The 144,179-nt window shown below is 46.8% G+C and overlaps 2 protein-coding genes across 2 annotated transcripts in view; one reads left to right on the top strand and one right to left on the bottom strand.

Moving 5' to 3' along the window:
• Positions 1-27,665, top strand: part of ATF1 (activating transcription factor 1) — a 57,791-nt gene extending 30,126 nt beyond the window's left edge. The window contains exons 2-8 of the mRNA XM_075337141.1: positions 13,277-13,378; positions 14,254-14,382; positions 14,986-15,086; positions 23,573-23,688; positions 24,233-24,412; positions 24,502-24,661; positions 26,660-27,665. Of these exons, the coding sequence (XP_075193256.1) occupies positions 13,283-13,378; positions 14,254-14,382; positions 14,986-15,086; positions 23,573-23,688; positions 24,233-24,412; positions 24,502-24,661; positions 26,660-26,804 (927 nt within the window). The 5' untranslated portion in view covers positions 13,277-13,282 and the 3' untranslated portion in view covers positions 26,805-27,665. The remainder of the gene's footprint in view (positions 1-13,276; positions 13,379-14,253; positions 14,383-14,985; positions 15,087-23,572; positions 23,689-24,232; positions 24,413-24,501; positions 24,662-26,659) is intronic.
• A 20,381-nt stretch (positions 27,666-48,046) lies between these two features.
• Positions 48,047-138,434, bottom strand: TMPRSS12 (transmembrane serine protease 12). The gene is made up of 5 exons (XM_075334507.1): positions 138,188-138,434; positions 123,813-124,014; positions 102,752-103,017; positions 67,695-67,837; positions 48,047-48,365 (listed from the first exon to the last, which is right to left on the bottom strand). Exons 1-5 carry the CDS (start codon positions 138,255-138,257, stop codon positions 48,102-48,104), a joined length of 945 nt encoding a protein of 314 aa, XP_075190622.1. The 5' UTR covers positions 138,258-138,434; the 3' UTR covers positions 48,047-48,101.
• Between the last annotated feature and the right edge of the window lie 5,745 nt (positions 138,435-144,179).

Here is a 144,179-nt window from a genome sequence, read left to right as displayed (position 1 = left end):
ATGAGAACTTTGCCCAGGACCTGATAATGGGTGGCTTCTTCTTGTAAGATCTCAAAGCTGTCTGGATTGAAGTAGGGGGACTCTGGCGGTGGTATATAGGTGGTGCAGAGGTAGACATCGGACTGAGAGGTGAGGATGGAGCTGCTGATTCTGATCCATATGTGGCTGCCTCCTCTCTTCACTGGTGTGATGTACTGGTGGAGCTCTTCTTTATACCAGATCAATATTCCTCCTGAGCAGCGGCCCTGTTTGATGTTTTTATTTTTAAGGGCAGGGACAGAGATTTCTCTGTATCCGATTGGCACCAGAGATTCGTTTTCAGCTCTGGTCCATGTTTCCAGGAGGATCTGAATGTCTATATTCTTCAGTCTTTGAATAAAGTCGGGGTCATTTGTTTTACATCCAAAGGCCGAGGTGCTCAGGCCTTGGATGTTCCAGCTGCTGATTGTGAATGAGGTCATTTTTTTTTTCTATATATACCTCATGTGTATATACCTTGTAATGAGTGCGGCTGTGTAAGACACTCTGGATTTACGACTGGTTTATAGGTATGTTAGATCCAGTCACATTAGTTTCCTGCACAATGTGCTGAGCAGGGTTCTAATCTCTTCCATATCTCTGCCCTGCATGTCTCTGTGTGGGGTTGATGGTCCCCTCCATGGTGGTCTCCTCCTCTGATGGCCCGATGTTGGGTGAAGGGCTTTGTTTCTGGCCTCCTGTGATGAAATTGGGGTTTCCCGTCTTTTTATTGTTGGGGGTCTTTCCATGGGATTTTGGTTGTTGTTGAGTCCAGGCATGGGGTCTCTGTTTAGTATAATGTCCTTCAGCTCTTTGGCCAGTAGGCTGACCCCTTGTTTGTTTAGGTGCTTGTCGTCGTAGAGGTGTTGGTGTTTTATGGAGGGGTGTTGTGCCAGGATCACGTCGGGCACAGCCTTGATTCTTGTGGTCAGGTCCGTGTTGATGTTCTGGGTAGTTTGGCTGGATACATCATTTCTTGGGAGCAGAGATGATAGAATTATTTTGCTGTCTGGGAATTTTAGTTTTGCCGTCTTTGCTAGTTGGGTCAGTTGTCCTGCGATCTGCTGGTGTTGGGCTGGCAGATTGTTTGTTCCTGTGTGTATAAAAATATGATTTGGGCTTGTGAACCGTGGGTTATTGATGACTGCCATCACCTGCTCAATAGTTGCACAGTGGATTTTTTTGACCCTTTTTCCTGGAAATAGTCGCCATGTTTTCAGGTATTTCCCATTTGAGTCCATTATTAGGATGGTATCAAAACTTTGTGAGGTCACGGGTGGGGTACGTGGGTGAAGCTGGGGGTCTGTGCTGGAGATTTTGCTGGTGGCTAGTTCTCTTCTCTTTTCTGTTTCTCTGGCTTGTGGTTCACTTATGTTATTTTCAGGAGCATTCATATTGTTGGAGTTATTTGGTATCTCAGTGTCCTGGCCAGTGGAGGCCATTGTGTCTGTTCTGGTGTTAGTTACCATAGCTCCCTCCTGGCCAGTGGGGGCCATGTTGTCTTCACTCCTCTGTGTTTCTATGGCGTCCTCCTGTTTCAGGTGTCCCGGAGTCTTCAGCTCTGTTATCTCCAGTCTCAGTCGGGCATTTTCTTGCTGCAGTTCACACATTTTGCTTCTTATTTCCTGCAGATGCATATTCACTGCTGCATATTCACATCTCAGTGTGCTTATCTCATTCGTTACTTGGTCATTTGCATTTCTGTCACCAAGGTTTCTTTGAAGTTCTTCTTTAAATTGTACAAAGTCTCTTTCTAGTTGAGATAAACAGTCTCTGAGGGTCTCGGGTGAGGGGTGTGAAGTGTTGGGGGCTGCAGTTCTGTCTCTGGAGGTCTCTGTAGAGGTGATGGTGGCTGCTGGGGTTTGTTGTTCTTTGCAGTTTTGTGCCTGGAGTTTAATTTGAGAAAAGCTGTCTTCAAATTTCTGTAAGTTTTCCTCAGCCCCTTGTACCATGATTATGCCGTTATTGTACACGTTTATGGTCAGTGAGTTGGTCTCGTCTTCTTTTTGGTTTCTAATTCTGATCTGCTGGCCCTTAGTATTGCCGTTCTTGGATATATACTTATATTGATTGCACAGAGCGGTGTGCCAGGCTAAGGGCTGGTCTGTGAAAAATAAATAATTGGTTTTCCTTTTATCTTCCTCTTTAGAGGTAAAATCAGGAAAGAGGGTCTCTGGCTCTTCTCTAATCTTTGCATGTTTAATGGCTTTTTGTGCATGAATGCTTTTCTGCCCTTTAGAGTATGTGATTTCCAGGGTGGCTGACCTCCTGGTGTCCCGTGTCTGCAGCTCTGCTCTCTGCCCAGTTACTTGTTCTACATTTATATTTTCCATTTTTATAATAATCCTTATTTATCAGAGATGTAATTACAGCACTGTTTGTAGGTTGTGGTATGGATGGAGGATGGTCCTACCTTTGGATGTGCAGATCTCTGGGTGTCAGATGTCAGTTTGGAGTTTGGAGTCCTCCTGTTGTATGTGATCTGTCCTTCAACAGGTTTTTTCTTATGTCCTTTAAATCCTCTATTTCCTCTTTTTTCATAAAAATCTTTAGTCCAGCTCAGTCCAGCTCGCTTTCCTGTTCCACAGAGTCGAATTTTTCAAGGTTTTGTCTTACTGTTCGCTCATTACAAGGTATAAATGATGAAAAACTCAGGAGCTCATCTTCAATGCTGCTTACTCCTAGGAATGTATATATATATATATGTGTATATATGTATGTATATATATATATATATATATATATATATATATACTTGTATGCTATACATGTATGGTCGCACTGTTGAATTTTGGCTACTCCAGGAGAAGCCTTACAGTCCTCCCGGGCACTGTTCAATCATTACCGCCCCCGGACCTGCCAGTCAGGGGGAAGGGCGGGACAGTCGGGCTGACGCCGACAGTGAGGGCTGGAGCACACTTCGCTGTCCTCCGCCCCCCTCACTATTCACGCTACGGCACTGATCCCCGCAAGGTACTCAGTGTCCCCTTGGGGACGGTGCAGAGAGCACCTTCGCATCAGACTTGGCGACTACCGCGCCTGCTTGCCGGCCGCGGTCTGTAACTTTAGCTCCCGGCTTTTGCGGCCTAGCGCCTTAAACTCCCGCCCCTGGCCCTGCCAGTCAGGGGGAAGGGCGGGACGGTCAGTCGGAGGCTAGCAGTGACGGCTGGAGCACACTTGGCTGTCCTCCGCCTCCCTCACGTTTCACTCAGGGCACCAGATTCCCGCACTTTTGGGGTTACGCCCACGGCTCCCCCATCCACTGTACGCCGACAGCCATGTTTTCAGCAGCACATACTGCTTCAGGGTCGGTACACCAGGGGGCTTCTTCTCGATGCTGGGCCCCCTAGAGTGATGAACTGTATATGTGATGCACTGTATATATGGATATATAATGTTTGTATGCAGTTTCACAGTTCGGCGGTACATATGTATCCTCAGTGATCACTGTGAACATTGCTCGGGCCATGTGGCTCTCGCTCAGCCGGTGTCGGGGGCACTGTTGAGCTTCGCCGGTGTTCCCTGTCCAGGCGGCAGGGACAGAGTTACAGCTTGCTGAGAAACTCTCTGGGTCATTTTCACTATCCATGTCTCAGGCTATGGACAAATGGTCGGCTAAGAGACTAGGAGTTTGCAGTCCAGCCCGGCCCCTTACACAGGCCCCGGGCACTGCGAGATCGCCCCAGGCCTCTATCGGTCTGCGACGAAGCGTGTTCCTGGGGTGGCCTCTAGTTATTACGTGGTGAACTCCAGCACGAACCGCAGTCCCAGTCCGGCTAAGCAGCCTTGCTTGGAATCTTCCCCGACTTCTTCAAGGGTCTCAGCTTGAGGACCCTCTAGAGGATGGGGCGGAGGTCGCAACCCAGGACTCTGTCCGGACGTGGCTCTCAAGGCTTCACAGATACTGTCCAGAAGCACAGAACTCCTTATAACACACGTTGTCCCTTCTCCTCTGACGTTGTTCAGGTTTGGGCTCAGTGTCATAAAGTGCCCTCCAGTCTCTTGACCGGCGGCTAGATCTGTAGTAGCAGTGGCTGGCGGGCCCACGCTCAAGAATGCCACGGACAGACAGATAGAACTCCTAATGAGATCCATCTATGAAGCCATAGGCGCGTCTGTTGCCCCAGCCTTTGCAGGGGTGGCCACTCCAGGCTATTTCAGCTGCTCTGCTCAGATCAATGCGGTCATCCTGTGCTTCGCAATTAGCGTCTTTGACGTCTCAGGCGGTGGTATTTTCATCCTCCGCCGTGCACAAGGCGGTGAGCACTCCGAAGGCAGGAGGAGTTGCGATCCTCGTTCCCATTCAAGAACGTAGTCGCGGCTTTTTACTCCAGCTTGTTCGTGGTACCAGATAGGACGGATCACTCCGTCCTGTTCTGGACTTCACACTGCTCAACGGACAGAGAACCTGACGGTTCCGGATGGAATCTCTCCGCTTGCCATCACCTTTGTTGGCCCAAGGAGGCTTCCTAGCATCAATCGACATCAGGGATGTTTATCCCCACGTGCCGATTGTACCAGAATATCAGCGCTTCCTGCGCTTCGCCATAGGGAACGAACACTTTCAGTTCGTGGCACTAACTGCCGGCCTGGTGACAGCCCTACGGGCCTTCACCAAGGTCATGACAACGGTGGTAGCGGTCCTACTCTCTCAGGCAATCTGCTGGTCAAGGCCCCCTCTCGGGTGGCATGCCAACACAGCCTGAACATTGCCCTAGAGACTCTCCAGAGATTCGGGTGGTTCATCAATTTTTCCTAAAGTCAAAATTGACACCGGCCCAATCACTGACATATCTTGGCATGGAGTTTCATACTCTCTCAGCGATAGTGAAGCTTCCGCTGGACAAACAGCGTTCACTACAGACAGGGGTGCAATCATTCCTTCGAGCCCAGTCACACCCTTTGAGGCGCCTCATGCACTTCCTAGAGAAGTTGGTGGCAGCAATGGAGGCAGCTCCGTTTGCGCAGATTCATCTGCGCCCACTTTATTGGGACTTTCTCCGCAAATGGGACAGCAAATCGACGTCCCTCGACAAGAACGTTGCTCCTTCTCGGGCAGCCATGGCCTCCCTTCAGTGGTGGCTTCTTCCCACTCTTGTCGAAGGAAAAATCCTTCCTGCCCACATCCTGGGCTGTGGTCACGGCGGACGCGAGTCTGTCAGGGAGTCTTCCTCCGCCACAGGGCTCAGGGTACATGGACTCAGCAGAGTCCTCCCTCCAGATCAATGTTCTGGAAGTAAGGGCAGTGTTCTAGCCCTAAAAGCGTTCCAGCCATGGCTGTAAGGCAGGCAGATCCGAATTCAGTCGGACAACGCCACGGCGGTGGCATACATCAACCACCAAGGCGGCACAAGCAGTCGGCAAGCCTTCCAGCAAGTCCGGCGGATTCTGCTGTGGGTGGAAGCCACAGCCTCCACCATCTCCGCAGTTCACATCCCGGGCGTAGAAAACTGGGAAGCAGACTTTCTCAGTCGCCAGGGCATGGACGCAGGGGAATGGTCTCTTCGACCGGACGTGTTTCAAGAGATTTGTTGCCGCTGGGGGAAGCCGGACGTAGACCTATTGGCGTCCCGGCACAACAACAAGGTCCCGGCATTCTTGGCACGTTCTCAATCTCACGGTAGGCCAACCGTGGACACTACCAGACCGGCCAGCCTTGCTGTCTCAAGGGCTGTTTTTCCATCTGAATGCTGCGGCCCTCAACCTGCGTAGCCATTGAGTCCTGGATCCTAGCGTCTTCAGGGTTATCTCAAGAGGTCATTGCCACTATGAGACAAGCCAGGAAACCAACGTCCGCCAAGATCTACCACAGGACGTGGAAGATCTTCTTATCCTGGTGCTCTGATCAGAGTTTTACTCTCTGGCCATTCGCCTTGCCCACTTTCTGTCCTTCCTTCAATCCGGAATGGAAAAGGGGTTGTCTCTCGGTTCCCTCAAGGGACAAGTTTCGGCGCTTTCTGTGTTGTTTTCAAAAGCGTCTAGCCAAACTCCATCAGGTACGCACGTTCCTGCAGGGGGTTTGCCACATAGTCCCTCCTTACAAGCGTCGGCTAGAACCCTGGGATCGGAACAGGGTGATACCGGCTCTTCCGAAACCACCCTTCGAGCCAATCATTGATATTCTTTTCCACGACTTTCGCAGAAGGTGGTCTTCCTAGTGGCAGTCACGTCACTCCGCAGAGTGTCTGACATAGCAGCGCTGTCATGCAAAGCCCCCCTTCCTGGTGTTTCACCAGGACAAGGTGGTTCTGCGTCCGGTTCCGGAATTTCTCCCGAAGGTGGTATCCTCTGTTCATCTCAATCAGGATATCTTCTTACCTTCTTTTTGTTCTCATCCGGTTCACCAATGTGAAAAGGATTTGCACTTGTTAGGTCTGGTGAGAGCACTCAGACTCTACATTTCTCGTACGGCGCCCCTGCGCCGCTCGGATGCGCTCTTTGTCCTTGTCGCTGGCCAGCGTAAAGGGTCGCAAGCTCCCAAGTCAACTTGGCTCGGTGGATCAAGGAACCAATTCTTGAAGCCTACCGTTCTGCTGAGCTTCCGGTTCCTTCAAGGCTGAAGGCCCATTCTGCCAGAGCCGTGGGTGCGTCCTGGGCGTTACTGCACCAGGCTACGGCTCAGCAGGTGTGTCAGGTAACTACCTGGTTGAGTCTGCACGCCTTCACGGAGCACTATCTAGTGCATACCTACGCTCGGCAGATGCCAGCTTAGGTAGGCGAGTCCTTCAGGTGGCGGTTGTCCACCTGTAGGAAGGAGCCGTTTTACGGCTCTTTTACCGAGGTATTCTTTTACCCACCCAGGGACTGCTTTTGGACGTCCCAATTGTCTGGGTCTCCCAATGGAGCGACAAAGAAGAAGGGAATTTTGTTTACTTACCGTAAATTCCTTTTCTTCTAGCTCCAATTGGGAGACCCAGCACCCGCCCCTGTTCCCTTCGGGCTATTATTTCTTGTGTACACATGTTGTTCAGATTGAATTGTTCTTGGTCATGGTTTCAGTTCTCCGAACATCCTTCGGATTGAATTTACCTTAGACCAATTTATAAGTTTCCTCCTTCCTGCTTTTGCACCAAAACTGAGGAGCCCGTGATGCACGGGAGGGTGTATAGCAGAGGGGAGGGGTTTACACTTTTAAGTGTAATACTTTGTGTGGCCTCCGGAGGCAGTAGCTATACACCCAATTGTCTGGGTCTCCCAATTGGAGCTAGAAGAAAAGGAATTTACGGTAAGTAAACAAAATTCCCTTCATTTTAATTTAGTTAGCCATTAAAAGGTATCCCAACTACAAAATTATAATTTTGTTTCTCTCACTGAGAGCAATGAATTATTATATATAATGTTAACAGAGAAGCAGATCAACCATCCTTATCTTGTGATGTTAGACTAGTCCCACCAGTGAAAGCAGTATGTGGTGGCAGACCTGTCACTACAGCATAGTGATCCCCTTTTTGTATGTTGGGCAAGTCATACAGATACGATCTGTCAAACTAGGAAAATATTTCTGTGGAGAAGTTATGCCAAGTTTGTCAGAGCCAAGGCAACATTGTAGAATCCTTCAGCTTTCACTCGGCTACTGTACATGTTGATTCATGTCTTGTCCTTTACTAGTCTCGGGGTCTCCATCTTTGCAGGCAGAGGTCTTAGGTTCCCAAACATCTTGGCATGACAATCCATATGGTGGAACTTCTGTCATCCAGACCTTTTGATGACGTAAAACCGCATGACCTATGTCACACAGCTTTATAAATCGTGCACCATCAAGACACCTTTTTAAACTCTGCATGTTTCTGTTGCCCGTATCTGTAGAAGGTACACCGCATCGAGGCATAAATTGCACATGACACCGTTGACGTTTCAACAAATAATCCTTAAGGCTATGTGCGCACTAGAGAAGTGATTTTTCTCAAGAAAATTTCTTGAGAAAGTTCTGGGAGTTGAAGATTTCCGCACCTGCGGAGAAATCCGCGGGAAAAACGCATGCGGATTTGCCGCGGATTTACCGCAGGTTGGTCCCGGCGGTTTTGCAATAAATAATATAGATAATCGATAGATAGATAATGGATAGAGGGAAAGATGGATAGATGAATAGATAGATGAGAAAGACCTATATAATGTCCCACCTCCCTGCATTTTCTAAGCTGGCACCCTTTAGTGACTTTCATGTAGCACTAAAGGGTGCTTAGCCTTGTATTTAGCCATGAAATAAATAAATAATTTAAAAAAAAAACAACGTGAGGTCCCCCCCATCTTTTGGAGCCAGCTAGGGTAAAGCAGATGGCTGCAGCCTGCAAACCACAGCTGGCAGCTTCACCTTGGCTGGTAATCCAAAACAGAGGGCACCCCACGCTGTTATTTTACATTAAATAATTTAAAACAAAAAACGTGGGGTCCCCCCCAAATTGCATCACCAGCCGAGGTAAAGCGGACAGCTGTGGTCTGGTATTCTCAGACTAGGGAGGTCCACTGTTATTCGACACTCCCCAGCCTAAAAATAGCAGGCCGCAGCCGCCCCAGAAGTGGCGCATCCATTAGACGTGCCAATCCTGGCGCTTCGCCCCAACTCATCCCATTGCCCTGGTGCGTTGGCAAACGAGGTAATATATGGGGTTGATGCCAGATGTGTAATGTCACCTGGCATCAAGCCCTGGGGTTGGTGAGGTCAGGCGTCTATCAGATACCCGACATCACCAACCCAGTCAGTAAGAAATAAAACATAGACAACAAAAAAAGTTTTATTTGAAAAAACACTACCCAAAACATTCCCTCTTTCACCAATTTATTGAAAAGCACAATCAATTCCACGTCCGGCGTAATCCAATAAGGGGGGGTGGGTCCCACGGCGATCCATACCATAGTCGCTGTCCCAGTCAATGAAGAACAGAATGTTCCCCATTGGCTGGGAGAGCAATGCAGTGACCTGAGCTAACATCAATAGCCCAGGTCACTGCATGGGATGCCGAGCGCTGCTGCCAGGAGGATAGATGAGATCATTACCTGCTGTGATCATCTCCTGTACTGCTGACGTCAGCGGTGTCACTGCCTTGTATGCCCGCCGTGTTGTCAGAAGTATCACGAGAGCCCGTGACGTTACCGCTAGTGACAGTCTCGGGCCGCTCGAGAGACTGGCATAGACAGCAGTGACCGCGGTGACGTCAGGAGGCAGGTGATCGTCACAGCAGGTAATGATCTCACCTCCTGACAGCAGCGATCGTCATCCCCGCGGCTGCCAGCACTGCAGGGTGTCAGTGTCTGCCTGCGCTGCCGCGTGACAGGCTGCTGACACTGCGGGCAGACACTGACACCCTGCAGTGCAGTGTCAGTGTCTGCCTGTGTCAGTGTCTGCCTGCGCTGCAGCGTGACAAGCTGCCGATACTGCGGGCACACACTGACACTGCAGGGTGACAAGCTGCTGACACTGCGGGCAGACACTGACACCCTGCAGTGCAGTGTCAGTGTCTGCCTGTGTCAGTGTCTGCCTGCGCTGCAGCGTGACAAGCTGCTGACACTGCGGGCAGACACCGATACCCTGCAGTGCAGGCAGCCGCGAGGCTGGAGCAGGACACAGACTGCACGGGTACCTGGACGTCACACGGAAGTGCTTCTGTGCGGCGTCCAGGGAGTGTGACGTGTGTGTTTACTCTGCTCCGCTTCCTCTTCCTGGCATAATGACATCGCTTCCTGCAAAACCGCAGGCAGCGATGAGCATTACCGCAGGTAAATCGCGGCTATACCGAGGGTATACCGCACATCATTTGCTACCTGCGGTGTACCCCCGGAATTTCGCGATTACATTACAGTGAATGGAGTGAAATTCCGGGGGTATTCCGCAGGTACCTGCGGAAAATAATGGACATGCTCATTTTCTCAAGAAATTCTTCTCAAGGAAATTTCTTGAGAAAAATCCACAGTGTGTGCACAGCTATTTTTTTTTCACATAGGATTTGCTGGGAAATGTCTGCACAAAGATTGCAGACATTTCTCAAGAAATTTCCGCGGCAAATCCGCAGGTAAATCCGCGGGTAAAACGCACTAGTGCGCACAGGGCCTAAATGTTAATTTTTGTTGCATAAAAGAAATTCTCATATATCTTCACTCTCTTGGACAATGCAACCTTCAGCAGGTCTCTCCAAGGCATCTAACTGAAGTCTCCTATGAACATGCCTGGAAAACTTTGCAGCTCCCAGATAAATGAATACACAAAGCCAGGCAACCTCTGCGGACAGTATCTAGCAATCTGAACATCCCCTTTAAGATAAACTGCATTAGGATAAATAAGCTATCTGAAGCCTCCTTCACCCACACATTTTTTTATGAATTAGTGGAAAGGAATATGGTGTTACCGGCACCTTCGGCAGCGATGTTTCTACTTTGGGAAGAAAGGATCAGTCATGTTGGATTGCCTGATGACCTAAGGAAGGCTTCTCCACCTGAGGATGGTTTAGTCATGTATGGAAAGGGGTTTGTCCACTACTTGGCATCTGGAGGAAGTGTTAGAGAATGTTTTACCATCTGTATTTTTAGCCCTAGTAGAGGGGCACCAGAAATCCCCAGTGTAAGTTGTATGTGACCCTTGCCCTGCAGGGAGGTTTGTATGGTGCCAGCCATCCTGGAATGTAGGTACAGTTTGTGATGTTTATGTGCTTGTAATCCAGATGTAATAGAGCTGTTCTGTAGAATAATACCTGCTTTAAAGAACTATACAAGACCTTTTGTTGTTTGAACAACTTTCCAGATTGTAGATTCCAGTCTCCTAAACCTACAGATTTAGTGTAGAAGGTCAAGCTTGTAGTTTTCTACTTTGTGCCTCAGTATAGTTTCATTTAATTACCAGTTATGGACTTTGGTAATTGTATGTGTCAGTGTGACATCAGTGTTTATTGCTGTTCTAGTTTGGTGCCATAATTATAATGCAGCTTAAACCTATCAGACGTGTATCTTATGTATAGTAGAAAACATCCATCTAAGGTTTTTGACCGGCAAGTCTTTCTCACAAGACACCACCAAGTTTAAAGTGCACCAATCACCAGGATTTTCCTATATAACCTAAAGCCAGTGCTATACTGGCACTATCAGGATGATTCTATACATACCTTTAGTTGTCAGGATGTATAGGTTTTGAAACACAAGCAAGTAAAGTTTGTAAAATGAACAGCTTTTTGATTGGCAGCAGGTGCCGATCAGCTAATAGCTGGGGTGGATATTCATTATTCCCGCCCCCCCCCCACCTCCCCCGCCTGTGCGTCCTCCCAATATCTATTATTTATGCTAATTCCATTATAGAAGGTTGTGGCTAAAAGGACCTGTGCTGACGTCATACCCATATGACCAGAAGGGGCGAGGCCTCAGCCAACAGAAAATGTTGCTTCCTGGTATCAGCTCTGTTGGCTGAGGCGCTGTCCCTTCTGGTCACATGGGTATGACATCAGCACAGGTCCTTTTTTGCCACCATGATATAGCCACAACCATTAGTAAAACGCTGCTATAATGGAATTGGCATACATAATAATGGGAGGACGCACAGGCAGGGGGGCGGGAATCACTATAGAAACACACCCCAGCTATCGGCTGCTGCAGCTGCTGTCACTCAAAAAACAGTTCATTTTACAAACTTGCCTGTATTTCAAAACCTATACATCCGAGCTGACCACTAAAGGTATGTATAGGAATCAGCCTGATAGTGCCAGTATAGCCCTGCCTTTAGGTTATGTAGGAAAATCCTGGATTGGTGCGCTTTAAGGGACTTGTTGCCTCTCCTGACGCGTCTTGTTTTTGTAACTACTTTTATTCCTTATTATGTAGTAATTCTGGAGTAGAGATGAGCAATTAAGATGTGATCTACCCCGGTGTGACATACAGTCCAGTTCTTTGTCGCGCAGCAGAGCAGTTTTGACTTATGTGCCGGCAATCCTGTGTTGCTTCTTATTAGGCTCCATGATCTCATAAGGAGCACAGGACGCCGTCCGGGCTGGGGCAGTTTTGATTTGTGTCTGGCATCCTGGGCACTTTAGATTCTTATTAGGCCCCACAACATCATGACCTAGTAAAGCTAGGGTCACACGTAGCGACGCAGGAGCAATCATGACTGACAACCTACCCTATCAGGATCGCTGCTGCGTCGTTATATGGTTGCTGATAAGCTGTCAAACAGACAGATCTCACCAGTGACCAGCCAGCAGCGACGCGTGGAAGTGATGCTGCGCTTGTTAACTAAGGTAAATATCGGGTAACCAAGCAAAATGCTTCGCTGGTTACCCGATATTTACCTTGGTTACCAGCGCACACCGCTTAGCGCTGGCTCCCTGCACTCCTAGCCAGAGTACACATCGGGTTAATAAGCAAACCTTTGCTTATTTACCTGATGTGCACTCTGGCTACACGTGCAGGGAGCCGGCACTGGCAGGCTGAGAGCGGCGGACGCTGGTAACCAAGGTAAATATCGGGTAACTAGTGAAGCACTTCGCTTGGTTACCCGATGTTTACGTTGGTTACAGGGAGCAGGGAGACTGCTTCTGGCAGCCTGCGGTAAGCAGGCTGCCAGAAGCCGGCTCCCTGCTCGCTTCAGTTCGTCGCTCTCTCGCTGTCACACACAGCGATGTGTGCTTCACAGCGGGAGAGCAACGTCCAAAAAATGAAGCAGGACATTCAGCAACGACCGGCGACCTCACAGCAGGGGCCAGCTCGTTGCTGGATGTCACACACAGCGACGGGACGTTGCTGCTACGTCACAGAAAATGGTGACTTAGCAGCGACGTCGTTGTCGCCGTCGCTGTGTGTGACACCACCTTAAGTGTCAGAAGCACCCGACAAGGGTAGTTTTCTGATCTCTGTATGGATAACTAGATTACTGAGCATTATGGGTCCAAGTGGGTGTGTCTCTACAATGTCAGCATTGTCCTCACCGATTGGACAGCATCAGACTGTGCCAGGACACACCTACAAACTGATAACGCCCAGGTGTCGGTTTACTAATACATATTTTCTTGAAGGAGCAATACAACACCAAAAATATGCTCCACTATTATCTTCTAAAACGGACATGTCCGTAAAGCTGAGAGTACTGATCTCAATGAAGTGGCCAGGCTTGTCTTCTAATAGTGGTGACTGGCATGAATTGCTACAGATGGGACGTGTAACAGCACCAGACAGTAGCTGTACTTTGATACTTTTATATTAACATGTAATTATAATGGTAAATGTGATGTTGGTGCCTTTCTGATTGACTGGCATTAAAATGTCTACTTTGTCTTTTTTGTTACAGCTTATTATGGAAGAGGTTACCAAGAAAACAGACAATACAGACACTGTACAGACAATTTCTTTCCCTGCTTCAGCTTTTCAGGCATCACATCTCGCTCAACAAGTAAGGAAACCTCTTATTGCATCTCTTAAGTGGTCGCTGTCATGTTAACAAACTGAATAAATTTATAGTAGAAGAGAGTATAAACTAATATGTTATCAGAGAAATCTGTTTCTTTCTACACTTATGAGCCACTTCTTTTCATCCCCACGACCTGAACTTAGAATTCAATTAAAAACTGCTAAAATCAGCCTTAATCAAAATAATGCCAGCTCACTGATGGATCAGATTACAGCTGCCTATTGAAATCTATTGGCAGTGATTAGCCTGAGAGAAGGGTACTGACAAAGGGGCATAGACTCTTGCAAAGTTGTGCTACTCCTAGTAGATGATTTCTCTCACCCGAGAGCTGGATTCACAACTACACTGCTCAGTACAGCTTTATAATATCCTCCATTTCTGAATGAGTGAGGCAGGAGAGCCGGAATCCCTCTCTCTATCTGTACTATGCATGGGACTCTTCATAGCAGACAGTCTCCATCCAATAAATCAGAGCAGTCTGAAAATTACAGATCAAAATGCAGGACAAAGTCAAATAATGGCCCAAAATAGAGAGATTCTTCATGTACACATACAGGACATCTTATCCTGAAAAGTCCCCAGAAAAGGTGCGCTCTATTGTTTTGGGAGTACGATTTTTGGCACTGTTGTGCGCATAAATGTTGTATGGCTGCTGTACTTACAACATTGGAGGGTATGAGATGACCACCATAATTTCTATATCATCAATTTTTTTTTTTTTCCCCACTACAAAATGTCATTATGAATGGTTCTACAAAGGAAGTTAATAGTCCTCACTATGCTTTGAGTGCTGGATTTCACCTCTGTGATGTTGTTAGATGAACTCTTATCTAATAAGTCTCTATTTTCTTTTTCAGATGGCACTACGAGGTACAACTACCCCTCTGACTGTCGTACTGCCAGGGGAGCAGCACATCCAAGTACAAGGTGTTATCCAGACAGCTCAGTCGTCCGTCATACACTCTCCTCAAGTTGCTGCATCACAGGTAAATTTGGCCGACCGGACTCTTTCCTGCCGTACCTTCTCTACCTTGTTTGCTTTGACAGTTAGGCCGGAAACTAATGCGATCCTCGTATGACACTCTGCTCACGCTGGCAGCACAGCAGGAGCCGAATGTTATGCGAGTGTCCCTGCGACTGAGGTCCGATCATGCGATCGGACCTCAGCTGCGGGGTCAGGCTGGCACTGAGGAGTGGAGGGAGGGGTTTATCTCTCTCTCTCTTCTGTAGCAGGCTATTGCCATTCTCACACTACACTTGCATTACACCGGTGTACTGCAAGTGCAGTGCAATCTTTCTCTCACCCCATAGACTTGAATGGGTGCGAGAGACAGAGTCTTGCATTACAGTCTCAGCATGCTGCGATTGTTTTCTCGGTCCGATTGGGGCAGAGAAAATAATCGCTGATGGGTGCTGACACATAGGTTAACATTGGTCCAAGTGGAATGCGATGTTTTATCACACTCCACTCAGTCCGATTTTCATGCAGTGTGTCTTAGGCCTTACTGATTTGATTTGTATAACGTTGTATACGTGTCGCTACAAAACTATATTAAAGTACTTTTTATTTTTTTTTTAAAAAAAAAAAGGCATCATCGCTCTCAGACAGTGAGGATTCTCAGGACTCATCAGACAGCATTGATTCCCCCAGAAAGGCGCGGGGTATTTTAGCTCGTCGACCTTCCTATAGGTAAGTGAAAGTAGCAGGGTAAGAAATGTCTCCTGTCCTGATGCAACATTATCCTTCATTTTTTGTGAAACAATGGTGTCACACATTGAGGTGGATATGGAAAACACAAAGAAAACTACGACACCAATATAATTTTGCGTTTTCTTTTTTTTTTTAAAGTCAAAAACTCCACAGTTGACATACTAAAAATACACCAGTGGGAAAGAGTAAAATTAAATTGCAACAAATTTTGCAACTTTTTAAAAAGTCGCAATTGATGAATTTTGCGAAAACATCTGGATTTGCTAAAATGCACCCAGAAAGCATAATACCCCAAACGGGCAATATAGCATAAAATAGACTGTAAAAATGGTGCAAAAAGAATGAATTAAGTGCAAAAAAAGGCACAAAAAACAAAGGCAAATTACAAAGGCAATGATGAATTTGGGCCCATGACTTCTTGATTGCCGTCTGGTGCTCCTGAAGCCAAATATTTTGCCTTGTACGAGTACCATCATTGAGAGACGTGTCTCCCCTGTGAGATTCACTTAGACATTAACGATATATCTTCTGGAACAGGGAACAACGAGCTAACTACACCTTCATCCTCAGGATCATCGTAGTGTTTCACTTATTGTGACTTATTTTACATGAGCAAAGGCAAAAATGGAAAATCATAATTTGTATGTACCACACATTACTACATCAAGAGCCTGTGCTCAAAATATGTAGACTCTGCAGGCATGCGTTATCTGGTTTATACCTGTAAGTTGATTAAAAATATATATTGGACCCTACATTATTTCAGAAGGCACTGTGCTGTCTGATATCACCCATACAATTACTCTTGGTTTGCGGAACTTGCATCCAAATATAAATTTCTTTGTCGCTCCATTGGGAGACCCAGACAATTGGGTGTATAGCGTCTGCCTCCGGAGGCCACACAAAGTATTACACTTTAAAAAGTGTAACCCCTCCCCTCTGCCTATACATTCTCCCGTGGATCACGGGCTTCTCAGTTTTATGCTTTGTGTGGAAGGAGGCACACATCCACTCATGCATTCTCATACTTAGTTATGTCGGTTGGAAGAAAAGAGGGCCCCCACGGGGCCCCCGGCATGTTCCCTTCTCACCCCACTACGTCGGCGGTGTTGTTAAGGTTGAAGTACCCATTGCGGGTACAGAGGCTGGAGCCACATGCCGTCTCCTTCACCATCCCTTAGCGGCTCTGGGAGAAGTGGGATCCTAAGCGGTCATCCATTTACTGGGACCGTGCTCCCTCCGCAGCCCCTGTGGGAACCTGCCGGACCGGAGCCTCTTCAACCTCCGGGACCGGGCCCTGCAACTCAAAGGTACTCTGTGTCCCCATTGGGGACTGTGCAGGGAGCGCACCTTCTTCCCGGAAGCCGCGGCAGCTGCTGAATTGAGAAGGCCGGTGGACTTCCGCGTCGACCGTGCCTGCTTGTCGGGCGCGGTCTCAAATTTAGTCCCCGGCTTCATCGCGGCCTAGTTGCAAAAATCCCGCCCCCGGGCCTGCCTGTCAGGGGTAAGGGCGGGATTACCGACCTGACGTCGGATGTGAGGGCTGGAGCATCCTGCATGTTTTCCTCCCCCCTCACTGATCACTGTGGGGACCCCAGATTCCCGCACTTTCCTGGCGCTGCCCACGGCTCCACTCCTCCCCTGAGAGCTCCGGCAGCCATTTTTTGGCATTCTGCCGGTGGAGGATTCTCAGTGAACAGCTCTGCAGCTCCGGGGGATCTAAGGCATGGAATCTGGAGGACACACTCCGCTTGTTAGCGGCCGGTAAGCCACACCGGTCACCCGGTGCTGGTCCCCCTAGGGTGCCGGAATAGATACGTATATATATATATATATCTGTTCGGTCGGGCTGTATACCCCTTTCCCATATACCCTCAGTGATCACTCTCCTAGGAGACAACAGCATGTCGTCCACAAGGAGCAAAGCTGCTAAGGCACAGGGTTTTTTTGCGGCCTGTACCTCTTGTGGGGCTATGCTACCTGCGGGTTCCACCTACCCTCACTGTGAGCAATGCTCGACCCCTGTTTCGCTTGCTCAGCCGGAGCCTCGGACACTATTGGGCCCCTCGGCTCATGTAGACCCCCCTGCTCCCCCTGTCCAGGCTGCAGGGACAGAGTTCGCCTCTTTTGCTGAGAAACTCTGAGTCACTTTCTCAATCCATGGCTCAGTCTATGGACAAATGGTCTTCTAAGCTGCTAGAGGCTTTGCAGTCCAGACCGGTCCTTTCACAGGCCCCGGCCCCTGTTGGCTCGTCGCCTCCAGGCCCCTCTCGGTCCGCGCCGCAGCGCGCTCCCAGGTTGGCCCCTAGGTCTCAGGCGGAGGACTCCTGCCCGGACCACAGTCCTAGACCGGCTAAGCGGGCTCGCTGGGAATCTTCCCCGACTTCCTCACGCTGCTCTGGATCCCAGCTTGAGGACTCTCTGGAGGACGAGGCGGACGTCGCAGCTCAGGGCTCTGACCCTGACGTCGCCCTTAACCTTGATACACCTGAAGGGGACGCCTTAGTAAATGATCTTATCTCGTCCATCAACCAGGTGTTGGATCTCTCTCCCCCGCCTCCTCCTGTAGAGGAGTCGGCGTCTCAGCAGGAGAAACACCAGTTTCGGTTCCCCAAACGTACTTGCAATGCGTTTTTCGATCACTCTAACTTCAGAGACGCTGTCCAGAAGCCCAGAGCGGTCCCGGACAAGCGCTTTACTAAGCGCCTCACTGACACGCGTTACCCCTTCCCATCTGAAGTCGTTAAGGGTTGGGCTCACTGTCCCAAGGTGGATCCTCCAGTCTCAAGATTGGCGGCTAGATCCGTGGTATCGGTTGCAGATGGCTCATCGCTAAAGGAGGCCACTGACAGACAGAGCTCCTGGTGAAGTCCATCTATGAGGCCACGGGCGCGTCTTTTGCCCCGGCCTTTGCAGCCGTGTGGGCACTTCAAGCTATCTCGGCTTGTCTCACTGAGATTAATGCTGTCACACGTAATTCTGCTCCGCAAGTTGCGTCTTTGACCTCTCAGGCGTCAGCCTTTTCATCCTACGCCATGAACGCCGTCCTGGACTCTGCTAGCTGTACAGCTGTAGCATCCGCTAACTCTGTGGCAGTCCGCAGGGCCATGTGGCTGCGCGAATGGAAGGCAGACTCTGCTTCCAAGAGGTTCTTAACCGGTTTGCCGTTTTCTGGCGACCGTTTGTTTGGCGAACGATTGGATGAGATTATTAAGGAATCCAAAGGAAAGGATTCCTCCTTACCCCAGGCCAAACCTAAGGGACCTCAACAGAGAAAGGTTCAATCGAGATTTCGGTCCTTTCGTCCCTCCGCCAAGTCCCAATCCTCTTCGTCCAACAGGCCGGAGAAAGGCCAGAGGAACTCCTATGCGTGGCGATCCAAGTCTCGCCCACAAAAGGCCGCAGGAGGCACTGCCTCCAAGACGGCTTCCTCATGACTCTCGGCCTCCCCTGACCGCATCCTCGGTCGGTGGCAGGCTCTCCCACTTTGGCGACGCCTGGTGGCCACATGTTCAAGACCGATGGGTGAGAGACATTCTGTCTCATGGTTACAGGATAGAGTTCAGCTCTCGTCCTGCGGCTCGCTTCTTCAGAACCTCTCCGCCCCCCGCTCAGGCCGACGCACTTTTTCAGGCAGTAGCCGCTCTAAAGATGGAAGGAGTTGTGATCCCCGTTCCCCTTCAGGAACGTGGTCGCGGATTTTACTCCAACTTGTTCGTGGTGCCAAAAAAGGACGGGTCTGGACCTCAAGCTACTCAACAGACATGTGAGAACCAGACGGTTCCGGATGGAATCCCTCCGCTCGGTCATCGCCTCAATGTCACAAAGAGACTTCCTAGCATCGATCGACATCAAGGATGCTTATCTCCATATACCGATCGCACCCGAGCATCAACGTTTCCTGCGTTTTGCCATCGGGGACGAACACCTCCAGTTCGTGGCATTGCCTTTCGGCTTGGCGACAGCACCACGGGTTTTCACCAAAGTCATGGCATCCGTTGTGGCAGTCCTGCATTCTCAGGGCCACTCGGTGATTCCCTACTTGGACGATCTCCTACTCAGGGCCCCGTCTCGGGTGGCATGTCAACAAAGTCTATCTGGCGACTCTCCAGCGGTTCGGGTGGATCATCAACTTCCCGAAATCTAAGTTGACACCGACCCAATCACTGACGTACCTTGGGATGGAGTTTCATACCCAGCAAGCGTTAGTCAAGCTTCCGAGCGACAAACCGCTTTCTCTGCAGGCAGGGGTGCAATCCCTCCTTCGGAGTCAGTCACACCCCTTAAGGCGCCTCATGCACTTCCTGGGGAAGATGGTGGCAGCTATAGAGGCAGTCCCGTTCGCGCAATTCCATCTTCGGCCACTCCAATGGGACATTCTTCGCAAATGGGACAGGAGGTCGGCTTCCCTCGACAGGAACGTCTCTTTCCCTTGCAACCAAGACGTCACTTCAGTGGTGGCTCCTTCCCAATTCTCTATCGCAGGGAAAATCCTTCCTACCCCCAACCTGGGCTGTGGTCACCACGGACGCGACCCTGTCAGGGTGGGGAGCGGTTTTTCTCCACCACAGGGCTCAGGGAACCTGGACTCTGATAGTCATCCCTTCAGATCAATATTCTGGAGATAAGGGCAGTGTATCTAGCCCTATTGGCTTTTCATCGGTGGCTGGAGGGCAGGCAGATCCGTATCCAGTCGGACGACGCCACTGCCGTCGCATACATCAACCACCAAGGCGGCACTCGCAGTCGTCAAGCCTTCCAGGAAGTCCGACGGATTCTGCAGTGGGTGGAAGCCACAGCCTCCACCATCTCCGCAGTTCACATCCCGGGCGTAGAAAACTGGGAAGCAGATTTTCTCAGTCGTCAGGGCATGGATGCGGGGGAATGGTCTCTGCACCCAGACGTGTTTCGAGAGATCTGTCGCCGCTGGGGAACGCCGGACGTCGATCTCATGGCGTCACGGCACAACAACAAAGTCCCGGCATTCATGGCACGGTCTCAGGATCACAGAGCTCTGGCGGCGGACGCGTTAGTTCAGGATTGGTCGCAGTTTCGACTGCCTTATATGTTTCCTCCTCTGGCGATGCTGCCCAGAGTGTTACGCAAGATCAGGTCCGACTGTCGTCGCGCCATTCTCGTCGCTCCAGACTGGCCGAGGCGGTCGTGGTACCCGGATCTGTGGCATCTCACGGTGGGTCAACCATGGGCGCTTCCAGACCGCCCAGACTTGCTGTCACAAGGCCCGTTTTTCCATCTGAATTCTGTGGCTTTCAACCTGACTGTGTGGCCATTGAGTCCTGGCTCCTAGCGTCTTCAGGGTTATCTCAGGATGTCATTGCCACCATGAGACAGGCCAGGAAGCCTACGTCCGCCAAGATCTATTATAGGTCTTGGCAAATCTTCTTATCCTGGTGCGCTAATAACGGTTTTACTCCATGGCCGTTTGCCTTACCCACTTTTCTTTCATTCCTTCAATCCGGAATGGACAAGGGTTTGTCACTTGGCTCTCTCAAGGGCCAAGTATCGGCGCTCTCCGTATTTTTTCAAAAGCGCCTAGCCAGGCTTCCGCAGGTCCGCACGTTCCTGCAGGGAGTTTGCCACATAGTCCCACCTTACAAGCGTCCGCTGGAACCCTGGGATCTTAACAGGGTGCTAACAGCTCTTCAGAAACCACCTTTCGAGCCGCTGCGGGATGTCTCTCTTTCACGTCTTTCGCAGAAGGTGGCCTTTCTAGTGGCAGTCACATCACTTCGGAGAGTGTCTGAGCTAGCAGCGCTGTCATGCAAAGCCCCCTTCCTGGTGTTTCACCAGGATAAGGTGGTTCTGCGTCCGGTCCCGGACTTTCTCCCTAAGGTGGTATCCCCTTTTCATTTCAATCAGGATATCTCCTTGCCTTCATTTTGCCCTAATCCAATTCACCAGTGTGAAAAGGATTTGCACTCTTTGGATCTTGTGAGAGCACTCCGGCTCTACGTGTCTCGCACGGCGCCCCTGCGTCGTTCAGATGCGCTCTTTGTCCTTGTCGCTGGCCAGCGTAAGGGTTCGCAGGCTTCCAAGTCAACCTTGGCTCGGTGGATCAAGGAACCGATTATCGAAGCCTACCGTTCTTCTGGGCTTCCGCTTCCTTCAGGGCTGAAAGCCCATTCTACCAGAGCCGTGGGTGCGTCCTGGGCATTGCGGCACCGGGCTACGCCTCAGCAGGTGTGTCAGGCAGCTACGTGGTCTAGTCTGCACACTTTCACGAAACACTATCAAGTGCATACCTATGCTTCGGCAGACGCCAGTCTAGGTAGGCGAGTCCTTCAGGCGGCGGTTGCCCACCTGTAAGAGGGGGCCGTTTTTTCGGCTCTTTTTTATTGAGGTATTCTTTTACCCACCCAGGGACTGCTTTTGGACGTCCCAATTGTCTGGGTCTCCCAATGGAGCGACAAAGAAGGGAATTTTGTTTACTTACCGTAAATTCCTTTTCTTCTAGCTCCTATTGGGAGACCCAGCACCCGCCCCTGTACCCTTCGGGCTGGTTGTTCTTTTGTGTTCACATGTTGTTCATGTTGAATTGTTCTTTTGGTTCATGGTTTTCAGTTCTCCGAACATCCTTCGGATTGCATTTACCCTAGACCAATTTATAAGTTTTCTCCTTCCTGCTTTTGCACCAAAACTGAGGAGCCCGTGATCCACGGGAGGGTGTATAGGCAGAGGGGAGGGGTTACACTTTTTAAAGTGTAATACTTTGTGTGGCCTCCGGAGGCAGAAGCTATACACCCAATTGTCTGGGTCTCACAATAGGAGCTAGAAGAAAAGGAATTTACGGTAAGTAAACAAAATTCCCTTCTTGCTTGTAACATTAATCCCGGCCCTAACACATCAAAACACCTACATACCTTCAGATGCTTGTTACAACTACTTTTCATATTGGCAGTCTACAAAGAAAAATATTACTACTGGTGTTTGCTTCCCCCTCCCGGCAGCAGCGGCGTCCTAATAATACGGGGCACTGGAGGTGACCGGACACTGCTGCACTGTGAAGAGCCCGTTCCAGGGGGAGATCATATGTTATTAGGTTTCCTTCTAGGGGGACAAAAAGTGACAAGATTGTAATTTGGACTCATTAAAAATTTAAATGGTTTTGTTTTGGTTTTTTTGGTTTTTTTTTTCTACAAATCCTAACCGTTAGGATTCCCTGCACAACTCCTTCAAAGGGAACCTGTCATGTAACAAACTAAAAACTCTATTATCCTGCAGATATGGGGATAGTAGTATTTTAAAACTGCCCGGCTGCTGCACTGAAAGCCTGGCTACCGGGGGAAAAATGGAGTATACTCCTCCTAGCAGCCTCCTTTCAGTCATAGAGGCACAGTTGGAGCAGTGTTAGTCACCGCTCAGTACATAGTAAGCGGCAGCTGTAACCATGCGCCAGCAGTGACTGACAGCCTGCTCTATACTGGTCTTTCAGTTCAGTGGCCGGGCAGTTTTAGAACACCATTAACCTTCAGATTAATACCATATCTTAAGGTTAATAGCAGTTTTTGACATGACAGATTCCCTTTCAGCACATGGCTTTTGTGGCGCATAAGCAGCCACTTGAAGGGAATCTGTCAGCAGGATTTTGCTATGTTATCTGAGGACAGCATGAGGTAGGGGTTAAAACGCCTAATTCATCAAATTGTCACTTATCAGGCTGTGTGCTGTTGTTTACTTGCCATGAAATTATCACTATGTGATTATCACTGTTGGGACACCTTACCACAGTTGTCTAACCACGCCCCTTCTGATAAGCAGCTCATGGCCAATAGACAATGTACACAAAAAGCTGTGATGTAGGCAGGGTTAGCTTTCTGAGCTCTGCTACATCTGAAAACTACAGCATGTTTGTGTCACAACTAGTGATGAGCAAGCACTACTATATTCGGGTGCTCGGTACTCATAACAAGCTGCTGGCTGTTCAGATGGGTGCGACTCAAGTACCAGGGTATAATGGAAGTCAATGGGGAACTTGAGCATTTTTCTGGAACAGTTCTTTGAAAAATGCTCAAGTTCCCCATTAACTTCCATGATACTTAAGTTGCGCCCTTCTGAATGTCCGACCTGCTTGTCACGAGTACCGAACACCCAAGCATGGTAGTGCTCACTCATCACTAGTCACAATTGCTGCATCCAGTAAACTAAGTGATACGGTACATTGTTGCAATCAGGGTCTCTTTACCTACATTATGCTGCCTGCTTTTAGATGGGATAGCACACACCTGCTGACAGATTCCCCTTTTAAGTCTCTGTTCACATCTGCATGCAGAGCAAGGTGTTCCATTAGGACAGTGGACATCTTGGCTGGACCCAGTGGACCTTATAAGTCATTGGGGTCTGTAGGGGACATATCCAGCACAGTTTTTTAGCTCCATTTTAAACAGTAATTTTTAGTCTTGATATTTATCTGTGGTTGCTAAATTTTTATTTATTTTATTTTCAAGACAAATCTTGAAAGATCTCTCTTCTGAAGACACTGGAAAGCGAAATGAAGAGGGTGCTGGAGTATCTGCTTCTCCTACAACCACCACCATTTACCAGACCAGCAGTGGACAGTATGGTGAGTCAAAAGGATACTAGAGTCCTAAAGCCTTCAATGTAAGATATAGAAGTAGTATTTGTAATCTTTTAGCTGTGTGCTTTTTAAAGAGGTTATCCGGTCTAAATCCATAAGTCTGCAGTCAGTGTGTGTGTCATTCTAGGTGACTGCAGACTTACCATCCCTCAACATCGCATACTGTTTCAGAGCCGGTAGTGGCAGTCACGTGGCCGCGTGTATGCGATATGCAAACTTTTGGCCACATTCCGATTTAGAAGGGTGCGGCCTCGCTCAATGAAATGTATTGAGCGAGGTCGCACCCGCTAGTCGGATTCTGTCCAGGATTATGCATATCTCATACTCTGGCAATTGTGACTGCCATTACCAGCTCTGAAACCGGCAAATCCTCGCAGTGCAAAGTGCATGTTGAGGAATCGTAAGTCTGCAGTCACTTAGAGACACAGAGTGACTGCAGACTTATGGATTTAATGCTATTGATTAATCCTTCTATTCAGAAACATATGCAGAGTTATTTATGCATGCATGTTCCCTTTCTTCCCTTTAGTAACCATTGGTCCTAATGGGACCCTCCAGCTCGCTGCTGGGGCAGATGGGCTACAAGGGTTACAGACTCTAGCAATGGCCAATGCTAGTAGCAACCAGCCAGGCACAACTATATTGCAGTATGCACAGACATCGGATGGCCAGCAGATTCTTGTACCCGGCAACCAAGTCGTTGTACAGAGTAAGTACTTGGAGATTTCATCAGTTGTGATGCTGAATTATGATTTCATCATCTACATTGCATGTTTTATTATTGTCTGTGTATTTCAGCTGCTTCAGGAGACATGCAGACTTATCAGATCCGTACCACATCAACCACCACCTCGCTCCCACAGACCGTGGTTATGACTTCTCCCGTTACGCTGACTTGTCCCCCAACAAAGTCAGATGACCCACAAATGAAGCGTGAAATAAGATTAATGAAAAACAGGTAAGAGGAGGTGTGATAGTGCAACATGAGTAATAATGGGGAAAACCGCTCTCATGGCTGTCCACACTATGTCAGTTACGTTTAGCATGTAGGCCAGGAGAGCTCCACACGTGCATGGTATACGTGCCCATAAGATTAGATTAGTCAGCACAAGAATGTTCCCTGTGATCATTTCTTACGACAGTATGACCTATACATATCACATTTTTTACAATCGGATCCTTTTGTTGATGAGTGGCACATGTATAGGAGAGGATTTCCACATGGGAAACTAAAATGGGAATATAACTTTCTCCACAATTATTGTTCTAGAATACAAGAATCATTATTACCTGTATATTCGGGCTTCCCATAGACTTATATTGCGCATCGAATAGTCAAATAGCGGCGAGATATTCGGAAAATATTTGCGAAGCCGAATATTTGAGTTATTCGATCATTCCCATTTAGGACCAATAGGGTCACATTTCTGTAGCTGTATTACAGACAAAATCCCTAGTTGTATAAGTAGCACCTTTGTCATTCAGTGGGGCTAATTCACTCCTTTTGGTGTGGAACCCTTTAAAAGTTTTGTGCGTACTCAAAAAATTGCACACTTTTCCTAAAGTGAATTATTTTTCCATCAATCTTGCTATATAAAAGATTTTTTTTTTTGTGGGATGAGTTGTACTTTTAAATAATACCATAAGTTTTACCATATAGTGTACTGAAGAACGGCAAAAAAAATTAAACGTGCAGAAAAATTGTAAAAACAAGTGTGATTGTTTTTGGGATATTTTATTCACAGTGTTCAGTATATGGTAAAACTGATGTCAGTATGATTCCTTAACTCAGTACGAGTTTGTAGATACCAAACATGAATAAGTTTAATTTTATCTAAGGGGTTTAAAAAAATCAGAAGTTTGTACAAAAAAAGTGGCACACTTTTTGCGCCATTTTCCGCAACCTGTAGTGTTCTCATTTTTTGGGATCTATGGCTCAGTGACTGCTTATTGTTTGCATCTCAAGCTACTATTTTTGCACAGATGCTACGTTTCAATCGCCTGTTATTGCATTTTGCACAAAATTTGCGGCGACCAAAAAACATAATTTTGGCGTTTGGAATTTTTTTTGCCGCTACGCCATTTACCGATCAACTTGATTTTATATTTTGACCTGGCATTTCTGAATGCAACGATAGCAAATGTGTGCATATTTGTTAGTTTTTCAATGGGGCAAAAAGGGGGTGATTTGAACTTTTGGGGTTTTTATTTTTTATTTTTTTAAAACTTTTTTTTATTTTATTTTACTAGTCCCCCCTATGTGACTATAAGGATCAGCAGTCTGATCGCTCTTTCATTTCTGTTGATCACAGCTGAGATCACCAGAAATACTCTTGTCTTGTAACAGGCAGCACTCGGCTGGCTGAAACAGGAAGTGAGTCATGTGAGCTACAGGAGTCATCATATGACCCTGTTCTACCATGTCAACCATTGGCTCACAGTGATCACGCCACGGCGCTGCTGATAGAGCCGGGTAAGTGAACATTTACTGCGACGGGCATTTAAATCGCGCTGTCATATGTTGACAGCACGATTTAAGGGGATAACAGGCGCGGGTGGATTGCAGATGTCTGTTGTACAAATCAGCAGACATGTGCATGGATCACTGCCGGCTGCCCGCAGCAGCCGCAGGTGATTACACTATGATGGTTTAGGACGTACCAGTACGGCTCGCGGTTGTTAAGGGGTTAATCACTTGCATTGGAAGACCGAATGTTAGAAGAATTGATAAGGTTTCACATAATCAGCCCATCTGGGACCTGCACCCAGAAGTTATAAGATGGGGAGTTTCGCTGGCTGAGTGTAAATCCTAATGTTAATGACTGGGGTTTAGTAAAAAGTGTGTGTGTGTGTGTGTGTGTGTGTGTGTGTGTGCGCGTCTTTGTCTTTTTTTTTTTTTTTCTTTTTCTTTCTTTCCCCGCTTCTTAAACGTTTTTTTTTTTTTCTCCGCTTATAGGGAAGCTGCCAGAGAATGCCGGAGGAAGAAAAAGGAATATGTCAAATGCCTGGAAAACAGAGTGGCTGTTCTTGAAAATCAAAACAAAACGTTAATTGAAGAGTTAAAGACTTTAAAAGATTTGTACTGCCATAAAGCGGTGTAAATCCGTTTTGTTACTTGTACACACATTTTAGATGATTTTTTTTTTTTTTCCTTTTATACCAAAATTTTCTAAATTTTACAAGAGGCCACAGATGACTCCTTTTTTACCTAGTTATCACACACTATTAAACAGATAATGAGATACAACATGCCGCTATATATTAAATATGTGAACATTTGATGATTGTTACTTCTACGGAGAATATAACGGCAATGGTTCTGTAGAAAACGGTCATTAAAGATCACATTAGCTTTCAGGCGTGGCCTTCCGTGGCCATCTAATCAGTCTGCGCCAGTCGCTGGTCTGCCATGTTCAGACACCAAGTCCCAGATTGAAAGCCATGGTAATTCCAGGCCCTACTGGTAATATACCAATTCTAGTGTCATGTTCAGAACAGAGATTTTATGATGGAACATATTTTCATACCTAACATTTGTTGTTTTTTTTTTTTTGTTGTTTTTCTTCGTTTTTTGTTTTGTTTTTTTTTTAATCCAGGTATATTTTTATGTAACTTGTTTGTACATATTTTTCCTCCTTTCACTTCCAATTACAGGATAAGGCTTACTTTGCTCAGAAAAAAAGTATAATTTTTACAGTAAAATGCTTTTTTCAGTAGGTAATAGTGTAATTATGCTGTTTGTGGTGTTTACTTTTTAATATATCCATCAGGGTTTAAAGGGGAACTTCTGACTTTTTACTCCTAATTTGATAACCAGAACATGCTATGAATTGGTCCAGTTTACTGAAGGTTAGAAATAAAGTTGGCCTGGAAAATAAAAAGACAAGTCATGAAATGTGTTCTGATATTTGGCTATTAGGTGTGATTCACATTTCTATAAATAAATGATGTGTGATTATTTACTTCATGTCTACATGCTTATGTCTGCTGGTTAGGAGCCAGACATTTATTTGTGACCAATAAAAGTTACAGGGAATACCCCAATGGTGGAGGATAATCCAGCATCCATGACTTCAATAATTAAAACTTAATTTATAAGAAATAATGTAAAAATAAAAGGGATGAGAGAAAAACATTAGGAGTAAAAGACACTGGGTCTACGTGTTTTTTGAGTCCTGTAGGGACCATTGATGTAGAACCCTACATGGGTTATAACTTAAAGAGGTATTGCCATCCACAAGATTCTATCGCAATATGTAGTAGGTGTAATAATACTACAAAATACTTACATTTAAAAATGTAGTATAGTTCTCCTGATTAGCTATGTCTCTTACCTCATGTGCAGGGCATTGCAGCTTAGATATCCATGGTTATGACTAAGGATGATCGAATACCTCAAATATTCGGCAACACCCATATTCGCTGAATAAGTCGCCGCTATTCGACTATTTGCGAATATTCGATGTGCAATGTAAGTCTATGGCAAACCCGAATAGTTGCCGAATAGCAACTATTCGGGCTTCCCATAGACTTACATTGCGCATCGAATATTTTGCATAGCGGCGACCTCTTCGTCGGATATTCGTGAAGCCGAATATTGCCGAATATTTGTGATATTCAATCATCCCTACTTATGACCACTCGTATAGGGACAATTAGTTACTAGTGGTCATAACCATGGATCTTAAGCTACTGCAATGCCCTGCACAAGAGGTAAATGACATGGCTAATCAGATGAACTATACTACATTTCTAATTGGAGAAAATCCCCTTAATTCTAATAATTGTGGTTTTAATTTGTGGATGCTAGATTACCCTATACTATTTTAATTTTGCTCATGATTGCCCAGTAACAAGCCTGGAGTTCATTCATTCATTAATTGCATTCTCATTATTATGCATTTTCCCCCAATACCGGTAAGCTTATATATTTTTTTTCTTTTTGCACAGGAAATAGCTACATATAAAGGTGAGTAGTCACCCTTGAAATCACAATCCGGCTTTATTCACACAAGACTATGTGTATGTCTGAAAGCTAAAGATCTTACACAAGCTGCAAAAAATGATTCAAACATAAAATAAAACCTTGATAAAGTCAACCTGACCTCTGATACTTGATGCGCATGGATTGGGCAGCATGTATCGGGCACTGGCTATATGATTTCAGCCAGGTATGATTGACTCTGGAAAAAGCTGCGGCAAACATAACTGGCTGGGTTCATACAGCCAATACCTGATGCATGCTGCCCGTGGATTACATGGGCCATGACTTTTTGTTTCCTAGAGCAATGATTTGTTGTTCATCTTTGGGACTTATTAGGCTAATGGTTGAATTCAGTTGTTACATGGAAGAATGGTGCATCATCGCTGCAGATAAGTAAACCGTGCCCGAAGGAGAACTCTTAAGGGTATATGAAAAAGCGTTAAAACGCTCAAAAAATAAACTTATGCATTTCGAAGTTAAAAAAAACACCTCGCAGCTCATATGTTCAATCTTTGGGGTGTTTATAAAGTGCTTCAGGTTTATAATGGGTTTAAAGGGAACCTGTCACCACTTTTTTTGGTGTATAAGCTGCGGCCACCACGACCGGGCTCTTATATACAGCATGTTAGAATGCTGTATATAGAAGAGCCCAGCCCACTGTGAGAACATAAAAAACACTATAATACTTGCCTAACGGTCGTGCAGTGGGCCATAAGGGCGTCTCCGTTGTCCGGTGCCGGCGCCGCCTCTTTAGGCCATCTTCGTCCTCCATCTTCTGAAGCCACAGTGTATGACGTGTCCGACGTCATACACACTCGCCGGCATTCAGGTCCTGCGCAGGCGTACTTTGATCTGCCCTGAGCAGGGCAGATCAAAGTATTGTAGTGCGCCTGCGCAGGACTGGCGAGTGTGTATGATGTAGACGCGTCATGCACACAGGCTTCAGAAGGAGGACGAACATGGCCGAAAGAGGAGGCGCCGGCACCGTAAAATGGAGACGCCCTTATGGCCCACCGCACGATCGTTAGGTAAGTATTATAAAGTGTTTTTTATGTTCTCACAGCGGCCTGGGCTCTTATATACACATTCTAACATCCTGTATATAAGAGCCCGGTGGTGGTGGTGGTGGCGGCAGCTTATACACCAAAAAAGTGGTGACAGGTTCCCTTTAAATGAAGTGAGTTGACTCATTCTTCAGGCATTTTAGACTCTAAACACAATATTTACTTTACATCACAATTCAATGGGAAGGTTGAAAGAAACTGGGCTTTTGGGGCATTTTTTACTCTTGCTTAAAAAACTGCTAGAGGTTTCTCCAATGTTGGAGTTAAACACAAAGTCTGTGAAATGCTGGTAAAAAAGAAAATAAAAAGTTAGGTGGTCAAATATATCAAAAAGGGCACTTTAGGGAAAAAAGAAGGCTGAAGTTTCCAAGAGCGTTTTCCTCTTGAAAAAATGATTGTGTATGCCTGTCAAAAAAAAACAAACAATGTTGTGTACTCCATATATCTTATAGCAACTAGACCTATATAAAAGGTTTGTAATATTTGTTTTATTTCCTGCTGCTAAAGAATTGAAATGTTTTGTGTTTAATGGAAATGTCACTCACGCGTGTTGGGCTAATCGCTACACGATTTTGGCAATTAGTCATTGTGGATGGAGTTTTGGCAGCACGACTCCAGTTGTACCCTGTGGCCATACTGATATGAAAGCTAAACCACAAAAAGAGGAATTCAATTTTCCCCCAAAAATTCAAGAATAATTCACAGCAACAAAAGGGCAACAGTGTTTACCTCTATCTTTATTAAGGGGTTTTGCTGCATTCTGTTAGTGTGTCAGATTTTGTGGCCTGGGCAAGTAAACACTGTTGCCCTCTGCCATACCGTTAAAGAAGTACTCCACTAAATTTTCTTTAAATGTGTGTTGTTGTAATGTAGTGTGAGTGTATAATATACTCAAGTACTGCCGCTTTCACTGGTGTCCAGCACCGGTCTACTGCTCCTGTCAGTGACTTCTACAGTGTAAGTCTATAGCGCGTCACAACAAGGATCCATAGGCCTTCATTGTATTTAAGACTTCCGGATCATACATAAGAGTGTAGAATGAGCCGGCAAGTTTCAATTGCGGCGACATCACTCAGAAGACTGGCACTGTGGACACCAGGGAGAGCGGTGGTAGGTGTGTATGTTATACACTCACACTGTTTCCCTGAAAATAAGACGTACCCTCAAAATATGCCCTAGCATGATTTTACAGGTTTTTGGAGAATCCTTGAAATCCTAAAGCCTACTCCTAAAATAAGCCCTAGTTAGTCAATGCCGGCGTTAGGGGGAGTTAAACTGTGCAATTTCTCAGGGGCCCCACTCTTAGGGACTCCAGTAGTTGTATTCCAAGGTGAAGATTGTTTAAGGACACTTCATGACTTTACAGTCATGTGACCTGATGTAATCAAAGGTATCTTAATTGTAGGAGTCTAAAAGAACTGAACAGGACACAGGCTGGTATGCAGGACTGGCATTAGGGATAAGGGTGAGAATATTGGGCAATTTCAAATGGCGCCCCCCCATCCTACTAGGGGCCCCGGTGTATATATCATAAGACTGCTTAAGGACCTTTGTGACATCATGTGACTAAAGTCCTCTTAATTGCAGGAATCTAAAGCTGAAGTGGAGATAGGCGTGTGTATATTAATAATAATAATAATAATCTTTATTTCTTTATCGTTCCTATGGGAGACCCAGACATTGGGGTGTATAGCTTCTGCCTCCGGAGGACACACAAAGTACTACACTCAAAAGTGTAGCTCCTCCCTCTGAGCTTATACACCCCCTGGAGAACCAGATCTAGCCAGTTTATTGCTTTGTGTTCAGGAGGCATACATCCACACATGCATTCTCATCTGATTTTTGGAAAGAGTTTGAAGAAAAGCGGGTCCAAGCCTGGACCCCCGGCATGGCCCTTCCCACCCCACTGTGTCGGCGGTGCTGTTAAGGTTGATTCCAAGGCTGGAGCCTTACATGCCGTGCTCCTTCACCATCCCTTCTGGGCTCTGGCTTGAAGTGGGAGCCAGCACGGTTCTCCATGCTTGGCAGGAGACCGGTCTCCATCCGCAGCCCTTCAGGATTCTGCTGGACCGGAGCACTCATCCCCAGGGACTTGGAACCCTGCGTCTCAGCAAGCTAAGTACCTGAGACGTTTATATTTTGGGGTCCCTGTACTTTATTGTTGTGGGAGAGTGTGCTGAGTGAGTTTTATGACATTTCCGGCGGGTTCTCTGGCTGTCGCCTGAGAACTGCGCCGATGGTGCCTGCGCACCGGCCGCACCGCTCAAATTTAGGCCCCGGCTTCGCCGGAGGCCTACTTTCGGTTTCACTGCCCTCGCCTGTCATTCATGCAGAGGGACAGCGCGGCTCCGCCCAGCGGCCGTTCTGCACAGGGGAGGGACACTCCTCACTGGGTACATGTCTCCTCCCCTGTAAGTCTCTATGGCCCTCCAGATCCCGCTCCCAGAGTGAGTTCCGCCCCCTCTCTTCGCTCCGGCGGCCATTTTCTCAGCGTTTTTCCCTGCGATCAGCACTGGTCTGCAGCATCCCTGCTGAGGTGCTTGGGGGTCCGGGCTTCGGGATCTGGAGGGCACACAACACCGCTCCAGCGGTCTGGTAAGCCACAACCTCTGGTTGTGGACCTCTGTATATACTCTCTGGGGGTCATTCTCTGGCAGAGCCCCCACTCCAGCAGCATGTCTCACACGAGGAGCAAGGCTCCAAAGCTGTATTCAGTATGCGCTGCATGTAAGCTCCTTCTGCCTGAACCGAGCACCTATCCACATTGTGATGCCTGCTCTAACCTGACGATGCCTCAGCCTGGAATCGCACCCCCAGTGGTCTCTCCGGCTGCTCCGGCTACTGTGGCTGAACCCCCGGCTTGGGTAGAATCCTTATCTAGGTCTATCTCCCAGTCTTTTGCCGACTCCATGGGACAGCTGTCCAGGACCTTGCTGAACATGCATCAGCCCCCTTCACAGGGTGCCTCTGCTGCTAGGGTTTTCTCAGGACCGGAGCTCACAGAGGATTCATCATCTGGTCCCAGACCCCGTCCTCCTAAGAGGAGACGCAGGGCTCCCTCTCCTTCCTCGTCCCGCGTCTTTTTCAGAAGCTGACTCGCAGGACGAGGAGGATGCCTTTACAGGGGGCTCGGAGGCTGACTCGAAGTGACTCAGATGTTAGTGATTTGATTGCATCCATTAATTCAGTACTGGATTTCAATCCGCCAGTATCAGAGGAGCAACCCTCTCTGGCAGAAAAGCACCAGTTTACCTCGCCTAAGAGGACAAAAAGTGTGTTCTTTAACCACACCAGTTTTCAGGCCGCTGTGACCAAGCCTAGGGCCTGTCCTGACAAACGCTTCCCAAAGCGAGGTTCTGATGACAGTTTTCCCTTTCCACCTGAGGTGGTCAAGGAGTGGGCTCATTCACCAAAGGTAGACCCCCCGGTGTCTAGACTCTCAGCCCGGACCGTTGTATCAGTGGCTGATGGCACCTCTCTTAAGGATTCCACTGACCGCCAGGTTGACCTTCTGGCCAAATCTGTATATGAGGCGGCAGGGGCCTCGTTCTCCCCAACTTTTGCAGCAGTGTGGGCTCTCAAAGCCATCTCTGCTTCTCTAGAGGAGATGCATTACCTCGCCAGGGAATCTATGTCCGAAATGGTTACCTTAACTTCCGAAGCTTCAGCTTTTTCATCCTATGCCATGCTGAAGGCTTCTCACCGCACGGCGGTGGCTTCGGCTAATTCCCTCGCTATCCGCAGGATCTTGTGGCTTCGAGAGTGGAAGGCAGATGCTTCTTCAAAGAAGTACCTTGCTGGACTCCCTTTTGCTGGGTCCAGGCTGTTCGGTGAACAGCTGGATGAAATTATTAAGGAAGCTACTGGCGGTAAGAGTACTTCCATGCCACAAACCAAAACCAGGAAACCTGTCCAGGGTAGGAATCAGTCGAGGTTTCGTTCCTTTCGTTCCTCCAACTGGTCGTCCTCTAAGCCCTCGGCCTCGTCCACTAACTCAGCCAAGGAACAAAAATCCAACTGGCGCACAAAAGCGCGTCCACAGAAGACCGCAGGAGCTGCTGCCACTAAGGCAGCCTCCTCTTGACTATCTGTCCGCGCCAGCAACGTCCTTAGTCGGTGGCAGGCTCTCCCGCTTTGGCGACGCGTGGTTTCAACACGTCTCCGATAAGTGGGTGCGGGATATCATCTCCCACGGCTACAGGATAGAATTCTCTTCCAACCCGCCAGACAGATTTTTTTCTGTCAACTCCCCCCTGCTCCAAGGCCGCCGCCTTCTCTCAGGCCGTGGCATCCTTGCAGGCCAACGGAGTAATTGTACCGGTTCCCGCCCGGGAGCGGTTCAGAGGTTTCTACTGAAATCTCTTCCTAGTCCCCAAAAAGGACTGTTCCTTCCGGCCCATCCTGGATCTCAAGCTTCTCAACAAGCATGTTCAGGTGCAGCATTTTCGCATGGAGTCTCTGCGGTCGGTCATTGCCTCAATGACCCAAGGGGATTTCCTGGCATCCATCGACATCAGAGATGCCTATCTGCATGTGCCAATTGCAGTTTCACACCAGCGTTGGCTACGTTTTGCAATCGGAGAGGAACATTTCCAATTCGTGGCTCTTCCCTTCGGGTTAGCCACGGCCCCTCGGTTATTCACCAAGGTCATGGCAGCAGTGGTTGCGGTTCTGCACCTCCAGGGGTTGGCAGTGATTCCTTACCTGGACGACCTTCTAGTCAAGGCTTCATCCAGCGCATACTGTCAGCGGAGTGTCTCGCTCACTCTCGCCACTCTAGCCCAATTCGGGTGGCTTGTCAATCTGCCCAAATCCACTCTGACTCCGACCCAGAGGCTCACGTACCTAGGGATGCAGTTCGAGACTCTGCCGGCACTTGTGAAGTTGCCCTTAATCAAACAGCAGTCCCTCCAACTGGCGGTGCGCTCTCTGCTGAGGCCCCGCCGTTATTCCATCAGGCATCTGATGCAGGTGCTGGGTCAGATGGTGGCGTCAATGGACGCTGTTCCCTTTGCCCAGTTCCATCTGCGTCCCCTGCAGCTGGACATTCTCCGCTGTTGGGACAAGCGGCCTTCCTCCTTGCACAGGTTAGTGGCTCTGTCGCCACAGACCAGGAGCTCTCTTCAGTGGTGGCTTCAGCCCCTCTCTCTGTCTCAGGGACGCTCCTTCCTGGCCCCGTCCTGGGTGATCCTCACCACGGATGCCAGTCTATCCGGCTGGGGAGCGGTATGTCTCCACCACAGAGCACAGGGCACTTGGACTCCGTCCGAGTCAGCCCTCTCGATCAATGTGCTGGAAACCAGAGCCGTGCTTCTGGCTCTCCTAGCTTTTCACCACCTATTGGCGGGCAAGCACATCCGAGTCCAGTCAGACAACGCGACAGCGGTTGCCTACATCAATCACCAAGGCGGGACACACAGCCGCCTGGCAATGTTGGAGGTGCAACGCATCCTTCAATGGACGGAGGACTCAAAGTCCACCATATCCGCAGTCCACATCCCAAGCGTGGAAAACTGGGAGGCAGATTATCTCAGCCGTCAAACCGTGGACAGTGGCGAGTGGTCCCTGCATCCGGCAGTGTTTCAGTCAATCTGCCGCAAATGGGGCACTCCGGACGTTGACCTAATGGCATCCCGTCACAACAACAAGGTTCCGGTTTACGTGGCTCGCTCCCACGATCCTCAGGCATTCGCCGCGGATGCTCTGGTTCAAGACTGGTCCCAGTTTCGTTTGTCCTACGTGTTTCCCCCTCTAGCTCTCTTGCCCAGAGTTCTGCGCAAGATCAGAATGGAGGGCCGTCGAGTCATTCTCATTGCTCCGGACTGGCCCAGGCGAGCTTGGTACCCAGACCTGCTCCATCTGTCCGTAGAGGTGCCGTGGCATCTTCCGGACCGTCCAGACCTTCTCTCACAAGGTCCGTTTTTCCGCCCGAATTCTGCGGCTCTCAGATTGACGGCGTGGCTCTTGAGTCCTGGATCTTGACGGCTTCTGGTATCCCCCCTGAGGTCATCTCCACTATGACTCGGGCCCGTAAGTCTTCCTCCGTCAAGATCTATCACAGGACTTGGAAAATTTTCCTGTCCTGGTGTCGCTCTTCCGGCCATCCTCCTTGGCCTTTTTCCTTGCCGACCCTTCTGTCCTTTCTACAGTCCGGTCTGCAGCTGGGACTGTCCCTCAACTCTCTCAAGGGACAAGTCTCGGCTCTGTCAGTGCTGTTCCAGCGGCGTATCGCCCGGCTGGCTCAGGTCCGCACCTTCATGCAGGGCGCGTCTCACATCATTCCACCTTACCGGCGGCCCTTGGACCCCTGGGACCTCAATTTGGTTCTCACGGTTTTGCACAAACCCTCCCTTTGAGCCTCTTAGGGAGGTTTCTTTGTTTCGTCTTTCACAGAAAGTGGTCTTTCTAGTGGCCATAACTTCCCTCAGGAGAGTCTCTGATTTGGCTGCGCTCTCTTCGGAGTCACCTTTTTTGGTTTTTCATCAAGACAAGGTGGTTCTCCGTCTGACTCCGGACTTTCTCCCTAAGGTGGTTTCTCCTTTCCACCTTAACCAGGACATTACCCTACCTTCCTTTTGTCTGGCTCCTGTTCATCGCTTTGAAAAAGCGTTGCATACTCTGGATCTGGTGCGTGCTTTCCGGATCTATGTGTCTCGCACCGCTGCTCTTAGGCGGTGCACCTCTCTTTTCATCATCGTTCCTTATGGGAGACCCAAACCATGGGGTGTATAGCTTCTGCCTCCGGAGGACACACAAAGTACTACACTCAAATGTGTAGCTCCTCCCTCCGGGCTATATACACCCCCTGGATGACAATCTAACCAGTTCAATGCTTTGTGTTTCAGGAGGTCACACACACACATGCATTCTCTGATTTTTTTTCATTTTTATTTTTTGATTTTAAAGATTTGGAAGAAAAGCGGGTCCAGTCTGGACTCCCGGCATGTCCCTTCTCACCCCACTGTGTCGGCGGTGCTGTTAAGGTTGACTTTACAAGGCTGGAGCCTTCACATGCCGCGCTCCTTCACATCCTCTGAGAGGCTCTGGGTTGAAGTGGGAGCCATCACGGTCCTCTCTGCTTGCAGAAGACCGGTCTCCATCCGCAGCCCTGTCTGGTTCCTGCTGGAAGGAGCGTTTAACCCCCCTCAGGGACTGGCCCTGCGTCTCAAAAGCTAAGTATTGAGACGTTTTTCAGGGGTCCCCGGTACTTTTATTAGGGGGAAAGTATGTTTTTTATGTTTACTGTAAATTCCGGCCGGTTCTGGGGGTTTCCCCTGAGAACCGCGCCGAAGGTGCCTGCTCGTCGGCCGCATGTTAAAATCTAGGCCCCGGCTTCTGTTTGGGCCTAGTTTCGGTTTCATCTTCCTCTGCATAGCAATGCATAGCGTGGCGCCGCCCACCGGCCGGCCAGCAGAGGGGAGGGCACTCCTCTCTGGGGAGATGTTCCCTCCCCTGTATCTCTTCCTGGCCCTCCGTTTTCCCGCTCTTGGGCTAATACCCGCCCCCCCCTCCTCCTTCCAGCGCCATTTTCTCAGCGTTCTTACACTGGACGGCGCTGGATGCTACAGCTGCTGCTGTTTAGGAAGGCTGACGCTTCACTGGGGCTTTGAGCTGTGGAATCCGGAGGGCACACTTAGAGCGGTCTGGTAAGTCACAACCTCTGGTTGTGGGCTTTTTATTATACACTCTCAGGGCATTCTACAGGAGTGTTTTTCTTGCTGCAGAGCTTCCACCTCAGCAGCATGTCTGTCACCCGGAGCAAGGCTGCAAACATGTACGCTATATGCACTGCATGTAAGCGCATTCTGCCAGAGCCAAGCACATACCCACATTGTGATGCCTGTGCTAACATGGTTGTGTCTCAGCCTGGAGCCTCCTCAGGGGTCCCTCCGGCTGCTCCGGCCCCGGTGGCTGAACCCCCGGCTTGGGTAGCATCCTTTTCCCAAGCTATTTCCCAGTCTTTTGCCGACTCCATGGGGCAGCCGTCCCGGACACTGCTGACCATGCATCAGCCCTCTTCTCAGGGTGCCTCTGCTGCTCCGAGTTCTGCAGAGCTCTCAGAGCATGTCCTAGGACCCCGTCCCCCTAAACGGAGACGCAGGGACCCTTCTCCTTCCTCGTCCCACGACTCTGATTCACGAGCCGAGGTGCAGGGCGAGGAGGATTCGTTTACTGTGGGCTCAGACGCTGCCTCTATGTACCCCATTGACGTGTCTGAGGGTGATGCGGATGTTAGTGACTTGATTGCATCCATTAACTCCGTACTGAACCTCAATCCACCAGAGTCAGAGGAACAAGCCTCTCTGGTAGAGATACACCAGTTTACCTCACCTAAGAGAGCTAAGAGTATGTTTTTTAACCACTCCAGTTTTCGGACCACTGTTACCAAGCCCAGGGCCTGTCCTGACAAACGTTTTCCGAAGCGTACTTCTGATGACCGTTTTCCTTTTCCACCAGAGGTGGTTAAGGAATGGGCCCAGTCTCCAAAGGTAGACCCTCCAGTGTCCAGAATCTCAGCCCGCACAGTCGTAGCTGTGGCTGATGGCACTTCTCTTAAGGATCCCACTGACCGCCAGGTTGACCTTCTGGCCAAGTCTGTATATGAGGCGACAGGAGCCTCGTTCTCCCCGTCTTTTGTGGCAGTGTGGGCTCTTAAGGCAGTCTCTGCCTCTCTGGCAGAGATACATTCCCTCACCAGGGAATCTATGCCTGAGATGGATGCCTTAACTTCTCAAGCTTCGGCTTTTTCATCCTACGCCATGTCTGCCATTCTGGAGGCTTCTCACCGCACGGCGGTGGCCTCCGCTAACTCCCTCGCGATCCGCAGGATCTTGTGGCTTCGAGAGTGGAAAGCAGACGCTTCCTCTAAGAAGTACCTTGCGAGTCTTCCTTTTGCTGGATCCCGGCTGTTTGGTGAACAACTGGATGAAATAATTAAGGAAGCTACTGGCGGGTAGAGTACTTCCTTGCCACAAACTAAAACCAGAAAACCTGTCCAGGGCAGGAACCAATCGAGGTTTCGTTCCTTTCGTTCCTCTAACTGGTCATCCTCTAAGCCCTCGACCTCGTCCACTACCGCAGCCAAGGATCGTAAACCCAACTGGCGCGCGAAGCCGCGTCCTCAAAAGACCGGAGGAGCCGCTGCCACTAAGGCAGCCTCCTCTTGACTATCTGGCTGCGCCAGCAACGTCCTTGGTCGGTGGCAGGCTCTCCCACTTTGGCGACGTGTGGTTTCAACACGTCTCCGATCAGTGGGTGCGAGATATCATCTCCCACGGCTACAGGATAGAATTTTCTTCCAGCCCGCCAAACAGATTTTTTCTGTCCACCCCCCCCTGCTCCAAAGCCGCCGCCTTCTCTCAGGCCGTGGCATCCCTGCAGGCCAACGGTGTAATTGTTCCGGTTCCCGCCCGGGAACGGTTCAGCGGTTTCTACTCAAACCTCTTTCTAGTCCCCAAGAAGGACGGTTCCTTCCGGCCCATCCTGGATCTCAAGCTTCTCAACAAGCATGTTCAGGTGCGGCACTTTCGCATGGAATCTCTGAAATCGGTCATTGCCTCAATGACCCAAGGAGATTTTCTGGCATCCATCGACATCAGAGATGCCTATCTGCATGTGCCTATTGCGGTTTCACACCAGCGTTGGCTACGCTTTGCAATTGGAGAGGAACATTTCCAATTCGTGGCTCTCCCCTTCGGCTTAGCCACGGCCCCTCGAGTATTCACCAAGGTCATGGCAGCAGTGGTTGCGGTTCTGCACCTCCAGGGGTTGGCAGTGATTCCTTACCTGGACGACCTTCTAGTCAAGGCCTCATCCAGTGCAGACTGCCAGCGGAGTGTCTCACTCACTCTCGCCACGCTCGTTCAGTTCGGGTGGCTTGTCAACCTGCCCAAGTCCACTCTGACCCCGACCCAGGTGCTTCTTTACCTAGGGATGCAATTCGAGACTCTGCCGGCACTTGTCAAGTTCCCCTTAGTCAAACAGCAGTCCCTTCGTCTGGCGGTGCGCTCTCTGCTGAGGCACCGCCGTCATTCCATCAGACACCTCATGCAGGTGCTAGGTCAGATGGTGGCATCAATGGAAGCGGTTCCCTTTGCCCAGTTCCATCTGCGTCCCCTGCAGCTGGACATTCTCCGCTGTTGGGACAAGCGGATCTCTTCCTTGCACAGGCTGGTGGCTCTGTCGTCACAGACCAGGAGCTCCCTTCAGTGGTGGCTTCGGCCCCTCTCTCTGTCTCAGGGACGCTCCTTCCTGACTCCGTCCTGGGTGATCCTCACCACGGATGCCAGCCTCTCCGGTTGGGGAGCAGTATTTCTCCATCACCGAGCACAGGGCACTTGGACTCCGTTCGAATCAGCCCTCTCGATCAATGTGCTGGAGATCAGAGCTGTGTTTCTAGCTCTCCTAGCCTTTCACCACCTGTTGGCGGGCAGGCACATTCGAGTTCAGTCGGACAACGCGACAGCGGTTGCCTACATCAATCACCAGGGCGGGACTCACAGCCGTCTGGCGATGTTGGAGGTTCAACGAATCCTCCAGTGGACGGAGGACTCCAAGTCCACCATATCTGCAGTCCACATCCCAGGCGTGGAAAACTGGGAGGCCGATTATCTCAGCCGTCAAACCGTGGACAGCGGCGAGTGGGCTCTGCATCCGTCAGTGTTCAGATCAATCTGCCGCAAGTGGGGCACTCCGGAAGTGGATCTAATGGCATCCCGGCACAACAACAAGGCTCCGGTTTACATGGCTCGCTCCCACGATCCTCAGGCCTTCGCAGCGGACGCACTGGTTCAAGATTGGTCTCAGTTCCGTCTGGCCTATGTGTTTCCCCCTCTAGCTCTCTTGCCCAGGGTTCTGCGCAAGATCGGAATGGAGGGCCGTCGAGTCATAATCATTGCTCCGGACTGGCCCAGGCGAGCTTGGTACCCAGACCTGCTCCGTCTGTCCGTAGGGGTGCCGTGGCACCTCCCGGACCGCCCAGACCTTCTCTCTCAAGGTCCGTTCTTCCGCCAGAATTCTGCGGCTCTCAGATTGACGGCGTGGCTCTTGAGTCCTGGATCCTGACGGCTTCAGGCATTCCCTCTGAGGTCATCTCCACTATGACTCAGGCTCGGAAGTCTTCCTCGGCCAAGATTTACCACAGGACTTGGAGGATTTTCCTGTCCTGGTGTCGCTCTTCCGACCATGCTCCTTGGCCGTTCTCCTTGCCGACCATCCTGTCTTTTCTACAGTCCGGTCTACAGCTAGGACTGTCCCTCAATTCCCTCAAGGGACAGGTGTCGGCTCTGTCGGTATTGTTCCAGCGGCGTATCGCCCGACTGGCTCAGGTGCGCACCTTCATGCAGGGCGCATCTCACATCATTCCTCCTTACCGGCGGCCCTTGGATCCCTGGGACCTTAATCTGGTCCTCACGGCCTTACAGAAACCCCCCTTTGAGCCTCTCAGGGAGGTTCCCTTGTTTAGACTTTCACAGAAAGTTGTTTTTCTAGTAGCCATAACTTCTCTCAGGAGAGTTTCTGATTTGGCTGCGCTCTCTTCGGAATCCCCCTTTTTGGTGTTTCTCCAAGACAAGGTGGTTCTTCGTCCGACTCCGGATTTTCTCCCTAAGGTGGTGTCTCCTTTCCACCTTAACCAGGACATTTCATTGCCTTCTCTGTGTCCGGCCCCTGTGCATCGCTTTGAGAAGGCGTTGCATTCCTTAGATTTGGTGCGGGCGCTCCGAATCTATGTGTCACGCACCGCCGTTTTTAGGCGGTGCACCTCACTTTTTGTGCTAACCACTGGTCAGCGCAAGGGTCTTGCTGCTTCTAAACCGACCCTAGCTCGTTGGATCAGGTCGGCTATCACCGATGCCTACCAGTGTTCTCAGGTGCCTCCTCCGCCAGGGATTAAGGCGCACTCAACCAGAGCTGTCGGTGCCTCCTCGGCTTTCAGGCACCAGGCTACGGCTCAGCAGGTTTGTCAGGCTGCCACGTGGTCCAGTCTGCACACTTTTTCGAAGCACTACCAAGTGCATGCTCATGCTTCGGCAGATGCGAGCTTGGGCAGATGCATTCTTCAGGCGGCTGTCGCCCATTTGTGAAGTTAGGTTTTGCCTACTTCTCAGTTTGGTTTATTTCCCACCCATGGACTGCTTTGGAACGTCCCATGGTTTGGGTCTCCCATAAGGAACGATGAAGAAAAAGAGAATTTTGTTTACTTACCGTAAATTCTTTTTCTTATAGTTCCGACATGGGAGACCCAGCACCCTCCCTGTTGCCTGTTGGCAGTTTTTTGTTCCGTGTGTTTCACCGGCTGTTGTTAGTAGACAGAGTTCCGGTCTTTCCGAGTTTTACTCTATCTCTACTTATGGGTGGATGTCCTCCTTCAGCTTTTGCACTGAACTGGTTAGATTGTCATCCAGGGGGTGTATATAGCCCGGAGGGAGGAGCTACACGTTTGAGTGTAGTACTTTGTGTGTCCTCCGGAGGCAGAAGCTATACACCCCATGGTTTGGGTCTCCCATGTCGGAACTATAAGAAAAAGAATTTACGGTAAGTAAACAAAATTCTCTTTTTTTTGTGCTAACCACAGGTCGGCGTAAGGGCCTCTCTGCTTCTAAGCCGACCTTAGCCCGTTGGATTAGGTTGACCATTTCGGATGCCTACCAGTGTTCTCAGGTGCCTCCCCCGCCGGGGATCAAGGCACACTCGACCAGAGCTGTCGGTGCCTCTTGGGCTTTCAGGCACCAGGCTACAGCTCAGCAAGTCTGTCAGGCTGCCACTTGCACTAGCCTGCATACCTTTTCGAAGCACTACCAAGTGCATGCTCATGCTTCGGCAGATGCGAGCTTGGGCAGACGCATCCTTCAGGCGGCTGTCGCCCATTTGTGAAGTTAGGCTCCGCCTACTTCTTAGTTTTTCTGTTTATTCCCACCCATGGACTGCTTTGAGACGTCCCAATGTCTGGGTCTCCCATAGGAACGATAAAGAAAAAGAGAATTTTGTTTACTCACCGTAAATTCTTTTTCTTATAGTTCTGTATTGGGAGACCCAGCACCCTGCCTGTTGGCAGTTTCTTGTTCCGCGTGTTATCACCGGCTGTTGTCGTGGACAGAGTCTCCGGTTGTTCCGGTTCTTACTCGGTTCTACTTGTGAGTGGCTATTCTCCTTCAGCTTTTGCACTAAACTGGCTAGATCTGGTTCTCCAAGGGGTGTATAAGCTCAGAGGGAGGAGCTACACTTTTGAGTGTAGTACTTTGTGTGTCCTCCGGAGGCAGAAGCTATACACCCCAATGTCTGGGTCTCCCAATACGGAACTATAAGAAAAAGAATTTACGGTAAGTAAACAAAATTCACTTTTTCTATAGCGCCAACATATTCCGCAGCGCTTTACAATTCAGGAGGATCATATACAAACAAGTAACAGTTATAGAAATACAATATTTAGAGGAAAAAAAAAAAGAAAAAACACAACCCTGCTCATGAGAGCTTACGATCTACAATGAGATGGGGGGGGGGAAAGAGGCAAGGCAAGGTTCAAGTGTTAATTTACAATGACAATCCAGCCATCTCACGGAAATGGGGGACAGATAATGGTTTCCTGGGCCAGAGCCTTGAGATGCCTTTGGGTGCCATGGAGTTTGATGTGGAGTTATGTTGTGAGAAGTTGTAGAGGGACTATGTGAATCGAATCTGACTAGGGAGTGTGATAGGCCACTCTAAAAAGATGCGTCTTTAGGGTGCGTCTGAAGCTGAGTAAGTTGGGATTTGTCCTAACTTCTTGGGGTAGAGTGTTCCAGAGGGTTGGTGCAGCTCGGAAGAAGTCTTGGATCCGGGAGTGGGAGGTTCGAATTAGTGTGGATGTTAGTCGAAAGTCGCTTGCAGAGCGTAGAGAACGGGTGGGGTGATAGACAGAGAGGAGGGTGGAGATGTAGGGGGGTGCCGCACTGTGGAGAGCTTTGTGGGTGAGAACAAGCAGTTTGAATTGGATCCTGTGATATATGGGCAGCCAGTGCAATGACTGGCACAGAGCAGAGGCATCCGAATAGCGGTTAGCCAGATAGGTGACCCTGGCTGCTGCATTAAGGATGGACTGTAGAGGAGAGAGTCTAGTTAGGGGGAGAGCAATTAATAGAGAGTTACAGTAGTGAAGGCGAGAGTGGATCAGGGCCACGGTGAGGGTTTTTGTCGTTTCCATAGTGAGAAAGGGGCGGATTCTAGAGATGTTCTTGAGGTGCAAGCGGCAGGAGCGGGCAAGAGATTGTATGTGGGAGGTGAAGGAGAGATCAGTGTCAAGTATAACACCCAGACAGCGGGCCTGCTGCCTAGGACTTATCGTGCCATACACAGAGAGGGAGATGTCAGGTTTAGGGAGGGTTGGAGGATAGAGGAAAAAGAAGTTCAGTTTTGGAAAGGTTAAGTTTCAGATAGAGAGCAGACATGATGTTGCAAACTGCAGTCAGGCAGTCACTTGTGTTCTGTAGTACAGCGGGGGTGAGCTCAGGGGATGAGGTGTATAGCTGTGTGTCATCAGCATAAAGATGGTACTGACAGCCAAATCTGCTGATTGTCTGTCCAATTGGGGCAGTGTAGAGGGAGAAAAGAAAAGGGCCAAGGACTGAACCTTGAGGGACCCCAACAGTGAGAGGGAGAGGAGAAGATGTGGAGCCAGCAAATGATACACTGAATGAACGGCCAGAAAGATAGGAAGAGAACCAGGAGAGCACAGTGTCCTTTAGGCCGATAGAATTGAGTATAGAGAGAAGGAGACTGTGGTCAACAGTGTCGAAGGCGGCAGAAAGGTCAAGAAGAATAAGCAAAGAGTGGTCACCGTTACGTTTTGCTGTTAATAGGTTATTGGTCACTTTGACAAGGGCAGTTTCTGTTGAGTGTAAAGGGTGGAAGCCAGACTGTAAAGGATCTAGAAGAGAGTGAGTGGAAAGGTAGCGGGTGAGGCGAGAGTAGACCAGGCGCTCCAAGAGTTTAGAGATGAAGGGGAGATTGGAGACTGGTCTGTAGTTGCTTGTGTGTATGTGTATATATTATATATGTACATATGTGTGTATGTACGTGTGTGTGTGAGATTATATATATATATATATATATATATATATATATATATATATATATATATATATATATATATATATATATATATATAATTACAGTACAGACCAAAAGTTTGGACACACCTAATCTCTAGAACAACTGTTAAGAGTAGACTTTGTGCAGCAGGCCTTCATGGTAAAATAGCTGCTAGGAAACCACTGCTAAGGACAGGCAACAAGCAGAAGAGACTTGTTTGGGCTAAAGAACACAAGGAATGGACATTAGACCAGTAGAAATCTGTGCTTTGGTCTGAGTCCAAATTTGAGATCTTTGGATCCAACCACCGCGTCTTTGTAGAAAAGGTGAACTTATGGACATGGCTGGTTCCCACCGTGAAGCATGGAGGAGGAGGTGTGATGGTGTGGGGGTGCTTTGCTGGTAACACTATTGGGGATTTATTCAAAATTGAAGTCATACAGAACCAGCATGCCTACCACAGCATTTTGCAGAGGCATGCTATTCCATCCGGTTTGCGTTTACTTGGACCATCATTTATTTTTCAACAGGACAATGACCCCAAACACATCTCCCGGCTGTGTAAAAGCTATTTGACTAAGAAGGAGAGTGATGGGGTGCTACGCCAATTGACCTGGCCTCCACAGTCACCAGACCTGAACCCACTCGAGATGGTTTGGGGTGAGCTGGACCGCAGAGTGAAGGCAAAAGGGCCAACAAGTGCTAAGCTACTCTGGGACTCCTTCAAGACTGTTAGAAAACCATTTCTGGTGACTACCTCTTGAAGCTCATCAAGAGAATGTCTAGAGTGTGCAAAGCAGTAATCAAAGCAAAAGGTTTGCTTTGATACTTTTGCTACTTTGAAGAACCTAGAATATAAGACATATTTTCAGTTGTTTCAGACTTCTTTAGGATTTCATTCCACATGTTTTAATTCATAGTTTTGATGCCTTCAATGTGAATATATATTAGAGACACGCGTATTACACAGGGTTTGGAGAGTTATGTTTATGTTTCAGAATGTGAAAAAATTAGACCTCCCCTGAAAATAAGCCCTAGCACATTTTTTTTTGGAGTAAAAAAAAAATAAATCTAAGATCCTGTTTAATTTTGGGGAAACACGGTATATGCATATACACAGACATTTAATCAATAAAAAAAGTTTTAAGAAGAGTCACCTTAAACGTGGAAATAGTCTTTAATTGCTGAAAACGTGTCACCCCAAAGTCTTAAATTTTGTGGGGTTTTTTGTTTTGTTTTTTTCTTTCTTCTAATTATGTATGGGATGTAGTGCAAGTCTGTTAAAATATATGGTACTTGCCACTGTTTTACAGATTTCTAATGCTAGTCTGATGATCTTATGGCCCTAGTGACCTGAATACAGACTTAGGACAAGGTCATACTACTGTATAGCATCGGATGCAAGATACTAATAACACGCGGCTCAAACTCTGCTGTGCGCATAAGCTGAGTGTCATTCACTGTGATCTGATTCTCTTGCATGCGAGAATCGGATCACAAGTGAGAAGATGGAGAGAATTATTTCTCAATCTTCTCCGTTGCCTATCTGCATACATCAGACTGCGCTCGGGTGACATCAGTGCAGTCCGATGTTTCACACGCTCCCATAGACTTGTATGGGTGAGTGTGATTCAAGATGTGCTGCCAATCGCAGCATGCTGTGATTTTCTCTTATGGTGGTTTGGCATGAGAAAAAAAAAAATGCAGATATGCTCTGCCTCATTGAATAACATTGGTCTGAGTGCAATGCGAGATTTTCTTGCAATGCACTCGTCCGAGTCATACTTTCGTGTGAACCCAGCATAACCGGATCAGACAGGGGTTTGTGTGTAGCCAAAGTCACTCTCTCAATATGAGTCTATGGAGCCTTTTTTTTTTATTCTCATAGACTTCTATTGAAGAAAAAGCTCAACTCCACACGCTGTGAGCCAAGAGAGTAGAAGAGCGGTCATATGGGCAAGAGCGTCACTATATTACATACAAATTAGAAGGGTTTAGGGAAAAAATATTTCATTTTGACTTCTTTAAAAAGCAAGATGGATTTAAACATGGATGAGCTAGTGGTACTGTCTGTACAAAATGCTCATATGCATCAGGTCTAAGCAATAGCCAGAGGTTGTCGAGGTTATTTAAATAAGTGTCGGCACATCTTTCTGGACATGCTGTGAAAACGTCACATGGTTGCACTCTCCAAACTCTCCTTTTGGTAGCTGAATTGGTGAAGTGTATTGGAAAATTTTAATGTTTTTTTTTGTTTGTTTTTTTTATACAGGAAAGCTGATAACTTGAAACAGTTCAGATCCATTGGAAGTGCATACATCCTAAAATTAAAAAAACTTTTTTTAAAAAAAGTAACATAATATATCATTTTTATGTTTAAAGCTGAAGAAAAAAACAAAACAGATTTTGGTGAATAAGAACTAAAAAGCCTCTGCTTTGTGTACAGGTTTCAGATATGTATTAGCTTTTTAATAAAATATAACCCAGATTCTGTTTAAGCAGATTTTTCTTGCAGCAGGAAAAAAAAATAAATATACTGTACTTTTCGTTTGATAAGATGCTTTGGATTATAAGATGCACTCCAAATTTAGAGAAAAAAACGGGGTCTGTCTTACAATCCGGTGGTGTTTTACTGGCGGGAGGCGGGAGCGGTGGTGAAGTGAGGTCACAGGAGGCAGGGGTGGTGGTGGAGTAGGGTGATGCTGCGGGCGGTGCAGCAGGTGTCCCAGATGCTCACTGAGGGCACTGTGAGGCAGGAGCAGCATCCAGAAACTGTCGGCAGTGCGGGCTTCAAAGAAACGGCACTTGGCGCGTGTACAGATGAAGCTCTTAGCTCAATGACAAGCCGAGATCTCATTTACGCACTTGCCACCCCCAGGTGCCATTTTCCTTAAGTACGCTGGAGGTGGTGCGTGCACAGATGAGATCTTGAGCTGTGAGCTCCATCTGCACACGTGCCGACTCCGAGCGCCTTTATTGAAGCCTGCACCGCCAACATTTTCAAAATGGCGGCCCCTGCCTCACAGTCCGCAGCAGTGCAGGCCACAGCACAGCCCACAGTAAACCCGCAGCACAGCGCCGTTAGCTACATGCAGATTATAAGACGCGACCCTCATTTTCCTCCCAAATTTTTGGGAGGAAAATAGCGTCTTATAGTCAAAAAAATACAGTAAACCTTTTTTAGATTAAAATAACAAAACAAAGTCTGTCTTTAGGTGTAGGACCCTTGATCTTTATTGCCTGTGGTTTAGATGATTCTCTGGCTGTGACTGCTGTTGCACATTTTACAGAAATGATGTTAGAAATATTGTATTTATGATGGAAATCTTTATGGCGCTGACAAGGTGTCTTGTATCATGGTTCCCATCATCTATACGGTTTGCAGCTCTTCCCATTTGCATTGCCATCCAGTCTTCAAAATTTTCTACTCGCGTGTAGACACCTGGAAAATTGGCTTCAGCACAACCATATCCAAAGCTTGTGATGCCTAACTGGTAGAATCGTTGGATCTCTGCAATGTAACAGACAAAAGGTCCTCCGCTGTCTCCCTACAATATAACAGTGAACGTTCAACGTTAACTGCATCCCAATGACTGGATGTCCAGGTCACATACATGTAGAGCTGAATTGAGATGTCAGCACTTCATACTCCTTATACAAACTGCAATGTCTGAACTGACCACAAGTCTCCTGATCCAAAATAACAGATTCATCTATGCCTATGAAGTTCCTAGTTTAGGTCAGGAGACCTGTGGCTGGTCCATATAGGACCAAGGGCTCATTCGCACACTAGTCATTTTTCTAATACACAAAAAAATGATCAATTTTCAGTCGGTGCCAAATTTTTTTTCAGCACAACCATTTTCTCACTGGCCTTGATGAGGGGATGTGGAAGAGTCAGATGCCACTTAAGGTTTCTGGAGAGTCTGACAAGTGGTGTGCACCAAGCCAGAAATCTTACTCAGGAACTAGACCAGGTGTGACGTCACAACCTCGCTGCGCCCCTGTCCCACCCCAGCTCCGCCCATTTAGGAGGAGCTGGTGAAACAGGCATAAAAACACCAGTAACATCTTTTTGCCGCAACTCTGAGCTGCACCAACATTTTGCAACTTTTCAAAGCTTTAAAGGGAACCAATCACCAGGATTTTTGTATATAACCTAAAGCCAGTGCTATACTGGCACTATCAGGCTGATTCTCTACATACCTTTAGTGGTCAGCTTGAATGTTTAGGTTTTCAAATCCAAGAAAGTAAAGTTTATAAAATCAGCAGCTTCTTGAGTGACAGCAGCTGAGGAGCAGATAATATCTGGGGCGGTATGCATAGCTATTCCCTCCCTCTGTTAGAATTAGCATAAGTATTATACAATCGACCTAGCAGAACCTGTGGTGAGATCATACCCATGTGACCAGAAGGGGTGGGGCCTTAGCCAACAGAAAAATGTTGCTTCCTGATATCAGCTTTGTAAAAGCTTTAATTAATCTGGCCCTGAATCTGCCGAATTTCCTGGTCGTCCTAATGCGCACACAATGGGTTTAACTTCTTATCCCAAGCTGGAACAGAATATAGGTTAATTAGCAATAACACATGATCATTAGTTAAGAAGACACTACCTCATCCTCTACCATAAAGGGAGTAAGAAGACTCTACACCATATATTTTTCTTTCTTCTTGCGCAACAGAAGTTGATTCAGATTTATACAGGTACTGTATACACATGTATACAGTGTGTCCATCCATATCCTGTCCACCGCCATTAACTTGAGAACGGCGGCAGCTATAGGCATAGAAGTGGTGTCTAGGTATAGTAAAGTAGCCATGCGCTATGCAATGAAACCACCTATAGCGCCACCTGATGGAAAACAACGGAGTTAGCATTTTTATCTCGAAAACAGAATGAGATAGAGGAAAAAAGTGAATTACAAAGTTGTAGGGCATCATCAATTCAATACGAATTGACACCTTGCATACAGAAATGCTATGATTAGAACGTGTAGAACTCCCAAGGCTGCGGACGTGAAGTGATACCTCATGGAGACCTTCCTACAAGTCATTGGGTATGGTGGCTGCGTGGAGTGGCCTCCACGCTCACCTGACCTGACCCCATTGGACTTCTTTCTTTGAGGTCACATCAAACAGCAGGTGTATGCGACCCCTCCACCAACATTGCAGGACCTACGAAAACGTATCATAGATGCTTGTGGAAACGTGTCATCTACCATATTGCACAATGTGTAGCAAGATACAGTATGCTGTCCAGAGTCCAGATGTGCATTGCAGCTGACGGTGGCCACTTTGAGCATCAAAGTTAAATGAGCGCCATATGCGTGACCAGCATTCAATGGTTTTTGGGGGGGTCATGGGTTTCCTATCATTGCATTTCTGTATGCAAGGTGTCGATTCGTATTGAATTGATGATGCCCTACAATTTTTTATTTTTTTTTAACTTCGTTTTATTAACAATTTCAAACATGGTACAACTGACATTTGCCATATAAAGATAGCTCAGTATATAGATAGTAATATTTAAATATAACAATAAACAGTCATATAAAGTCCATAATATCTTTAGCAGTTAAGATAGAACAATGTATGTGAGGTAAATCCGGAGATATGACGATAAATCATGACATTCAAGTCATGTCAGGAAGCCCTCTCCTGGTGTCACTACCCCCTTCCCTTCACACAACTGGTTTAGCAACAAATCCATGGCCATGTCCTGTGATATGGAAATTAGGTGGCTTTAGGACAATGGACACAGGATGACTCCCTGCCGTCACCCTGTAGTAGGAGCTGCTAGCTAGTTAGCAAGGCTATGGAAATAGCCAGACAGAACGACTCCAGTAAAAAATGGTTCATATCTCGCAAGCCATATTTCCGATAAATATGGCAACCATAAAAATGGTGTCTCCGCATGTGGACGATGCCGGCACCCCCTTTTTATGGGAACAGGACATTGGGAAATGCCCCAGGCGTGATATCAGCCAATGGGGAACTGGCAGACAGGTCATGAGTCCCCTCGTTCTGTAGCTAAATTCATAACTGTCACAATGAGAGCATTGGCGTCTGCCTACGACGCTCCCAGGCAAAGTTATAGCCAAAATCCCCTTTGCTGGATAATTCTGATCCATGCAGGGGGAGTGGCAGTGCTTCCCTGTGAGGTCACTAAGGTAGGAGGGGACCTGGATCTGCCCAGGTTGATAACCCTACTTCGGCCATTTTCCAGCGTTCTTCTGCTCGGGGGCCTGGTTGGGAAAGACCTGTGAGGGGGTTCCTGGAAACCTGGTCTACAGCGCCCCCCTGTGGCCAGACACACAAGGTAACTGATTGAATTGCATATCTGTTTGTAAACCATGCTTTATCTGTAACTGTACTCTGACATAACTGTATATTCTGTAGATTCCCTATTGTATATATTGTAGTTTCTAGTGTGCTTTAGGCGATTAAATTATATAATTAATCTTGGGCTGTTCTGTTATCTCGATCTTGAATCCCACGTCTGTGTGTTCGGCTAATAGTTACCGTAAATCGGTTGGTGGCAGCGAGTTGTGCCAAGGATTATTGTGGGGAGGCCAGTGAGATTCGGGGAGAGTTTATATATTCCGCCCGCGGAGGTCGGGGGAATATATACCTTACTCTCACCGGGGACCCTTCCATAATCGGCATAAGTAGTATAGCGGCCTCCTTGCTTATTGTCGGGCAATTCCATAATTGGCCTGACTATAAGAGGGGCGCTAGAGAGCGCGTCACGTGCTCTGTCTGTCGGTCGGGAGGTATAAAGTAGGGGTGACCCCCACTTGTTACCCCCCGATTGTGACGTACTGGTAGCCAGCGCGGGGGATTTCTGAGTGACCCCCCCGGTGGTTCGTGACATATTGGTGGCAAGCGGTGGGATCGAGATAATAGTGTGTGTGAGTGTGAGACCCATACTCCCAGACACTAAAGACTGCCTGCAGCAGCTGTGGCTGCTGGGGTCTTCAGACTAGCTCAACACTAGAGTGTCAGAGTGCAGATACTGTAAGGTGTGTGGAGGCATCAGGTGTCAGTTCTGTGTCAGTGACCAAAAGTCTGCAAGAATGGCTGAGAGCACCAGGAGCAAAGCCAAAGGAATGGCCGATGCTAAGGCCAGAGACGATGAGGAGGTTGTCCACGAGTCCTCCAGGAGCTCGACGCCAGAAAACAGCTCTGCAGAGGACATTGCACAACCGGGCACTGCTGGACAAGATGAGGAGCAGCTCGCCCAAGGGTCCTCAACGAGCCAGACGCCAGCCCTCCGCTCTGCAATGGACAGTGAAGCACCAGGCTCCGCAGCGGGCCGCAGATCACCACGTGCCATTCCACCGAGCCTGGGAGGCTCGGATAGCCTTCTTCAAATGGCTATGGCCCTACGCCAGGCTGGAGACCGGGAGGGCTACAAGGAACTCATGGCCGAGCGTGAGCGGCAAGCAGCGCGTGAAGAGCGCCAGGCAGAGCGGGACTACCAGCTGCAGCTAGCTCAGCTCCGGCCCTCATCAGCCACATGTGACCTTCAAAACACCAAACTTCCAAAGGTCCGTGTTGAGGACTTCCCAGTGCTGGAGAAGGATGGAGACTTGGACTCTTTCCTGACTGCTTTTGAACGGACTTGCTTGCAGCACCATCTGAACAAGGACCAGTGGGCCAAATACCTGACCCCCCGTTTAAGGGGTAAGGCCCTGGATATCCTTGGGGACTTGCCTGCTGAGGCGGATCAGGGCTACGACACCATCAAGCGGGCCCTGATCCAACAGTACAACCTCACCCCGGAGTCCTACCGCAAGAAGTTCCGGACGCTGCAGAAGGGACCAAAGGACTCCTGGGCTGACCACCGGCGGGCACTTGCCCGAGCTGCCGACCACTGGACCCAAGGCCTGCAGCTTTCCACCGGACCGGAGATCCTGGACTTGTTCATCACGGAGCAACTCTTGTGGAACTGCCCTGAGGATCTCCGCCAGTTCATCCGAGACCAGAAGCCAAAGGGATCCACGGCTACAGCTGCCCTGGCAGATGACTACACCAACAATCGGGCTCCTGAAGCCAGGAGAGCAGCCACCAGCAGCACCTGGAGAGGGGGTAAGATGAACTCTGCGACTGCCCCACCTGCCCCTAGACTGCAGGGGGTGTCCCCCTCAACTCCCCTCTCCAGGCCCGTGGCAGAACCAAGACGGTGCCACCAGTGCAACCTACCGGGACACTTCAAGGCCATGTGCCCTCAGCGTCCCAAGGCCCCGGCTCCGTCCCCGTCCCAAGGGCCGCCCAAGGTGTATTGTGTGGGTGGGGGTGGTGGTAGGTCCCTGGACAGCTTCCAACCTGTCACCGTCGGCCGGTCTGTGACCATAGGACTGCGAGACAGCGCCTCGGAGGTGACTCTGGTGCGGCCTGAGATGGTGTCCCCCCAAGACTTGATCCCTGGAAAAACCCTCGCTGTCTCCGGGATTGGAGGCATTGACCCGGCGCTGCCTGTTGCTGACATTTATGTGGACTGGGGCGCAGGGCGAGGGGTGAGGGAGGTGGGGGTAACTGATCGGATCCCTGCAAACGTGCTACTTGGGACAGATTTGGGGCAGATAACCTCCCAGTTTGGCCCCGCCCCAAAGGCTGAACCTTCAGCCAGTGCTGACGTGCCTCCGGACAATGTTAATGTGTTATCTATGAATGATGTAAGGGAGGAGGGAGTGAACTCTGATATTTCTGCTTGCACAGACACCATAGACACACACGCAGCTGCAGCTGTGACAGGGGAGGGGGTCAGAGAAAGGTGTGACAATGCCTCTACAAGTAACCAGCCTGTGAGCTGGGATCTGCTGCCCTCTGCAGGGATAAGCAGAGAGCAGGGTGCTGCAGGGGGAGGACCAGTGTGTGGGGTGGGGGCTACCACAGCAAATGTGGGGTCCCCAGAGATTTCACAGCGGGGTTCTGTTGCTGCAGGAGGGGAACAGGCAGGTGAGATTGGGGCCGGTCCAGGAGCGGAAGTGCTCCCAGGTAAGATCTCGGTGCAGGGTTCCCCCACAACCGGGGTGTCAGGAAGCCAGGTAGGTCTGCCTGAACCGGCGACTTGGTCAGGAACGGAGGAGGAGCAGGCACGACCCACGGTCGCAGCGGCTGTGGCCGCTGTCACCCGCAGTGGGAGTGCTGGAAGCCAAGGGGCCTCCCGGAGGTCCGATAGCTCTTCCCCTTCTGACCAAGTGGCAGCCGAGTCAGGTGGAGGCCAGGACACAGGTCCCGGGGTACTGACTGAAGATGTGACAGTCTCGTCGATTCTGGCCACATCTAGTCAGGGGTTTCAGGCAGCGTTAGAAGCTGACGACAGCCTGAAAGCTCTAAAGGAGCAGGCGGCACAGCCTCCCTCGGACTCGGACCCGGAGCGAGTGGTCTGGGACCAAGGACGGCTGTACCGGGCCACGGTCCAGCAGGGTTCACCGGAGGCGTGGCCCAGGGACCGACAGTTGGTGGTACCCTATCCGTTCCGGATGGAGTTGTTGCGGATCGCACATGAGATTCCGATGGCCGGACACCTAGGGATCGCTAAGACCAAGGCCAGGTTAAACCAGCATTTCTACTGGCCAAAAATGGGGGCCGATGTGGCTGCCTACTGCCGTTCGTGTGAAACCTGTCAGAGAGTGGGGAAGGCGGGGCCACGCCCCAAAGCCCCACTGGTATCTCTGCCAATCATCGATGAGCCTTTCAGGAGGGTGGCTGTGGATCTGGTCGGCCCGCTGGCCATCCCCAGCAGCTCCGGGAAACGCTTCATACTGACGGTAGTGGACTATGCCACCCGGTACCCAGAAGCAGTGGCCTTGTCGTCCATTCGGGCTGACAAGGTGGCCACCGCATTGCTGGAGATTTTCTCCCGAGTGGGTTTTCCCCAGGAAATGCTCACCGACCGGGGGACCCAATTCATGTCCCAGCTGATGGAGACCCTCTGTAAGCAAGTCCAGGTGCGACATCTGGTGGCCAGCCCGTACCATCCACAGACTAATGGCCTGTGCGAGCGGTTCAATGGCACCTTAAAGCAGATGCTTAAGATGTTGGTCGACTCCCATGGGCGTGACTGGGAGCGGTATCTCCCACACCTGTTATTTGCTTACCGGGAGGTTCCACAGGCCTCAACAGGATTCTCACCGTTTGAGCTTCTGTACGGGCGACGTGTGCGGGGCCCCCTGGCTCTGGTGAAAGAGGCTTGGGAAGGGGATTTGGCCACCCCTGGAGTGTCGGTTATCGAGTATGTCATGCGCTTCCGGGACAAAATGCAGGCCTTGACGCAACTGGTACACGACAATATGGCTCAAGCCCAGGCCGATCAGAAGCGTTGGTACGACCAGAACGCTTGTGAGAGGACCTACCAAGTGGGTCAAGAGGTGTGGGTACTGGTCCCCGTACCACAGGACAAGCTTCAGGCAGCCTGGGAAGGCCCATACCTCGTGTACCAGCAGCTCAACCCTGTGACGTACCTGGTCACCCTGGACCCTGCCCGTGGAAGGCGGAAGCCCTTCCATGTGAACATGATGAAGGCACATCATGAGCGGGAGGCATGTGCGCTCCCCGTGTGCAACCTGCCCGAGGAGGGAGAAGCGGAAACCCTCTTGGATATGCTAGCCCAGGTTAGGGCAGGCGGATCCATTGAGGATGTGGAGGTTGGCCACCAGCTCTTGGAGGACCAACGGTCCCAGCTGTGGGCCACCCTACACCCCTTCCGGGGGTTGTTTACCAACCAGCCCGGAAGGACTGACTTGGCTGTCCATCACGTGGACACTGGGGATCATCCCCCGATCCGGCGTTCAGCATATCGGGTCTCCCTGGAGGTGCAGCAACACATGCGCCAGGAGATTGACGAGATGCTGAAGCTGGGGGTGATCCAGGCATCCAACAGCGCTTGGGCCTCGCCTGTAGTCCTCGTCCCTAAGAAGGACCGAACCACTCGGTTCTGCGTGGACTACAGGGGGCTCAATGCGGTCACGGTCGCCGATGCGTACCCAATGCCACGCATCGATGACCTGCTCGATCAGTTGGCCGGGGCTCAGTACCTGACCATCATGGACCTGAGCCGGGGATATTGGCAGATCCCCCTGACTCGCAAGGCCAGGGAACGCTCTGCCTTTATTACCCCATTTGGACTGTACGAGTCCACGGTGATGCCATTCGGGATGAGGAATGCCCCTGCCACTTTCCAGCGGATGGTCAACACCCTGCTCAAGGGACTTGAAGGGTACGCGGCCGCGTACCTGGATGACATTGCCGTCTTCAGTCCCACCTGGGAGGACCACCTAGAGCATCTAGCACAGGTGCTCAGGCGGATCCACCGGGCAGGTTTGACCATCAAGCCGGGAAAGTGTCAGCTGGCCATGAGCGAGGTCCAGTACCTCGGTCACCGGGTAGGTGGGGGAACGCTGAAGCCCGAGCCTGAGAAAGTGGAAGCCATCGCATCCTGGCCCACCCCCAGGACCAAGAAGCAGGTGATGTCCTTCTTGGGGACCGCTGGGTACTATAGGAGGTTTGTTCCATGCTATAGTAGCCTGGCAAAGCCCTTGACGGACCTCACCAAGAAGAAGCTGCCCTCTGCAGTCGATTGGACAATGGACTGCGAGACAGCCTTCCGGGCCCTAAAGGACGCCCTGTCCAGCCCGCCCGTACTACAGGCAGCCGACTTCACGCGGCCGTTTGTAGTACAGACCGACGCCAGTGACTTCGGCCTCGGTGCGGTGCTCAGCCAGGTGGACTCTGCGAGCCAAGAGCACCCAGTCTTGTACCTGAGCAGGAAGCTGTTACCAAGGGAAGTTGCCTATTCCACGATGGAGAAGGAGTGCCTGGCCATAGTGTGGGCCCTGCAGCGTCTGCAACCCTATCTATACGGGCGCCACTTCATCGTGGAGACGGACCACAATCCCCTCAGCTGGTTGCACACCGTCTCTGGGACGAATGGGCGATTGTTGCGATGGAGCCTTGCGCTCCAGCAATACAACTTCACCATTCGCCACAAAAGGGGCCGTGACCACGGTAACGCAGACGGGCTGTCCCGACAAGGAGAGGTCGCGGACGGGCGCACGGGGGAACACCGGAGTGTGCTGCCCCCTAGCGCCCTCAAAAGGGGGGAGGTGTGAGGTAAATCCGGAGATATGACGATAAATCATGACATTCAAGTCATGTCAGGAAGCCCTCTCCTGGTGTCACTACCCCCTTCCCTTCACACAACTGGTTTAGCAACAAATCCATGGCCATGTCCTGTGATATGGAAATTAGGTGGCTTTAGGACAATGGACACAGGATGACTCCCTGCCGTCACCCTGTAGTAGGAGCTGCTAGCTAGTTAGCAAGGCTATGGAAATAGCCAGACAGAACGACTCCAGTAAAAAATGGTTCATATCTCGCAAGCCATATTTCCGATAAATATGGCAACCATAAAAATGGTGTCTCCGCATGTGGACGATGCCGGCACCCCCTTTTTATGGGAACAGGACATTGGGAAATGCCCCAGGCGTGATATCAGCCAATGGGGAACTGGCAGACAGGTCATGAGTCCCCTCGTTCTGTAGCTAAATTCATAACTGTCACAATGAGAGCATTGGCGTCTGCCTACGACGCTCCCAGGCAAAGTTATAGCCAAAATCCCCTTTGCTGGATAATTCTGATCCATGCAGGGGGAGTGGCAGTGCTTCCCTGTGAGGTCACTAAGGTAGGAGGGGACCTGGATCTGCCCAGGTTGATAACCCTACTTCGGCCATTTTCCAGCGTTCTTCTGCTCGGGGGCCTGGTTGGGAAAGACCTGTGAGGGGGTTCCTGGAAACCTGGTCTACAGCGCCCCCCTGTGGCCAGACACACAAGGTAACTGATTGAATTGCATATCTGTTTGTAAACCATGCTTTATCTGTAACTGTACTCTGACATAACTGTATATTCTGTAGATTCCCTATTGTATATATTGTAGTTTCTAGTGTGCTTTAGGCGATTAAATTATATAATTAATCTTGGGCTGTTCTGTTATCTCGATCTTGAATCCCACGTCTGTGTGTTCGGCTAATAGTTACCGTAAATCGGTTGGTGGCAGCGAGTTGTGCCAAGGATTATTGTGGGGAGGCCAGTGAGATTCGGGGAGAGTTTATATATTCCGCCCGCGGAGGTCGGGGGAATATATACCTTACTCTCACCGGGGACCCTTCCATAATCGGCATAAGTAGTATAGCGGCCTCCTTGCTTATTGTCGGGCAATTCCATAATTGGCCTGACTATAAGAGGGGCGCTAGAGAGCGCGTCACGTGCTCTGTCTGTCGGTCGGGAGGTATAAAGTAGGGGTGACCCCCACTTGTTACCCCCCGATTGTGACGTACTGGTAGCCAGCGCGGGGGATTTCTGAGTGACCCCCCCGGTGGTTCGTGACAATGTAATTATCCATACTACTTATCATTTGCATATATATATCTAATTTTATATTGAGCATAAGAACAGCTCTAACTATTAGCATGACCATATTTTGAAAACAAGATAGAAAGAGGAATAGAAAAAGGAAGAAAGAAAGAAAGAACAACAACAGCCACATTGCATTATTATACCTCAATATACCATTGGACAGTGTTTCATATCCCAACATCTAACGGGAACCACCATTATCCGCATAATCTCCCTCAAACCTCCGCAAGTGTGTCTGGAGAAGAATTCCACAAACCCCAGATTTTGTTAAATTTTCCCGGGCACCCCCTATTATAATATACCATCCGCTCATAGACTATGGTTGCATTGACTAGTTTAACCCAGGACCGCACAGTTGGATTCGAATCTCCCATCCACCTCAGAGCTATTAATTTCCTAGCCAGAAACAATGCCTCTCTGAGGAATATTGTCATGTAATGATCCCAGGACTCTTCCTCCACCACCCCAAACAGGCATATCAAAGGGTCACACAAAACAGGAATCGACACAATCGATGTCAGCAGAGATGTCACTCCCCGCCAGTACGAAGATATATTGGGACAGCTCCAGATCATATGTATGAAATTTGCCCCTGAGAGATGACACCTCGGGCACTCCGATGTACGAGAACGGCCCATACTAAATAATCGAGTTGGAGTAAGGTATGCCTGGTGGACAATGTAGCATTGAATCAACTTATTATTAACCGAAGGGGATACCGCAGTCGGAGATTCCAATATCTCTTCCCATTCCTCTCCCTGTAGAGAGGGAATTAGAGATTTCCATCTATCCTGGGCTGGCAAGGGGTCCGACTCCACCCCCACCGACAACAGGTAAGTATATATAGCTGAGATGAGGCCTCGAGGTCCTTGTGATTTTAGAATACCTATCATAGGAAGTGATGATATCAATTTCCTCACTCCAATTTTCTGTATGTGGGATTGAATCGCTGTGCGAATCTGCAGGTATCTAAAAAACTGTGATCTTGGAACATTATATTCAATCTGGACTTGTTCAAAGGACTTGAAGGTTGTGGTTCCCGGGACAAAAAGATCACCTAATGCACTGACGCTGTGAGTGGCCCAGAATTGCGCCGAGGGGTGATCTCTCAGAGTATGGAAGTAGCTATTCTCCCATAATGGGAGTTCCGCCACCACCCCTTCGAAGTGTACCACCCTCTTGGCTTGTCGCCAGACTAATCTTGCCAACCTGAGGAGGGGTAATTACCGTGGTGTTCTCAGTCCTTCTGATTCGAGAAAACCCACTAAACAATCTGTCCCAGCCGCGTGTGCCAAGTGACTCTCAGAGTTTGGCAGCTGACATCCAGGCATCCAAGTCTCTAGTGCCCTAAGCTGTCCCGCGGCCCTACAATTTTTTAATTCACTTTTTTCTCTATCTCTTTCCGTTTTTGAGATAAAAATGCTAACTTCGTTATTTTCCACCAGGTGGCGCTATAGGTGGTTTCATTACGTAGCGCATGGCTACTTTACTATACCTAGACACTACTTCTATGGCTATAGCTGTCGCTGTTCTCAAGTTAGTGGCGGTGGACAGGATATGAGTGGACACACTGTATGTGTCCCTTGGTTTCTCCTGTGCATTCTTCCGTGTATACAAGAGGTGTCTCTTGTCCCTTGGGGTAGAAGTCCTGGATGACTGTATACAATGGAAATGACGTGTGCCCAGTGAACAGGCGTCACTCTCAATGTAAGGCCGGTGTCACACTTGCGAGTGCCTCGTGTGTATCTCATGCGAGCCTCACGGTGCATCACCCGGTACAGACTCACACTTTTTCGGTAAACCCAGTGTTGAATGAATGCCTCCAGAGTGAATGGATAAAGCCTGATAAAGACAAAGCCTGATAATGGCTTAGATCTAGAGAATAGATTTAAAAATGTTTACAAATTATACTCATCACAATCCCTAAACTGGGAACAACCTCCCAAAATTGATCTTGCTGTAGCCAGAATGGCAAAAAGATCTGTCTTTCCAACGGAGAAATCCTCTCTTCTTAAGGCGCCTATGTAAAGGAAGGCGGGTTCCCTTCAGAAGAAAAATTATGCAGCCGCCACTTCATCCACCAAGATCGCCTTGGTGTCTGTTCCTGTCGCTAGTGCACTAAGAATTTGGCTGAGCCAGTTATTGATGTGGTGCAGGGAGTCTCTCACGAAGAAAGTTTAGATAAGCTTCCTCTTCTCAATTCAATCACAGACTTGTTATATAATGCATCGCTTGAAGTTTAAAGTGCGCCTCCACATCCATGGCCACTGCAAACTAGGCTAGAAGAGCTTTGTGGATTAAACAATCATCAGGCGATGTCAAAAAAAAAACATTTTTGCAATCTGCCCTGTCAATCATCAAGTCTATTTGGTTCTCAGTTGGAGGATATACTGAGAACCCTCACTGATAATAAGGGCATATCTTTCCCACAATCTAGAAAGCCTGTAAGACATTTTCACCCTCAGAAGAGAAGGTCCCCCAAAGTCATAAACAGAATTTTGTGGAAAAGATACTACAGACTGAAGACAGAATAGGACTCTAATAAAAAGAAACCATCCTTTCGTAAGAAGGCAACCTTGTGATGCCAGTTGTTTTTTAGGAGTAGGGGGAAGATTATCCAACTTCTATCCAGCTTGGTTACAAACTTCCTCAGACGCCTGCATTATTCGTTAGAACTAAAAGAATTTCCTCCTAACCATTTTCTGCTAAATCAAAACAAAGTATATGTAGTGCCTTATCTCAGCGACTGGTTGCTGATGACTACCTCCAAAGTGCAGTTGGAGGAGCGAATTTAGAAGCTTCAGAACAATGTCTCTCCTTTGATCCACTATCCCCAAATTACCATCAGAGCAGCAATGAAGGTCCTGGGATCGTTGACTTAGTCCATAGTTGCATTTCCATGGGCCAAACATCATTTTTGTGCTCTCCATGCAGATATCCTGCGTTGGTTCAGGATTTTACATCAACAAGCATGGGGGAACCAGAATTCTCTTTTTTGCAGTGGAATGTCGCCGGATCTTTATCTGGGCAGAGAAAAATCTCCACAGCATTGCAGCGGGCCATGTTCCGGGAATCTATAATGTCAGAGCTGATTGTCTGAGCCACAAGAGCCTTCCGGGAAAGTGGAGTCTCAACAACAAAATATTCCATCAGGTCACGGCCTAGATGGGCTTTCCCGACCTTGACGCGATGGCTACGCATCAGAATGCAAAAAATTCCATTTTTTGTTTTCGTCTAAGACAGTCGTTCATTCATGTTCCCTGTATGGTCTATTTCTCCCCTGGTCAGGCATGCTGGTCTACATATTCCTCCCTCTGCCGTTAATCCTAAACGTGGTGCACAAGATCAAGGGATATCAAGCAGAAGTAATAGCTATCATTGCCTTCTGACCTAGATGAAATTGGTTTCCTCTCGTGTGGCACCTATTGAAAGGAAAATTCTGGAAGCTTCCACCAACACCAGATCTCCAGTCCCAGGTAAACAACTTTTAACCAGACCCAACCAGACTGCACCGGATGGCATGGAGATTGTTCGGGAAAATGTAGCCTCCTATGGTCTTCCAAAACAGGTAATAACCACCTTGTCCTCAGCTAGAAGACCAGCAACTCTGAAGGTTTATGCAAGGATATGGAGAAACTATAATGGATGGTATACGTCAGACAATGCAGATAACAAAATCTATAGCCTCAGTATTGCAGTTCCTTCAAGTAGGATTTGATAAGGGATTAAAGCTCAACACCGTTAAAATGCAGTTTTCAGCCATTAATGCTCATTAGGATGGCTCATTTACAAAGCACCACCTGGTTAGAAAGTTTTTAAGGCTATCAAAAATCCAAGGCCTCCCTTTATAGCTACACTTCCCTCATGGGATCAAACATTGATTCTTAAAGCCCTACAAGTTCCTCCCTTTGAACTGGTGGAGCAGGCATCTGCTAAACATCTCTCCTGGAAAGCCTTATTTTTATGGCAATTACAACGGCCTAATGCTTAGGAGACTTCCAAACATTATCACCCAGAGAACCTACGGATGACGTAACCCTGAGGCTCATGCCAGGTTTTATTCCAAAAGTCAATATCAACCAAGAGATAATTCTACCGATGCTGCGTCCTAATCCTCAAAATGATGAAGTGAAAGATTTTCACTTGCTCAATGTGAAAAGAATTTTGCTTCTCTATCCCCAAAACACTCAGCAATTTAGGAAACATGAGAATCTGTTTCTTCAGTTTGGAGGTGCAAATCACGGGTGAAAAGTTAGCAAAAGCATCTTAGCAAGGTGGATCAAGAGTCTAATCTGTGATACCTGTTGAATCATCAGGAACCACCACTTCCAGTCAGAGCCCATTCCCCTTCAGCTACCTCTGCATCTTGGGCTAAGTTAGCGCACCTACTTCTGGGTCATATCTGCAGTGCTGCAACTTGGTCATTGTTTTTCACGTTCATGAAACACTACCATCTAGACATCCCTGCTACAGATGGTTGAGTCTTTGACAAAAAAGTGCTAGAGCAAGCTGCACAGTGCTACACCCAACCCTCGGGATTCATAAGTCACCTATTGTTTGTCAATTTTAATAGTGTGCTGCCTTGGGATGACCAGGAAAGTCTAAACTTTAATTACCTCAAATTTTCATTTCCTGGAGTCCGTAGGTAGCACAAGCTTCCCACCCTATGCCTATGATAATTAAATTCACTATTTCTGCAAAAACATACATGGTGTGGAGTTTTCATACTCCCTTTTTGGTAGAGCATGAGGGAGTGTCCACTTAATTAATGATTATGTGTTATTGCAAGAGATGGGCGGACTCGCAGATAACCAGGACTGACGAGTCTAACTAGGTTAAAAAAAATCCCGCTTCCAACTTGGGATTCGTCCCGGTTATCTTGCCAAATGCCAGTCCCCATATAAGTCCATGTGGACCAGAATCCAGCAATTAAAAATGTTGGTAGAAGGATAGGGGGATAAGAGCAAGCGTCCTATATTTACTGAGGCTCCGACATGACTGTAACTGCTTCCAGGCCACTCATTCACTTCCGGGGCCACTCATAACCTTCTTTGCATATGCACTACTTTCACCGCCTACTGGGGCCTGTGATTGGTTGCAGTCAGACGCACACCCACTCTGTGTGGCAGCCGACTGGTTCCAATCACAGATTCTGTGTGCGTCTATCGTGCCATAAAAATAAATAAAATATTTGGGGTTGGGTACCCCCATATTATGATACCCAGCACAGATAAAGCCTATGGATACAGGCTGCAGCCCTCAGCCACGTATCTTGGCTGTGTATGAAAATAAGAGGAACCACATGTAGCTTTATTTTTAATTATTTATATAAATAATTTTTTTCAAAAACAGTGTGCGGTCCCCCCAATTTTGATACCCAGCCATGATAATGCTCAGCAGCTGGGGATTGGTATTCTCAGGCTGGGAATTATTATTGCCGTGGTCTGGTGGCAATCAGGGTAATAAGGGGTTAATCACAGGTCACAGCTGCCACTAAGCCCTAGATTAGTAATGAGGGGTCTACAAAACCCCCCATCACTCATCTATAAGTGAAAGTAAATAAACACATGCGAAAAAAAATCCTTTATTTGAAATAAAAGACAAAAAAAACACTTTTTTTCACTACTTTATTAACCCCCAAAACACCCTTTCAGGTCCGTCATAATCCACACGAGGTCCCACGACAATTCCAGCACTGCTACATTACTGAAGGTACAGCATCTGATCATGGTACATGACCATGCGCTGCGGACTTCAGGCAAAGACTGAGCAGCGATCAGTGGTGACATCACTCAGGTAAGTTGTGGGCACAGTTGGAGGTTTCCATGGCCCTCCACCTGTGACTGTAGGTAACCTTACCTCAGGAATCGTCGTGGGACCTCGTGTGGATTACAGCAGACCTGAAGGTTGCTATTGCAGTTCGCTTATCCCTTTCACATGATCCCCAGGCTCCATGACCTCTGATGTCCGGTGATGTTATGTCAACTGAGGGGGCCATAGTCTTCCTGAGTAACTGGGCTGTGGGTGGCATTTCACCACTCATCACGGACATCAAAGGTCATAGAGCCCGGGGGTCACGTGAAGTGGGTGAGCGGACCACAATAGCGCTGCTCATAGGCATTATTGGAAACACAAGGTATTTGAAAAAACCTTGATTCTTAACATAATATCGCTGTGGTCAGTAATGAAACCAGGTGAACCACCCCTTTAAGTTTCAAGCTGATTTAATAAGGAATCCTCATCAATGAAGACACATCACTTTTTTTTTTCCTCAGTGATGCCTTGAAAAAAAAGTATTTCAAAAACTTGTTATATGATCGGCAATGTAGATTTTTCATTACAACAAACATGGTGTAATTGAAGAACATCTATATCAAAGATCTTAGTGTGAACACACCCTTAGGTTTCCATAACAAAATTTTGGGGGTCTTTTTGAAACCTTTTTTTTCTAAATTATAAAAACCATTGGCTTAATTCATCAAAGCTTTTATGCCAGTATTATAGCGTAAAAGGCTTTGAAAAATCACATAATTTCGGCACAACTGATGTCTGTGCTAAAAATATGCAACTTTTGGTGTTTTCGTGCCATTTTTTACTAAAGGACGCTTTACACACAACAAGATCGCTAACGAGATGTCGTTGGGGTCACGGAATTCGTGACGCACATCCGGCCTCGTTACGACGTCGTTGCGTGTGACACTTATGAGTGACCGCTAACGATCCAAAATACTCACCAAATCGTTGATCGTTGACACGTCGTTCATTTCCCAAATATCGTTGCTCATTCTGGAAGCAGGTTGTTCGTCATTCCTGAGGCAGCACACATCGCTACGTGGGACACCCCGGGAACGACGAAAAACAACGTACCTGCGTCCTCCGTCAACAAGGTGGGAGTGACGTGAATGCGGCTACTCTTTGCCCCTCCGCTTCTATTGGTGGCCCGCTGATTGACGTCGCTGTGACGCTGCACGAACTGCCCCCTTAAAAAAGAGGTTGTTCGGTGGCCACAGCGACATTGTTAGGAAGGTAAGTATGTATGACGCGTACCGGCGATATTGTTTGCCACGAGCAGCGATTTGCCCGTGACGCACAAACGACGGGAGCGGGTGCGATCGCTAGCGACATCGCTAGCGATGTCGCAGCATATAAAGCGGCCTTAACTCCAACAAAGTGGACTGACTCCAAATGCCAGTCTTGATGAAGCGCCCCATGATTTTCATGCAATTTTTTTTTTCACATATAAACACATACATTTATTTTTCCTCTCCAAATAGAAGCCTATAAAAATGCTACACCTATAGCATGCTGCATTTTGCTAATATCCCATTGACCTAAAAAGATATACTAAGCGCTTGTTCACATATAGCGTTTTTTAAGCATTTTCCATACAGAAAAAAAATGCAGTAATTTACAGTAACAGCAAAATGAGATTACTAAAATCTCATTTACACAATGCATTTTTCCCTTGAGGTTTTTTTAATCAATGGTGCAGTTTTCAATTCTTTCCACATTTTTACTAGTTTTTTTTTGCCATTGAGGTTAAAATGGCTTAGCATAAAAAAAATGTATTTACTTTACTTTATACTGTGGTTTTCTAGCCATAGCTTACTTTTTCATGTAGGAAAAAACATATCTAAATACTACGTGTGAAAATACCCTAATTCTGCATTCTCATGACGAGTATTGTCAGTTTGTGATGTTGCAGAATTTCTGCAGTATTTATCCACTTGTTATGTAAATTTAGTTACTTGCGGGTTGTTTTTCATTGTGTTTTTGTATACGTTTTTTTTTACATGCATTTTTATCATGTATTTTTGTTCCATTTCAGTTTTTGTTTCTCGTTGGTATGCCATGTTTTAAATGAAGCTAATTTGTTTCTTCCTGATATTTGGCTTTAACTAAACTTCATGTGCAGATTACATGCATTTTATCGTATTTCCGCAGCAGAAAAGCAATAAAAACGCATATGTGTCTTTTACTTGTATATTTTCCACATACAATGCAAGTCTATGGGGTAAAACCTGCAAATAAAACTCATCTTACCCACAAGATAAGGAGAAGTAGGAAATCGACGATTTGGTAGACCATGCTCCTGTGAGAGACGAGTAGTTCCACGTGTGGTAATGCTTCAGTAGCTTTTATTTACGCGTTTCAGGTTGGTACTGAACCCTCTTCTACTACATGGGAAAGGGTCCTAGAGTGTGGTCTACCAGAACATCTGTCTCCTACTTCTCCTAATCTATGTGCAGAAGATTATCTGCAGACCAGACATGACTGCGCAGCTGAATAATCTATGGTCGTTTATTGGAGTTATGACATACACAACCCAATCAGGTCAGCAACAATCTCATCTCCAAATGTCACTTCCAAAATACATTATTACCCTATGTGCGCTTATTTCCTTTTTTCTTTTCTTACCCGCAAGATAAATTGACGTGTTGCAAATTTCAAACACACAGGTCAGTTTACGGTGAGAAAAAAAGAAGCGCAGCGTGCAGGAGATTTCTATAAATTCCATCCACTCTTCTGGAACTGTAAGGCACTGCATTTTTTGCTCAGCAAACATACACAGTATTAACCCCCTTTACGACCAAGAATGTACCGGTACGTCCTTGGTCGCCTATATCCGGTTACTGCGGGCTCTGGTGGTGAGCCTGTGGTAGTCCCCCATACGTGTCTGCTGATCTGATCAGCAGAGATGTGTGGCTAAGAGGCGCAGGTGGATCGAAGATCCGCCTGCACCTGTTAGCCCTTTAGATCAAGCTGTCAAACACTGACAACGCGATTTAAATGGCTGCAGCAGGGATCACGTTGTTTCCCGCCACCATCTGCAGCCCTGTGACGTGATCACGAGGCACCAATGTGTTGTCATGGTAGCGCAGGGTCAGCTGATGACCCCTGACACTGACATGACTCATGACCGAGAGAGTGCCGGTACTCACAGGAGATCAGCATTTCTCATGATCAGAGTGATGCTGCTCTGAGCAGGAGAAAAGCACAAGCGATCAGACTGTGCAGTGATAAAGTCCCCTAGGGGGAACTAGTAAAATAAATAAAAAATGTAAAAAAAAAAGTTATGAAAAAAATAAAAAAAAAATAAAAGTTCACATCACCCCCCTTTCAAAATAATATAATAATGCAGCTTTTTCCCCTACTTCATTGTGAATATAGTCTCAATATAGACTGTTATGAGCCTGTTTTATGGGCAGCAAGCACAGAACATTTCCTAAAACTTTTGGTTTTGCCAATGTTAATAACAAATTTGCATATATATCCCACAATTAAGTATATTTTCAGCGCTCCTCTATAATATAACATGAAAATGTATTCTTCAGTTTAATCGGGGTTTATATTCTTTTACCGTTTTTACCAAATTATGTTCTCGTCACAACAACCGATCAATGAACTTTGCCATCTACTGGGGTGTTTTGTATCTGACCTCAATACATTCTACTTACCTGGCAAGTGTCGACTCCTCCTGACTCAAAACCAGCACAAATCATATTGTTGGTGAGGACCCCCCTGTACCATCCACTACTATTACAGAGGGAAACAGGAATCCTATCTATTTGTGCCTCCTGCAAAATATCTGCTGCGTTACCTGCAATGTAACACAATTCATTTACTTCGGTTATATTTACTAGTATAAGGCTTTTGTTAATAAAGGGGTTATCCAGAACTAGCTCCATCTCTCTCCATCATGGGGCAGATGTTAGGCCACATGCACACATTGAGTATTTGGAGAGGGGTTTTATTATCTCATGAGTGGAACAATTAGAGGAAAAGTATAATAGAAACACGGGCACCAATGCTGTATTTTTTAGCCACTCCTGGTTTTGGCTACAAATACGGAGGTAAAAAACTCACCAAATACTCAATGTGCACATGTCCTTAGGGCTATATAGCCATATCCATTAGAACAGACCAGCACAGCAAATGGAAAAAGCACAATTTTATCTAAGAGGGTGGCTTTATATACTGCATTTTTTCTGCTGTGTTTTTTTTTTTTTTTTTATTATTTCGATTGTAAGCTGTAAAATATGGTAATCTGTTATACACATTACACTCCCCCCACAGAATACATGGCCCTGTAGGTCTTGAAATGACATAATAAAAACCTCAAATGAATGTCTCCAATAGTTCCAGCAGTGAGAAACGTCATTCTGAACATGCTAATGAGGCTGCAAGTGAATTGTGGGTGGACCAATTCATTACTGCGTCTGGCTACCCCAAATGGACCTCCAGCTTAATTAGCATATGTGCTCAGAAAGGGATTTCTCAGCAATGCAACAGACCTTTGGGCCATACGGGTACCCAATCATTACCTTGTATTTTTAAACCTACACAATCATGTATTCTGTTGGGGGGGGGGGTAAATTTGATGACAGATTCCCTTTAATATGTGCCAGCAGTGTGGCTTTCTGTATGTGGGTTGCTACCTTTGGTAACCTTCAGTATACTGTAGATGTGGTGTTATTTTCTATCTGCGAACTGATGTTATATGTTGTAAAAAAATTATAAATTTACATTCCCACAGCTTGTGGCATGTACTTTAAACCCCAACAGGGCACATCTCCGAAGAATATAGTCCGTCACTCTTGGTGCACTGGTTGTTGTACTGGTAGGCCTTTGTTGTTATAAAGACTGGTTTATGTTCAATATTACATGTTTTTCATATCTGCTTTTTTTCTCGAAAACAGAAATGGTAAAACTGTTTTCGTCTGCATTCTTCTCCTTAGGCCCCTTTCACACGTCAGTGATTCTGGTACGTTTGTGGCATTTTTTAAACGTACCAGAATCACTGACATACACAGACCCATTATAATCAATGGGTCTGCTCACACATCAGTGATTTTTCACTGACCGTGTCTCCGTGCAGTGTACACCCGTGCCCGTGATTGCCGCACGGAGACATGTCCATTTTTTTCTGGCATCACTGATGTCCCACGGACCACCCAGTGGTGTGGTCCGTGAAACACGTGCCAGAAAAAATTCATGATGCACGACACAGCCGACCCGGAAGCAGCTGCTGCGGGGGTCAGCGCCGGCCGGATGCTGCACCGCAGGAGCGATCTAAGTGCAATCACGGGCCACGGAAAACGGAGCCCGGATTGCACTTAGACAACCCACGTGTGCCGTGAATCACGGCACACGGAGGGACATGGGCGTGTTTTACACGTCAGTGAAGAACGTCAGTGTTTTTCACTGATGTGTGAAACGGGCCTTAAAGGCAATCTGGCAGCAGGTTTTTGCTATGTAATTTGAAGGCAGCATTCTGTAAGGGTTGATACAGAAGGGTTAATGTTTGGACAATATCACATGTAGTGACAAAAGACTGGGTGGTCAGATGCAGACATGAGAAAAGGAGCCTAGATTTACAGTATGATGGCCCGTTCCAAAACCAGCTGACCACATCCACCTTTAGTGAAACGTGAGGGAAAGCCCACCTAGATACACGCCAGTCACTGCAAAAAGATTAATCCATCCAAAGGTTATTGCACCCAACTAAAACTCTGAATAAATGTTTAAATATGGACTGGGACAGAAAACTTATTTACCATCATGTTTCTCTTATTGAGGACATGGAAGGAGAAAAGCCAAAGCACTGTTGTATCTGCACACACAGTCCAATATATCCAAAGAATATGCTGTATTTAGTCATGTACCGCCCCAGCAGCGGTCGAACCGCTCGGATCCGGGTATCGCTACTCGTGGCTCGAGGGTCTCTGGACCCGGGGGCTCAGGGTCACTCTAAAACGTGATAGGGGGGGTTATTTACAGGGGAATTAGATAGTTTGTGACGCCACCCGTAGTGTTCAGTAATAGGGAGTACCGCCGCTGCCGTTGGGAGTACCTGGGGTGATGGAGTGGGGCAGCCAGATGACGTTACCCTCCACGGGTAGGGGAAGGCCCCGGGACTCTGGATGGTGGGATGGATTGCAGGGTAAGTGCAGGCTTGCTGGTAGCAGGGGCTGATCAGGTACTCACTCAGAAGGAAAGCAGACGCTGACAACGTAGTAAACCAAGTTTCTGGGTGCCGCTGCCCTCTTGGGGGAGCTTGTCCGGGTTCCGTTCCCCTGCAGCACTGCCTGATGGCCCGGAGCTTACCTCTGTGCACAGAATTTTAGTAGTGTCCAAGTGGCCCGTAAGCTTGAAGCTGTCCGGGCCCCACTCCCTACTATGGGTAGTAGAGGAGCTTGCTCTCAGTAGCTCACGTTTGGGATTTCAGTGGGCTTATTTGTTTGGAAGCCCTATCCCCCTCGTTGCACTAGTGCCCCTGATCTCTGAGCTTCGTGGGGACAGACCATAAACGCCCTATCCTCCGCAGGTTAATTGCCGGGTTGCTTGAAGCCTCTCCCCGACATAGGGACCAGTACCCCGACGTGCTTTCGGCCCTAGACCGGCTATTGGACTGCAGCTGCCGACCATCCTCCTAGACTAAACCAGGCACCCAGTCCCAATATCCCGCGACCGGGTCTCCGACTCCTCCGGGTCCAAACCACCATCTGCAACCCAATCTACTTCTCCCCTGGGAGCTCCAACTCCCAGCTTCCCCAAGCTCCTCACTGCTTGAGGGCTACCACTTGACTCACTTGTCACCTCCCACCTCCCTGCCTGACTTCCAGGTGGGCGGCCCTATTCCAGCTTAGCAGCCCACTGGTGTGCCTGACCTTTGTGGTGCGAGGTGTGATTAGGATTTTTACATGCTGATGGAGGCAGCGCTGCAAGTTGGGAACCCAGAACCATGGGGGGTTGAGTCCTGCACTGGGAGATAAAGAGCGTGCAGTACCCTGTGACGATCTGACTAGTCCAGGGGCGTCACAGTCATACTTCTGAAAATATTACTACCAGACTACATACAGAATGAAACCTGGACTTAAGGTGGCTTTACACGCTACGAGATCGCTAAAGTGATCTCGTTGGGGTCACGGAATTTGTGATGCACATCCATCCGCTTTAGCGATGTCGTTGCGTGTGACACCTATTAGCGATTTTGAATCGTTGCAAAAACGTTCAAAATCGCTAATCGGTGACATGCCCCCTTCTTCCCAAATATCGTTGCTGCTGCAGTAATGATGTTATTCCTCGTTTCTGCGGCAGCACACATCGCTATGTGTGACACCGCAGGAACGAGGAACCTCTCCTTACCTGCGTTCCGCCCGCAATGAGGAAGGAAGAAGGTAGGCGGGATGTTCGTCCCACTCATCTCCGCCCCTCCACTTTGATTGGGCAGCCGCTTAGGGACGTCGCTGTGATGCTGAACGAACCGCCCCCTTAGAAAGGAGGGATTGTTCGCCTGTCACAGTGACGTCGCAGAGCAGGTATGTGCGTGTGACGCTGCTGTAGCGATAATGTTCGTTACGGCAGCGATCACCACATATCGACCATACGATGGGGGCGGGTGCTATCACGCTCGACATCGCTAGCATCGGCTAGCGATGTCGCAGCGTGTAAAGCGGCCTTAAGTCTAGGTATTGGGAAAAAGATGTACCTCGTGACATTATAGCCGAATGGGTCACTAATGCCTTGTTCCAGTTAAATGTAATGTGGTCTAAGGAACACAGGTGGTGGTGGGAATTCGATTCAAGCAGAGGGGGTATAGTTGCCAGAATAAATACTAATGTCCCTCTTTCAGGTCCCAACCCCCATGATTGATTAGGGTTCAGTCTTCAATACACTCATATAAGTAATTGAGAAAAAGACAATTGTTTCCATATTTACAGATATGATTTAACCAAGGTTATGAGGCAGTGTACCAGAAGGGTGCTGAAGGCTGTAAGTCATCATCTACAAGTAAGGGGCACTTTGCACACTGCGACATCGCAGGCCGATGCTGCGATGCTGAGTGCGATAGTCCCCGCCCCCGTCGCAGCAGCGATATGTGGTGATAGCTGGCATAGCGAAAATTATCGCTACGCCAGCTTCACACACACACTCACCTGCCGTGCGACGTCCCTGTGGCCGGCGACCCGCCTCCTTGTTAAGGGGGCGGGTCGTGCGGCGTCACTGCAACGTCACACGGCAGGCGGCCAATCGGAGCGGAGGGGCGGAGATGAGCAGGATGTAAACATCCTGCCCACCTCCTTCCTTCCCCATATCCTACGGAAGCCGCGGTGACGCCGGTAGATGTTCCTCGCTCCTGCGGCTTCACACACAGCGATGTGTGCTGCCATAGGAGCGAGGAACAACATCGGACCGTCGCGTCAGCGTAATTATGAATTACGCCGACGCTGCACCGATGATACGATTACGACGCTTTTGCGCTCGTTAATCGTATCATCTAGGCTTTACACACTGCGATGTCGCATGCGATGCCGGATGTGCGTCACTTTCAATTTGACCCCACCGACATCGCACCTGCGATGTCGCAGTGTGCAAAGTGCCCCTAAGGTATTTAGGGGAGAGTGGGGTAAATGTATGTCTTGTATGGACAGAAAGCAAATTAATAATACGTAATGTGGCCATAAACTCATGACGGGGCTTTTGAATTTGCTCTATTGTATACAGACTCAAACCCTCTTTTGTTATCTTCCAGAAGAAGGATTCTTGGTTTGTGGACATCATGCTTACAAGTAGGTGAGCCCAGACGCCCAGACATAAGAGGGATTTGCACACTAGCCAAACTAACACCAGCCACTTTCATAGTTCCTCATAATAAAGTAGATGTAACAGCAGTCCAAATTCACACCTTGTATAAATGAGCAGCAGACAATACACCCCAAATGGTAAGCCTCATGTAGTAGAAATGGGGAAAGCAAATAAAGTACTTAATGCTATTTTCATATACTCCTTCATAATATAAATGTGGGGCTAGCTGGTTGAGGCCACTGACTACCTGGATGATCAGATTTTTCAGGTTCTTTAACCTCCAGGTCAGAACAAATATACAGAAAACAAGTCAATTTAGGAAAAAATTGTTACAAGAACACGCTGCAAACAAAGACTCGTGGTGGGGGAATACATTCTCCTTTTTGAATCCGGCCAACTGCTTTAAGCGCCTAGCAGGTTGGGTTTCTGGCATTTTGCATTCAAATATTATTATTTTGTTTATTGCTCTATATAGTTGTAAAAGTGCTGATATATGTATTACCCAAGTTATTGAATAATGTATGTGTGGAGCCCCATTATCTTCGGGTCGCCTCAGGGTCTTCAGGGACTTCACGTGCTGGGATTCTTCTGACAACAGGCAAGTCAGATTGCCTTCAATAGGAATCGTGACGCCACTCTCGGTATTTGCGGTCAGGGGTGACCGCCACTGCAGTTTAGGGATCGTCTGGGGCTGATGGTAAAGCAGTCTGGTGTTATGGCCTCCCGAGAGTGAGGCTGGCCCCAGGGCCTCAGTGTAAGTGTGTAGTACCACAGGTCGCAGAAGAACTCACACACAAGCAGCAATGTCTTTCAGGGTTTTTACTCACTTTCAGGTGGCAGGGGTGAGTCAACCTGGGCGATGCTATGATGAACCAGGTGGAACCAGGTATCCCTCCGGCTGATGTAGGGGTGACTGCAGACTCGCCTTCCTAGCCCTTCTTGTTTTGAGGTGACCCCGACTTGGAGTGCTCCGGGATCACCCAGGGAAGTCGCAACTGCCGTTCTCCCCTTTCTGGCCCGTTTGCTGGCAACGTGGACCAAGGTTAAGATGGCTCCAGGCTCAATCCTCCTTATGGGCCCCCTCATTGCTGCTGATGCTGCGGACTCTGTGTAGGTTGGTGAGGCACCTTCAGTGCCCTCACCAGCAGGTTTGGCAGGCCAAGTAAATCGGTTCCTGCTCTGGGGACCTGTTTCCTTGTGCGGACTCGGTCTACCGGTAGTCTCCTTACTCAGCCACCTCTGCAGTAGGTGGATTTCAGGCAGCACTACTGGGTAGCCGCTCTCCCCCGCCAGCAGCCACTACAGGTTACCAAGTGTCTGTGTGTCCACACCCTAGTCAGCCTTTGGGATTACCTGTTTTGTACTGACCCAGCATGGGTGCAGTACTCAGTGGTGCCTGACCAGGTCAGAGGCGCCACATATGTGTCAAGTATTGAACCATCTGTAGTGTATTATAGACCCCAAATGGCCTCTGCTGACTGGGAATAGGTGTTCACACTGAGGGTGGATGGGCGAAGCCTGTAGGAAGTCCCCTTATGGGTACTAGGCCCATGAGACAGAAGCTCCTGTGTTGATATCTACTAACCCTGTTGTAAAGGTTATACCTTTTACAAAAGGGGTTAATAGTTTTCTATATTTTATACTTTGTTTATTAGTAGATTATGTTTAGTATTAACCATTCTTATAGTCTCATATTCAAGGTTTCATTTTGTTCTAATATTTTCTTATCTCGTATGCAATGTTCTGAGGTTCTGAGAAGACTGTGTTATAGGTAGGATACTGGGAAATAACTAAGAGTTATTATGACATATTTCTGGTGGAATTTCGAATAGAAACGCTGCATGCAGTGTTACATTGGTTGTACATGGTGTAAGAAATCCATGCACAGGAATATATACTGAATTGATTTTGCTTGATACTTGCTCTGTATGGGAAGCAAAGGACCAAGCTATATACAGTATGTGAAGTGAAACCCTGCCCCACCCACAGCCATTTGTTTGGCTTCACATATATAGCTTGGTCCTTTGCTTCCCATACAGAGCAAGTTTTTTAACTGCAGGTGAGGTTACATATAGGCTAGGGACCCCAAAAATAGATATGACCTTGGCGTTGGTTTTGGGGCTCTTTTGCATTGATCAATACAATGGCTAAACATCTCTTATATTCCTATTATTCATAGCAGTTATGCATATTCCATTTTTCATGTTTTGTCACTTTTTCAGCCAGTTCATTGTATTTTTCCGTCTAGTATTCCCATAGCAGTTTTGCTTTTCATCATTCCCATATACATTGTGACTAGTGTGCAACTCTTTATTCTATTGTATAGTTATGTTTTTTGAGTCTTGCACAATGTTCACACCATTGGTGTTCCAGACATACATTCTTTAGTTAGTATCCCTTACATGACAAACACTACATGTGCCCGATGAGCCGCACTGAATCCTGCAGTGAGCACATTGACTGACAGCTGCTCTGCAGAGTGTGTGTGCAAAGTTTGCTGTCAATCACTGTGCTGGGGAGTGATTACATCGAAGTCACTGTGAAGGTATCAATGACTGTAACTGCTACCTGACCCGCCCCAATGACTGTAAGGCTATGTTCACACAGGGTGTTTTTTTTGCATATTGTTTTTCTTTTTTTTTTTTGCAAATACATACTAATAAAAAGCTGTATTTTAATAGTATCAGCAAAACCTTAGGGCGGCTTTGCACGTTGCGACATCGCAAGCCGATGCTGCGATGTCGCACGCGATTGTCCCCGCCCCCGTCGCAGGTACGATATCGGGTGATAGCTGGCGTAGCGAAAATTATCGCTACGCCAGCTTCACACGCACTCACCTACCCTGCGACCGTCGCTGTGGCCGGCGACCCGCCTCCTTCCTAAGGGGGCGGGTCATGCGGCGTCATAGCGACGCCACACGGCAGGCGGCCAATAGCGGCGGAGGGGCGGAGATAGGCAGGATGTAAACATCCCGCCCACCTCCTTCCTTCCGCATATCCTACGGAAGCCGCAGTGAGGCTGGTAAGAGATGTTCCTCGCTCCTGCGGCTTCACACACAGCGATGTGTGCTGCTGCAGGAGCGAGGAACAACATCGGACCGTCGCGTCAGCGTAATTATGGATTACGCCGACGCTGCACCGATGATACGATTACGACGATTTTGCGCTCGTTAATCGTATCATCTAGGCTTTACACAGTACGATGTCGCATGCGATGCCGGATGTGCGTCACTTTCCATTTGACCCCACCGACATCGCACCTGCGATATCGTAGTGTGCAAAGCCCGCCTTAGAGATTCCAGAATTCTCACACACACAGACCTGCTTTTTTTCCTGACTAAAACGGCAAAATGCTGACTTTTTGGTGCTTTTTTGAAAGAAGCAGTATGTCAATTCCTTCAGCGTTTTTGCAGCTTTTTTCACCATTAAAAGGAATAAAGAGGGAAAAACACACAGCTATGATTTTTTGCTGAGTTTTTGGACAATGAAACTAATTTTATTTAAACATATACTGTAGACAAATTAAACCTAAAAAAAATAGCAAAAAAACAGCTGTTTTACCACCAAGAGACCAGGATCTGGATCTGTTGCCCAAAAAAAAGCACCAAAAAATGCCCTGTGTGAACATAGCCTAAGCGAGTGGATGCAGGGACAATATAACTATGCCACCCTCGTGGAAGCAGCTGGGCTGCTCGGATCCGGACCCGTGGTGGCTTGAGGGGAGTCCGGATCCAGGGGTCGTGCGGCCACTCAAATGAAAAGGGGTTATTTACAGAGGATTGTGTTTAGAGTTCGTGACGCCACCCGTAGTGTGTGGTAATGTGGAATACCACCGCTGCAATCGAGAGTACCCGGGGGCGATGGTGTTGAGGAGGACCTTTCCATCAAATACTTGATTAACCTCTTGACAAGGGATTGTGGGAAATATGTCGATTTGCCTTACATAATTCAGGTTTCAGATCATACACATGACACAGATATAAAGATGGCTGCCATTTCCTGTTCACCACACCTTGCTTGGAATGCAAGGAATGTCCAGATGAAAGAAGACCGCCATATAAGGGAAGACCCCTGGTCAAGCTAGAAGACCAACCCACAGATCAGATGACATCATAGACCAAACCATCAGCATGGATCCACTAAATGACATCCCTCCCATCACCATGGTTTCATCCACTGGAGTCAGACCCGCCCATCAACAGCAACATGGATCTCCCCATTGGCTAGCTCATGAACTGTCCCACTAAATGTGCATATCTGAACTTGCGTACACCCCTAGCCTATATCAAGAGGACGCATGCTCTTCCTTGTTCTGTTTTGGTGCTATCTTTACTGTGACTAAGAAGAGATTTCATATCCGACTGTGTCTGGTGTGAATTCTTTTATGCATGCACTTGGCCCATATCAATTCGGCCAGGAAGTAGGCAACTAGTGATCTCTGGTTAAGAGTTCACCCTAACATTATTGGTGCCCAACGTGGGGCCAATAGACGGAGACATCTGAAATCCTGATGAACCGGCAACTGGAAAGGCATGACGTGCTGGACACCCCAGGAATTTGATCACTTCCTAATGAGAGTACGGTAGGTCTGCTGATTTTTCATAATCTGTAGTCTTCCCGTGGTCTCGGGGGTGTGTGTGGCACTGATTGCCTGACTGTGTCCGGTTTGTTGGGGTATCTGTTGACGGGCAGACGGGTCTCACGGCTATTGGCCATATTAATCTCGGAAGAACCGTCACATATTCAGTTGCCTGCTGCCTGTTGTGTATTTGTGAAGAGAGCATGTGGGTTTGTGAGTGGTGTCTGTAAAACGTGTAAAGTATATGGTTTGTGGTTGCCTGTGATACGGTTTGTGTTTTTGTAGTGCCAAGCTCAGACTGAGTGCAGAGCCTTTTTTGTAGTGCCAAGCTCAGACTGAGTGCAGAGCTTTTTGTAGTGCCAAGCTCAGACTGAGTGCAGAGCCAGATGTAAGTGCCAAGATCAGCTAGACTTAAGTGCAGAGCCATATTTAAGGGCCCAGCTTGGCTAGACTGAGTGCAGAGTCTTACGTTATACATAAATCTAACCTTTTTAAAGTGTTTTTCTGGAGTGAATCGGCTGGTATAGACACCTTGTAGCCAGGGTTGACACCATTGGTGTCTTTATGAATTACGGACCATGTAGAAACTGGGCAGGGACACCGTGACAAGGTGCCTGCTGCAGACTTAACAAAAACTTTACTTAGTGTTCAAGTTGTGTGTCAGTTGTGAGTCATCTACTCCTGTGTTTGTTTGTTGGTTTTGTTGGTGTTGTTTATCTTGAGAGAAAGATGGAGAAATTGATGAAGTTGTGTGTAGTTGTGCCGGAAAAATCCGGATGAGTGGACTGTGTTGAGATGTGGGGACTCTAGGCCGCAATCCTGTGATAAACCATGTGCTATTTTTGGTGGCAGCCATTTTAGGTCAGATTTTAAAATGGTGGATGAAGCACATGGCTGAGGCAAGCATGGTTTAAACAAAGAAAAGGAAGTGAGTCGGGATGTGTGAAGATCATGTGCTCTGTAAATGTTTGAACAATGGATTGGATGGAGTACTATATACTTAGACAGAAAAATAAGTTTTTATCTATAATTAGACTTAGATCTGGGACATATGTCTGTGTGTGTATAAATATATATGTATAAGTACAGACTATAGAAAATGGGGAGAAAGAGTTTGAGCAGATGTGAGGTCAATTTTCCCTTTTCTCTGCCACATGTTCCTACAGATTTTAAAATGGTGGATGAAGCACAAGACTGAGGCATGATTGAGAAAAAGACAGAGAGTAAGTAGGGGGATGTGCAATGGATTGGATGGAGTACTATATATTTAGACAGAAACATGAGTGTTTTTACTGTAGTTGGACTGTGGATATCTGAATGTGTGTATATGATATATATATATATAATTGTATGTGTATGCATGTATAAAAACACAGACTATGGAATATAGGGGGAAATAGTTGAGAAAAAGAAAAAAACAAAAACAGTTTCCCTTCCCCTTCCCCCCACATGATGCTACAATCCCAACAAAGAGAAGGAAATCACGTGCTGTGGGGCCATTTTCTATAGGCCTCAGTGGAGCTGACAAAACTGCAGCCACTGAATAACATAAAGTGTTAGTAAATGTTTATAGAACTAAAAGATGGAATATTGAATGATTGGGTAGTTGTGGAAAACACTAAATATAAATCCAGTGTGCAGGTTGGATTGAGTCAGGACAGTCACAAGGAGAAATATCTTATTAATTAGTAAGCAATAAAAGAACAAGTGAAAAACCTTAAAATAAATGTACCTTAAAACAAATCTGATGAAAATAAATAAATATTCCAGTTATGGATCTGATAGACTGATCCTGAGAGTTGCATGTTTTTTTTTTTAAAATAAAAATAAAAATAAAAAATAAATAAATAAATAGAGATGGACCCCAACTTGCATCTTGCAGAGAGAGAAAAAAATAATGCTTGTCTGTGGCTTCAGAGAGAGAGGAGGGAAATACAGGCTTTTCCACTAGAGTATCAGGTTACAGGGGTGGGGGGGGGGGGTTAGTTCTATCTATTTAAATTTACACCTTAAAGAGCAGCCCAAGCAAAAAAAAAAAAAAAGAGCTTTCTGCATTTAATTCATTGCAAATTATACTGGAAAAAGGTATAATTTATTTTACTAATTTTATCCCAAAGAAATAAAAGTTAACTGTGGACATGTTTAGATTCATTGATAGCTTTTCAAGCATAGAAGTCTGTTAGATAATTTTTTCTATGGCAAATCAACATTTTGTTTTCCCACATGGCCAGTTTATTTGTTCTAGATTCTTTTATCCCTTCAAGTTATAGGACAGTATCAAAGAGATGCTGATAATCTCCTCAATGTTTCAAAATTTCAAAAATGAACGCTTTTATATCCAATATCCAGAGGTTGTGCTACGTTATTATAGTTATTAATAATAATAATATAATAATTTATTAATATATTTATTAATAATTACAATAATTTGTTTTAAGGAATGTGGATGATTTATGGAATTCTGTGTTTTATATTTAATGTATTGAATATTCTGCTTTCTTTTTATAGAAAGAATGATTGCAGTGCAGATTTCTGTGGTTCAAGCAAAGGTTATAAAAGCCATTGAAAGGGTTTACCATTATTAAGTTAGGTAAAAACAATATTTCTGGTGTTCCCGATTAGGTACAATCTATACAATGTGACTTTTATGCCTAAATGTAGAGCTCCGGGGCCACACACTTTTTGAATCTAATTATGTTTTGGATAATAGATTCAAAAAGGGGGGGAAGATGATGCGGAAAGTCACACCGATTGTTAAGTTTTTAATTTGTTCATCGATTTGAACAGGTCTCAGATGAGCCCATTGCTAATGCAGATTTTGAGTTTTTCCATAGATGGATCCAGATACCAAGATGCTGGTGGATTCTGCACTGGATATGCTGAGGTTACGCAACATGAGGTAATAAAAATCGAACCACTCACTCCTCTCCCATCGGAATAGGAGAACGAGATGAATATTTGCAATCACTGTGGTTCGTAGAGCGGAGGGGGGTAAGATAGTCAAATGTGGATATAGGCAGCAGCCGGAGGAGATGGTCACACAGGTGCAGACAACAAAGAAGCAGTGAATGGGCCTAGAGTTGAGAGTCCTTTACCGATGCAGACCAGTACCTTAGTGGCTCCTGTCACGTCCGTGACATTGGTCACTCCTTGTGTTTTTAAATCCCTACAGGAACAAGCGATTCAGCAAGGAACGGCGTGTGAGACGCAGGGAGCCAGCTGACTGAGGAAGGTCTGTGGATAAAGGGCGGTAAGTTTTCTCTGCCATGAGTGCTCTACTCAATAATGGCCCAGGTAACCCATGAACACGTGGCAAAGTGTGTGGTGGTGGACAAGATATGGGCGGCACCACTGCTCAGTACCCAGGTGGCCAGATACATCCAGTCTTGTAAGACGTGTGCCCATTAAGGTAGAAAAAACTGTAAAGACCTCATAGAAACACCCCCTTCATCCGCTCTACTGCTCCGGTGATTGCAGATTAGTCATATACATCTACCATGAGTAGGTTTATATAAATTTTGTGCGTGTTGTGTGAATTTCTTTTCAGGCCTGCTCTGAAACATATCCAGTATGGAGAACGTTACTGCTGAAAAACTCATAATGCTGGTGGTATGTAAGTACATATTCTATAGCAGAGGTCACTATAGAGATCAGTACCTGATGAACCCATCTGCCATTGTGAAGAGGGGAGAAACGCGTTGGGCTTCTTTCATGCTAAGTGTCTGACAAATACAGTGCCTACAAGTAGTATTCAACCCCCTGCAGATTTAGCAGGTTTACACATTCGGAATTAACTTGGCATTGTGACATTTGGACTGTAGATCAGCCTGGAAGTGTGAAATGCACTGCAGCAAAAAAGAATGTTATTTCTTTTTTTATTTTTTTTTAAATTGTGAAAAGTTTATTCAGAGGGTCATTTATTATTCAACCCCTCAAACCACAAGAATTCTGTTTGGTTCCCCTAAAGTATTAAGAAGTATTTCAGGCACAAAGAACAATGAGCTTCACATGTTTGGATTAATTATCTCTTTTTCCAGCCTTTTCTGACTAATTAAAACCCTCCCCAAACCTGTGAACAGCACTCATACTTGGTCAACATGGGAAAGACAAAGGAGCATTCCAAGGCCATCAGAGACAAGATCGTGGAGGGTCACAAGGCTGGCAAGGGGTACAAAACCCTTTCCAAGGAGTTGGGCCTACCTGTCTCCACTGTTGGGAGCATCATCCGGAAGTGGAAGGCTTATGGAACTACTGTTAGCCTTCCACGGCCTGGACAGCCTTTGAAAGTTTCCACCCGTGCCGAGGCCAGGCTTGTCCGAAGAGTCAAGGCTAACCCAAGGACAACAAGGAAGGAGCTCCGGGAAGATCTCATGGCAGTGGGGACATTGGTTTCAGTCAATACCATAAGTAACGTACTCCACCGCAATGGTCTCCGTTCCAGACGAGCCCGTAAGGTACCTTTACTTTCAAAGCGTCATGTCAAGGCTCGTCTACAGTTTGCTCATGATCACTTGGAGGACTCTGAGACAGACTGGTTCAAGGTTCTCTGGTCTGATGAGACCAAGATCGAGATCTTTGGTGCCAACCACACACGTGACGTTTGGAGACTGGATGGCACTGCATACGACCCCAAGAATACCATCCGTACAGTCAAGCATGGTGGTGGCAGCATCATGCTGTGGGGCTGTTTCTCAGCCAAGGGGCCTGGCCATCTGGTCCGCATCCATGGGAAGATGGATAGCACGGCCTACCTGGAGATTTTGGCCAAGAACCTCTGCTCCTCCATCAAGGATCTTAAGATGGGTCGTCATTTCATCTTCCAACAAGACAACGACCCAAAGCACACAGCCAAGAAAAGCAAGGCCTGGTTCAAGAGGGAAAAAATCAAGGTGTTGCAGTGGCCTAGTCAGTCTCCTGACCTTAACCCAATTGAAAACTTGTGGAAGGAGCTCAAGATTAAAGTCCACATGAGACACCCAAAGAACCTAGATAACTTGGAGAAGATCTGCATGGAGGAGTGGGCCAAGATAACTCCAGAGACCTGTGCCGGCCTGATCAGGTCTTATAAAAGACGATTATTAGCTGTAATTGCAAACAAGGGTTATTCCACAAAATATTAAACCTAGGGGTTGAATAATAATTGACCCACACTTTTATGTTGAAAATTTATTAAAATTTAACTGAGCAACATAACTTGTTGGTTTGTAAGATTTATGCATCTGTTAATAAATCCTGCTCTTGTTTGAAGTTTGCAGGCTCTAACTTATTTGCATCTTATCAAACCTGCTAAATCTGCAGGGGGTTGAATACTACTTGTAGGCACTGTATGCATTTATTTTATTAGCCTGAGGGTGAATTGTACAGTGGAGGGTCTGTGATTGGATAAGATCTCCTCATGACGTTACTTGGCCTTATTATTATTATATTTATACAATGGGTACATGTTATACATGTGAAATATTTAATTTCTTTTAGGGTTTGGTCCTTGAATTTGCTGTATCATATTGTTTTAAGCTACCAAACAGCTATGTAAAATACAGAGTTTGAATGTTTAATCTTTGGGAATGAATTGAATATATATACTTGCATAATGATGCCTCTTTATCCCCAGTATCTCACGGTTTCTATATTCCCTCACTGACATTAGCAGCACGTATTAGCTTAGCAGTGTAGGGATAGGGAGGGTGAGCCATCGGTGAGCGGGGGCGCCAATTCGCTTTATAGGGTGCCGACCTCCGCTGCGAGGTAGGGAGAATTTTAGGGCTATTGTCCCAATCCCTGCCCCCTCCTTTATTGGAATTTCTAATTGTGTTGGGTGGATGTATGTTTGGAATTTTAATGATTATAACATAAACATGTAACAATCCACAAGATAATGGTGGACGCTGGCAAATCATGTAACAAATGTTTGTTTTCCTTTTCCTTAATAATTAGATCTTTATATAAGATATTTTCGGTTTAGCACTTAGAATGTGATTATATTTCTTAGATAGAGTGTGATATCCTGACCAGTGATGTACGAGCCTCATACAACTGCCTATATAGTGTGTTAAACATGTGTATCCTCCAATTACAGATCCTAAATCAGTGTCAGGAGCACGTGGTATCAAGCCAGGAGACTGGGTGATCCTAGAAAGACAAGTTAGAAAGAGCCATGAGTCACAGAATCAGATGGGCCGATCCAGCTTTTCCCGACCACAGCAACTTCCATGAAGCTTGAGGGAAAACCCATCTGGAGACAACAACCGCTGTAAAGAGTCCATGGTACCACCAGAATGAGGGTCACAACACACATAGTGCTGGATTATCTCACATAGAACCTTCTGGAAAATTTCTAGATTGGGGATGAAACATGGGAAATAACCATGATAAGGGAACAATGGGTACAGGAACATTACACAAATAAGGGCTCATAGTGGGAAAAACATTATCTGACCTGAATCAATCAATTATTTTATGGGTTTAAGTGACTTTTTAAGGATAACATACACTTGTAAGTAACTGGTATTGTCTTATTTGTTGGTATTTGAAGCCGTAAAAGTGCTACTCTGTGTTACTGAAGGTAATCGGATCCATGGGTAAGGGAAATCTTGTTAAAGACCTCCTGGTGGTAGATTATGAACGCGAGAAAAAAAAAAAAAAAAAGATCCATTAGAGTTGTGATACAATCAGGTATATTTAGGTAGAAAAGTCTAGAAGATGCGGACAGCACTCGGATGTTGACTGGGCATCAGTCTTTCAGAAACAGTAACGCTAAAAGCTGCAGCATAACGGTAAGAAGCTTATTCTTACAATTGCCTTACTCTTTCTAATCGATTAATCTCAAAATCTGAGTGAGCTCTTCAGCATTAAATAGTATGTTCTAAGGACTGGGACATTACCTGTGCCTCTGTGAACTGTGTGTGCGGGATGTGATCAACTCTCTGATCAGCAGTCTGTACCAGCGGGGGCAAAGGCTTAGATTGCTTGTATAGCGGATAGAAAAATGAAAAAAGGTTGCAGTTAAAGCATTAGAGCTGATTTGTTAGAGGACCACAGTAGGGTCAGAAGGTTAATAAAGTATTTATGGGGGACTGTTAAGGAGGACCTTTCCATCAAATACTTGATTAACCTCTTGACAAGGGATTGTGGGAAATATGTTGATTTGCCTTACATAATTCAGGTTTCAGATCATACACATGACCCAGATATAAAGATGGCTGCCATTTCCTGTTCACCACACCTTGCTTGGAATGCAAGGAATGTCCAGATGAAATAAGACCGCCATATAAGGGAAGACCCCTGGTCAAGCTAGAAGACCAACCCACAGATCAGATGACATCATAGACCAAACCATCAGCATGGATCCACTAAATGATGTCCCTCCCATCACCATGGTTTCATCCACTGGAGTCAGACCCGCCCATCAACAGCAACACGGATCTCCCCATTGGCTAGCTCATGAACTGTCCCACTAAATGTGCATATCTGAACTTGTGTACACCCCTAGCCTATATCAAGAGGACGCATGCTCTTCCTTGTTCTGTTTTGGTGCTATCTTTACTGTGACCAAGAAGAGATTTCATATCCGACTGTGTCTGGTGTGAATTCTTTTATGCATGCACTTGGCCCATATCAATTCGGCCAGGCAGTAGGCAACTAGTGATCTCTGGTTAAGAGTTCACCCTAACAATGGAGTGGAACAGCCAGGTGTTAGACCCCTCCACGGGTAGGGGGGTGCCCCGGGACTCGGTGATGGTGATTGGGGAGTGCCGTGGGAAACCAAGGGGAACACTTTTGTACTCACACAGTCCAAAAAGCTGACCCCGACAACTGGATAAATGAAAAGTTCTGGACACTGCTGCCGCTGAGGGGAGCTAGTTTGGGTCCCGTCCCCGATGGTGGTGCCTGATGATCTGTGACCTTTTCCCTGGTACTTAGTTCACTTCTTGGTTGGCCCCGATAGCATGAAACTAGTCATGTCCCACTCCCCAATGTGGCTAACTGTGGGAGCTTGCTCTCAGGGTTCACGCTTGGGAGTTTCTGGACCATTTTAGTGGAAAGTACTATCCCCCTCGTTGTGCTAGTACCCCGATTTTGGAGCGGGTGGAGAACGGATCTTGAAGGCTCTGTCCTCGTCGGGTCAATTGTCAGGTTGCCTGAAGCTACTCCCTGACCTAGGATTGACGTACCCCGTTGTGCCCTGGCCCCAGCCCGGTGATGGTACAAGGCCGCCGTCTGTCCTCCTCAACAGTTCCGTGCCCCTTGTCACGATCCCCTGCGACCGGGGGTCCAGCTCCTACTAGGTCCAGACAACCGTCTGCCACCTAGTTGCTTCCAAGGAGCCCGGCTCCTGACTTCCTCTCTCCTTCCACTCCTCACTTCAACCCCCTACTTCAACCTCCTACTTCAAACTCCTACTTTAACTAACTGATACCCCTGACCTTCCCAACCAACCCCCCAAGTGGGCGACCCTATTCCTCTCAGGCCGTCCACTGGTGTGTATGATGGGTGTGGTGCAGAGTGTTCCTAGGATTTTGATTGGCTGATGTAGTCAACACCGTGTAGTTGGGGACCCATAACCAAGGAAGAGGTGGATATTGAACAGAAGGGCAGATTGCACAATACCCTGTGACGACCTGACAGTCCAGGGCATCACATAACTTCATTTACTCCCTATATTCTATCTTACAGTAATACAGCCAGGCATAATATAAACATTATTTACCTGCAGTTAACCACTAAATCTGCAGTAAGTAGTGTTTCAAGAGGTTCCTTTTAAGTATAATTTATGTTTTAAATGTATAATCAATAGCAGGCTGATGATTCAACTGAAAGTGACTCCAATTGTTTGGGAAGTTTTGGAAAACCCATCCATCCGCCATTTTATCAGAAAAAAAAGTGCAGCATGCTATGCTATTTGTTCTCAGAAAAATTACAGAATCTGTGAAGCAGGATACATTGCTGGTGTGAACTGTCGAGTTGATACTTTTGGGGTCGAAGGAGACCACTTCAGATATATTGGATGGATGCCAAATTGGTTGGTAAGGTTGCAACCGTATGCCACCTGACAGACACAATGATGAGTCTAGAGATGGCGGATACCATAGCATAGCGTAACGTCTTTATTACAGAACCCATATTTATACAGACATATGGGTAGGCGTGTTTAACCAAAGTTCATTATGAGCTAATGCATCGCATGATCATGTTTTTTAATATTATTCCTGACATCTGCAGTTTCAACATAGTTAGGTAATAGCTGATCAATATGTGTTTTTGTGGAAAATTATTCTTTGCACGTAATTATCTTTATTTTTAGTTGTGTTGGAAAGTTGTATTGTTGTGTTGGAAAGTTGTGTTGGAAAGCATGGACTATAGAGCGCGGATCACATCAAGTGACCCTCAATGACTTCTGTATGTCTCTTAGGGTTTGGTACGCATGCATTTTGCATGGATGAGTGCAATCCGATGAAACATCGGACTGCATTCACACCAGTTCAAAATTATGGGGCAGTGTCCATCTGCGATTGATTTCACATGCCATAGCAGCATGTGGAATGAATCGCAGCATGCTGCGTTTGGCAGCGAGTCTCAGCTCACGCACCCCCATACAAGTCTATGGGAGTGTGTGTGAAACATCGCACTGCAGTCACATGTCATCCGATTGCAGTGCGATATACACAGAGACTGGCTGGGGTGGAAATGGGGAGAAAGTACTCCCTCCTTCTTCTCCGCAACTGTGATACAATCGCAAGATCGCATCACAGTCTCATGACCCTCGGGTGACACACGCAGCAGAGGGTCATTAGCATATTGCTTCCGATGCTCTCGCACCAGAATCTATGAGCAAGTGGAACCGTACCCTTAGGGGTTATTGCATTATCTGGATTTCTCAGAAACTTTTAGATATCAGTATGCTGATGACACAGAAGTGCAGGAAAGAGTGTCTGTAACATGAAATTGATTTAGGGAGAAAACTGGTCAAAATAATGGGAACTGCAGTCTGATGTTTCCCAGTTTGAACAATGCACAGAATCCTCGGTCTGAGTAACGGCATAATGTGAAATTAGATGTGGTGGGAAAATCCACAGTACATGGATATAAACATAAAATATCTATAAAAGATAAAAATATAATGGAAATGAGATCAGGCACATGGACTTTTTCTATGCAGTGTGTAGTTGTGAGTTTCGTAAAGAAATTATCCTGAAGGGGCGCTATGCTTTACACAGACTGTGGGTATCTTACAGGTCAGATGCACCGATCACTAGACTACTCAAATCGTGGCAACACAGAATATTATCTTTGTTTCAGAATTGCTATGTGTACAGTGCCCAAATCACACCAATTATTTGCCACTTTTGACGCCATTGATATGGCACTGGCTTGTTCTCCTCAGGACCGGCTCTACACTGAAGATTAAAACACTTTTATCAGAAGGGACTACAGAAATATACCAAGTGTGCAAGGCCAGGTCCATAAAATAGTGTAATAGCTGTCTATATATGCAGAGTCCTCTCTGCTCCTCTACCAGTCTGTGCCTTGTATTCCTCTTGTTTTATTATGTATACCCATCTCACATGTAACACGCCATGCAATAAATGGAGCTATAATAATAAATAATAATAATATATGACACGTGCCGCTTGTGCCACAGATAGGTTTGACTCCTCAGCCCATCATTTCAGCAGTTTACAAGAATAACGGTATCATACTACCCCCTAGTGGTGTCCTCACTAAACAGGCAGAGGGAAGGGAAAATATAAATTCTTATGATACCAAGTAAGTGGTTTAGCTGCTATCGGACATTAGCTTTGTACTAGCATAAAAAGCATCACGATTAGTACAAGGCGATAATAAAAGCTAAATAGTATTTTATGTCAACTGGTACTGTGAAAGGGTGGTGAACACTATATAGTGGTGGGGTCTGAATGTAAAATTTTCTGGTTTAAAAAAAAATAAACTGAGAGGAGCTATATGACATCTTTAAATACCTAAATACAACCTCAGTAGAATATACTTATTATTCAAACCCCCACAGATCCTTTTCAAGAATTGACCTAGTCCTTTCTGACATCAATACCTTACAGAAAATTAAACAAATTACCATTCACCCTAGAGTGTGGTCAGACCACTCTCCCATCACATTTGAAATCCTCACCAATCATCACATAAATAAAACTTGGAGAGCTAACTCGTTTCTATTTTCCCATCTAGACCATAGCCTAAAAATACAAGATGATTTAAAAAATTATTTCAGATATAATAACATAGAAAATATCTCTATCACAACTCTAGGGCTAAGCCCATAAGGCAGTCATCAGAGGGACCCTGATCCAACTTAACGCTAAGATTAATAAAATTAAACAAAAGAAAACCGAAGAGATTATAAATAAAATTAGAGAACTAGAAAATTCACAAGCAAATAGTCCATCAGATGACACACAAAAAGAAATTTTAAAACTCAACCATTCTCTCAAACAAATACGAAAGATTCATACTGACCTCAAAATCCAATTTTTACCATCTCATGAATAAATCTTTGGGTTTCTTAGCCAGAAGAACAAGAATTCTGAGGTCAGAAGACCAAAATCTTACAGATAAGAGATAGGGACAACAAAATTTACAAAAAGACATTTCACTAAAATTCGAGGAATTTTTTAACAACCTATATAACTTAAGAAATAATAAACTAGAAGACAAACCCACTAAGGAAGACATCAATCAATTCCTTGACTCGATTCAGTTACCCTCTCTGTCTAACAAAGATTTAAATTTCCACCCCATACAAAAACAGTGACATAATGGCTACAATAAACTCTCTAAAACAAAATAAAGCACCAGGACCAAATGGAATTCCCAATGAGTACTACAAAATGTTTGCTACAATCTTAACCCCATATTTAACCACCCTCATCAATGAACTATCACTAGGCTTAAAATTACCTGAGGAGATGCAAGAAGTCACTATATCAGTTTTGTATAAAGAAAAGGGAGACAGAGACCTCCTTTGATAACTATAGACCCATTTCGCTCCTAAATTCTGACCTGAAAATATTGGCAAAAACCCTAGCCACCAGACTACAAAAAATAGTACCGAATCTTATACACAAAGATCAAGGGGGGTTCATTGTGAACAGAGGAGCAAAAGACGCTACCAGACGAATCCTAAACCTACTCAGTCACTCAGGGGACTCCCACAGTCTTTATCACAATTGATGCTGAGAAGGCATTTGACTGGGTTCAGTGGAACTACTTACTACAAACTTTAAAAAAAATTGGCTTCAATGGGAGGGTATTAGACCTTATAAAATCATTCTACTCAAACCCGTCTGCGAGAATTTTAACAAATTGTCTCCTCTCGGGTAAAATCAACCTCTCAAATGGAACAAGGCAGGGGTGTCCTCTTTCCCCGTCGTTGTTTGATCTTTTCAGGCTACTTTCACACCTCCGGCTTTTGCAATGCGGCACAATCCGGCACTTTGCAGGAAAACCGCAACCGTTTTTTTTTTGCTGCCGGTTGCGTTTTTCCTGCATAGACTTTAATTAGTGCCGCATTGTGCCGCATGGGCTTGCGTTCGGTCCGGTTTTTGCCGCATGCGGCAGATTTAGCCGATGCGGCGGCCGGATGGAACGTTCCCTGCAACGTTTTTTGCTCCGGCAAAAAAAACCGCATCGCGCCGCATCGCGCCGCATCCGGCCGATGCGGCGCTTTTCCCAATACATCCCTATGGATGCCGGATGCAGCACAATGCGGCAAAAACCGCATCCGGCCGCCGCATGCGGTTTTTGCCACTGCGCATGCTCAGTAGCATGCCGCAAGCGGCAAAAACCGGACCGGCCGCATGTAAAAAACTTATGCAAAGGATGCGGTGTTTTCACCGCATCCGTTGCATAGGCTTCACAGCCGGATTGAGCCGCACGGCTCAAACCGGATGTGTGAAAGTAGCCTCATTGAGCCCTTGGCAGAGAAGATCAGGATGGACAGCCGGATTAGGGGTGTCCCTGCTAATAACAGACAATTCAAAGTGTCACTTTTCGCAGATGACATTCTACTCTCTCTAACGGATCCACTGAACTCGGTCAAACAGACCTTGGAAATTTTTAAAGAATTCTCAAGGGTCTCATTATATAGGGTCAATATGGATAAAACCCAGGCTATGCACCTCAATCTGGATCAGGATCTATTAAAAGTCCTACAATCGGAAATCAAATTTCAGTGGAATGTGGACAGCATGTCTTATTTAGGAATCAAACTAACAAAAAACACAAAGGACTGCACTAACCAGAATATTACTGCCATTTATAATACCATCCAAAAAGATCTACAACATCTATCCAAAGTAGAGGTTTCCTGCTGGAAATTCCCAAGCTACTTTATATATTCAGAACTATCCCATTACCAATCAAGAAGAAGCTTCTAAAAAAACCTCCAAACTCAACTTCATTTTGTATGGGATAAAAATAAATCTCGGGTAGCACAATCTACCCTAAACAAAAACAGAATCAATGGGGGGTTGGGGATGCCAAACATGATGGCCTACTATCAAGCAACGACTATTAAAAGCAGCCAGAAGTATTGGAACAGAGATGATAAACCTGCATGGGTGGGACTTGAAGATTCTTATTGTCCAAATATACAGTTAGGTCCAGAAATATTTGGACAGTGACACAATTTTCGCGAGTTGGGCTCTGCATGCCACCACATTGGATTTGAAATGAAACCTCTACAACAGAATTCAAGTGCAGATTGTAACGTTTAATTTGAAGGTTTGAACAAAAATATCTGATAGAAATTGTTGGAATTGTACACATTTCTTTACAAACACTCCACATTTTAGGAGGTCAAAAGTAATTGGACAAATAAACCAAACCCAAACAAAATATTTTTATTTTCAATATTTTGTTGCGAATCCTTTGGAGGCAATCACTGCCTTAAGTCTGGAACCCATGGACATCACCAAACGCTGGGTTTCCTCCTTCTTAATGCTTTGCCAGGCCTTTATAGCCGCAGCCTTCAGGTCTTGCTTGTTTGTGGGTCTTTCCGTCTTAAGTCTGGATTTGAGCAAGTGAAATGCATGCTCAATTGGGTTAAGATCTGGTGATTGACTTGGCCATTGCAGAATGTTCCACTTTATTGCACTCATGAACTCCTGGGTAGCTTTGGCTGTATGCTTGGGGTCATTGTCCATCTGTACTATGAAGCGCCGTCCGATCAACTTTGCGGCATTTGGCTGAATCTGGGCTGAAAGTATATCCCGGTACACTTCAGAATTCATCTGGCTACTCTTGTCTGCTGTTATGTCATCAATAAACACAAGTGACCCAGTGCCATTGAAAGCCATGCATGCCCATGCCATCACGTTTCCTCCACAATGTTTTACAGAGGATGTGGTGTGCCTTGGATCATGTGCTGTTCCCTTTCTTCTCCAAACTTTTTTCTTCCCATCATTCTGGTACAGGTTGATCTTGGTCTCATCTGTCCATAGAATACTTTTCCAGAACTGAGCTGGCTTCATGAGGTGTTTTTCAGCAAATTTAACTCTGGCCTGTCTATTTTTGGAATTGATGAATGGTTTGCATCTAGATGTGAACCCTTTGTATTTACTTTCATGGAGTCTTCTCTTTACTGTTGACTTAGAGACAGATACACCTACTTCACTGAGAGTGTTCTGGACTTCAGTTGATGTTGTGAACGGGTTCTTCTTCACCAAAGAAAGTATGCGGAGATCATCCACCACTGTTGTCATCCGTGGACGCCCAGGCCTTTTTGAGTTCCCAAGCTCACCAGTCACTTCCTTTTTTCTCAGAATGTACCCGACTGTTGATTTTGCTACTCCAAGCATGTCTGCTATCTCTCTGATGGATTTTTTCTTTTTTTTCAGCCTCAGGATGTTCTGCTTCACCTCAATTGAGAGTTCCTTAGACCGCATGTTGTCTGGTCACAGCAACAGCTTCCAAATGCAAAACCACACACCTGTAATCAACCCCAGACCTTTTAACTACTTCATTGATTACAGGTTAACGAGGGAGACGCCTTCAGAGTTAATTGCAGCCCTTAGAGTCCCTTGTCCAATTACTTTTGGTCCCTTGAAATAGAGGAGGCTATGCATTACAGAGCTATGATTCCTAAACCCTTTCTCTGATTTGGATGTGAAAGCTCTCATATTGCAGCTGGGAGTGTGCACATTCAGCCCATATTATATATATAATTGTATTTCTGAACATGTTTTTGTAAACAGCTAAAATAACAAAACTTGTGTCACTGTCCAAATATTTCTGGACCTAACTGTAGAAGTTGGAGACCTGGCGGTGGCCTACCTATGCGATCTAAAAAGCGAATACCTAAGGAGGTCATCACCAGGAACTCAATAATAACATGGAGGAAATTCGGAGCACAATCTAGAAAACTACACGGTACCGAATCAATAGGTTGGATGAAGATCGAAACGCTTTCTGCATTCTCACCAAGATTAAAGCTCAACCACTGGAGATCCAAGGGAATATGCTTAATCTCAGATATACTCGATAACGATAAGCTGAAACCCTATCAAGATTTAGCAAAATAATTCAAACTAACAAAGTCAAATAAGAAAATTTGGAAGATAATAGAAAAAATATTCATGAAACCTAGCACCACTCTCCACCTTCCAAGTAAAGCTGGTGTCACACATAACGACGACGACAACGACGTCGCTGCTACGTCACCATTTTCTGTGACGTTGCAGCGACGTCCCGTCGCTGTCGCTGTGTGTGACATCCAGCAACGACCTGGCCCCTGCTGTGAGGTCGCCGGTCGTTGCTGAATGTCCAGCTTCATTTTTTGGTCGTCACTCTCCCGCTGTGACACACACATCGCTGTGTGTGACAGTGAGAGAGCGACGAAATGAAGCGATCAGGAGCCGGCACTGGCAGCTGCGGTAAGCTGTAACCAGCGTAAACATCGGGTAACCAAGGGAAGACCTTTCCCTGGTTACCCGATGTTTACGCTGGTTACCAGCCTCCGCTCTTGCTGCCAGCGCCGGATCCTGCACTGTGACATGTGGCTGCAGTATGCATCGGGTAATTAACCCGATGTATACTGTAGCAAGGAGAGCAAGGAGCCAGCGCTAAGCAGTGCGCGCGGCTCCCTGCTCTCTGCACTGTGACATGTAGCTGCAGCACACATCGGGTTAATTAACCCGATGTGTGCTGCAGGAGAGCAAGGAGCCAGCGCTAAGCGCGGCTCCCTGCTCTCTGAACTGTGACATGTAGCTGCAGCACACATCGGGTTAATTAACCCGATGTGTGCTGCAGGAGAGCAAGGAGCCAGCGCTAAGCGCGGCTCCCTGCTCTCTGAACATGTAGCACAGCGACCTTATGATCGCTGCTTCTGCTGTGTTTGACAGCTAAGCAGCGATCATAACAGCGACTTACAAGGTCGCTGTTACGTCACCGAAAATGGTGACGTAACAGCGACGTCGTTGTCGCTGTCGTTTAGTGTGACACCAGCTTAACATCACAGCTCTCTTAAAGAATCCAAATAATCAAAACACTTGGAAAACCAAATATATCTACCAAATTTCTAATGAAGACACAATCTCCTTAACTTAAAACACTTGGAAAAGTGGAAAATCGAGTTAAAAATACCAGAAAATCAATTTGAAAAAAGATTTCAAAAGTCATTGGCCACAGTCTACAAAAATATACCTTGCGTTGCTCTTATAGAAACCAATTATAAGATAATAACCCGCTAGTATTATACACCCCATAAATTGCATTTAATTAACCCAGATACCTCAAACAAATGCTGGAGAAACTGTGGAAATTCAGGCAACATAACTCACATATTTTGGTCGTGTCCAAAAATTAAGAAACTCTGGAGAGACATTCAATCACTTATAAGGTCCATTACACAGCTAGATGTAACTCTAACTCCAGAATTAGTTCTTCTCTTAAACATTGAAACGATACCTAAACATTTTATGCCCATAGTAACACATATTCTACTAGTGTCCACTAATCTCATTGCATCCAAATGAAAAAGTGAGAAAGCTCCTAATATTCAAGAAGCTAAGGAGAAACTAACTCTACATAAAACTTTAGAGTAGTATTATGCCATAAAAAATAATACTCAAACCAAGTACCTCACCAAATGGGACCCATGGCTAGAGCCCAATCACTGACAAACTATATAGCCCAACTGACGTTAAGGAAACACTAACTATATTCGAGAAATACAAGCTTACTAAGGGTAAGTTCACACAGTGCGTTTTTCGCGGCATTTTTGCGCATTTTTCGAGTGCGTTTTTGCACAGAAAACTGCATGACTTTGCTTCCCCAGCAAAGTCTATGAGTTTTTATTTTTGCTGTCTGCACACAGCGTTTTTTTTTAGCTGCATTTTTGTGCTGCACACAAAAACGCAGCATGTCAATTATTTTTGCGTTTTTCACTGTGTTTTCCACCCATTGAGTTCAATGAGATGTTCAAAAATGCAATGAAAAACGCATATTGGGTGGCTCGCTGGGTAATAATGGGGTTAGGGCTAGCTGTATATTATCAGCTGGCCCTAAGCCCGAAATTCATGGTGTCACACCAATATTCATGGCCACCATGAATTTCTAGTAAAGATAAAAAAAAACACAACACACAGAAAAATATTTTTATTAGAAATAAAACACAACACAATTAGTGACTCCATCTTTATTGAAATAAAGATCCCCCCTCCGCAGTAATCCTGGGTCAAGGGTGCCACGCCGTCCAATCTGGATCCAATATCATCTGATCGGTTTGCTGGAAGGCAAAGCGATCAGATGATGTGTCAGGTTCAAGGACGTGAATCACATCACACATCAGCTGATTGTATAAAAGCCGTAAAAAAAAAAAATACTCACTTATGTGCTGATTACCGTCAGCTCCTGGAGCGATCGGACGGGAGTCTGATCCTGTCTGATCGCTGCAGGAGCTGCCGGTAATCAGCTGATGAAGTCTCCTGACAGCAGGATCAGCTGATAGGTGAAACCGGCCAGGCGCCGGCGTCACCGCGAGACTTACGATCAGCTGATGCGTGAGGTGACCGCATCAGGTGATCCACCGCCAGGTCCTGCAGCCATCGGACGTGCCCGGGGAGACTGCACACAGCCGGAGCAGCGGTACCGGGAGAGGAGCTGGGAGCGGACATGGCACCGGGAGTCTGCAGACAGGTGAGCATGACATTTTTTTTTCTACTGTTCACTTTTGTTTTTGCAGCTGCTTCCACCTTCCGCCCGGCCATGGCGCTGCACGGAGCTGACATGGCACCGGACGGAAGATTGAAGCAGCGGTGGCGGTACCGGGAGGATTCACGCTTCTGTGTTTACTGACAGAAGGAATCATCTTCCTGTACATGTCACTTTACTACCCACCCCTTGCGTTTATAGCTGTGTTTTTAGTCATAGAAACGCAGTAAAACGCAGCTATATTTGCAATATTTTGGTCAAAAACTCAGCTTTTCAAAGAAGCAATATGTCAATTGTTTTTGCCATTTGGGTTTTGCACTGCAAAGCTGAGTTTTTGACCAAAGTTCGGCCACAAAAAGGCAGCATTTTGAACAACATAGTGTGAACAAGAAACCCAAATTCCCATAGACTTTGCTTGAATAGAAGAACACATCCATTTTGGCATTAAACAGCGCAGAAGAAAAAGCAGCAAAAAAGCAGGTAAAAAGCAGGTAAAAAGCAACGTGCGCACATACCCTAAACAGCGCAGAAGAAAAAGCAGCAAAAAAGCAGGTAAAAAGCAGGTAAAAAGCAACGTGCGCACATACCCTGACACTGATGCATGTGTCAGTTCAAACTCAACAATGAAAGTCTACAGGTCCGTGAGATAAATCGAACACCACTCAGTTTCCACCCTTGTGCTGTCCATTTTTCACTGTCTGATAGTTAGGAAAGAATAAACTGATGAAACTCTGATGAAAAACACTGATCAAACCCAGACTGTTTTTTTGCGTATGTCAAAAAACCTGACTCTGAATGAGGGCTTAGGCTGTGTGCACACTGTGAGTTTTTGCTGCATTTTTTTCTTGCAGATTTTCAGAAATCTACAAGGATATCCTGATGCCAGCAAATTCTAGGAGAATCCTGCACACGTTCAGAATTTTTTCCTTGCAGATTTTGTTGCAGAAAATATTCTGCAGGATGTCAATTCTTTCTTTGTTTTTTCCTGCATTTTCACCATTGAAAGCAATGAAAAAAAAACGCATAAAAAAAGCAACAAATCACCGCTAAAAATTACTATAATCGCCGCAAAAACGCACAATTATTTTCCACAGCATTTTTCTTGCCAGTACATGCAGATTTGGGTGCAGATTGTCTGCAAACAAATCTGCAACATGTGCACATAGCCTTACTCAAAGACCGCTTACAGACTGTGCACCAATGCCATTAAGTGCTGATCAAAAACAGACAAATCTTCGGACACGTGACCAGCACAATAGAATATAATGGGCATGTGTCCTAGCTATCAAAAACACTGATAGAACCCATATACATGAGAAACAGATGTCTGTATGAGGCTTCACATCTGTATTTCCCATACACTGCACGTTGGTTATAGTGGTACTGGATTTTCATGGAAACATTAGAGCCCTTTTTACAGATCTGGATATTGAGGAAAAATGCTTAAAATGCTAAAGGCACCGTCACACGCTACGATATATCTAACGATATGTCATCGCGGTCACGGAATTTGTGACGCACATCCGGCATCGTTTGACATATCATAGCGTGTGACACCTCCGAACGACTGTTAACAAGCAAAAATACTCACCTTATCATTGCTCGTTGACACGTCGTTCATTTTCATAATGTCGTTCCTCCTTCTGCGTGCCGGTTGTTCGTCGTTCCTGAGGCAGCACACATCACTATGTGTGACACCCCAGGAACGACGAACACAGCTTACCTGCGTCCCGCCGGCAATGAGGAAGGAAGGAGGTGGGCGGGGTGTTCCGGCCGCTCATCTCCGCCCCTCCGCTTCTATTGGGCGGCCGCTGTGTGACGTCGCTGTGACGCCGAACGTCCCACCCCCTTCAGGAAGAGGATGTTCGCCGCCCACAGCGACATCGTTAGGAAGGTAAGTACATGTGACGGGGGTTAATGACATTGTGCGCCACAGGCAACGAATTGCCCATGACGCACAAACGACGGGGGCGGGTGTGATCGCTCATGCAATCACACGATATATCGTAGCGTGTAACGCCGCCTTAACCCCTTCCTGCCATAGACAATTTTTTGGTTTTGGGCTTTTGTTATTATCCACTTCTTTCAAGAGCCACAATATTTTATTTGTCTATTGATGGTTTATGACGGTTTTTCATTTGTTCTTTTTACAGGATGAGTTGTAGTTTTGAATTACACTGTCCATTTTACAATACAATATACAAAAAAATGGAAATAAACTTCCAAGGGAGCTGAAATAGTAAAAAAAAAGCATCTCCAATTTTACTTTTGGCTGTTTAAGTGGTAAAAAAGAAATTATAAATGGATGATGGAACTGTGAACTATATGTGGGATTTTTTTTTTTTTTGCATGGCAATCTGAAGCTTTTATTGATACCACACTTTGGAGTTCAGATGATGTTTTGATCACCTTTTATTGCTTTCTTATAGGAGGTACAGCAACTGAAGGGAAAAAAAATTCTGGTGTTTTGCATATTTTTTTCTTATTACGGAATTTAGTGTATTTGACTTGTATGGACAGAATAATTAAAAGGAACCTGTCATGTGCAATATGCACCCAGAACCACGAGCAGTTCTGGGTGCATATTGCTAATCCCTGCCTAACCGTCCCTGTATACACTAGCATGCTAATGAGGCGGGGACTTGCCATAAGGGTACGCTCACACGAGCGTGAAAAACGGACGAGTGCAATGCGAGAAAATCTCGCATTGCAGTTGGACCTATGTTAGTCAATGAGGGAGAGCAGCTTTTCTCGCATCGAGATTGTGGATGTGAGAAAAGCGGCAAAATGCTGCGATTTTCTGCGAGAGCCGTATCCCTCGCACACATTCAAGTGAATGGGTGCGACAGAAACATCGGACTGCACTATGATGTTATCCCAGTGCAGTGTGATATACGCACAGGTTGACAATGGAGGAGATGGGGGATTAATCCCTCCTTCTCCTCCGCAGCACCCGCCCTCAGCTTCACAGCTGTGACCTGATAGCAAGATCGGGTTACAGTCGCATGACACTCGGCTCACGCTCGCAGCAGAGCTTCCCCTGGCTAGTCAGCCCCCCCTAACATGTTAGCACACCACTGTGGGTGTACTAACATGCTAATGAATGCTCAGCTTTGCCGCACATACCTCAGTCTTCATGGCAGCCAGCGGAGGATGCATGCGCACTGGGCATGATCCGGAGTCCCCAGGACTTCCGATAATGTGTACTGTACCTCACTGAAACTGGGATGATTACACCCATCATCAATTTAGTGCTCATGATTGGAAGTTCAGGGGACTCCGGATCATGCGCACTGCGCATCCATACTCCGCCGGCCGCCATCAAGAGTGAGGTATGTGCGGCGTCACTGCACATTAATTAGCATGCTAGTACACCCACAGGGGGGTGTTAACATGCTATTCGAGCCAACCAGCCAAGAGAAGCCCTTATGACTAGTCTCTGCACTCATTAGCATATCATAAACGATCTTTAGAAATACTTTTTCTAAAGATCTCTTTATCTATACTAGTGTATACAGAGACAGCTAGGCAGGAATTACTAATATGCACCCAGAACTGCTCATGGTTCTGGGTGCATATTGCACCTGACAGATTCCCTTTAAGTCAAATTTTTATATATTTTTTAAATATTTTTATTTTTTTCTTCTTGCTTTATTATTTTAGAACTTGAACTTATGTGTTCCATTTACTGCTGTGTTTCACAGAATTGAGTTGGCAGCCCTAGAGGTGTTCAGCAGGTCCCCAGCTGCCAGACAACACACTGGTACCCTGCAGTCAACTTACAAGAGGGGGAACAATGGAATTCGGTGCACACACCATTTGAATGCGGAAATCAATGACTGACAGCAGTATTTACAGTGCCTTGCAAATGTATTCGGCTCCCTTGAATTTTTCAACCTTTTCCCACATTTCAGGCTTCAAACATAAAGATAAAAATGTTATTGTTATGGTGAAGAATCAACAAGTGGGACACAATTATGAAGTTGAACAAAACGTATTGCTTATTTTACACTTTTTAAAAAAAATAATAAACTGAAAATTGGGGCGTGCAATATTAGGCTATGTGCGCACGTTGCGTGTTATCATGCTTTTATGCTGCATTCTGCACCGCAGCGTAAAAGCATGCATCCTGCGTCCCCAGCACAATCTATGAAGATTGTGCAATTTCCATCCGCACATTTCGTTTTAGAACTCTTTCTCTGTCTATCTGTCGGTCTCTCTGTCTCCCTGTCGGTCGGTCTCTCTCTGTCGGTCTATCCCACCCCCCCTCTCTCATACTCACCGATCACTGACCGATCATCGGTGCGGCGGCTTCTCCAGCTTTTGAAAATGCCGGTCGCTCATTATTCCATCTCGTATTCACTGCTTCCCCCGCCCACCGGCGCCTTTGATTGGTTGCATTCAGACGTGCCCTCATGCTGAGTGACAGCTGTCTCACTGCAACCAATCACAGCCGCCGGTGGGCGGGTCTATGTAGTGCAGTAAAATAAATAAATAAATAATTTAAAAAAAACGGCATGCAGTCCCCCCCAATTTTGATGCCAGCCAAGATAAAGCCACACGGCTGAAGGCTGGTATTCTCAGGATGGGGAGCGCCACATTATGGGGAGCCCCCCAACCTAAAAATATCAGCCAGCAGCTGCCCGGAATTGCCGCATTGATTAGATGCGACAGTCCCGGGACTCTACCCGGCTCATCCCGAATTGCCCTGGTGCGGTGGCAATCTGGGTAATAAGGAGTTAATGGCAGCCCATAGCTGCCACTAAATCCTACATTAATCATTGCAGGCGTCTATGAGACACCCCCAATGATTAACCTAACCTATAAGTGAAAGTAAATAAACACAAACACCCAAAAAAAATCCTTTATTTGAAATAAGAGACAAAAAAAACACCCTCTTTCACCACTTTATTAAAATCCCCAAACACCCCTCCAGGTCCAGCGTAATCCTCATGAGGTCCCACGACGCATCCAGCTCTGCTACATGAAGCTGAGAGGAGCGGCTGTAGAACACTGCCGCTCCTGTCAGCTCCACGCAGAAACTGAAGTGAGTTGCACTGTCAGCGGAGATGTCACTCAGGTTATCCGTGGCCACAGGTCTCGGGTGGAGGACTCGATCTGGCCACAGGTAACCTGAGTGACAGCACTGCTGATCGCGTGGCTCACTTCAGTCCTTCACCTGTGATCGCAAATCAAGCCGTGGCACACGCACAGAGTCGCTCGATCACAATGAAGTCGGGTGAAGTTCATCCAGTTCATTCTGATCGCGCAGCTCTGTTTCGCAGCCAGCCATGCTCTTTTTGACAGTGCGGTCCCACTCGGCTCTGCTGCAAGTCTATGGGGATGCTGGAGAGCCGAGTGGGACCGCACTGTCAAAAATGTGCGTTCTGGATGCTTTTCTCACTCTGTCTATTATTTGTCCCCTTTACTTTCAGTGCTGCAAACTCACTCCAGAAGTTCATTGAGGATGTATGAATGATCCAATGTTGTCCTAAATGACTGATGATGATAAATATAAGCCACCTGTGTGTAATGTAGTCTCCGTATAAATGCACCTGCTCTGTGATAGTCTCAGGGTTCTGTGTAAAGCACAGAGAGCATCATGAAGACCAAGGAACAAAACAGGCAGGTCCGTGATACTGTTGTGGAGAAGTTTAAAGCCAAATTTGGTTACAAAAAGATTTCCAAAACTTTAAACATCCCAACGAACACTATGCAAGTGATCAGATTGAAATGGAAGGTGTATCATACCACTGCAAATCTACCAAGACCCGGCCATCCATTCAAACTTTCGTCTCAAACAAGGAGAACACTGATCAGAGATGTAGCTAATAGGCCCATGATCACTCTGGATGAACTGCACAGATCTACAGCTGAGGTGGGAGAGTCTGTCCAGAGGACAACAATCAGTCGTACACTGCACAAATCTTGCCTTTATGGAAGAGTGGCAAGAAGAAAGCCATTTCTCAAAGATATCCATAAAAAGTGTTGTTTAAAGTTTGCCACAAGCCACCTGGGAGACACACCAAACATGTGGAAGAAGGTGCTCTGGTCAGATGAAACCAAAATCGAACTATTTGGGAACAGTGCCAAACGATATGTTTGGCGTAAAAGCAACACAGCTCATCACCCTGAACACACCATCCCCACTGTCAAACATGGTGGTGGCAGCATCACAGTTTGGGCCTGCTTTTCTTCAGCAGGGACAGGGAGGATGGTTAAAATTGATGGGAAGATGGATGGAGCCAAATACAGGACCATTCTTGAAGAAAACCTGTTGGAGTCTGCAAACGACGTGAGACTGGGACGGAGATTTGTCTTCCAACAAAACAATGATCCCAAACATAAAACAAAATCTACAATGGAATGGTTCACAAATAAATGTATCCAGGTGTTAGAATGGCCAAGTCAAAGTCCAGACCTGAAACCAATCGAGAATCTGTGAAAAGAGCTGACAACTGCTGTTCACAAACGCTCTCCATCCAACCTCACTCAGCTCCAGCTGTTTGCAAAGGAAGATTGGGCAAGAATTTCAGTCTCTCGATCTGCAAAATTTATAGACGCATACCTCAAGTGACTTGCAGCTGTAATCGCAGCAAAAGGTGGCGCTACAAAGTATTAACTTAAAGGGCACGAATAATATTGCACGCCCCACTTTTCAGTTATTTATTTTTTTAAAAGTTTAAAATAAGCAATAAATTTCATTCACCTTCACAATTGTGTCCCACTTGTTGATTCTTCACCATAACATTAAAATGTTTATCTTTATGTTTGAAGCCTGAAATGTGGGAAAAGGTTGAAAAATTCAAGGGGGCCGAATACTTTCGCAAGGCACTGTATATGGTTAAACAGAAGCAATCAGAGTAAAGGGTGCTTTACACGCTGCAATATCGCTAATGATTTATCGTCGGGGTCACAGTGGTTGTGATGCACATCCGGCGCTGTTAGCGACATCGCAGCGTGTAACACGTACGAGCGACCTTCAACTATCACAAAAGTGGTTAAAATCGTTGGTTTTGGAGAGGTCGTCCAAACACCAAATATCATTGTCAGGTGAGTAACGAGGTTGTTTGTCGTTCTTGCGGCAGCACACATCGCTGTGTGTGACACCGCAGGAACGAGGAAACACCGTACCATTACAACCTAATAAACGTGTACAAGAGATTACCTCCAGCAGAAGTTGTCCCCCAGCCGGTGATAAAGCATTTTGTCAATGGATCCAGCGGTAGTGCCCGTGTTGCCAGGCAGATTGGTTGGACGTAATCTGTGTATTTAACTGGATTGCTTAGTTCCAACAAAACAACATCACTATCCATAGTTGTAATGAGAAAGTGTCCATGAATAATAATTAGTTTGATATTGGATATTTGCGTTGTAGCATCTGGCTTTGATACATCATGTAATCCAAAAACTGCTCTCCAATACCGGGGATTCCTGTGAGAGGAAAGGAATACAGAATCAGTACAGAGCAAACATATGTGACCTCTGAGGAAGCCATAACGTCATATGAAGGGCGTATATACCAACAAGTTTATAATGTGACATGTAACATAGCATGTATCAAAAGAAGGAAATGAGCATTTTTTCCTCCCAAAAAAGGAGTACGCAAAGTCACAGTAAATCAATAATTTATTAATATCAGAAAAAAATATCCACAAAAAAATCACACCAATAAAATAGTAAATTGCAGTTAATAGGACAAGATATTAGGACTAAGCGGTATTATATTGCACATGAAAATCAATAAAGTGACCTATGCTATAAGCCTGTTCAAAGAGTATTAAAACTGAATGATCTTATATTGCACATAGAAAAAAGGAATAAAGCCCCCTGTAGAAGCCGGGAGCGAAACAAGTGTCGGGGAATCGGATGTCTGCGGTGTGATCATCAGTCCCAGGTAATTACTGCTCTTGCGGCTTTGTTGCGAACATGTAATTGATAGAACGCACTTGCGTTTAATGTATTACGCAATACCGCTTTTTTGCGGACGCACAATGGATTATTTCTGAGTATTTACTTTGTGCAGCTCTCTTTTACAGAGGCTGTTTCGCAGCAACGCCGAATCGAGTAACTGGGATCTAGCACGTATTTACTTTTGATGACCAATATTGCCGTTTCAGTTGTTCTTGTACCTTGTACCTTAATTATCCCTAGGCTTAAACTGCTCTGTGTGGCCTTTGCTGTGATTCCATAATTTATAGAACGCACTAGCGTTTAGTTTACTGTGTTATACCGCTCGCCTGCGGACCTTTATTGGATTAATTCATCTTGCGCAGCTTTCTTAGCGGAAGCTGTTCCACAGCAACACCCCACAGAGCAATTGGGATTTAGCACATATGTCATTGGTAGTGACTAGTATTGTTGCTTTATTTGAGCCCGTATTCATATGGAGTTTGTGCAATAATGGACACATAGACACTTTATATAATAGTATAATATCTACAGTGATTTTTCACAGGTTCAAATGATTTTTTCATATAGGCCCTAAGCACAAGTCACTTTATTCCTTTTTTCTATGTGCAAGATAAGATCGTTCAGTTTTAATACTCTTTGAACAGGCTTATAGCATAGGTCACTTTATTGATTTTCATGTGCAATATAATACCGCTTAGTCCTAATATCTTGTCCTATTAACTTCAATTTACTATTTTATTGGTGTGGTTTTTTTGTGGATATTTTTTTCTGTTATTAATAAAATTATTGATTTACTGTGACTTTGTGTACTCCTTTTTTTGGGAGGAAAAAATGCTCATTTCCTTCTTTTGATACATTAAACGTTTTCTGGAGTGTCCTTACATGCATTTGACCAATTTCGTGGCATTATGTAACATAGCATACAGAGTCCTATACCGCCAGACATGGCTACAAGCTGGTAAAATCACCTCTCCTTCACTAACAGATCTATTACCAGGCTATCGGGGGTTTTATCTGCACGTGCATTTTCTATGGTGTGTTGTTCACGCAAAGTTTTTTATGTGGATTTTAAAGCAGATCTTACCCCAACTTCCACATGACAAACTTATACCTGAGAAAACTTCCTATTGATTGTAATGGGAAAATGCTCCTATATAGCATGCTGTGCTGTTTTTTCTTCTTTGTTTTTGTAAGCATTTGCCATTAGGATCATTGGGTAGTTAATTCAGAGTATTTGAAGCAGTTGTTAAAAGCCAAACCTTCAACTACTCCTCAATTTCCCTTGCACCAACTCCGACTCCGAGTTCACGACTCCGACTCCCACTTATATTGCTTATAGTTAAGTGAAAAATGAATTGTAGTACAATGTGAACATCAGACATTTAATCATTTTTATGATACAATAATCAAGATATTTAGATAGAACATAAAATATATTTATTGTAATACAACTTTAGAACACAAAAAACTGTAAAAATTGTAAATATGTAATACACTATGTAATATACAGTAGATTACATGTATATCTTGTGTGTGTGTCTGTGTGTGTGTATATATATATATATTTTATTTATATGTATATTACATATTGACATATTGTATTACATATTTATAATTTATTAGTTTTTTGTGTTCTAAAGTTGTATTGCAATAAATATATTTTATGTTCTATCTAAATATCTTGATTATTGTATCATAAAAATGATTACATGTCTGATGTTCACATTGCACTACAATAAATTTTCACTTAAATATAAGCAATATACTAAATGTTAGTATTTAGTATGTTTTAGTTGAAAACTGTTTTTTACCACTTACATAGTGTTATATATAACACTATGTAATAACTATGTAAGTGGCAAAAAAAACATAGTAAATAACATTTGTGCAGCCTATGAATTTGTTCTAAGAAATACAATTGCTTCCATCAGATCCTCGTTCGCAGATTACCTCAAATCTGACCTAATAATTTTAAGGCTAGAGAACAACCTCTCTACAGTAACTTGGGTTGGAGGCAAAGCTGTAAACACATGGGCAACATCTCTTACAATTTCCGGGTATAAAGGAATTGCCTCATGCACAGTCAGTTTTGATGAATGGTTGAATTTTTCTATTTCTTTGAGAGCAAGTGAAAAATTTTACTGAAATCTGTCGCTATAGGAGACTGAGTGAAATCTTTTTCCTTGCGGCAACGCTTTGCCTGCTCCATGTCATCCAAATACTTGTTAAAGTTAAACTCCTCAGCTAATGAGGATGAAGATATGGCAGCAGTAGCACTGTCAGGTCCCAAGTCCTCTTGCACCTGGCAGTCCTGTAGCTGCTCATCCTAGTTGCTACCTCACTCAAAGCTTCTTTTCCTTTAGTAAGCTGTTGATCATCAAGCAGTATACGATGACTTGGGTTCACATAAACAGCTGCCAGAAGAATTTTATTTTCCAATAGCTGTGTCTCTCTCTGTTTCATTGAAGCAGAAATGCCATCTGCGATTAAACCTCCTCTTTGGGAAAGGCAAAATAGCAAGTTCATCCACTCCCTTATGAAAATGCCAGGAGTTAAATCCTCAGCTTGTAATTTTTTAGTCACGGTAAATGGGTGATTAAGCAATTCCTTCAATTCAGCCACCTGTGTCCATTGACCTTCATTTAAGGTTACTTGAGGGTTCACCATATCTATAAGAAATTATTTTAGTTCAAGCAATCGCTCAGTCATTAAATAAGTGCTGCCTCACCGAGTGGCTTGATCAACAATTGCCCCTTTTCCAGCATGTCTCTTCAAGATGGAATCAATTTTAGGGGTTCTGGTGGCAATAACCATTTTCCTCACTTTTCCAATCAGATTTCCAGCATGTCCGCCCAGTTTCACACATCCAGCTTTTCGCCGGTTTGGCGGATGCGGCGCATGCCAGTACTGTACGATACAGTACAGTGGCAGCGCCGCAACTTCCGGGTCACATGACAGCATGTGACCGGCGTTTGTCGCGCTGCCACTGTACTGTATACACTGTACTGGAGTGCGCCGCATTCGCCAAACCGGCAAAAAGCCGAATGTGTGAAATTGGGGTCCCTCTTGCAGACTATCTCTTATTGCCAGCTGCAGCGTGTGCACAACACAGCGCATGTGATGAATATGAAATTGTTTTGAAGCAGCTTCAACAAGATTATCTAATCCTAAAGTATCATTTTGCTGTTCTTCTGTTGTAATATCTGTTTGTTCCTCTGTTACATGAACAGCACTGTGGCTCCATCTCAAACAAACTGAATCCTAAATTTTCTTCTAGATGTTTTTCATTACTCTCATTCATCACTTTAATTGTACTTATGTTGTAAGCATTGTCCTTACAATGGCAAGAACCTGTTCTTTTTTGAGTTTGTAATCTTGCAGAACTTTTTCCACTAAGGCCTAGAGAAACTGGCTGGTGTGATGAGCTTTAGTATCTTTTAATGCCAGTGTCTTGCTAACAATTTCTTTCTTGTCACAAACATCATATCGAACATTGATGGCAAAATAATTCAGTGAAATGCAGTAACTCTGGGCATGCCAGCAAAGGCAATGGGTTTCAAGATAGGACATTCAGACACATCGTTTTGTGAGGATCTGTTTTTGTGCTCAAAAACAGATCCTCACAAAGAATGAGCATGTCAGTTTGTGGCGGTTTTCTAATCTGCTTTTGCTATTGAAAGCATTATTTATGAGCTCAAAATCCTTTCAGGTGATGCGGTTCTTTAAAAAGCTGATCTGCTTTTGCAGCTGACAAACATATCCTCAAAAAACGCAGCAAAAACGCTGTGTGTGAATGTAACCTTAGATCAGGAATAGAAAAGCCATTTATAGGACATTTCATAACTTTCCCAAATTCCTATGAAAAAATATTCAGCACATTCTGCATTGCACTACTGTCCCCAATTCATTATATATTTTAGGAGTCGGAGTCGGTGCATTTTATACCGACTCCACCAAAATGAGCTCCGACTCCGACTCCACAGCCCTGCCTCTGGGCCCTGCAACCGCAATCGTTCTGACCCTGTTTAGTTCCTTTAACCACTTGGTGTCTTGAAAACGGCAAGCAGTTAAAAGGCTCTTAATAGCCTCGACATTTGAACAAGCACGTCTTTATTCTTTTGAGCATTTTAGTTAGCACTATTTCAGGTGGGTTTTAGAGCAGACCCACTTGAAAAGACATTGTGTGCACATTGCCTTAGGGTATGTGCTACCACCACTGTGAATTTTGTTGTGGAAACGGAGGGGAATATTTAGATCTTTCACTTTTCTATATTTGTGCTGCAGAATTTCTCTGGGTTTTGTGGACAAAATTTTGAATAATATGCAGCAGAATATCTGTCCAGACTGGAAATCAGTGGTATATATTATTATTATTATTATTATTATTATTTATTATTATAGTGCCATTTATTCCATGGCGCTTTACAAGTGAGAGAGGGTATACGTACAACAATCATTAACAGTACAAGACAGACTGGTATAGGAGGAGAGAGGACCCTGCCCGCGAGGGCTCACAGTCTACAGGGAATGGGTGATGGTACAATAGGTGAGGACAGAGCTGGTTGCGCAGTGGTCTACTGGACTGAGGGCTATTGTAGGTATAGACCCCATATGCGCATACCCTTAAAGTTATTGAGGATGAAGCAATCTGGATAGGGAGCACTTATATGGCATCACCTGCTGGTCTCTGTATACCCAGTCTGCATCCAAGCCAAGTGGCTGCCAATCACAGTCTGCAGAAAGCACAGCCATGGAAGACCCAGGGGAGGCAAGCATACAGCTTTTTGTTTGTTTTATTTTGGATCGTCTCTCTTTTTTCCACGAAAAGCTGTAAAAACAATTCTATGTACTTTTGTCTATTCTCCAATAAATATTGATTCCTGGCTTATGACAATCATGAGGTCACAGGCTGTCAGGACATGCTAGGGGTTTTGCAACAACTGAAAAGCCACAAGCTTGGGAACACTGCATTAATAGAGCTGTCTCCTAAAGAAACATCTGTTGATATGGACAGTATGTCTCCTCCTCATCTGAATGACCCTCGTGTAATTCTACATTGGTCTCTGCCGGGAAAACAACTAGCTGCTGTAACGTCCCCAAGCAAATCAGATGTTTTCCAGGGATGCCAGGAGTGAACGCTTACGGAAAGGGGTTGTCCTGAAAGAGCAATCCCTTAAACCATTTTTTTCCTGCAACATAGTTGCACACTTATAAGCCCTACTGGTCATACTGCAGAGTCAACCCCTTGGTGTCAGTTGACACAGGGCAAATTCGTTGCAAAAACTTGAATATTTCTGGATCTATTTCTCCAGCTTGGTCAGTATTTTTGTAAACCACATATACTGGCACAGGTGAAGTGGGTGAGCATACCCTCTACAGGAGGGAGCTGAGATAACCCGGAATTGTAATTAATAAAAATGTTTTATTTGTATCTGCATGTGTATTGTGTTAGGGTACCCCTAGTGGCCGGGTGGGACGGCTGTCACTACAGTGGGGAGGAGGAGCCGGCAGAAGCAAGGGGGAAGGCAGAGCAAGGGTTGAGAAGGAAAGAAAAGATCAGGAGAGCAGTTGTCTCGGGGACGGGAGCGGAGCAGCAGAGCCGGGGCAGAGTGTGGGAGCTGAAGGACAGAAAGCCGGAGAGAACAGGAGCGGGTGGAACCTCATAGCGTGAAGCAGTCCGGTGTGGGTCCGGGCTGTGGGTAGCCAGAAGTGGGAGCCGGGCGAAGAGGAGTAGTCAGGCACATCCTCACTGGAGGGGACGCAGGGACAGGCTTTCCCCAGCTAAAGAAAGCGTATCATCACCCTATTGCCTCGTGTGGAGCTTTGTGAAGAATAAAGATGTTTGTTACTTGCATTGAACCATGACTGAAGAGTGTTTGTGCGCCGGACAACACCTGCATCACCACCACACTCTGCCCCACCAAGGCATCTCCTGTCCCCCCAGTGACGGTGGCGCCAGGGGTAAGCCTGACAGCAAGGGCCACGACTACAAGCCCCGAGGCACCCCTGGCACCCCGTTACATGTGGCGTAGTCGGCAGGATCCGGATTATATGCAACGGGACCCACAAGAAGATGGAGATCAAGTGGTGCCTAGGGCCCAGGATCCGGACTATTGGAGAAGGTTCCCGGTCCCATGGTGGGAAGAAGAAACAGTGCCTGCAGCGTTGGACCAGGCACAAGATGGCGGCAAGATGGCCGTCGTCTGTGAAGATGCAGAAAGCGCGCGAAAAGTTGGCGCCAAAAGAAGTGCCTGGGGCTGGCCAGTGCCGAAAAAGAAGTTCGGAGTACTCCGCCCAAAGAGGGGAGGTGCCGGTCCCAGGGCACGTAAGAAGACATGTGAAGTGGGCGGTGTTGTAAGAAGAAAGAAGTGCCGCCGCGGAGGGGTCGACCTGAGGTGTGAGACTGGGGGTGGAGTATGCTCAAGAGCGGGAAAAGCAAGCCCGCCTCCATTTCCTCCAGCTTCTACACCGACCCTGACGCCTTTACCTGAGCCGGATCCAGTACAGGAGCGGCTGCTCGCCGAGACCGTCGCCCGGGAGATGATGGCGGGTCCCCGGAGCGAGGAATTTGAGCAGCAGTACACCACCGGAGTGGTGGTGAAATTCAACCAAAGAGAGGGGTACGGCTTCATCCGGGACGGCGAGACCGGGGACGACTACTTCTACAATCGAGTACATTTAGATACAGAAGGCCTCCCACAGAGACTGCATACCCTGTACCAAGGGGAGAAGGTACGGTTCCTGAGGGAAGTGGGTTGCCGGGGCCTGTTTGCGGTTGGGGTGACCCGGGTGCCCACCGCACAAGAGGCTGCTCAGTGGCAGCAGGAAGTGGAATGGGAGGAATGCCAGAACCGGCGACGAGCACCACCAAAACCGATGTCGACCGATGCCTCCCATTCCAGGCGCACCTTGGCAGTCACACCGGAGGTGCAGTCTGGCCCGACCGCTGACCCGGAAAAGAGTACCCCGGTGGTGGTGGTTAATCAGAGCGTTACCAATCGTCCGGTAATCGTCCTGGATGTGCCGCAACCCGTGCCTCAACCACCCCGGGTAGCGACTCCATCACCCCCGCCGGGAACCAAAGAGGCCATGTCATCGGAGCCCCCTTTCGCTCCCGTATCTTTCCGGAGGGTACGCCGACAACCTGGGCAGTCCCTGGGTGCCTACATCCAGGCCCAGGCGGCCGAATGGAAGCGGTCCTGGCCTCCGGAGTAGATCGCCTCAGACGGCTTGTATGAAGACCGGTATTGTTGACTGACCGGCAGAAGTTTGTGTTCCAGTTGCTAAAGCCCGGAGAGAGTTCGCTGCCAGACTGAGCCAGGGACTCCTCCGCAGGGCGAAGAGTTTGCAGTTTGTTACAAGTTTTACATGCCTGTTGCTCGCCATCAAAGACCGGGAGCGCTGTTAAGCCTCCGGGCGCCATCAAAGACCGGGAGCGCTGTTAAGCCTCCGGGCGCCAGCAAAGACCGGGAGCGCTGCTAAGCCGCCGGGCGCTGCCGAGGACCGGGCGCTGGACTGGTGCCCCTTTTCCCCGTACGGGCCGCCTGTTGTGGACTGGGCTGAAGGTTATCACCATGTTATGTCTGTGTTTACATTTTATGTGGTTATAGTTGGAGCCTTGCCGGGAGGCTCGGATTTTAAGAGGGGAGGCGTGTAGTGGGTGAGCATACCCTCTACAGGAGGGAGCTGAGATAACCCGGAATTGTAATTAATAAAAATGTTTTATTTGTATCTGCATGTGTATTGTGTTAGGGTACCCCTAGTGGCCGGGTGGGACGGCTGTCACCACAGTGGGGAGGAGGAGCCGGCAGAAGCAAGGGGGAAGGCAGAGCAAGGGTTGAGAAGGAAAGAAAAGATCAGGAGAGCAGTTGTCTCGGGGACGGGAGCGGAGCAGCAGAGCCGGGGCAGAGTGTGGGAGCTGAAGGACAGAAAGCCGGAGAGAACAGGAGCGGGTGGAACCTCATAGCGTGAAGCAGTCCGGTGTGGGTCCGGGCTGTGGGTAGCCAGAAGTGGGAGCCGGGCGAAGAGGAGTAGTCAGGCACATCCCCACTGGAGGGGACGCAGGGACAGGCTTTCCCCAGCTAAAGAAAGCGTATCATCACCCTATTGCCTCGTGTGGAGCTTTGTGAAGAATAAAGATGTTTGTTACTTGCATTGAACCATGCCTGAAGAGTGTTTGTGCGCCGCACAACACCTGCACCACCACCACACTCTGCCCCACCAAGGCATCTCCTGTCCCCCCAGTGACGGTGGCGCCAGGGGTAAGCCTGACAGCAAGGGCCACGACTACAAGCCCCGAGGCACCCCTGGCACCCCGTTACACAGGTACAAAACAATTCTGCATCAAATCTGCCACATGTAAATACTAAATACAGCCTTCGAAAGAAGAGGGCTGCATTTTGGAGCAGGACTTTACATCTCCCGTCTGCCTTATGGACACAAACAAGAAATAGGACCACTCATCCCTGACATCAAAAAGTCACAGACCACTAGCTCTTGTGTCAGTACAGTAACCAGGTAGTTGTAGTAATCAGGCTTTATCTATTGGGGTTAGAGGCCGAAACAGTGTAAAACCCTATATACATTCCTTTATCTTAAAAATCTGTCTACAGTGTGTTCACCCATATCCTGTCCACCACCATTAACTTGAGAACGGCGGCAGCTATAGGAATATAAGTGGTGTCTAGGTATAGTAAAGTATCCATGCGCTACTCAATGAAACCACCAATAGCACCACCTGGTGGAAAACAACGGAGTTAGCATTTTTTATCTCAAAAACGGAACGAGATAGAGAAAAAAAAGTGAATTACAAAGTTGTAGGGCATCATCAATTCAATACGAATTAACACCTTGCATACAGAAATGCTATGATTAGAACATGTAAAACTCACAAGGCTGCGGACGTGAAGCGATACTTTATGGAGACCTTCCTACAAGTCATTGGGTATGGTGTCTGCGTGGAGTGGCCTCCACGCTCACCTGACCTGACCCCATTGGACTTCTTTCTGTGAGGTCACATCAAACAGCAGGTGTATGCGACCCCTCCACCAACATTGCAGGACCTACGACAACGTATCACAGATGCTTGTGCAAACGTGTCACCTACCATATTGCACAATGTGCAGCAAGATACGGTATGCTGTCCAGATGTGCATTGCAGCTGACGGTAGCCACTTTGAGCATCAAAGTTAAATGAGCGCCATATGCGTGACCAGCATTCAATGTTTTGGGGGGGGGTGGGGGTCATGGGTTTCATATCATAGCATTTCTGTATGCAAGGTGTCGATTCGTATTGAATTGATGAAGCCCTACAATTTTTTAATTCACTGTTTTTTCTCTATCTCGTTCCGTTTTCGAGACAAAAATGCTAACTCCGTTGTTTTCCACCAGGTGGCACTATAGGTGGTTTAATTGCATCGCGCATGGCTACTTTACTATACCTAGACACCACTTCTATGCCTATAGCTGCCGCCATTTTCAAGTTAATGGCGGTGGACAGGATATGGGTGGACACACTGTATATAGCACACTCACAAATGGCATATGTTATTCAGCACATACCTAAAATACAAGAATAATCAACTGAACATCCTGATCATTCCTGAGTTTTACCTTTTTATTTTAAATCAGGTTAATTTTTTCATTATTGTCCCATTTCACCTTCATGACAGCGCCATTTTTTACAATTCTGACCTGTGTCACTTTATGCAGTAATATCTATAGAACGCTGTGATTCTGAGACTTTTTTTGTGACATATTGTACTTCACGATAGCTGTAAATTTAGGACGATATTTTTTGTGTTTTTTTGTGTTTATTTGTGAAAATATCGGCAATTTGGAGAAAATCTTGCAAAATTTCAAACTTTAAATTTTTATGCAGAGAGGACAAAAAAAAGTGACGATCCAGCACCATATAAAATTCAAAATTTGTTTTTTATTTCATTGTTTAAAATAAGGGAAAAAGAGGGGGATGCACCATCTCCATATATTTACGCTTTTATGGAGATGGTGGATCCCCCTCTTTTTCCCTTTCTTTAAACGATGAAATAGAGAAGAAATTTTGAATGTTATATGGTGCTGGATCATCACTTTTTTTGTCCTCACAAACTCATGTGGACACAGATTTCCGTGCACCTGCTCATTGGCACTTGCTGGGCCCTTCTGGACTTCTGAAGTGGTGAGCTGATACACAATACTATTTTTTTCACTTAAAACCTGAGAGTTATGTCATAGAAAATAGTTCATGAATAACATTTAACATATGTCTACTTGTCTACTTTACATGAGCATATTTTTTTTTGGGGGGGGAGTAAAAAGTTTATCAGCAATTTCTCACTTTTCTAACAAAATTTATAAAACGATTCATTAGGGCCATCACATTTGAAGTGACTTTGAGAAGCCTGGGTTATAGAAAATACCCAAAAGTGACCCCATTCTAAAAACTGCACCCCTCACACTGGTCAAAACCACATCCAAGAAGCTTATTAACCCTTTTCGTGCTTCACAGGAACTAAAGCAATGTGGAAAGAAAAAAAAATAAAATTTTACTTTTTCCCACAAAAATGTTACTTTAGCCCAATATTTTGCATTTTCACAAGGGTAACAGGAGAAAATGTGCCATACTATTTATTCTGCAATTCTCCTGAGTACACCGATACCCCATGTGTGGTGGAAATCTATTACTTGAGCACACGGCAAGCCTCATAAGGGAAGGAGCACCATTTGCCTCGCTCACCACTGTAAATGGTAAACCAGCGAGCAGGAGTGGACTCACTGAACCACAGGGGAACCCTGGGCTTACCCTTTTGGTGGGAGTGGAATGACTAAGCACCTGCCACGAGGCAGACAGCAGGTGCCACTCCCAGGGCAGTGACTGGGACTGTGGCAGCTGACCCCCCAGGGCAGGGACAGACATGGGGACAAACGGGCAAAGTCTCTAGTGCAGGGGTGGGGAACCTTTTTACTGCCGGGGGCCATCTGGAAATTTCTACGAACCATCGGGGGCCGCACAAAATTATCAATGTGAAAATTACCCGGCTACATTTGGTCAAGCAATTAATTAACTCACCCCTATTTTGGTGGCCAGAGATGCTTCTCTTTGGCGCAGCGGTTAATTTTCGGTGATATTGCTCATGTTGCTTCTCACAGCTGCTTTTCCAGGATTGTCTCGGTCTGGAGCAGTCAACTCTTTGTGATAATAAGATTGGTAAATCATATACATCACAACTGACACTGGGACTGCTGTGTATATATTACATCACAGGAGGGGCTGGGGGCATATACATCACATAGGAGACACTGGAACTACTGTATATACATCACATAGGAGACGCTGGGACAGCTGTATATATTTATTAAAGGAGATGCCCCAGCATCTCCAATATGATGTATATGCCACCAGCCCCTCCTGTGATGTATATGCCCAGTGTCTCCTCTGATGTGTATGCTCCAGCCCCACCTGTAATATATACATTACAGAAGACAATGGGGCATATACATCACAGGAGGGGCTGGGGGCATATACATCAAAGGAGGGGCTGGGGCATATATATGCCCCCAGCTCCTCCTGTGATGTATGTCCCCAGTGTTTCCTGTGATGTGTATGCTCCAGCCCCACCTGTAATATATACATTACAGGAGACAATGGGGCATATACATCACAGGAGGGGCTGGGGGCATATACATCACAGGAGGGGCTGGGAGAATATATACGTCACAAAAAAGGCTGAGGACATGTACATCACTGGGAGGCATAGATATGGCTTTGGAGCGCAGACAGCACTGGGGGCACAGATAGCAATAGGGGGGCACGGATAGCAATAGGGGGGCACGGATAGCAATAGGGGGGCACGGATAGCAATAGGGGGCACGGATAGCAATAGGGGGGCACGGATAGCAATAGGGGGGCACGGATAGCAATAGGGGGGCACAGGGGAAACTGACAACACATGCAGAGCCCAGACATTGCACTGGGGGCACAGCACAGGGGGGTGGGGGGGGGAGTTACACAGCCCTGAGGGAGGGGGTGTACACAGCCTTGGGGGAGGGGGGTACACAGCCCTGGGGGAGGGGGGGCACACAGTCCTTGTGGAGAGGGGGGACACACAGACCTAGGGGAGGGGGGGCACACAGCCCTAGGGGACACACAACCCTGGGGGACACACAACCCTGGGGAAGAAGCACACAACCCTGGGGAAGAAGCACACAACCCTGGTGGAGCAGACACAGAGGGAGCAGGCACACGGCAGCTGGGAGATAAGCACATAGCAGCACAGTCGGAGCGCACATGGGGGAGCGGGCACGGGGGAGCTGGCACAAAGAAGCGAGCACGGAGGAGCGGGCACGGGGGAGCTGTAAAGGAGAAGCGGGCAATGGTGAGCGAGCACGGGGGAGCGAGCACGTGTTAGCTGGCACGCAGCACGGGGGAGCGCGCACGGAAGAGCTGGCACGCAGCACGGGGGGACACTCACCTACTAGTTGAAGCCTTCAAACTGCTGCTGGGCTTCTGTGGGACGGGGCGAAAGTGTTAACCCCGCCCACAAAATAAGTCCTGAGAACACACGCACTGACCAGCGTTCAGTAGTGAACGCTGAATGCGCGTCCTCGTAGCGCGCATGGGGATTTAAAGGGCCGGCAACCGGCAAGACGCGGCTGCCGGCAGAGTCCCGGGGGCCGTAGAAAAGGTCTTGGCGGGCCGTATGCGGCCCGCGGGCCGGAGGTTCCCCACCCCTGCTCTAGTGCAGCAAGGACCACCGGGAGGTCTGATGCAGATGGCATTGCTAGGGTGGACGGACACTTTTGTGGCACCCCTGAATACATCAGGGTGCCATAAGGAACTGCATCCTTACCCAGGGTGCAGGGCCCACCCCCCTTGGTTCCAGGTACCCAAGAAACTGATGTCACTCCCATCTGCACCACAAAACACAATCACCTCACATCAGACACTGCCAGACACACCAGGGGGGTTGGACTAGCTGGAAAATGGGCCAGCCACTTGGGAACTGGGCAGACTGTAAGAGGGAGACAGAGAAGAGAAGTAGGCTCCAGAGAAAGCTGGGAGAGTGAGCTCCTGGGGAGCTAGGAAACTGATTTTGTCGCAAGCAGTGACTCGGGTCCAGAGGAATCGTGGACCGGTAGCAGGGACATTGGACAAGGGTGTGACGGACGTAGTCTTGGAGGACTGTCGGCACCAGAAGAGCCCAACAGAACTGACCGGTACCGAGCACGGCGGGGTACAGGACCCTAGGTCAGGAGCCGATTCAACGTCCTGACAATTCACCTGAAAAGGAGAAGATCTTCAAGGACTTCCCTATGAGCTCAGAGGTTGAGTGCATCAGCACAACGAGGGGGACAGGGGTGTTTCCAGAAATAGTAACCCACTGAAGTCCCAAGTGCCAGCCCTCAAGAACACAGCTACACTACACATAGTGAGCAGGGCCCCCAACAGCTTCAAGCCATGGGGACCACCAACGGACAACAAATTGTGCACGGAGGCAGGCTCCAAATCACTAAGTGACAGCGGTGGGACCGGGTACTTGGACGGGCTCCCGGCAGCGGCAGCTGTACACAGAGACCTTGGTTTACCTACAGTGTGTGGGTCTCCTTTCTAAACCTCATCCAGCACCACGACTACCCGCAGTGAGTACCCTGGTCTCTGCACCCTGTCCTCCCAAATCTACCACCACCCTGAGTCCGGGGCTGTTCCTACCTGCGGAGGGACTGACACCTTGCTGCTTCATACCATCTGCCCTGCCCTGGTCCTCCTTCCAGCAGCGGTAGTACTCCCATTACCACAACCCGCAGGTGGCGCCATGAACTTCTCCCCCCTTTTACGGATCAAAGTGTCCACCAAGCCGGGTCCGGACCCCCTCGAGCCACGACAATCCCGTATCCGAGCAGCCCGACTAACACTTTCACTCGTAAAGCTGAGACCACCAGGCTAGCTGAGGCATATGGCTGGGGTGGCTGGGGTGGACAGACACAGTTACTAGTAAAGCTGGGAACACCGGGGTAGCTAAGCCAGATAGCACGGTTAGGCTAAGAACGCACTTTGCGTTCTCCTACTTGCATTTCCAAACGCACGTTTTAGGCTTAATTGATTTGACCAAAGTTGCCTTTTTCAGAACTTTAGCGCTGAAAACGCATGCGTATTTACCGCTTTTAAGATGCGTTTTCAGCACTTTTGTACATGCTTTTTCACCTGCGTTTTGACTGATGCGTTTTGAACATCAAGACACTGCTAAATAAAGATTAAATAGTCAAACAGAATGAAAAAATAGAAAAAAAAGGAAAACATAATTTTGGAATTAATATTGAAAAAAGTTACATTTAATGAAATTAGAGCAGTTATATAATATTTAATGCTAAAATAGCAAAAAAACCATAATTTTCTTTATTTTAATTGTCGAACTATGTGTGTGTAAAGGGACATATTATTCCATTATTTTAATGTCAGAAAAACATGCGTTTTTGAAGTCCAAAACGCATGTTTTCTGCACCAAAAAAGCAGGTAAAAAGCAGGATATTTGAAGATTCTTGGTTTTTGCCATTTCTCATTGACTTCAATGTTAGCAAAACGCACCCAAAATGGCAAAAACAACTGAAAACATGCTGCTTCTTTGAACACATGGTTTTTGCCACAAAATATGCAAATTAAAGGCAGCGTTTAGAAACGCAAAGGGCCGTCTGAAAATCACCATTTTCCATTGACTTTGCTGGAAAATCAAAACGCATGCCTTTTGGCATGAAAAAGGTGCTTCTTAAAACGGACCTAAAAGCAGCTGAAACGCAGGTGGAAACGCAAAGTGCGTTCTTAGCCTTAGGAAGGACGGACATCGAAGTATCAACACGACTGGGAGACAGCCAAAGACACTGTACATTGCACAGAGGACCAGGGGACCTGACAACTAGCTGGCTAGGGAACAACCACTAACTAACTAACTAACCATGTTGACCAGGCACCTCCCCTAGTGGTAGAGTGCCTTAAGTACCCAGTGCATCTCAGCGATAGGCTGAGAGGCACTTCCAGGAAATGATGGGCTGGCCTTTTAAGAGAAGGTCAGTGGTGCATGCGTATGCCATAGGAGCACTCCTGGAGGGCCTGTGTGGCCTGTCCAAGTAGAGAGAAGCAGGAAGTACCAACGTGGAGGACCGCAGGGAAGACGTGGGGTGTGCCGCCCCGTGCCAGCAGCCGGCGCTGCTCGGACCCTTCAGGGGTGGTGGCTCGAGGGTCTCCGGACCCGGGGGTCTCGCGGACATGCCGAATAAATGGGGGGACGTATATGTACGGGCTGGGCCGTATTGAGTTTGTGACGCCACCCACGGTGTGTGGTGAGATAGGGCACCACCACTGCTATGACGGGGCACCCGGGGGAGATGTTGTGCAGCGAGTTGTTAACCCCTCCGTGGGCAGGGATGGCGGCCCCGGGACCTGGTTGGTGCGTGCAGGGGATGGCGATCCGCAGGGGGTGCTGGTGTACTCACTGTCAGGCTATGTGTCCACGTTGCTTTTTACCTGCTTTTTACCTGCTTTTTCAACTGCAGCGTTTAATGCCAAAATGGATGTGTTCTGCTTTTCAAGCAAAGTCTATGCGAATTTGGGTTTCTTGTGCACACTATGCTGTTCAAAAAGGTGCCTTTTTGTGGCAGAAATTTGGGCAAAAACTCAGCTTTGCAGTTCAAAACTCAAATAGGAAAAACAATTGACATGTCATACTAATCAGACTAACAGTAGGGACTGCGTCCTGTGCCTAGAGGTGTAAGATACTTTTACGAGTGGCCTAGATGAAAAAATAAATTTTTAACAAAAACATGTTTTTTTAACCCAAAAATCTTTCATTTTCACAAAGGTAACCAGAGAAAATGCACTGTACAATTTGTTGTGCAACTTCTCCTAAGTACACCAATACCCGATATGTGGTCGAAAAGTACTGTTTGGGCGAACAGTAAAGTTCGGAAGGGAAGGAGTGCCATTTGACTTTTTGATCACAAATTTGTCTGGGATCGTTAGTGGACGCCATGTTGCGTTTGGAGAGGCCCTAATGTGGATAAACAGTAGAAACCTCCCCAAGGGACCCCATTTTGGAAACTAGACCCCTCAAAGAATTTATCCAGATGTTTGGTTAGCACTGTGAACTCCCGGGGGCTTCACAAAATTTTATAATATTGAGCTGTGAAAATGAAAAAATACATTTTTACCACAAAAAGTTGCTTTAACACCAAATGTTCATGTTTAATAGGGTAACATATATGCGTTCAGATTTATTTGTAATATTTTGCGGATGCCATGTCACATTGGTAAAGCACCTGAGGTGCCAGAAAAGGAGAAATCCTTCACAAGTTACCCCTTTTTAGAAACTGCACCCCTCAATTAATTCATATAGGTGTGTAGTGAGCATGCATATTGACTGTACAAGCTAAGTTCACATGTCCTGTAATCATCAGTTAGAACAGATCCTGCAGAGATGCGCTGGGAAAAAAGTTCTGCAAAGACAACTTTTTTGTCCGTTGTTAAATAACTGATGTCCGTTGAGTCGACACGTGGTCCCATTATTATTCCAGCTCTACTACATATCTGAATTCACAACTAGCGGCCATAGAACATGACTGCCCACTTTGAGGTTCATCTATATGAAGTGAAAGCTGCACACCAAATTCAGAGTAATATGAACAAGCATAACTGCTTAAGGATACATAAAGAATGAAAAATACAACTAGCCATATGAAAAATGGAAAAAAAAATTTTTGGTGATATTGCATAACTGCTGAGGATTATTTTGAAAAAAAGAGATATTTAGCTAATGTATTGATCAATTCATTACTGCCCCATACCCACTTCACGGTAATCTCTTATTTATGGGGTCCCTAACAAAATGTTACCTCTATATGCGGTTAAAACCTGCTTGTGTGCATGGGTACTTAACCAAATGTTACCGCTATGTGCGGCTGAAACTTGCTGTGTATGGGAAGCAAGGGACCTGGCTATATAGGAAGTTGAATAATCATGGCTAAAGGGCGGGACTGGGTTTTCAGACAGAAAAAAAACTGCATAACAATCAAAATGACTGCTGGAACTCCATTGTAAATGTGAACAGGGTGCTAGCCAAAAAATACATAATCTATATGAAGTGAAAGCTGCACACCAAATTCAGAGTAATATGAACAAGCATGACTGCTTGAGGATACATAAAGAATGAAAAATACAACTAGCCATATGAAAAATGGAAACAAAATTTTTGGGTGATATTGCTTAACTGCTGAGGATTATTTTGAAAAAAAGAGATATTTAGCTAATGTATTGATCAATTCATTACTGCCCCATGACCACTTCACAGTAATCTTTTATTTATGGGGTCCCTAACAATTTTGATTGTTATGCAGTTTTTTTACTGTCTGAGAACCCAGTCCCGCCCTTTAGCCATGATTATTCAACTTCCTATATAGCCAGGTCCCTTGCTTCCCATACACAGCAGGTTTCAGCCGCACATAGAGGTAACATTTGGTTAAGTACCCATGCACACAAGTAGGTTTTAACCGCATATAGAGGTAACATTTTGTTAGGGACCCCATAAATAAGAGATTACCGTGAAGTGGGTATGGGGCAGTAATGAATTGAATTGATCAATACATTAGCTAAATATCTCTTTTTTTCAAAATAATGCTCATCAGTTATGCAATATCACCAAAAATGTTTTTTTCCATTTTTCATATGGCTAGTTGTATTTTTCATTCTTTATGTATCCTCAAGCAGTTATGCTTGTTGATATTACTCTGAATTTGGTGTGCAGCTTTCACTTCATATAGATTATGTATTTTTTGGCTAGCACCCTGTTCACATTTACAATGGAGTTCCTTCCAGCAGTCATTTTGATTGTTATGCAGTTTTATTTCTGTCTGAGAACCCAATCCCGCCCTTTAGCCATGATTATTCAACTTCCTATATTGCCAGGTCCCTTGCTTCCCATACACAGCAGGTTTCAGCCGCACATAGAGGTAACATTTGGTTAAGTACCCATGCACACAAGCAGGTTTTAACCGCATATAGAGGTAACATTTTGTTAGGGACCCCATAAATAAGAGATTACCATGAAGTGGGTATGGGGCAGTAATGAATTGATCAATACATTAGCTAAATATCTCTTTTTTTCAAAATAATCCTCAGCAGTTATGCAATATCACCAAAAAATTTTTTTTCCATTTTTCATATGGCTAGTTGTATTTTTCATTCTTTATGCATCCTCAAGCAGTTATGCTTGTTCATATTACTCTGAATTTGGTGTGCAGCTTTCACTTCATATAGATTATGCATTTGTTGGCTAGCACCCTGTTCACATTTACAATGGAGTTCCAGCAGTCATTTTGATTGTTACACATTTAGGATCAGGCAGTGACTGAGTGACCCACGCGATCAGCGGTGACATCACTCAGGTGATTTGCAGTCACAGCTGGAAGTTCCCATGGTCCTCCACCTGTGAGAGCAAATAGCCTGAGTGACATCACCGCTGATCGCATGGGTCACTCAGTCACTGCCTGAACCTCACAGTGTGCAGTCATGTTCTATGGCCACTAGGTGTGAATTCAGAGTAGCAGAGATGAAATCGTTGTGGGACCTCATGTGGATTACTTTGCACATGCAGGGGTGTTTTGGGTTTAATAAAGTGGCGAAAGAGGGTGCTTCTTTGTCTTTCATTTCAAATAAAGGATTTTTTCGGTGTTTGTGTTTATTTCTTTTCACTTACATATAAGTAATGGAGGAGGCCTCGTAGACGCCTCCCATCACTAATCTAGGGCTTAGTGGCAGCTGTGAGTTGACATAAAACTCTTATTACCCCAATTGCCACCACACCAGGGCAATCAGGAAGAGCCAGGTAAAGCGCAGAGATCTAATGGATTCGGCAATTACGGGCAGCTGCCAGTTGCTATTTTTAGGCTGGGGGTAGCCTAATAAGCATGGGTCTCCCCAACCTGAGAATACCAGCCCCCAGCTGTCGGGCTTTGCCTTGGCTGGGTATTAAATTTGGGGGACAGCAAACTGATTTTTTAAAATTATTTATTTAAATAATAATACAAAAAGCCGCATGCGGTTTCTCCTATTTTGATACACAGCCAGGATAAGCGCACGGCTGGGGATTGCAGCCTGTAGCCGTATGCTTTAGCATGGCTGTGTATCATAATACGGGGGGACCCTATGCCAAATGCTTTATTTATTTATTTATTTATTTTTCCCGCAAGATAGTGACTCATAGACAGTGCCTGTGATTGGTTGCAGTCAGACACTGTCACACAGGCTGGGGGCGCATCTGACTGCAACCGATCACAGACGCCAGGACGCCAGGTGGGGAAAGCAGTGCATATGGATGAGCAATAAAGAGCAGCCCCAGAAGTCAATGAGGGGCCACGGGAGCAGTTACAGCTGCATTGGAGCCTGGGTAAGTATGAAGCTCTTACTTCATTCTTATTTTCTTTATTTATCTTTTATTTTTTTTATATTTCTCGAGTGCCGAATCTGGATCATTAATAGCAAAGAAGAAAAAGAAGTGCCAAATAATGGGGGATCACCAAACAATCAATTTATAGTAAAAAAGATATATAATTTTATGGATAAAAACACATACAAATGCAAAAAAATGCAGTCAAATATCCGTGAACAAACTTGTGTTATATAACAACCACGGAAACATATTAAGACCATTTAAAAAACATATACACAACAATAGCCGGTAATTTAAATAGTATCCCAAATTGTAACATTTTATAATAAAAAAAAATATACATCTGTATGTAAGTGGGAAGGGGAAGGAGAGAATTCACACAGCAAAAGTACAAGTAAAATATATCTTTGTACCGTGTACAGCAAAAGTAGGAAGATAAGCCAGTTTGAATAGGTGAAATGCCTATATAGAAAAAAGGCAATAAAGACATAAATGGCACATTAGAATAAGCAATATGTCCACAAAGGATTTTTAGTTAATAGCCCAAACAGCAAAACATGTAAAAAGCAATAATGCAAGTGTGGGCTGAATCCAGAGAGGCAAAGTGCAATAGCTTAAGTGCAGAGGCAAAAGAACCCAGCTTAACAACCGGTTAAATACCATCAGATGCTGCATGAAGAAACTAGTTTTTCCCCAGGGACATATTACCAGACCATCCCCAGGGACATATTACCAGACCATAGCCCGGATCATTAGCGGAATTCCCTGAGGGGAAGTTTGAAACTGCGCAGGTCCGGACTTTTACAGTCCAGGTCCGCCCATCGCTACTCCTACCTCAATGTCAGATAGCCTTGTACTATTATCAGGCATTATAATAATACATACCGTTTATCTATGAAGCAGTGGGCAGCACTCATCACCCATCTCCTGTTGATCACGGATCCTCCACACGAGTGTCTATAGCCAAATCCAAATCCAAATCTGTAATATTGAAGACTGACCTGCCATGGCCAGGCCCCTGGAAGTGCATCATGGCCTCCTACAATACGGGATCCAATTGAATCTGACAGTGGACCCTTCCCACAACCTGAAGAGATAAGAAGTTATCAGCAGAGTTTGATCAGATTAAATGCGTTCTTTTAACTTCTTAAATGGGTAAATTTGAGAAAGTGCTTGTTCAAAAAGCAATTTACCTAATATTAAAAATTCTATTCATTAAAGTATGGATAGATTTCTAGTTTTATAGTTAGGTAGGTTATCGGCCATCACTGGGTATCAGCAGTGGTCGGTCTCCTAGGCAAGGCGCGAAGCACTTGCACACTCTTTGATATAGAGCTTACAAGTGCTGCTCTGAAGCTGATCGCATTGCTAGATCCAGCTAGCTTCAGTGCCCTTGTGCTCCTCCGATATTGCATCGGCATAGGCGTCTCGTCTTGTAGTATGGCAGAGGGCATAATTAGGGCCAGCAGCTCAGCTAAGCCTTAGGTCTGAACTGTCAATCATCAGGAGTATGCCGAGCCTGCTAGGAGGGCCCTGAAGATGTGATAACCCTTTTATTATGTGGGCTTTATAAAATTAGCCAGTCTTAAAAAAAAAGTCCAAAGATTTAACAAAAAAAGTATAGAGCAATGAATAAAACAGTGGTCAAGTATAGGAAACACTGCTCCATTATAGATCACTGTGGGACCCTAATTATGGGAATCGGTGGGGGTCCCAGTAGTCAGACCCCCCAGTAATCAAATGTACTACTGGGTAGTAGAGCTGCTGAGACAACCATCCAGATCAAAGCAAGTATTGTGCATGGGTATGAATGGCTAGAATACACGTGTGCCAGATGTCAGATGGTCTCCTTGACCATTTAGCTCAGCGTGCACTAGCATTCCTCCATATATGTCTATATAATCCTACCAAAGAACCCTCTCCTGTATTAATTTTGGATGTGTCTACCTACAGTGCTGCCTCCTGTCTGTTATTAAAGTTTATAAGGGAAATATTTAAGTAGTTAAGTTCAGAAATATTTGGGTAGTTTCTGAATCTTTGTGATTTGGGATCTGCATGCCGCTTTTTTTAATTTAAAATAAAACAACTGAGATGCGATTGAGGTGGAGACTTTCAGTTTAATAAAAAGGAGTTAAAAATATCCTGTGAAAAATTTAGAAATTGCAACTATTTTTCAACAAAGATAAGGAATAAAAATGAAAAACAAAAAACTCCCAATAACACTAAAGGGGGCTTTACACGCTACGATATCGTTAATGTTTTATCGTCGGGGTCACGTTGTTAGTGACGCACATCCGGCGTCATTAACGATATCGCAGCGTGTGACACGTACCTGCGACATCAAGCGACCTCAAAAATGGTAAAAATCGTTCACCATGGAGAGGTCGTCCCAAACTCAAAAATCAGTAAGGGTTGTTTTTCGTTGTGGTTCGTCGCTCCTGCGGCAGCACACATCGCTGTGTGTGACACCGCAGGAGCAAGGAACGTCTCCTTACCTGCCGCCGGCCACAATGCGGAATGAAGGAGGTGGGCGGGATGTTACGTCCCGCTCAGCTCTGCCCCTCCGCTTTGATTGGCCGGCCGCTTAGTGACGTCGCGGTGACGTCGCTGTGATGCCGAACGTCCCTCCCCCTTGAGGGAGGGATTGTTTGGCAGTCACAGCGACGCCGCCGACCAGGTAAGTACGTGTGACGCTGCCGTAGCGATAATATTTGCTACGGCAGCGATCACAAACAATCGCATGCGCGACGGGGGCGGTTACTTACATGCTTGATATCGCTAGAAATTACTAGCAATATCGCTACCGTGTAAAGCCCCCTTTAGTGTGGAGAGAACGCCCACTATCCAAAATAAGGGAGGGGTTATGATGAAGAAAACCAGCTGGTTGAAAGTGAACCAGTGGGTGATCTATCCGAATAAGGATACCACAACACTGATTAACTTATACTAATATCTTTATGACCAAATTAGACAAAAGTTACCACTATCAGACAATCACCCACAAAACATTCAACCCAGTTGATAGTGCATAAGTCGGACCTAGACAATCTTGTCACAAGTCAGACAGTCAGTCAGATCAGTCTGTAAGGTGTAGTCATCAATTACATAGAGTCAGACATCAAAATTTGAGCATCCCCAAAAGAATTGTGGGACAAAATAATATCAAGACGTTTCACCTCTCAGAAGAGGTTCATCAGGGATATATATGTATAGAAATATTCATAGATAGATGTATTCGTTCTCTCATAAAAACAGAGATTATATAATATAATATGGGACCCCCATAAAAAGATTGTCAGAGGGCAGTGGGCTAGGTGCTCCTGATGTATCAGCACCCAGAGTACCCCACCTGAGGACAGACACTGGAGCTACAGCAACTTGGTCTATGTAAAGTCTGACTGGACATGTAGGACATCTGTTACCTGTGTGTTCCTCTGGTGCTTGATCTGATACACCGCAGATAGTGAGGACTTATGATGTACACATATTGTTAGCTGTGCTGTCAGCCTCCTTTGCATACATTTATATGTTACAAGCCTTGTAGGAAATAAAAAATACCACCGGTTGGCTGCTACAGTGAATCTATGATGGGTTTTTTTTAACTCGGCTTACTGGAGATGAGTTGATAAAGGACTTTCCTGGAAAAGAGGCTTCTTAATCCAGCAGCTATGTTATAAAGAAGCACTCTGGGTCCTGATACATCAGGAGCACCTAGCCCACTGTCCGTTGACAATCTTTTTATGGTGGTCCCATATTATATTATATAATCTCTGTTTTTATGAGAGAACGAATACATCTATCTATGAATATTTCTATACATGTATATACCCCTGATGAACCTCTTCTGAGAGGTGAAACGTCTTGATATTATTTTGTCCCACAATTCTCTTGGGGATGCTCAAATTTTGATGGCTGACTCTATGTAATTGATGACTACACCTTACAGACTGATCTGACTGACTGTCTGACTTGTGACAAGATTGTCTAGGTCCGACTTATGCACTATCAACTGGGTTGAATGTTTTGTTGGTGATTGTCTGATAGTGGTAACTTTTGTCTAATTTGGTCATAAAAATATTAGCATAAGTTAATCAGTGTTGTGGTATCCTTATTCGGATAGATCACTCACTGGTTCACATTCAACCAGCTGGTTTTCTTCATCATACCCCTTTCCTCATTTTGGATAGTGGCCGTTCTCTCCACACTTAGTGTTATTGGGAGTTTTTTGTTTTTCATTTTTATTCCTTACCTTTTAACTTTGTACCTCAGTAAATTTTGTATTTTAGGAGTAAATTTCTTTTTCTGTGATTTATTTTCTGTTTGGTTTCTCCACCTTCTCATTTTCTGTGAGAATATTTTTCAACAAAGCCTCCTCATTTCAGGGGCTCAATCGTAATTGTACAAATTAACTTTACCTTAATTAAAAATGTTAATACGGTGGAACCTCACTTAACAAGTAACCCAGTTAGGGTGTATTTCACATAACGAGCAAAGCTTGCTGTAAATGTGTAACTCAGTTTACGAGCAAGCTTCACTGAACGAGCAAAATACTCACCGCACACCCTTCTGGTTCCGTACATCCAACGCGCCGTGACCCGCTCTTACAGTCCGCACAAACACGCACAAGCACACACAAACAAACACGCACACACACACAGACACACACGCACACACACACATATTATGCTCACCTTAACTTCCGTTCCATCACTGGCCTCATAGATCTGTATCGGCAACCAGGCAATGAGGGAGGAACTTGCTCTGGCAGCAGAAGTTCCTTCCTCGTCACAATGGTTGCCGATACACATCCTGTAGTGGCGAACTGCAAGATCCATGAGGCCGGCGATGGAATGGAAGGTAAGGTGAGCATAATATGTGTGCCTTCCATTCCATCGCCGGCCTCATGGATCTTACAGTTCGCGGCTACAGGATGTGTATTGGCAACCATCGCGACGATGGTTCCTCCACTGTCAGCCGCTACTCAAAGGCAGTGCGCTGGCCAATCAGAGGCAAGCAGTTCCTGCCTTTGACGTCAGCGCTCTGGCAGCAGAAGTTACTCTCTAGTTGCGATGGTTACCCGATACACATCCTGTACCGGCAAACTTCAAGATCCAGGAGGCTGGCGATGGAACGGAAGGTAAGGTGAGTATACTATGTGTGTGTTTGTGCTTGTTTGTGTGTGTTTGTGCGTGTTTGTGTGTGTGTGCGTGTTTGTACGTGTGTGGAATGGCACAATAGGGAACCAGGATGGGACATTTAACAAGTTGTGGAACGAATTGTCTGCATTGCAATCATTTCCTATGGGAAATCTTGCTGTACTGAACGAGTAACTTGGTTAACAAGCACACTCCCAGAATGGATTGTTCTCGTTAACCAAGGTTCCACTGTACTTCATAGAGAATCCTTTGCATGCAACAACTGTCTGAAGTCTAGAAGTCATGGATGACACCAAACGTTGGGTTTCCTCCTTTATGATGTACTAGCTGTACTACCCGGCTTCGCCCGGGTTAATAACTGTTAATAAAATAGAATGTATTAACAAAAATGTATTCTGCACACAGAAAACACAAAACAAATAGATAGAAATGTAATTATTAAAAGGCAAAAACTAAGCTAATAGAAGCATTTCACAACATATATTTCAACACCACAGATATTCCACACAGATTTAACTAAATTGGCCAAGTAATGTGCTCTGTCTGTCTCTTTCCAGGTCTGTCTCTTTCCGCGTCTGTCTCTTTCCCCATCTGTCTCTTTCCCCGTCTGTCACTTTCCCCGTCTGTCTCTTTCCCTGTCTGTCTCTTTCCCCGTCTGCCTGTGTCTGGCTCTCTTTTTTTGTCTGTCTCTATCTCTCTGTTTCTTTCCCCATCTGTCTCTTTCTAGGTCTGTCTCTTTCCCAAGTCTGTCTCTTTCCCCGTCTGTCTCCCCGTCTATTTCTCTGTCTCTTTTCCCATCTGTCTCTATCAAGGTCTGTGTCTTTCCCTATCTATCTTTGTCTGTCTCTCTGACTGTCTCCTCCTTCCCTGTCTGCCTGTCTCTGTCCCTGTCTGCATGTATGTCTGTCTCTTTCCAGGTCTGTCTCTGTCTGTCTCTTTCCAGGTCTGTCTTTTTCCAGGTCTGTTTCTGTCTGTCTGTTTCCCGGTCTGTCTCTGTCTGTCTCTTTTACCGTCTGTCTCTGTCTGTCTCTTTCCAGGTCTGTCTCTGTCTGTCTCTTTTCCCGTCTGTCTCTGTCTGTCTCTTTCACCGTCTGTCTGTCTCTTTCACGTCTGTCTCTGTCTGTCTCTTTCACCGTCTGTCTCTGTCTGTCTCTTTCACCGTCTGTCTCTGTCTGTCTCTTTCCCTGTCTGTCTCTATCTCTCTGTCTCTCTCCCTGTCTGTCTCTCTGTCTGTCTCTCTGTCTGTCTCTGTCTGTCTCTCTCTATCCGTCTCCCCACCGACATCTTATTACCTTACGTATAAGCTTCTTATACTATGAATGTCTTTTGTTCCTATAGCAACCAATCACAGCTCCTACTAATAACCTGTAGTTCCAGGCTCCATTTACTTTAATAGAGGCAAGTTTTTTGGAGAGTAACTGTAAAGCGCGGGGTTAAATTTTCCTGTCAAAACATAGTCTATGACGTTCCCTGGGTCACATGAGGTGTCTGTGCAAAATTTCGTGATTGTAAATGCGATGGTGCGGATACACTTTTCGTTTCACTTTTTCCCCATTTTGAAGATAGGGGCAAAATTGATTGGTAAATTGGAACGCGTGGGTTAAAATTTCGCCTCACAACATAGCCTATGACGCTCTCGGGGCTCCAGATGTGTGAGTGTGCAAAATTTTGTGGCTGTAGCTGCGACGGTGCAGATGCGAATCTCAGACATACACACATACATACACACATTCAGCTTTATATATTAGATTGTCTGACTTTATACTGCAGCTGAATACAGTTGTTGCTTGTTTCTGGGTCTTTCTGCCTCATGTATTGTCTTAAGCGAATGTGAAATGGAGCTCAATGGGGTTGAGATCTGGAGATTTACTTGGCGATTGTAAAATATTCCACTTCTGCCTTAAAGTCCTGGGATGCTTTTGCAGTTGCTGGATCCGGAATTCCGGGTGCACGATCCGGATCCTGCAATGGGGAAAATAATTGAAAATAAAACAGCGTTTAATACTTACCGAGACTCAGTGTCATGGCGGCACACTGCTTCCGGGTCGCGCATTCACTTCCTGTTCTGTGCATCGTATACACGCAGCTTTCCGTGTTTTCCCCGCCCAGCGGCTGTCCTCTCGTCTGTAATTGGTTGCAGGCAGACCACGCCCCCAGTCTGTTACAGTATCTGCCTGCCATGCAGTTATTGTAGCTCAGTCATTGTCTGCACAGCCAGCGGTCGTGCTGTATGGCCGCTGGCTGTGTTATATAGCAGAGCTGAAGCAGCGTGGGGCCTTGTGTAGATTATGCCAGACCTGCAGGGTGTTGGGCTTTAATAAAGTGGTGAAGGAGGGTGCGTTTTGTACTTTATTCCAAATAAAGGATTTTTCTCTGTGTCTGTGCTTATTTACTTTCATTTACAGGTTAGTGTGATGCAGGTATCTCATAGACGCCTGTGCCATCACTAACCTAGGGCTTAGTAGCAGCTGTGCGTGGCTATTAACCCCTTATTAGCCCAATTACCATCGCACCAGGGCAATCGAGAAGAGCCGGTAAAGCACCGGGACTGTCACATCTAATAGATGCGGCAATACCGGGCAGCTGCGGGCTGAGAATACCAGCCCTCAGCCGGCATTATCATGATTGGGTATCAAAATTAGGGGGGATTGCACGTCGTTTTTTTTTTAATTTATTTATTAAAATTAAAAAAACAAAAAGCCACATCGCCGGCAAGGCCACGCACACATCTGACAGGAGTGTGCATGTGTTTCTGTGTCTTTGAATGCTCATGTTCAGAGAGCGCAGGCTGTGCCGGCTGATGTCATGTCAGACTTGTACGAGTCTGATAGCTCATCACTGGTACAGCGCACACTTCTGAAAGGAGCATGCATATGTTTCTAGGTACATGCACGCTCATGCTCAGAGAGCGCAGGATGTGTTGGCTGATGTCATGTCAAACTTGTACGAGTCTGACAGCGCATCACCAGCAAGGCCGCGCACACTTCTGACAGGAACGTGCATGTGTTTCTGTGTACATGCACGCTCATAGTCAGAGAGCACAAGCTGTGCCGGCTGATGTCATGTCAGACTTGTACGAATTTGACAGCTCATCACTGGCACAGCTGCATACTTCTGACAGGAACGTGCATGTGTTTCTGAAACACATGCACGTTCACCATACTGACCCGCAGACACTTGCACTGCTTTGCCCGCCCACCTGCCGCCTGTGATTTGTTGCAGTCAGCTGCCACGCTGCCACTCAGGGTGGGGGCGCATCTAACTGCAACAAATTACGCACGCCGGTGGGTGGGCAAAACAATAAATATTGAATTGTCGGCTCCGGAGGGGAAAGCGTGACCCGGAAGGAGTTTGCTGCCATTACATAGCCTCGGGTGAGTATACCATGCGTGCTCCTACCCCCTTATCCCCTCCACAAATGTTTCTAATCTCCGGATTCTGTTCCCCATAGACTTATATGGGCACCGGAATCTGGATTGGATCCGGATTTTTTTTTCTATCCGGCAGTGATCTACCGGTCCAGGATTTTGGAGGATTCGATCAACTCTAGTCATTGTCCATCTGCACGGTGAAGCGCTTGCTGCATTTGGTTGTATCTGTGCAGACTGTATAGCCCTGTACACTTCAGACTTCATCCAGCTGCTTCTGTCTTCAGTCACATCATCAATAAACACTAGTGACCCAGGGCCATTGGAAGTCATGCATGCCCGGCCATCACACTGCTTCCACCATGTGTTACAGAGGATGTGGTGTGTTTTGGATCATGAGCTGTTCCAAGCCTTCTCCATACTTTCTTCTTCCCATCATTCTGCTACAGGTTGATCTTAGTCTCATCTTTCCATAGAATTGTTTTTGCAGAATTGGGCAGCTTCTTTAGATGTTTTTTCGGTAAAGTCTATTCTGCCCTTTCTATTTGTAAGGCGGATTAATGGTTTGCATCTTGTGGTGAACCCTCTGTATTTGCTCTCATGAAGTCTCTTCATGGTAGATACTGAAACACCTTCTTCCTAGAGAGTGTTCTTTAGGCCCTGTGCGCACTAGAAAATGGAATTTTCTTAAGAAAATTCCGGACCTTCTGAAAGATTACCGCATCTATGGTAAAAAAACCGCAGCAAACCGCACCCAATAACCGCATGCGGTTTTACCGCGATTTGCCACGGTTTGCCGCAGTATTGCCACGGTTTTTCCACGGGTTGTTCCCTACGGTTTTTGACCATTATCTATGGCAAAAAATGCAGATACATGCAGAAAAGAGGTGACATGTAATTCTTTTTGCTGCAGAAAACATGCAGCAAAAGCTGTTGGTGAAAAAAAACGCAGTGTGCGCACAGCATATTTTTTTACCATATGTTTTGCAGGGGAAGGACTGCAGCAAGGTTAGGAACATTTTTTGCAGCAAAACTGCGGCAAAACCACGGTATAAACCGCAGCGTGCGCACAGGGCCTTACTTGGGTAGATGTTGGGGTTTTTATTCATCCTGGAAAAAAATCTGCAATAATCCACCAGTGTTGTCTGCTGTGATATCCAGGCATTTGAGTTCTCAAGCTCACCAGTGTGCTCTTTTTTTTTGCACAGTTGATTTGGCCATTCCTATAATTTCTACTATCTCTCTGATGGATTTTTCTTTTTTTCAACCTAATGATGGTCTGTTTCTCTTCCATTGAGAGTTCTTTGACATCATGTTGTTGGGTCACAGCCACAGCTTCTAAATGCAAATGCCACACCTGGAATCAGCTCCAGACCTTTTACCTGCCTAATTAATGGATTAATGAGGGAATATTCCTTGCAGCCCATTAAAGAGCTTCTGAGATAATTGTCCAATTATTTTTGGTCTTGTGAAAAAGAGGCAGCTACATATTAAAGAGCTGTAATTCCTAAACCAGGGGTGGGGAACCTCCGGCCCGCGGGCTGCATGCGTCCCGCCATGTCCTTTTCTACGGCCCCCGGGTAGATTCCCAGGAGCAGCAGTGCTCGAGCCACCACCGCGGTCTTGCAGGCCGCTGGCCTCTTAAATCCCCACATGCTCTGCTTGTGGCCAGTGTCAGCGAGCTCAGGACTTTTATTTTGTGGGTGTTTAGCGCTCTGCGCTTCCATCCCACAGCAGCTTCCCAGCTTCTAGCAGTGTGTGCTCGCCCTCTACCCTCTGGAGCGGTGTGCCCGCCCCTCTGCCCTCTAGAGCGATGTGCCTGCCCCTCTGCCTTTTGGAGCAGTGTGCCTGCCCCTCTGCCCTCCGGAGCTGCGTGTCTGGTGCCTGCTCTCCAGTGGTGTGAGTCCGGCGCTTCTATGTGTCCAGCGCCCGTCCTCTGCTGCTGTGTGGCCCTTCCAGTGCTTTGTGGCCCCCTCCCCCCAGAGTTGCGTGCAACGGTCAGTACTATGTGCCCCCCAATGGTGTGTATCACCCCAGGTTTGTGTGTCCCTCCTCCCTCCATTGATGTCAGGTCTCCGCAAGTGCTGTGTACAGCCCCCCAGTGTTGTGTGTCCCTCAGTGATGTCTGTGCCTCCCCCAGTGATGCCTGTGCTACCCCCCAGTGATGCCTGTGCCTCCCCCAGTGATGCCTGTGCCTCCCAACAGTGATGCCTGTGCCTACCAACAGTGATGCCTGTGCCTCCCAACAGTGATGCCTGTGCCTCCCACCAGTGATGTCTGTGCCCCAGCCCCTCTTGTGTTGTTTGTGCCCCAGCCCCTCTTGTGTTGTCTGTGCCCCTGTGATACCAATGTGATATGACTGAAGAATGAGTGTGATTAGATATGAATCCTAATCAAAAGATACTGATCACAGGTCTTATTTGATCCATCCAAACTCAGTATATGAGAGGTGTCCTCTGGTTGACCCGGTTTCACCATGATGAAGAAAGAGTACGTGTTAGCAGGTCTTGAACAAACCACTGTTATGAGGAAAGAACCCTTACAGTTCAACATATGCAGGAAACATTGCAACACATGCGCAACATATGCAGGAAACTAGTGGTCAAGCTAGCAACATGTGTAGGAAGCTACTGGTACCCACAGCATCGTGTGGTCAGGTTATATGACCATGACTCAGCAATCACATGCTGGTCACCAATTGCAATACTCAGTGCACACGACGACCACAATGTACAAAGTTTGGTATAAAAATACAGGGCTCGCTTAGTGAGACAGGGACATTTCCAGGAAGCTCAAAGTGGACGCACTGCGCCTGTGATGCAGAGGCCGGGTTGTTTTCCTTCTCACTAATTGAGTCCCTCCGATGAGGGAGGAATGCTAAAACATACGGTAATGTTGATGCATATTTCTGTTATTGTATAAGATTCTATGACTATAGTGCTAATGCCTATGTGCCATTGATTATTCATGTGCTATTAACATAAATAATATCTTGCTATAAAGAATCTTAGTATTTGTGCCTGATTAGGATATCAGTGAGCACTTCGTAAGTACGGGCTTTCAGCCCCTTTTTAGGAGAATTTAGCGAGACAGCCAAAGACCCTCTTGTGATGTGTATGCCCCCAGCCCCTCTTGTGGTGTCTGTGCCCCAGCCCCTTTTGTGGTGTCTGTGCCCCAGCCCCCCTTGTGATGTATGTGCCCCAGCCCCTCCGTAGTGCTCTCCGTGATGCCTCCTAGTGTTGTCCGTGAATCCTCCTAGTGCTGTCCGTGCTTCCACCTAGTGCTGTCCATGCTTCCACCTAGTGCTGTCCTTGCTGCCACCTAGTTCTGTCTGTGCTGCCACCTAGTGCTTCCGTGCAGCTGCCAGTGCTGTCCATGCCTCAGCCTCTCCAGTTTTGTACATGCCCCATCCCCTCATGTGGTGTCTGTGCCCCAGCCCCTCATGAGGGGTCTGTGCCCCAGCCCCTCATGTGGTGTCTGTGCCCCAGCCCCTCATGTGGTGTCTGTGCCCCAGACCCTCATGTGGTGTCTGTGCCCCAGCCCCTCATGTGGTGTCTGTGCCCCAGCCCCTCATGTGGTGTCTGTGCCCCAGCCCCTCATGTTTTATCTGTGCCCCAGCATGCCTCCAGTGTCTCCTGTGATCTGCATTCCCTCAGCGTCTCCTGTGGTGTGCATGCCCCCAGCGTTTCCTGTGATCTGTATGCCCCCCAGCATCTCCTATGATCTGTATGCCCCCCAGCATCTCCTTTGATCTGTATGCCCCCCAGCAGCTCCTGTGATGTGTATGCCCCCCAGCATCTCCTGTGATGTGTATGCACATATACATCACAGGAGGGACTGGGGGCATTTACATCACGAGAGGGGCTGGGGGTATATACATGTCCCCAGCCCCTTGTGTGATATGTATATCCCCCAGTGTCTCCTGTGATGTATATACAGCAGTCCCAGCGTCTCCTATGTGATGTATATGCCCCCAGCCCCTCCAGTGATGTATGTGACCCCAGTGTCTCCTATGATGTATATACAGCAGTCCCAGTGTCTCCTATGTGATATATGTGCCTCCAGTGTCTCCTGTGATGTATATACAGCATCTGTTATGTGATGTATATGATTTACCAATCTTATTATCACAAAGAGTTGACTGTGCTCCAGGCCGAGACAAACCTGGAAAAGTAGCTGTGAGAAGAAACATGATTAGTATCACTAATCATCACAGCTGCACCAAAGACGAGCAGCTCCGGCCGCCATAGTTGTCAGTTAATTAATTGTTTGATCAAATATAGCAGGGTCATTTTCACATTGATAATTTTGTGCAGCCCTCGAAGGTTGGTAGAAATTTCCAAATGGCCCCCGGCTCAAAACAGGTTCCCCACCCCTGTCCCAAACCATTACTCTAATTAGGATGTGAATACCCTCAAATTAAAGCATAGAGTTTGCACTTTAAGCCCATATTGATTATATCACTGTATCTTGAATATGTTTTGGTGAACAGCTAAAATACGAGAACTTGTGTCACCGTCCAAATATCTGGACCTAACTGTACATAGACCTAGAAACAGAAGAGTAAGCTGACTCTGACAACACAGAATATAGTAATGTAAAGGGGCTGAATCCACAGTCGCACCTTCTAGGGGAGCGAATTTACTGAATCACACTGACATGTACTCTTATGTGGGGCGCTACTACATTATCCACCGCTCTGGGGGCATCTCACATCTACTGTAATGGAACCTTTGTGAAATCTTCTCTATGGGGACATTATGATATCCACTGTTATGGGGACAGCCTCATATCTACTGTTATGGGGCACTCTCATATCCACTATTATGGGGGCACTGTCATATGCACTGTTATCAGGGGCACTCTCATATCCACTGTTATGGGGCTGGGGGCACTCTCATATCACCTGTTATGGGGGGCACTATTATATCCATTACTAAGGGATAAACTCTCATATACACTGTTATGGAGGTCACCCTCATATGCACTGTTATGGGGACACTCATCTCCACTGTTATGGAGGGCACTCTCATATGCACTGTTAGGGTAGCACTCATATGCACTGTTATTGGAGAACTCATATGCACTGTTATGGGGGCACTCTCATATGTACTGTTAGGGGGCACTCTCATATGCACTGTTATGGGGGCACTCTTATATAAACTGTTAGGGTGGTACTCATTCACTGTTATGGGAGCACTCATATGCACTGTTATGGGAGAACTCATATGCACTGTTATGGGGGCACTCTCATATACACTGTTAGGGTGGCACTCATGTGCCGCCCTGGACGGGCCAGGTAGTCACAGATAGGGCCCCGCATTACACCTTTCCCCCACAGGTAACACACAGCCAACCTTAAAACCTAGTCACCCCCCCTCAGGGCTTGATAGACACACCAGGGGGCGGAACCAGGTGGTTGGAAGACGCCCACCTAGGAGTTTTAGATAGCCCGGGGCGGGAAATAGCTGGAAAGTGTTTAGAGTTCAAGTGGGAGAGGAGTGTGGGCTGGAGCTGTGTCCAGCTCCAGCAGAGGCGAATACCCAAATTAAACAGGTACCAGGATAGGAGCCCTGGTGCCTTTGGCTAGGAGGCAGACGGCGGTCTCCGTCTGCAGGAGCCGGGAAGACGGCTCGGTGGAACCGACGTGGACCGGGACAGGGTTGTGGCCCGCCGGTACCGACCCGGGGAACCGACTTGGAAACCGGAGCACACAGGGGGTACTCAGACCCTGAAGCTAGGCCCAGAAGCGACTGGAACTAGTTAATTAACTGATTGCGGCCAGGACTAGAGGTCCTGTCTCACCCAAAGTCCCGACTGAAGGCAACAGCCCACCGAGGAGGATAAAAGGCCACCGCCATGGCTCAGAGATCCTCCGGGCCAGCGTCTGCGGGCAAAGGGCTCCTTAGGCCACATCCAGCCAGGAGCGGACTCCTGTAGTTGCATGCACAGGCAATCCACCATTCTAAACAGGTGCAGGAGAAAGACAGAGACCACCAGCTGGGTGGCGGAATTCGAACGCAGGCGGCTGTGGGCACCGACCACCATCACCTTGGTTTACCAGAGACTTGTGTGTTTTCTAATAGTGAGTACACCAGCACCCTGCGGTCGCCCATCTCCCTTAACCGCCAATCCCCCAACGGGTCCCGGGGCCACCATCCCTGCCCACGGAGGGGTTAACAACTTGCTGCACAACATCTCCCCCGGGTGCCCCGTAACTGCAGCGGTGGTGTCCAATATCACCACACAGGTGGCGTCACGAACTCCGTACGGCTCAGCCCGTACATATACGTCCTACATCCACCATCCCATCACTCCCCCTTTTCATTTGAAGTGACCGTGAGGCCCCCGGGTCCGGAGTCCCTCGAGCCACCCACAGAAGGGCCGGATCCGAGCAGCTCGGCTGCTGAGAGTGGGGCGGTACACTCATATGCACTGTTAGGGTGGCACTTTTATATAAACTGTTATGTTGGCACTCATATGCACTGTTATGGGAGCACTCCTATGCACTGTTATGGGGGAACTCTCATATATAGTTATGGGGCAATCATATCTACTGTTATGGGGACACTCTCATATGCACTGTTATGGGGACACTCTCATATGCACTGTTATGGGGGCACACTGTATTTAAGGTTATGATATATACATACTGAGTGGATATAACCCATGTGATACAACATATACAATAAGCGCAGAGCTGATGGCTTCCTATAGTGAATGTTTCCTCTCCTACCTACTGTCTCATTTCCCAGCACAACTGCCGCCCACAGCACTAGCAGCGCTCCCCTCAGGAGGTTGTCCATGTTATGGCGTCATAGGCAACAATCAGTCCAGACCAGCAGGTGGCGCCAGAGGGAGGAGCTGGTACCGCGCACCGTACTGCTCCTGTGATGCGGCCCTAGGGGTTAGACCAGACGTGGATTCACAAAGGTGCAGTCCGTAGTGACGCTGCGCTCCTCAGCGCCCCCTGCCGGCAGTGTAACTGCCATTGCGCTTTCTTCTGGTGGAGGAGCCGCGGGAATGTGATCACGTGTTTACTGCAACCAATGTGAATTGTGATGAAAGGCAGCAAACAAGGGATCGTATATATAACAGAGTGTAAGTAGGGGCAGGGGCTGCAAATGTGCCCCAAGAAGAGTCCCAAGAGCAGGGACCTGGCCTGCATCCCCAGCTCCTCAGCGTCCCCAGCTCCTCAGCATCCCCAGCTCCTCAGCATCCCCCAGCTCCTCAGCGTCCCCAGCTCCTCAGCATCCCCAGCTCCTCAGCATCCCCAGCTCCTCAGCATCCCCAGCTCCTCAGCATCCCCAGCTTCTCAGCATCCCCAGCTCCTCAGCGTCCCCAGCTCCTCAGCGTCCCCAGCTCTTCAGCGTCCCCAGCTCCTCAGCGTCCCCAGCTCCTCAGCGTCCCCAGCTCTTCAGCGTCCCCAGCTCCTCAGCGTCCCCAGCTCCTCAGCGTCCCCAGCTCTTCAGCGTCCCCAGCTCCTCAGCATCCCCAGCTCCTCAGCATCCCCCAGCTCCTCAGCGTCCCCAGCTCCTCAGCGTCCCCAGCTCCTCAGCATCCCCAGCTCCTCAGCATCCCCAGCTCCTCAGCATCCCCAGCTCCTCAGCATCCCCAGCTTCTCAGCATCCCCAGCTCCTCAGCATCCACAGCTCCTCAGCGTCCCCAGCTCTTCAGCGTCCCCAGCTCCTCAGCGTCCCCAGCTCCTCAGCGTCCCCAGCTCCTCAGCGTCCCCAGCTCCTCAGCATCCCCCAGCTCCTCAGCGTCCCCAGCTCTTCAGCGTCCCCAGCTCCTCAGCGTCCCCAGCTCTTCAGCGTCCCCAGCTCTTCAGCGTCCCCAGCTCCTCAGCATCCCCCAGCTCCTCAGCGTCCCCAGCTCCTCAGCATCCCCAGCTCTTCAGCGTTCCCAGCTCCTCAGCGTCCCCAGCTCCTCAGCGTCCCCAGCTCCTCAGCGTCCCCAGCTCTTCAGCGTTCCCAGCTCCTCAGCGTCCCCAGCTCCTCAGCGTCCCCAGCTCCTCAGCGTCCCCAGCTCCTCAGCATCCCCAGCTCCTCAGCATCCCCAGCTCCTCAGCGTCCCCAGCTCCTCAGCATCCCCAGCTCCTCAGCATCCCCAGCTCTTCAGCGTTCCCAGCTCCTCAGCGTCCCCAGCTCCTCAGCGTCCCCAGCTCCTCAGCATCCCCAGCTCCTCAGCATCCCCAGCTCCTCAGCATCCCCAGCTCCTCAGCATCCCCAGCTCTTCAGCGTTCCCAGCTCCTCAGCATCCCCAACTTCTCAGCGTCCACAGCTCCTCAGCATCCCCAGCTCCTCAGCGTCCCCAGCTCCTCAGCGTCCCCAGCTCCTCAGCGTCCCCAGCTCCTCAGCATCCCCCAGCTCCTCAGCGTCCCCAGCTCCTCAGCATCCCCAGCTCTTCAGCGTTCCCAGCTCCTCAGCGTCCCCAGCTCCTCAGCGTCCCCAGCTCCTCAGCATCCCCAGCTCCTCAGCATCCCCAGCTCCTCAGCATCCCCCAGCTCCTCAGCATCCCCAGCTCCTCAGCATCCCCAGCTCTTCAGCGTTCCCAGCTCCTCAGCATCCCCAACTTCTCAGCGTCCACAGCTCCTCAGCATCCCCAGCTCCTCAGCATCCCCAGCTCCTCAGCGTCCCCAGCTCCTCAGCGTCCCCAGCTCCTCAGCGTCCCCAGCTCTTCAGCGTCCCCAGCTCCTCAGCATCCCCCAGCTCCTCAGCGTCCCCAGCTCCTCAGCATCCCCAGCTCTTCAGCGTTCCCAGCTCCTCAGCGTCCCCAGCTCCTCAGCGTCCCCAGCTCCTCAGCATCCCCAGCTCCTCAGCATCCCCAGCTCCTCAGCATCCCCAGCTCCTCAGCATCCCCCAGCTCCTCAGCATCCCCAGCTCCTCAGCATCCCCAGCTCTTCAGCGTTCCCAGCTCCTCAGCATCCCCAACTTCTCAGCGTCCACAGCTCCTCAGCATCCCCAGCTCCTCAGCATCCCCAGCTCCCCAAGGTATATAACAGTTGATCTGTCTTGCATTTATATAGTGGTGTATAAGACTCCTCATAAAGAAGCCTCTGCTCCAGCTCCACACAGAGGTGTACTGTGTGTATGATCCCTTCATTAAACAGTTACAAGGGCCGTCCACAAGATGGCCGCCTCTGCTTCCCTCATGAGCTCAGTTACTGTGGTGTCATGGTGACCTCCACTTGCCAGTATGTGATAAGCCTGAATACTGAGTAGCCTGAATAATAAGTCTCGCTTTAGGGCGGATTCATACACAATAGTTTTTCTTTTAAAAAAAAAATATATTAAGGTTTTACGATATTACTATTTTTTTTCCTGCCTGATCGCACAATATAAAATACACTGTGCACAATGGGAGCCATGTGTGAAGGCGTTTTCGACATTCACTACAATAATTGTTTAAAAAATGTGAGATATTTTGCGATTTTCCGCCACTGTCACCATTCTGGCCCGGTTAGGCTGCTTTCACACCTCCGGTTTCTGCAATGCGGCACAATCCGCCACTTTGCAGGAAAATCGCAACCGTTTTTTTTTGCTGCCGGTTGCGGTTTTTCTGCATAGACTTTAATTAGTGCCGCAAAGCCTTGCGCTCCATCCGGTTTTTGCCGCATGCGGCAGATTTAGCCGATGCGGCGGCCGGATGGAACGTTGCCTGGCACGTTTTTTCGTGTGGAAAAAAAACCACATCACGCCGCATTCGGCCGATGCAGCGCATTTTTCAATGCATGCCTATGGCGGCCGGATGCGGCGCGATGCGGCAAAAACCTAATCCGGCCGCCGCATGCGGTTTTTGCCACTGCGCATGCTCAGTAGCATGCCGCAAGCGGCAAAAAACGGACGGGCCGCATGGGAAAAACTTATGCAAAGGATGCGGTGTTTTCACCGCATCCGTTGCATAGCTTGCACAGCCGGATTGAGCCGCACAGCTCAAGCCGGATGTGTGAAAGCAGCCTTAGCCATGCAAATAAGTTTAACCCCTTCACCACCTGGCAATTTTCTGCTTTTCATTTTTGTTTTTTCCTCCCCTTCTTCCAAGAGCAAAAACCTGTTTATTTTTTCCATCAACATAGCCGTATTTAAGCTTTATTTGTTTTTTCTTCATACTTTTTTTTCGCTTTTTACTGTTTTTACTCATCTCCTTAGGGGACTTGAAGCTGCGATATTCCGATAACTTCTGCCGTACAGAACGATGTATCAGCACTGCTCTGGACTGCTGAAATGATCATCTCCTATGAACGCCGGCTTCAGACATGCTCCACACCGGTATGTGTTTACAGTCAGATCTCTGATTTACCTGCTGCTGTTAGAGGCGAGCACCACCATGCTCGGGTGCCTGGTACTCGTAACTAGTGATGAGTGAGCACTACCATGCTCTGGTGCTCACTACTCATAACTAGTAATGAAGCAGGCACTACCATGCTCGAGTGCTCTGTACTCGTAACTAGTGATGATCGAGCACTACCATGCTCGAGTGCTCTGTACTCGTAACTAGTGATTATCGAGCACTACCATGCTCGGGCACTCGAGCACCCGCGTATTATGAAAATCAATGTGGGCCTCAAGCATTTTTCTGGGAAATATTCCGTAAAAATGCTTGAGTTCCCCATTCAATTCCATTATATTTCAGCTCTTGAGTCGCGCCCATCTAAGCATACAACTGTTGTTAACGAGTTCCAAACATTCTAGTGCTTGCTCATCACTAGTTATGAGTATCGAGCATTGTAGTTCCCGCTCATCAATCGTTGTCTTCAAATCCTCTATGTCCTGTTAGCTTTCCCCTTCACATTTTCAGACATATTGAACCCACATTGCTCCCTGAAAATGTTAGCCAAAGTGCCCATTATCCTGACAGTCACGAATACCCTTAGACTATGTCAGCCACGATGCCCCAGACCATGCTAGCCACAGAGGATCATGCCATTAGTAGTCACAGTGTTACGTCCACACACTGCCCTGCCGGGACCTTATTCTCAGAGGTCTCCTGCTTCTCCTGCATCAGAACATTGCAGCCTGGTCTACACAAAAAAGCACATCCAATAGTGCAATAGATTTGGTAATTAGCTTGTCTTGAGGGTCCCAAACCAGTGGCCTGTGGATGACTGCTCAGGTCAGTTCCACTCTCGCTGTTATTAGTATCTATAGGGGCTTTTCACTTGTTGAGGAGGGCACTCATGGCTATTATTCATTTATTGAGGCACCATATTAAAACAGAATAACTGCACAAAAAATGAAAAGACCCCAATAATGAGAATCCGACCCCAACCACCTTCCACAAGATGGGAAGAAAACCTGTTTGTTTCATTTAATAAATGATGATGGACAGGGGCCTGGATCTGGGAAGTGGATGATGAACAGGGGACTGGTTCTGGAAAGTGGATGATGGACAGGGGACTGGATCTGGAAAGTGGATGATGGACAGGGGACTGGATTTGGAAAGTGGATGATGGACAGGGGACTGGATCTGGAAAGTGGATGATGGACAGGGGACTGGATCTGAAAAGTGGATGATGGACAGGGGACTGGTCTGGAAAGTGGATGATGGACAGGGGACTGGATCTCGAATGTGGATGATGGACAGGGGACTGGATCTGGAACGTGGATGATGGACAGGGGACTGGATCTGGAACGTGGATGATGGACAGGGGACTGGATCTGAAAAGTGGATGATGGAGAGGGGACTGGATTTGAAAAGTGAATGATGGACAGAGGACTGGATCTGGAATGTGGATGATGGACAGGGGACTGGATCTGGAAAGTGGATGATGGACAGGGGACTGAATCTGGAAAGTGGATGATGGACAGGGGACTGGATTTGGAAAGTGGATGATGGACAAGGGACTGGATCTGGAAAGTGGATGATGGACAGGGGACTGGATCTGAAAAGTGGTTGATGGACGGGTCGCTGGATCTGGAAAGTGGATGATGGACAGGGGACTGGATTTGGAAAGTGGATGATGGACAGGGGACTGGATCTGAAAAGTGGATGATGGACAGGGGACTGGATCTGAGAAGTGGATGATGGACAGGGGACTGGATCTGGAACGTGGATGATGGACAGGAGACTGGTCAGGAATATGAAGTATCATCGATGTATCCTGGTAACTCTGAGATATAATAATCGCCGAGAAGAAAAACACTGAGACCGATTCTTGTTTTAAATTTATTTATTAGCAATAGTCAGTGAACCAAAAATTATAATAAGTAATCAATAATAATAATTTCATTATACTAAAATTTATCAAAAAGAGTTGTTCAGTATTAGAAAAGTATGGTTGACTCCTTCCCTTGTCTATAGCTTATATGTACAATTGCAGATCTGTATCATTCTCTTTTAGGCCGAATTCACACTTTGCGTATTTGGTGCGGATTTTACATCTGGATTGATAAAATTTAATCTGCAGTGTATAAACATTTTATTAATGCATGGAAAAAAAATCATCCATATTTTATGCCAGGCCGTCAATTTAACATACAGATTAAAGGATCCACATTGAAATGAATATGTAAAATCCACTACAGAAATTGACATGCTGTAAATAATAAGAAAAAGCATAAAAAAGGTAATTTCCATATGGATTCTGCCCCACACAGACTTGAGTGGGGATGAGATTAAGAAAAACTCACCCACTTTGGGGCTGAAAAATAAATTGGGTGTAAAATTCACATCAAACATGCAAGGTGTGAGCTCAGCCTAAAAGAGCGGAAGTGTTACAGCTTAAA

This window comes from Anomaloglossus baeobatrachus, chromosome 2 (assembly GCF_048569485.1).
Source record: "Anomaloglossus baeobatrachus isolate aAnoBae1 chromosome 2, aAnoBae1.hap1, whole genome shotgun sequence".
Classification (NCBI taxonomy): Eukaryota; Metazoa; Chordata; class Amphibia; order Anura; family Aromobatidae; genus Anomaloglossus; species Anomaloglossus baeobatrachus.
The sequence above is the reverse complement of the archived record's forward strand: the minus strand, read 5'-3'. Positions and strand labels throughout refer to the sequence as shown.

Excerpts from the sequence above, each read along its gene's own strand:
- TMPRSS12 (XM_075334507.1), bottom strand. The coding sequence starts at position 138,257 with ATGGACAACCTCCTGAGGGGAGCGCTGCTAGTGCTGTGGGCGGCAGTT. Across the intron at positions 67,838-102,751 it reads GGGGACAACTTCTGCTGGAG|GTAACGCAGCAGATATTTTG; the intron begins GTAATCTCTTGT and ends GTTACATTGCAG. Across the intron at positions 48,366-67,694 it reads GAGGAGTCGACACTTGCCAG|GGAGACAGCGGAGGACCTTT; the intron begins GTAAGTAGAATG and ends GTTATATTGTAG.